Consider the following 132229-nt stretch of genomic DNA (forward strand, 5'->3'; position numbering starts at 1 on the left):
TTGATCCGCTGAGGCTTTTCATTTGGGCTCTTATATAGGCATTTAAGATGGGCACATTTTTGTAGCATGTTGAAATGGATTTTCTGTTTTTACACTTAGTAATTTCCGAGTGTTATTGGTCTAGGTTAGGGAAGTCAATCATTGTAGATAGTTTTATTTGTTTGGTTTTTATTTTAAGTAGATTAAGAATCGAATCTCAAAACCCTCATTTTATTCTTTCATTTGTTAATTGACCTTTTTGTGCAGGTGTACCCTACAATCCCCGACTGAACGATCCTTGCTTGTGCTATACTAACCTCGATATTTTTGCAGGGTTAAATTGTGAGGCTAATTTAGCCATATCATGCCTTCGGGTTGACGAATGCCCCTGCAGTTTTCATGGATCTAATGAATCGGGTATTCCATCCTGGTCATTAGATCAGTTCGTTATTGTTTTTATTGACGACATTCTGATCTATTCGAAGACTAAAGAGGAGAACCAACAACATTTAAGAATTATTTTTGCATATTTTGAGGGAAAATCAGTTGTATGCCAAGAGGGAGAGATGTGATTTTAAAATGATTGAGGTAAAATTTCTTGGTCATGTTATTTCCCAAAGTGGTATATCAGTTGACCCTGCTATAGTTGAAGCTGTAGTAAATTGGGAGAGACCTAAGACAGTGACAGAAATTAGAAGTTTTCTAGGGTTAGCAGGATATTATCGGAGATATGTCAAGGACTTCTCACGCATCTCTACACCATTGACAAACCTTACAAAGAAGGGAGTCAAGTTTGAATGAATTGAAAAGTATGAATCGAAGCTGCATTCCAACAGTTGAAGGAAAGATTATCTTCTACTCTTATTGTTCCAAATAGTGAAGAACCCTATGTTGTTTATACTGATGCTTCTTCAAAAGGTCACGGACCAAATTCTAATGCAACATGATTGAGTGGTAGCTTATGGCTCTAGGCAATTGAAGACACATGAACAATACTATCCTACACATGATCTGGAATTGGTAGCCATTATCTTTGCTCTAAAACTATGGAGATGGTAGTTGTATGGTGCTCAATTTCAAATTTATTTAGACCACAAGAGCTTAAAGTACATCTTCACACAAAAAGATTTGAATTAATTAAGGCAGCAAAGATGGATGGAATACATGAAAGATTACGATTTCTCCTTAAGCTATCATCTTGGAAAGGTAAATGTGGTGGTTGACGCCTTAAGCCGAAACACTGTCAAAAAATGCTTCAGACGATACCCCTCAGATGACAGAAGACGTTTTTTTTGTTGTCTGATTTTTTTGAACGTCTTTAGACAATAGTTTTAACTATTTCTGTTATCTAAATAGTATCAAAATCAATACTAGTTCAATTTTTTCAAGTTTGTTGTAATTTGAAAAACTCAAACAACAACTCTAACTAAATTCTGTTGTCTAACTAAATGGAGAAATTATTTCTTCTTGTGTGGACAAAAACATGTTTTTGGCTTAACTACAATTATCCCTCCTTTTCTGACCTAGACCCCGTGTTTTTCCATACTTAGTGAAAAAATGAAAAAGCTAATCGTCGTTGTTCATTCTTAGTTTTCCCTCTCCGGCCTGGAAGCTCCTCTTCTTCACTACTCGTCCTCTGTCACTGCTTTCTCATATCGGTCTACAAACCAACAATCAAAGCTGGGTCAAGTCAAGTTCTTTGATGAAAGAGAGATTGAAGCGTAGAGATAAGAGAAAGAGTATGAAGAAAGAGAAAGTAGATCTGGTTTCTCAATTAATTTTCCATCTTCAATCTCCGCCAGATTGTCTACGACCTCGTCGGCACTGGTGCTTAAGCTCATCCCGCCTCAGCTTACCATTTTACTGACCCACGACGACACATCTCGTTTAAGCAGTCGAGAATCAGGGCGGCTATTGTGACATACGATGGGCTGTGCCCGGGCACAAACACGGTGGTGAGAGAGCTGGTTCTTGGCTTCTGGGACCTCTACGGCGTCCGTCAGATTTTTGGTATCAATGTTGGCTATCGTGGATTTACTCTATGGATCCTATCTGGCTTAACCCAAAGCTCGTCCACATCTGGCACAAGAATGGCGGCACTGTCCTCGAGACCTCCAGAGGTGGTTTTCATCTTCAAAAGATTTTTGATGCCATCCAACATTGCGGCTATAATCAGGTACCAAATTCATCATTCATTCTTCAAGTTAATTACTAACTAGTTTGTAGATTTATTTGTGCCAAAGTAGATATGCTCTTTTTTATTAGATAGATGAAATCATACTCAAAATGGTACTAAGAGCATGTCATTGTGTGACTAGATCAGTTATGTAGTGGTGTGGTTGGATCAGTTTGGTGATTGTAAAGATCTAACTTTTCTTTAGTGGGAAGTTTGTTAGTGGATGATCGACTTGATTTATATGTGGTTGTTGTTTGTTTCCATTTTGTATTTGGTATTTTAATTGGATCTTCATTTGTCATTATGTTTTATCATATAACTAAAGTGAATGCCTTTATTGTTGTTCTAGGTTATGCAGTTGCTGAGGGAAGACCTATAAGAAAGCGTTGCCTGCCTTGCTATGGTTTGGGTCTCGGCTGGTGCCTGTAAGTTATTATGCTAGATTTACAAATAGATTTGCACTAGATGATAGAAATGACATGGCGTTGTATTTCTTTCCTGCATTTAGCTCTTATATCCTTGAATGTAAAATTTCTGAATGGACTGGATAACACAGGGGAGGTAAACATCTCCATGCACCAGCTAATTATAGCAGATGACATGGAGAGCTGCTCTTGGGGCTGTTGCTATTAAAAGGATTCTCAAGGTAATAAGATTACTCTATCATTGTTCTTATGACATTTCTATCATTGTTGCTTTTAATAATATGGAGTGCTTCGGAGACAACCAAAAATAACTGCAATTATATCAATTTGTGCTCCTATTCATTCGATTGCTTCGTTGATTAAATGGTAGGGAAATGTGGCATCACTACTAGAATTTTGGCCCCAGACATCGGCCAAAAACCGATGTCTAACAAAAACCTGACTGATGTCTTTGTGGGTGATGAGAAAAATCCTAAAATGCAGACATCGGTTTTTAGCCGATATCTAGTATTATTTTAGACATCGGTTCCTTATTAGAAATCGATGTAAATAGGTTTAAATGATAATAAACTTGCATGTTTTACTATTGTTAAACCCTCATTTTATTGTATTTAATGCTTAAAGAAATATATATTATACAGCACAACTTTGCATTTTAACATCGTTATTGATTTAAGAAACGATGACTAATATTGTTACAGACATCGGTTCCCATAAAGATTTCTTGTTGTTCATGATTTTGAAGCATAATTTGCCACATATACCACGATTTTAGATTCAATATACAAAGTCTAGTATTGTATGAACTGATATATTTACTTACATTAACATCAGTGTCTAAGGAAAAAACGATGTTAATTATCTATTGTACATCGTTTTTGACAATAAATCGATGTCTGTATATTTCAGTAACATCGATTTTCATGTTGTAACTGATGTCTGGTACTCAGTAACATATCGTTTTGGACAAAAAATCGATGTCTGTATATTTTAGTAACATCGATTTTCATTTTAGAACTGATGTATCTGTATTACCGGACATCAGTTTTTATGGTTAAAACTGATTTCAACTTTATATCTAGTCATCATATTCTATAAAGAGGATGATGTCCACAGAATATGTAACTGCTGCTATAAATTGCAATTTCGACAGTTAACAAGAGTAAGAGTGATTTGAATATTGGGGTATTTTATCTAAAATCACATCCTAAACAGTTTACAAAATGGGCAAAATAAAACCCCAACTCACCTACTACAAGGCTAGCCTAGCAATTAATATTCATTTTTGTTCATAATTGCTACACAAAAGTTAATCAAAAGCTAGTCTAACTCAAAATCAAGAAACTGGCCGGTCAGAATCTACAGCAGTCTGTAAGTAGTCGGCTACTTCAATGCGCACCTCGTTAAGTTGTTGTTGGGTATACCATTTCCGATCCTTTACCGCCCACTACAAATATATATAACAATGTAAGTCATAATGAAACACTAATATTTAAAACAAAGTTTAATAGAAAATCAAACTAAGGGAAATACTAAGCACTTATAATGACTGAAACTTCAGGAATGGAAACAATTGATAAAGGAACTCCTGCCCTTTCATTCGTAAGCAATAAATAAATCAATAAAAATCAGAAAGATAAATGAAGCATATATGTACCTCTTCCAAAGTCATAATAGTTGCAGGGACATAATCTAGTTGCCGAGCTCCATGATTGGATACAATTATTCCTGCAACTCCAGGTTGTATGCATAACCTTGCTGCATTAATGTTAGCACATATATGACAAGTTTGTAACAAGGTATTAGCATCAAGCACAGAAGTAAATTTTGGATCGGAGGTTGAAGTAAACTTGGTGGCATAGTAAACCTGTGAAGAACCATTAGACAGCTTTAGGACCTCATTACGCAAAATCAAGTTAAAGAAGATATATCAAACCTTAAAATGATATTTGATTGCATATGGAACATAGAAGCAGTATCATGTACCAAAAGAGCCACATAGTAACAGTAGATATCACATGAAATTCTTTATCTCCACGCGATATTCTTAAATTACCGCTCACCTATTCTTGATATCAGCGTCCCTGCGCCCGAGCCTTGGAGTGTCAGCAGTGAGGACTATTGCCTTGTAACCAGCCCTCTCAGCCCTTCTGACAAGCTGTTCTTAATAGTCAGGACCTCCTCCATTTGCACTACTTATTAATATACCATCAGTAAAACTGTGCGAGAGAAATTTCTACCTTTTTTTGGTGCTTTGAAATATTCATTACATTTGGTGAATTCATATCCTCCGAAGCTTTCTTCAATAGTGTTGACACTGGTGTTTGTGATGCTCCTACTAGAGGTGAATCCTACAAACCAAATAGAATGAAATATCATAATGAGTCATAATGTCATGTGAAACGGACCAAAAACAAAAGAAATTAAAATGATTTTCGGAATATTCTGCCACTTTCTCATCAAACAAACTTGAATATACATCTAACCAATTTATATATCTAATGTACAACTTACTTCTTGAAGATCTATAGAACTTGGCCATTTTATCATCAATGTATCTCATCAGATCCGGGTCCACTAGTCGAACCCAAAATTATTCTAGCACAAGAAGAAGAAAATAACTCAGTTAATTACATAAAACCTGGACATAGCAAGATATTTTATAACTCTCCGTCAATGAATCTGTGATTATAGCCTTATCCTCCTTCAATACATATGAAATCCCATGTTCACTTGGCTGCAGAAAAGCATACAAACGTCACAGAAATGTCTATAGAGCACTATATATATATATAAACCAAAACCAAAATCGATTGGAAAGCAGCAATTAATTTTCGAACACATCCTGAGATTTATATGCTTATCTCAATCCATGATTCAAAATCAAGATACCCACTTTCGAATGGCCCTTAGAGAGAAAATTAGTGCATAAAGATGATTGATATCTTTGAATATAAAAACATGGGGGTATCAATAGATTGATATCTTCTTATCTTACTGTTGTTAGCTGCAAATATATAACAAAATATTGTTTTGAGCAAAATGCCATTGAAACCAGAAACAAAATGAAAGCACTAACGAAAATAAATTAGGTTTCCAAATCAAATAGACACCGACTGCAGAGCAAACAAAAGAAAGTTAGGGAAAGCAAATAGAGCGACATCAAGAGTTCGGTTTTTCTGCTTCTCTTTGCTGTAAAACACAGTAATGAATCAATACATAGCTAATACCATCATCGATCATCTTTCCTGAGTAAGAAAAATGCACACAATTGAAAATAATAAGCTCTACAAAGTGAACTTACAGTCGTATAGAGAGTCTGAGACTGAGCAATCAAGATGAGTAGAGTAGACAAGTATAGAACACTGACAGCTAATTAATAGGGGTTTTTCATTCTGCACCGGTGATTATGCAAGCAAATCAAATCCAAATTCAAATTCAAAATTTAAGATAATCAGGAAGTAGATACAAAAGAAAAACAAAAACAAAGTAAAAACCTTGGTGGCCTTGGTGAGACGATCGCCGCTCTCGCCGACGGAGATATTGAGGACGAGCTTCTGGACCTTGATTTCCCTCATGGGGTTCTCCGACGCCTGCAATCAGAGCTTTACAGAAGAAACAGATTGTTAGATTACGAAATCAACAGAGGCTTGTTCAGATTCGGAATAAGAGAAACATAAAGAAGGGAAGAGAGAGAGAGAGAGAAGGACCAGTCTTCGAGCTTGCATGGGTACAAGGAGAAGTAGCCATCGGTGAAGGGAGAGAGAGAGAGAGAGATTGATTGTGCTTACAATCGAGCTTGAGAGAGTTGAAGGGAATGGAGGTGCCCAAGATGGCTAGCTCAGAGGCGGAGGAGGAAGACGAGGAGGTCGGGTGAAAATGAGTTAGGGTTTGGGAATGACTCAAAGTCAATGCAAGTCGTGTGAGAAAAATAACTAAGTGTGGGGGGAATGAAATTTTAAGTCCCGCGTTTCTCAAATTTTTCAACTTAGTCCCTCCGCGTTTTTGTAAATTTTCCGTACGAAACTTTTCTCATCGGTTTATTTGGTGACTGATGTCCATAATAACAATAGAAATCGGTTTCTTCACAAACTGATGTTAAAATGTTTTTTAACATCAGGTGCAATCCTGACCGATTTAATAGTGGTGATGTCTAATGACATTATTCTAGTAGTGCATCCGGTTTCAATAGTTGATTTTGATTATTGTAACACTATCATTGATAGCTTTGATGTTCCTGTGTAGAAATCTTTCAGAATTATCAAAGAACACTTACCTTCAATAGTTGACAGTAGTGATGTACATTTACACCACTAGAGGTATTCTGATTTCAGCTAGTTAAAAGACCATTTTTCATTTTCTTCGAGTTTGTTTAATACTTGCTTGTGTGCTATATAATCATCCTTTATTCCTTTGATTTTGTGGTAAGTGACGCAAAGAAGTACGAGATCAGACTCATATTTCATGGTAAGATTGGTGTACTTTATATTTCGTGTATCTATGTATATTTCATGGTAAGACTGGTGTATCTATGTAATCTAACATGAGCTTTATATCTTGTGAAAACCTTGCTGGAAATAAGTAGTATGTGAACTGGGCAAGAAGTAAGGGGTAGTACTTGACTTTTGATGATGAGTTCTTTAGGAACCCTGATGTTAAAAGTTGCTACAAGAACCATGTCCGTCTAAGTGAATAGAACACATTATTTTATTCCTATCAAATTTTAGTAGTCTAAGGGGCAATATGGGACTATTTTTATTTTCTAGTTCCTATTGGGAAGTACTTTCACTTATGTCTTCATAGTTCTGATATTTATCGAAATTTTTGCAGAGGCTAGGCAAAGATGATGGCCATGATGAAAAAAATGGGAAGCTAGAATTGGTAGATGGCCATGATGATCACAGGTACATGTTAGTTCTATTTGCTAATTTCTATTGCATATGATAGCGGTATGTCATGGCATCACTTTGGGGTTGTGATAAATCAATTCCTTGCAAGTTATTGTGTTCCTGGTGTATGCTTCCAACCACCAGGGCAACTACCTAGTAGGTGCTAACATGAATAGATAATTGATGTTTTAAAAGTTCTCTTTAAGTTTCTTATTTCATCATTTATAATACATGGTATTTTTTGTCCTTATTGTTGGTATAGTCCAAGTGTTTAAAGTGTTATATATTGAGAGCTTATACTTGGAGACAAATTTGCTTTCATACTTGGGTTAGAGTTAATTTTGGATTTGGATTTATATAGGGATTTTGCCTATATGGAATGCTTGTAAGAACAATCAGTAGAATACAATTACTCAAAGGGCATCAGGTATACATATCTGAAACAAGATGTCTGTGTTGTAGTTTAATTATGGCATTCTCTATCTATCTTTAGTTGGAGAAGGAATTAACTATGTTTACGATATCTAATAGAAGCTGGAATATTGTGATAAGTGTAACTGATAATTGTAAACTGATAACATTGGGATTGAAGTGATAAACTATGTAAGTTCACTTCTCTTTTTCATATATGTTAAACTATATATGCATATGAAGCAAATACATCAGTTTAACAATTGTAGCTTTCATAAATGAATTTTGACAGGTATGGCACTTATGGAGTGAAGGCAGGCTGAATAGGGAAAGCAAGTGTCAAGATCATTAGTGCTTATATGCTTATGTATGTGGTCGATGAGTAGTTAGGAATTACTTTTGTGCATATAGGGATGATGTTATTGAACATTTTAGTGGATGCAATGGCAAATATAGATTGCTTTTGATCATTGATACCAAATTACATGTCGAAATGGCTTTTCTAATGTTCTGAATGAATGATGTAAATAGAAATAACACAAACAAACAATGATCTCTTGTTTCTACCTACTTCAAACAACATAAAAGTAGAGTTCAAACAAATCTCAGACAACGGAATTAGGTGGTTAATCTCTTGTTTCTAACTACTTCAAACAACAGAAAAGTAGACTTGTAATCACTCTTAAATAACATAATTAGATGGCTACTGTATTTCTATTAACACTCACACAACAGAACTTAACTCAAACCATGGTTGAAAGTCCAAACAAATGACAGAAAAGTAGACTTGTAATCACTCTTAAATAACAGAATTAGATGGCTAGCTACTGTATTTCTATTAACACTCACACAACAGAACTTAACTCAAACCATGATTGATCCAAAGTCCAAACAAACGACATAAAAGTGAGACTGAAAAATTTTTAGACAACAGAAATTGGAGTCCAGAGTATACTCCAAGTGAGATTCAAACAACATAAAAAAACTAAAACTGTAGCTGGAAATCAAATCTAACCACAACAAACACAATTATCTGTAGTCGAAACAATCTCAAACAACATAACTCTCAATATAAATGTTGTTGTATACAAAATCAATGGACATATAACTGTCATTGTGTTTTGAATCAGACCACAGAAATATCAACTAAGCTTCAATATTGGTTCAATCAAACGACTGAAACAAGTAAAACTTCGTCATGTAAGATTAACTACATCGACAGATAATTTGTTAAAGCCGTCGATAAAGTTAATTTCGAACAACATTAATATGTATTAGTAATATGCTTCAGACTACAGATAGTCCCTAATTCTTCAATATTGGGTACTTCAGACGACAGTACCTTAAACTGAATATGTTGTCTGAGTGTATTATCAACGACGGGGAATCTCTATCGTCTAAGTGGCTTAGAGATGGCAGCCACTTACACAACAGATTTTGACTTCATCAGATGACAGATATGATCCGTCGTCTGAAGGCCTTTTTGGCATAGTGAAAGTCTGTTAGCATTGCAGCATGCTTAAGGTTAGAAGATTGGGAGAAATATGTTCCTGTAGCATACTTTGATCTGTGTTTATATGAAGGTGGACAAGATGCATCTTTGAAAGCTAGTAAACTATGTTTCTGGTGATCTTGTGCATTGAAATCCAAACTATACTTGTATGCTTGTGTAATGAAAGTGGATATTATGTGGCCTAAAAGAGTGTTGTGGGAGCATATGTAACAGGCATAATGACCAGTAAGCTCAGGTTGAATGGGAGCAATAACCCAATTTCCCCGGGGAAGCCCCTCGTGGAGATAGATTGTTATGATAATGAGATGTAAAGAATGGTCAGATATGTTGAAATCCCTTCCAATTGTCGACTTTTATGAAATGACTTTTGTTTTGATTTGAAGAGTTAGAGAGTTGCTTCTTAATGAATGTTCATTTCTGCTTTTATCTAAGAAACTCTTTCATACGCAAGGTCTTATAGTTTTCAGCTATTTAATGTATATGTGGTTTGAGAGTTTGTTGATCCCTTTTTCATACTCAAAATGAGCTACTGTTGAAACCGTTGTAAGGCCCAGTTTGGGATTGATTTTGGAGCTGCTTCTGCTTTTGGGCTTATGGTATGGTGTTTGGTAAAGTTGTCTAAAAGCTGCTTTTGGTCCAAATAGCTTCTCCCGGAAGCTGATATTGAGAAGCTATGATTTGGTTGCTTTTGGAGCTGCTTCTGTGAAAAACAAGGAGCAGCAGTGTATCTTTAATGAATTATACCAAATGACCTATTATTTCCTCATCCTTTTATAAAAATTACTTTGAGCCGGATAGGGTTAGCTCAAACGAGACAGACGCATATCCATTCTCAGCCTCCTCTATTTGCCGTCAAAAACATATCGCAGCACTCCTTCCCTCTCCATGATCATTGAATGGTTCAAGCATCAATCATCCTCATAAAGTTGATAGAGCAGCGTCGTCTCCTAGCAGCATCGAGCATCATCTCCAGATTCTAAAGGTAAAACCTCAATCTATTTGGTAGATTTTGGGCGAGGTATGTGAGGTCGTGATCTGCTTAGAAATAGCCCCAACAAGGTAAATCGATTTCGTCGGTTGTCACACTCATTTAAGGTTTTGGGTTTTTGATATTTTAGGGCTGTGGGGATTTTGTTCGCTCATCCAAAGGCTATAAATTTGAGTGGGATGTCGAAAAAGGCTTACACAAGATCCTTCAATTCCTTGCAGAACGGCCTTGGTTCAAGTGGGTTTTTGATTTTTTTTTTATTGTTTGTTTCAATTTTGATGTTTTTTTTTGCTAAATTTAGTGGATATTGATTATTGGAGTGGATCGGATTTTGTATTGAGGTGGTGCAGGAACAAAGTGGATTTTAGAGAACTTGCAATTCAATTTGGGTGTGTTCAGATCATTCTCTTCTTGCACTGAATCTTTATGTTAACCATATAGACACATACGTGGATGCATATTAATTTTCAAATTCTTTTTCCTATTAATAGTCCTAGCAATGGAATCACAAGCAGAAGCTCTTGGACAGTTAACTACAGATCATCTAGAAGCAAAGGTGAGGGCTTATTGTCTTGGCTACCCATTCCATGTTTGATCTGGTGTGTCTATAATTCAATGTCATCTTCCAATTGATAAGACCCATGGAAAGTGGGAAGAGAAAACAGATCACACATGTTTTAGAAAAACAATATGGAAACAGTCAAAAGGAAGCTCAATAATCTGTTGAAAATGGTGGCATAGTTCCAGCTGTATAAGGCATACATATATTCATACAAACATGGTAGTGGGTAGGAATATAGAGTTCATCACGTATACTAATACATATTATCTTGTGTTGGATAGCATGTTATTTGTATCTTGTGTTTCAAAAAATTTATTGCAAGCCAGCTTCTTTGTTTCAAATGCACTTTGGTTATTTATAATGAGCTTTAAAGGCAAAAAAAATTGTTGACCATATAAGATTACGATGGTACGCTGTTTAGCTGCCTAATTGATAGCAGTACGTTGATTTACCATTTAACGTACTTATGATTGTTTCTCTGCTCAAACTGGATTTCTTATCATTTCAAATCTCTACCAAAATTGCATCTTTATGCTATGTTTTTAAGTTTTCGGGTGCTAGACTTGATCATTTTTTAGTGGTATTTAAAGTTCAATGTAAATGTTACAAATTCACACCTTCAGACATTTTCTCCATCTGAGGACTGAGGCACAAGGGAATACCTCTAGTGGTGCAGATTGTACACGTCCCGGAACCGTGAATTTGAATGGGCACACTGGATTTTGATATGTTAAATGCTGTCGAAACTGTGAATTTAGGATGACATAATCCATTGAGGGCATATTAAATATGTATTCTGCAAATTTTGTTTGTTAGGGAAGAGCACTGTGGCTTGTGCTTTGAGTGGGAGTTTGTACCGCAGGGGAAAGAGAAGGTATGCTTAATTTAAGATCGAGTTTCAGAGTCATGGACCAGAGGTATGCTTAATTTGGAATCTTGTTTTAGTTAGTGCATTATAGAGGCCAAGTGTCTGTGACTGTTGTGATTATATCAGTGGATTATGTTTTTTCATTATCCATGGCCTTTATCACGACACTGCTCATGCTCATGATTATAATATTCACTCCATCTCAAATAATAGGTAAACTTTTTGGCATAGAAGAGAAGCCATTTTGTTTTTTCATTATGTAGATACACCTTTCTTTATTGTTCTACTTTGGTATCCTTGTAATGCAGAAGCAACTTTAAGGCTGTTAAGTAGATAGTTATAGACTTCAAATTGTATATACATCACAAAAATAATCTGGTTTCAACTTTTGTGGAGTGATGGTGAAACTTTTCTTTCTGCAGATGACCTTAGAATAAACTAGTGGTGTCACGCCCCGAATTTTGAATAATAAATTCAAATCCGAAACCTGAATAATTACAATTACAAAAAACCAAATCTCGAAACTTCGAGTTCATTATTACAATTCACTCTCACAATATATTATAAAGCTCAAATGAGCATAACACACCTCACAACTTACAATTGTTGTAAAACTCTAACAATTGCTCTAACCGCACGATCACCGTCCTGGTTCTCCTGTCCTGTAGGATTACCCGCTACACAATTTGAATAGTGTACCGGGAGTTGCAACAACACAAAACCCGGTAAGCTTTTTACAGCCAGTATGAGTAAACAAGAAAGAACTGTTGATTTATTAGATTTCAAGACTACCACAAACCCACGTTACTTTCTCACTCTCATATATATATATAGCCACTTATGAGTTACTCTCAATTTAGCTCATAAGATCACTCACTCTCATATATATATATAGACACTTATGAGTTACTCTCAATTTAGCTCATAAGATCACTCACTCTCATATATATATATAGACACTTATGAGTTACTCTCAAATTCGCTCATAAGATTTCCCAACATTTGGTAGACAGACTCATATATATATATAGACCCTTATGAGTTACTCTCAATTTCCCTCATAAGGTTACCATATATATATTGACACTTATGAGTTACTCTCAATTTCACTCATAAGTTCACTCCACATTTGGCAGACAGACTAGAGCTCTAACTGAACGTAACCACTCGTCCGGCCACAGACGTGATTACGATTTAATACTATTAATAACCACCAGCCCGGTACGAGAGCGTGATTCACTAATAGATGCCATGGTCACCTCGTGACCTAGTGATCTCCACAGATCACAACAATTTATTGTTCCTCAACAATAAAACTCAACACCTCTCACAATATATTGTTTCTCAACAATAAACTCAATACAACTCCAACAATACATATAATTTCACGTAATAATATATATACAGACATTCACACAGGAATGTCTAGTAATACCAACAATAGTTCATATGATTGCAACAAAATAAGCAATTAATTGTATTGGGTTCGTAATATGAACCACGTGAGGTTTACTCACCTCGATAATCCCGCTGCGTCTTCAATTCAGCTCAAAATACGATCCACAATCGTCCACCAACTCAAACCGTCAATCACCTAGTCAGATACGATCTTAACTTAGCAATCATTCATAAACAACACATATACGGAAATCCAACGGTCGGATTCTAATTTAATGATGATCCAACGGTCAGATCGAATTTATACGATGATCCAACGGTCGGATCCTAATTATACGATGATCCAACGGTCGGATCCTCACGGATCGCCCTTAGGATCATCCTCCAAAATTATCACAAAGATCCAATGGTCAGATCTTCTTGAATCACTCTAACAAACATCTCCATAAAATTATACGAAAATCTGACGGTCGGATTCTCACGAATCGCCTTCCGAATCATTGTTTTACATTTATACGAAGATCCAACGGTCGGATCTTCGCCCATGACCACACAAAGCCACTGGGACAGTCATAAGATCATCATATCCAAATTTGAAGTAAAACCGATGGTCAGATCCTCACAGATCGTAAACCGAAGATAAAACGTAAAAACGTTAAATAGTAACGTCAAAACATAAATTCACTATTTATCAACGTTTTCTAAAATGACCTTGTAATATATCAAAACGCTCGTAAGGATGCGTAGATCATCACCTAGATAATAAAAACTCAAAATATGGTCGAATACGCCGCCACAAGCGGCGGTCAGTGGGCGGTCAACGCGGCGGTCAACCACCTCCTCTGGCCACCAAATTTCATCCACAGCATCATCTCAACATTTCCAATCACTTTCTCAACTGTGACAAAGTCAGAAAATACCTTGAAGTAGCCGAACAATTAAGCACTCCGATGTACAGTGAAATTTTCCAATTATGCTTTCTTCCTCCATGCTTCGATCTGGGTTATGAGACTTGGCGAGCATGAAGAGCGGCTTAAGGCGCTTCTAATGGACCTGGGTTTATGACTGGAGGTGGCCGGAAATCGGCGTTGACTAATTTGCTACAGTAAAAATGTTGGCTTCGATCTCCACATTTCCGGCCAAATCGTCGTAAACAACTCCCACATGCGTGATAAGGAGGAAGAGACGAGTCTATCGATGCTCGCAGCTCGCCATTTGGTGGTCTAGAGGTGGTGAAAGAGGAGGTTGCAGAAGAGAGAAAGAGAGAGTTGCAGAAGAGAGAGACTGAGAGAGCACGGGGGAAGGAGAGAGAAAAGAAAGAAAAGTTACCTGGCTACAGTAACATTTCAAATTTATACCAATCTACCATAAACAGTAACTTTCATATTTTGCTTATAACTTTCGCATACGAACTCCGATTTTTACGTACCACATATGCACGCACTCGGTTTAATGTCCTCTACAACTTTCATGAAGGAAGTTTTCCCAAATTCCCAATGTATAAAAAGTCACTTTTTGAGACCCCCTAAATAACGTTCGTTTTTCGAAAATTAATCGTTCGAACTAATTCCACAATTCCTCCGAGCCTCGTACTCGCTCCCACTATCGTGAAATCATTTCTAAAAATCCACAGAATTTAATTTGGATTTTTCGGGGTATTACAATCTACCCTCCTTAAAGAAATTTCGTCCCGAAATTTAAGCGTAAGTCAATTCCTCTCGATTAAGGTTGACCTAACTATAGAATCTCCATCTTTTCCAAATCTGTAGTAATCTACAAAGCCTCAGCCCTTTGTATAAAAATACATTCCTATGGCCACTAAATCCTTTCATCACAAACGTAAACTCACAACACAACTGCTCAACATCACTCCACATCAATTACACAAAATCATCACATGGATCATCACATAGATCATTACTTAGATCTTCACAGAGATTATCTCATAGATCCTCACATAGATCTTCACCCTGTACTGGCATACAAGCACAGTAAACACTCCCACAAAGCGTTTCGCTACTCAATTAGCATCACTCAAAACAAATCATTCTCCAAAGCACGCCAATAAAACATGTGACCCAGTGATGATGACTTGGGCTTGCTCAATCCTTGGGCTAAGCATTAAGGCTGGCCAATTGAGCCGAAGAAACCGAACCATCCACATTTCGAACCGGCCCAAACCACTTTGGGTTTAACATTTGGGCCTACTATTCGGGCCGAACGATTGGGCTTAACATTTGGGCCTACCATTTGGGCCTACCATTCGGGCCGAACAATTGGGCCTACCAATCGGGCCGAACAATTGGGCTTACTATTTGGGCCTACCAATCGGCCCACCAACTTCCAGCTCGGCTACGGTATGAAATTGTACATACCGTATATACGTATGCATACCGTACAGACCGTATATACGTATGCATACCGTACAACTGTATATACGTATGTATACCGTACAGACCGTATATACGTATGCATACTGTACAACTGTATATACGTATACATACCGTACAGACCGTATATACGTATGTATACCGTACATACCGTATACACGTCCGTATATCAAGCATATACGAGATCCAAAAATATTTGTAAGAGGTAAGGTTCGAACTCCCGACCTCGAACACGAAGGTTTTGCTCCCAACCACTGAAGCAAGAGCTGCCTTCATTAATATATGCTCACGTGTTATATTTATTATGTCATAAGCGACATAAATAAAATAACGGGGAAGGCAAGGTTCGAAACCTCAACCTGCCGCACGAAACCTTTGTCCCCCAACCACTGGAGCACAAGCTGTGCTTAATATAATGTGTACAAATTTTATACTTATTATGTCATAACGAACATAATAAAAATAAACGAGAGGCGAGGTTCGAACCTCAGACCTCTTGTACACGAACTGTACACTCAACCACTCGAGCACGGCTGCTCACGTTATTATCCATACAAATCCTTTTATTTAAACCAACTGTTTCAACTGTTTAAACAATTCGGCCCAAAACATCCAAGACTGTTGCAGAAACCCAGCCCAACGTATCCAAAACTGTTACAGAAATCCGGCCCAACTCATCCAAAACTGTTTCAGAAACTCGGCCCATCATGTCCAAAACTGTTTCTGAAACTCGGCCCATCAGGCCTCCACCCACAGCTACAGTGATGCCTTGATCCGAGACAGGCCCAAGTACGGCCCACTTGTGTCACGGCTTATCCCTTCCGTGATTTACGGCAGTCAAATCTGCTTTCGGCTACAGCTGTCTGCCACAGCGCCTCGAGATTCCCTCGGTCCCCTTACACGCTCTCCACGCGCCAACAGCTTTTCCGGGTTTCGGGGCGACTTTAATCCAACGCGTGGATTGAATCTCAGAGATCGTCCATCCAACGGTGGAGATCTGCTCACCTCGTTCTATAAATAGGTGCATCCTGGAGAAAAACTGTTCACACCAAAGAAAAGAAATTTTCCCCAGCCATTCTCTCTCAAACTCTGCAGCCTTCCTCTCGAAACTCAAATCCTTTCTTCATCAATTTCAATCCTTCTCTTCTGATCTTCTCTCCCATCTAGTTGATTCAATCCCATCTTTCCTCTGAACTTTCAGATCTTCAATCTTTTCCTCCAAATCTTCAATCCTTCTTTCTCAGATCTTTTCTTCCATTTGAAGATTCGATCTCATCTTTCCTCTGAGAATCTCAGATCTCCAATCACCAGTTCAACAACTCCAATCCTTCTAACAAAATCTCCCTCAAACACTAAACCATGTATTCCTCGATTTCCACATCCTCTCACCCCATGACCCAAGAGCCACGAACTCTGCAACTAATGGAGCTCCAAACCCCGCAACAAATGGAACCACAACAACAGCAACCAACAGAGGAGGGAGGAAACACCCAAGCAGCTGGAAGTAGTGCCAACATGGATTTCTGGCGAAGCCGTACCAGGTGGATTCCTACTCCAGAACAAATAAGAATCCTCAAGGATCTTTACTATGTCAAGGGATTTAAGTGCCCAACTACAGAGCAGATTCACGAGATCTGTCTCCAGCTGAACCAGTATGGGTATGTTGAGGGTAAGAACATTTACTTTTGGTTCCAGAACGTCAGGGCTCGAGAGAAGCAGATGAATAGGTGTAATCAGGCTGCTCCAGTGCCCATGAGAACTAGTTCTCTTGGTACTGGTAGATCCATTGATCTCAATTTTGGGTCCACTGGTTCTACTGGTGCTAGTGGATCCATCGACATCAATTTTGGGCCAGCTGGTGGATCCATTGACATCAATTTTGGGTCCACTAGTTCTACTGATGATGGTAGATCCATTGATCTCAACTTTGGTTCCACCTATTCTACTGGTAATGAAGGATTTCTTGATTTAAATTCTGTTTCATATTCTTCCTCACACTTCAACACTAATACTAGTACAACTCTTTTGGCACAACAGGAGGACAAACATCCCTGCAACAACGAGGAGGAGATCACCAGGAGGTTCAAACTCTTCCTCTGTTCCCCGTGCACGGCGAGGACGTCTTTGGTAACCTGAAGACTACTTCCGAGGAAGGTAGTGCACATGATTACTATTTCGGTGGCTCAGGCGGTTACAACCGTGGATCTCCAGTTTCTCTTGAGCTCAGCCTCAACCCATCCGGAGCTGCTGACTAGGCTTAGTACAGCATAGTCCTCGTTTTCCTTTTTCTTTTTCTTTTTTTTTCTTTTTTTTTTTGTAATATAAACTCAATAAGATGGTGTGCATGTTTTCTTTCCTGTTTGTTTAACCAACAACAACACCAAGGATCGAACCTTGGTCACCCAATACTATTTTCAAAACCATAAACAACTCTACTGCACACATCTTTCATAATGATGCAATAAAAACAATCACTCAAAAAGAATCCAACAATCAATTAAGTCGCATCGAGGTCTAGCTAGTATCCTCTGAGTCAAACCAAACACAACAATTTCATCGATAGGATTAGGGATTTATAAAGCTAAACACATCCTGAGTTAGCTAGGAAAAACCCACGTTTTTAGAGTTACTCTTACAACTCTTATAGAATCTCGATAATTCCATCTATCAATTGCTTCAACAAAAACTCACCACAATTCAATCCCTAACATTTAGCGATTCAGAAATCGAATCAAACTCCATATCACATAGTAATTCACTTGAACCACTATGGATACCTAACAAAGTCACTAAAATCAATATCTGAAATTGCGTTTAACTATATCACCTAAAATCAATCACCAAAGGCAAACCCTTGCCTGACTCTAACATGTCCTCCATGCTTCTTCCTGCACCATACATAGGCCTCAAAATTCAATTTCATTCACTTGAACAAAACTATATTCACAAGTCTGCTATAGACATCAGGGAAAAACCCATACTTTTACTCATAACTTTTCCTTCTAAAAGTTCATCACGTAGTGTATATAAAATCACCACACAACCTTCTTAGTCTACACTAAGAATTCAATCTCACACAAGGTCAGCATAATTGCCTCAGAGTCACTTTAATCACGTATCACATGTCAATTACCAAAACTCCACTAAGACGTCTCTTTATAAAACAAGATATCTAATCCTTGATACGTACACCTCATCTAAACATCTGTACGTCCAACTTAAGAAGACAAAATTTATAACAATTCATACTCGTATCCACACTAGGTACGTGCATAGGTCCACACCATGTCTTCAACCAAACACTTCAACAATCAAAAGAACCTCATTTCCATAAAACAATCCTCGTTGACTTAACAGAGTTGAATCAAGAGGTTCCTATTCCTCAAGGATTGTAACTCGCGGCCACTGAACTTATTCCAATACGAACCTACAAGACAACTGTAAGGTTCTAAGTACAACCCCTTCGAATCTCCATCACCTAAGGAGTATAGTATGCTTGGCTAAGACATGTATAACACTTAAAACACAGTATAAGTCAAATACAAATTCATATTAACCAAGTCAATACTATAGGGAATGTATTCACGTTCCCTAAACGACCTAGCGGCCTAAACAACTCCCAACACTCACGCATACCCAATGACTTAGCCAATACCAAAGAGCACACGATGGGGATCCGCTGCAGACGGGCCATCACTCGGAAGGTATTGACACATCACCAAATATGCACCTTACGCTCTGATACCAAACTGTCACGCCCCGAATTTTGAATAATAAATTCAAATCCGAAACCTGAATAATTACAATTACAAAAAAACAAATCTCGAAACTTCGAGTTCATTATTACAATTCACTCTCACAATATATTATAAAGCTCAAATGAGCATAACACACCTCACAACTTACAATTGTTGTAAAACTCTAACAATTGCTCTAACCGCACGATCACCGTCCTGGTTCTCCTGTCCTGTAGGATTACCCGCTACACAATTTGAATAGTGTACCGGGAGTTGCAACAACACAAAACCCGGTAAGCTTTTTACAGCCAGTATGAGTAAACAAGAAAGAACTGTTGATTTATTAGATTTCAAGACTACCACAAACCCACGTTACTTTCTCACTCTCATATATATATATAGCCACTTATGAGTTACTCTCAATTTAGCTCATAAGATCACTCACTCTCATATATATATATAGACACTTATGAGTTACTCTCAATTTAGCTCATAAGATCACTCACTCTCATATATATATATAGACACTTATGAGTTACTCTCAAATTCGCTCATAAGATTTCCCAACATTTGGTAGACAGACTCATATATATATATAGACCCTTATGAGTTACTCTCAATTTCCCTCATAAGGTTACCATATATATATTGACACTTATGAGTTACTCTCAATTTCACTCATAAGTTCACTCCACATTTGGCAGACAGACTAGAGCTCTAACTGAACGTAACCACTCGTCCGGCCACAGACGTGATTACGATTTAATACTATTAATAACCACCAGCCCGGTACGAGAGCGTGATTCACTAATAGATGCCATGGTCACCTCGTGACCTAGTGATCTCCACAGATCACAACAATTTATTGTTCCTCAACAATAAAACTCAACACCTCTCACAATATATTGTTTCTCAACAATAAACTCAATACAACTCCAACAATACATATAATTTCACGTAATAATATATATACAGACATTCACACAGGAATGTCTAGTAATACCAACAATAGTTCATATGATTGCAACAAAATAAGCAATTAATTGTATTGGGTTCGTAATATGAACCACGTGAGGTTTACTCACCTCGATAATCCCGCTGCGTCTTCAATTCAGCTCAAAATACGATCCACAATCGTCCACCAACTCAAACCGTCAATCACCTAGTCAGATACGATCTTAACTTAGCAATCATTCATAAACAACACATATACGGAAATCCAACGGTCGGATTCTAATTTAATGATGATCCAACGGTCAGATCGAATTTATACGATGATCCAACGGTCGGATCCTAATTATACGATGATCCAACGGTCGGATCCTCACGGATCGCCCTTAGGATCATCCTCCAAAATTATCACAAAGATCCAATGGTCAGATCTTCTTGAATCACTCTAACAAACATCTCCATAAAATTATACGAAAATCTGACGGTCGGATTCTCACGAATCGCCTTCCGAATCATTGTTTTACATTTATACGAAGATCCAACGGTCGGATCTTCGCCCATGACCACACAAAGCCACTGGGACAGTCATAAGATCATCATATCCAAATTTGAAGTAAAACCGATGGTCAGATCCTCACAGATCGTAAACCGAAGATAAAACGTAAAAACGTTAAATAGTAACGTCAAAACATAAATTCACTATTTATCAACGTTTTCTAAAATGACCTTGTAATATATCAAAACGCTCGTAAGGATGCGTAGATCATCACCTAGATAATAAAAACTCAAAATATGGTCGAATACGCCGCCACAAGCGGCGGTCAGTGGGCGGTCAACGCGGCGGTCAACCACCTCCTCTGGCCACCAAATTTCATCCACAGCATCATCTCAACATTTCCAATCACTTTCTCAACTGTGACAAAGTCAGAAAATACCTTGAAGTAGCCGAACAATTAAGCACTCCGATGTACAGTGAAATTTTCCAATTATGCTTTCTTCCTCCATGCTTCGATCTGGGTTATGAGACTTGGCGAGCATGAAGAGCGGCTTAAGGCGCTTCTAATGGACCTGGGTTTATGACTGGAGGTGGCCGGAAATCGGCGTTGACTAATTTGCTACAGTAAAAATGTTGGCTTCGATCTCCACATTTCCGGCCAAATCGTCGTAAACAACTCCCACATGCGTGATAAGGAGGAAGAGACGAGTCTATCGATGCTCGCAGCTCGCCATTTGGTGGTCTAGAGGTGGTGAAAGAGGAGGTTGCAGAAGAGAGAAAGAGAGAGTTGCAGAAGAGAGAGACTGAGAGAGCACGGGGGAAGGAGAGAGAAAAGAAAGAAAAGTTACCTGGCTACAGTAACATTTCAAATTTATACCAATCTACCATAAACAGTAACTTTCATATTTTGCTTATAACTTTCGCATACGAACTCCGATTTTTACGTACCACATATGCACGCACTCGGTTTAATGTCCTCTACAACTTTCATGAAGGAAGTTTTCCCAAATTCCCAATGTATAAAAAGTCACTTTTTGAGACCCCCTAAATAACGTTCGTTTTTCGAAAATTAATCGTTCGAACTAATTCCACAATTCCTCCGAGCCTCGTACTCGCTCCCACTATCGTGAAATCATTTCTAAAAATCCACAGAATTTAATTTGGATTTTTCGGGGTATTACAAGTGGAATCTTGAGATCAGCGATCAATTGGTATGTGTAGTGTGTCTGCTGCCATAGTGAGTATGTGAACAAATCTCTTTCTAGGTACTTCAAATATATTCTTTCTATACGAAATTTATGTTTTGAAGCTTTTTGGGATTTAGAAATATTCTGTAGCTGTAATACCAGATTCATGTGACTAAACACCACCAATATTCCAGCTCAATATGTGCTGAATGGGCGATCATGGAACATGTATGGCACCCAAGACATAATTTTTTTCTTTCCGAATCAGTGACTACTGCTTTTGATCTGCACTGCCATTATCTTTTGCTTTTGAATGGGAATAGGGGATTTGGTGCTATCCACAAGGTGAATTCATATTGTAATTGATAAGCATGTCTGAAAACATTAAGATGATCTGAAAGTCAGGATTAGTTGAGTAATTCTGTTATGATGCAGGTCGGACTTGTGAATAGAAAGAGAAGAAAAACGAGGCGAGTTTCAGTGGAGCTGCCAACAAAAGATGTAATATGAAACCATCATCCAAGAAGTTGATTATAACTTTATAAGCTTCTCTTCTCCAGACTGGCTTGTCTTTTTGTTGACCCACTAGGATTGTAGTGTGTCAAATCTTAAAACTATATGTCAACTTGTACAATTTAATGTAGTATGGCTGAATAGAAGAAAGTTATTATATGTAGATTTGAGGCTTCCTTAGTTTTGAGGCATGGAAGGAACAAATGCCTATAATGTTTTTATGTACGGATTTGGGAAATACTCTCTATTTTATATTATTGAATTCATTTTATATATAGTCGGAGTTAATTTATTGAATAACACTCACACAACAGCTAATGCTGTCGACAAGCTGCCTACATGCTGTCAACACGCCTGTCGACATCGATGTCGATCCCTTCATATGACGGTTCCCTACAATCGACCTTCATCAGACGGTGGTTCGATATCAGACGACAATTTTTAGCCGTCGTTTGTTTCAATTTTTGTAGTAGTGTACCGGGAGACGAGAAATGGAGGTGTTAAGAAATACAATTGCACAAAGTCTAAAGAATGCATCTACTTAGCATTTAGTTGCAAATTTCAAGTGACTTTAATATATTTTGTGTAATGGTTCTCGTTGAACTATGGTCGGGAAATTAATCCAAATATTCTAGACTTATTTTGTGTAATAGTAAAACATAATATGCATATTGAAAGGTTTAAAGTAAATCTTCTATTTGGTCCAAGCAAGGGTACAAGGATAATACATGAGCATTTTTTTTATTTGGTATGGTTACATAATCAAAAAACAAAATTATGTATTTTAGTAGCATATCTTAGCATGTATGACCATTTTGGTAATTATACCCAGCTAAAGCATTTTTGCCTTGCAACTTACCAAACACCTAGAAATTACTTTTCGTTCTCACAACACTTTTAAAAATAGTTTACCAAACACCTCAGCTGCTTCTTCTCACAGCAAGTTCAGAAGTGCTTCCTCTCACAGCAAGTTCGGAAGTGCTTCTTCTCACAGCACAGCAATCCCAAACTAAGCCTAAGAATGCTTTGATAGATCTCTTAGACAAATGAAGTTTCACATTTTTTTTAAAACCTCTACTGGGCATTGTTTATGCTCATCCTCTTTCTCCCCTCAAATTTCAGGTGGTGGTTAGCTAGTTTTGTTGAGGTTGGAATTGCTCTACTTATTATCAAACTTTTGTTGAAAGATCGAGACATTTTGGTGAGTTGTACGTTGTCATTTTGAAGTATGTAAATAACTATAATATAGCTGGTTTAATTTATCTACTTATCTGGGCAGGATCAAAAACACGGTTTCACAGTTTCATGTGTTTCCCTCTTTATTGTGTTGTAATATTATGTGCATATATGTGCTCATATGATCATTTTAGTCACATTTCTGTTCTAATAATGATTTTGTTTTGGTACGAACCATTGGGGAAGTCTAAGGTGTGTTGATGTTTTTCATGCATCAACTTTTTAATAGATATATATTAAATTAAATTAATTGGTGAAACCTGTTGTACAGGTCAACAGGTTATCCACTTATAATTTGACATGTGTACTTTAAAAAAAAAAATTACCGTTCTAAGTACTCATTTATTGTTTTATATGTAAATCGTTCAAAAACTTGTAATGAAGATCGTAAATATAGTAATTACTTTGATTACAACTATAATTATTACTAAATACATCAAATGTGGTCGTTTATTGTAAAGTATCTCATTGATGATATAATTTCCAAAAGAAAGGTCTCTAATTATAAAAAGAACAACTGGATTACAAGAAGAAGGACTTGAGAAATTTTAGGTCTAATATGATCGTTTACCATATAAACAAAACATTTGTTGTAACATTGGTAAAGTGATCGTCTTTTTTGTAAATGGAATCATATTTCAAGTAATTATCATAAAAACAACCATAATTACCACTTTACACCTCGATTGTTGTAATTTATAGTAAAATGCACGGTTAGACGAGTAATTATCTCATGGATGATAAGATTTACACAAGAAAAGTATTAGTTACAAAATAGAGGACTTTAATGTACAATTAAGGACTCGCGCCTCATTTACTATATATACGTAAAGTTTTACCACTTTGACAGCAATCTGTTGTTAAATTAGTATAATGGTTCTCAGACTTGTAATATAAAAAATTACCGCAAATAAGAGCTTGATTACTACTTCTACAACAATTCGTTGTCTCATCAATCAAATGGTTTTCAAACTTGTAATATTGAATAATTACCACAAATACAACCTTGGTTACTACTTTGGACCTCGATTGTCGTAAAATCAGGAAAAAAAATCGTCAAATAAGTAAATAACTCCTAAAGGATAGTAGTTACAAGATTGACAACCTTATTATACCATAAAGAACTCACCACAAATTTACTTAAATATATGAAGTTTTACCAGTATAGCAACACATTCGTTGTTTTATTAGTAAAATGATTGTGAAAACTTGTAATAGTGAAGTATTAACACTTATTACAACTAGATTACCACTTTTTACCACAATTTGTTGTTTTATTGGTAAAAAGGCTCTCAAACTTGTTATAATGAAATATTAACACTAATTACAACTTGATTGCCACTTTATGTCATCAATTTTATATGACTTAGGCTTGAAATATTAAAGCACTATCAAAATTACAACCTTCATTACTACTTTTGACCTCTATTATATCTTTATAAGAGAATATGGTTAAATAGTTTTTTTTTTTCCTCTCGAAAGATCAGTTCTATCTGCCTTTGTTTTCCTTTCTCTTCCTTCTTCTTTCTTTCTTCTTCCTTCTTGGTCCATAGTTGAAATTCTAGTATATCAAAGCCATGGCGGCCTAACCATCGCTCTGCTATCACTTCTCCACTGCAATTCTTAGTTTCTTTCCATCCTTAGTTTCTCTTGTGTTTGAATTTAGAGAAATCTTGTGTTCAACTTTCGACAAATCTAATAGAAGAAACCTCAAAACCCCCAAATTGGAAAAACCAAACCCTAAAATTTTCAATCTGTCTTAATCTCTCGTCAACCTTTCTCAGGGACATAGTGCAGCAAAACCGTAACTAAGTAATGACGGTCGAAATAGCGGCGCATTACCCGTCTAGTGAGACTCGATGTGGTTCCCTGTAGACGTTCTTGGAACGATTTGGTGAGACTCGATTTGGGTTCTTTACTTTTACTTTACCATCCGGGTCTTGTTGAGTCTGTCAATTTGATGTAATTTTCAAGGTGGATGAACTGATGTTTGTTGATTTTGCTATTGTAAGTTTGAATTTTGACATGTAAATATTGTAGCTTAGCTCTTGGTTATATAACTATCATGATTTAGCGCATTGGTCTTCTCGGTTTTGTCAGTTTTGATATATTTTCTTTTAATTTCTGATATGAATCGGAGCTCTCATATCCGAGTCTTTGGTTTTAAGACTGGGTTGGTTGTCATTTCTGACCGGGCTTTGAGGTTAAAATGTCAGATTGTTCTGTTAAGGAATCTAATGCATGTTTGAGTCTCTGAGAATGCATATTTGAGTCTGTGATTCACAATTTCCAGTTATATAGTCTACGAAAATGGAAATTTTCTTTCCCCCTTCTGCTCCATCCGCCCCAGTGATGTCTACGAAAAGGATCCATTTCAACGTTCAGCCAAGGCCCAAACGGTTTCCCTTCACCAGGAGAAGGAACTCCACGGAGATTACAGTCACTAGTCCAATGATCCACCATGCCGCATTTGAAACATAAATCTGGAAGAAGTTCATAAGAAAATTCCACCCCAACGATCCTTCTGATCTTTAAAATGAATTAACATTCTCCGCCATAGAGATTGAGTGACATCAAACCGAACCCGGATGCGAAAGTAATCACCCAGAGAATCCCCATTAACATCATAGTCCACTTCTTGACAGACTCCGATCTGGTTACCAATTAATCTTCCCAAACGATCACATATACTAAGAAGTGGCAAGTGATACACGTACACGAATCCAAAAGGCCACTGAATTTAGAACAACATCAGAGATTGGAGAAGCACCACCAACTTGAGCCAACACAATCAACTTCCTGTCAAAAGCCCATGGTTCGTTATCCAATATCTCATCAGCATTTGTAAACTGGAAGAGATACCGGTTGTCCCCGCAATCACGAATCACTAAATCATTCGGATGCCGCCATAGATCGATCACCGTGGTTTTGAAGTAGCGAAGGTTATAAGGTCGCTCAGAAAGAACAGTACCCACCAGACAATAGCGGAATTCGGAGTGCACATCCTCCAACACCGAAAGATCCACATTAATTCCTCTTTCTTCCCGTTCAAATAATTTTAATTTTTGATGGGTAGGGGAAACAGGATCCGCGACCCTTTAAAAAAAATAGAACTGTAAGCAAAAGTCGTACAACATTAAAGAAAAAGCAGAAGAAGAAAAGAGTGCACAGAGCACTAAAGGCGGAGAACCGCAATGAGTTCAGAAGCACTTATAGAGTTATAGTACAATTATGGTTAATTGAAAAAGGAATAGGGAATTACTTCTCCTTCCCTTTACTGGAGGCATGCCAAGGGGGATCTTCATCCATCAGTTTCAGTAAATGAATGACCCACTACAAATCTACTGAGAACTAGAATTAGACTCAGTAGAAGACTACAATTTGACAAGGGACCAGATTAAACTAGATTGAAAGTCAAAGAAAGTGTAAGAAGATGGAAGAATCGAATAGAAATCTCTCTAGTTGAGGAGTTCTTCTTCTCCTTTTTAATTTAGGGTTTTCTAAATTTTATTTTCAATATGTGATTGGGAATCATAAAAAAAAAAAAAAAAGTTGATACAGGTTAACGGGTAAGCAGGTTACTACTATTGAATATTTCAGACCGTCAGATATATTCAACTTTTAATTAAATCCAACGGTCTAAGATATTCAAAAAACTTGATGTATGACATACGTCAACATATACTAGAATTTTCCCTAACGATTTAGTTCAAGTGTTGCCATTCAACAGACCATGTCGTGTCATTTAAAATTTTTTTTTTTTTAACTTTGATCTTATTCCAGCAAAAGAACTTTAGTTATTATTTTGGATCTTTTTCAATATCGTTTCCAGCTAAACTTTTGTTATTTAAAAATGGACATCTGAAGATCTTCTCCAAACAAGTTTTGTCCAAAATAAATCGAATTAGAACCCTTAGCTCATTCCCAAAGAAAGAACAATTTGCTGGAAATCTTAGAAATTGCCCTGCAGTACAGCCCTCTTTGGTATTCTTTTTCCTAATTTATTGGCCTCCAAAATTCCAAATGTCCTGAATTTTTTAATGTTCTTGTTCTGCTAGAATGATTTGGAAATTTTCATGTCATTTGGACACTTAGTGAATATTCGATGAATTTTCTAAATCGACAATGCAGCTGAGATATTTTTTTTATAAAACCTGACAGTTCACACTATAAAAAAGAAAATTGCAATCGCCATGGCACCTTGCCTTCGTAAAAGAGCATTGGCAACGGCTATGTAACAACAATGCTTCTGTCGTGGATGGTGGCGTTGCCAATAGTATTGGCGACGACAATTGAGCCGTCACAAGAGCATTAGCGATAGCAAACGTTTGCCATGACAATATTATTGCGACGGCGCCTGCCGTCGCCAATAGCATTGGCGATGCCACCAACCACTACCAAAGTTTTTTTCCGTCACCAAAAGTCATTTGCAACAGCAAAAATGCTGTAGCAAAAGTGTTTTTAGTGTATAAAAAAAAATCTGGCATGCGTATATGCATGCCTTTTTTTTTTTTTAATAAAAGTTGTACAGGAAGTCAGAGAGGAATGAATCTTATATAAAAGAAATGTTACACTAATTTCATACATCTTAGCAACGTTCAAAATTCACAAAATTAAAATACAAAAAGCTCATCTTTGATAGGCAAAGTATATACACTGCGGTGCAAACTCTAAATACTTGGTGATTGGAAAGCTTCTTTTCCTCCATTCTTCACTAGATTCTGGATTTAAGGCACTCAACTTCGGCAGATTCTTTACCTCCATTGAGCTATTGGAATGATTGAAGAGTTTCTTTACCTCCATCTTCTATAGATTCTAGAAGCATCAAACTATGAATTAGTTCACACTAAATTTAACTAGATAAACTCCGGTGATCCTACAGCCAAAACACCAGCAAAACAAAACCAAACATAAAACTCTACTAATTGCAGCAAGCTTCAACAAACAGAACCATAACCAAAAGCAATTCCAAACAAGTATAGCCAAATGGTAAAAAGAAACTCAGACAAATCACGGACCTGACTAAGAGATAACTTCTTGCTCAATATAAGACAGAGACTCTTTTAATACCCCCAAACAAGGTCTTGGTCTTGGACAAATCATCATCATCCTCTATTGAAAATAGAGCCTCTTATATCATTTGTCATGCTTGCACAAATGAACTGTACAAACACTAGTATGAAAAGGTAACACAAAGCAACTAATAGCAAGTAGAATATGTTAACATATTGAAATTATTATTTAACAAAGACTCAAAAATCTAAGCAGATATGAAGACTTATGAAACTAGGATTCGACCAATTAATACCCATGCACTCAACCCTTGAAACCAAAATGAAGACACATATACAAAAACAGCATTGTGAAATCAAACTTACAAACTGATACTGTATTTCAAGAAGTTGAGGAAATTGCCTTTAAAATTGGTATTTCTATTAATATTGAAAGACAACCGAAAGCATTTCGAACGGCAACAATTTAACACCAATATATTTCCATGTAAATATAATTCCAAGTGAAAATGCATATGATCAATAAGTTTTAATTGACAAACAAGACATGTATAGAAGATGCAACTATGCATGCAAACATTAAGGCAAAAATCTTTGATCTAGGCATGTCCTTGTAATGTGCACCCCCTTATTTATAAATAGTGTTAACAATATATGACTTTGAAGTTGCTTTGTGACAATTACAATCTTTAAGTTTCTTGATGAGAATTATGTGGGGATTTATAAAACTTGAGAAGTGCCATCACTTAGACTAGTATTAACACCCACAGTCAACTCTTCAACTTGAACAAGCAAAAACCTATAAAAGAAAGAGAAGAAGAGATAAATTACTTGCATCCTAGCCTCATCCCTAGTTAATCCTATTTCCCAAGACATCTCCATATAGTTAAACCTGAAACATGATACCAAGAGAATTAGAAAGAAAGAGGGAAAAGTTAAAAGCAAGAAACATGTCGAGGACACTAGAAGTTGTCCTTAAAATCATATTGCTCCCATGATACCACTACTGCCAAAACATATAGCAAATACATATAAATGCATCAATAGCATATATATCAATCAAAATTTGAAACAGAAACATTCCCAGATCTTATGAATTCAAGAAAGCCCTGAGGAACTGAAGGCACATAGGGTTTGCATATCTAGCTACAATGATTTTGGCCACTCCAAAAATTCCTTTACAAAACTGTAATCAAGTTTGGAGCTTAATCTTATTGTGGTAGGAGAACATATATAGGCATTAAGTTAATTTAGGCATAATTGAAGAGATTAGTTGGTGTCAGAATGTAAAGGAGAGACTAAATTTTACCCCACCTCAAGTCCATTCCATAAGAAAGCAACATCCTTCTTGTTTGACAAGGATATAAGAGCCTGCTTATCACCTGAACAAGAAGAAAATTACAATGCTCCACTATAACCATAAGTACAGATGTAAACAAAATCACAAAGGGATTTAAAGATATACTTGTGCATATCTCCATGAATATCAAAATAGAAAGTAATAGATGTAGCCGATCACTTGACATCAAGACACTTTTTGTAAAGAAAGACCACTGCAGAAGTAGAACTTTGTTTCTTTGGTACAATTTCGCTATGCATACATGAAGACAAGACCATTCCATCACATACATTACTATTAGAAAATAATATCAACCTCTCATGCCCCTTGGTATGCAAACCTGATTTCACATGGTAACATACATTTTCACATGATATACCAAACATGTGGGAAACAAGAAAATAACTAAGACAACAAAAAATCATGTATCAAAGAAATCAAAATGAACACCAGGACAGCAAAACGAGGCTCCAAACAAGTAGAAACAAAGTATAGTTTCAATAACATCTGTAAGAAATCAAGACCCATAAATTGCTCAGAGACATCTTCAAACTTCAAATTGACCAATCATGAACAATTAAGACAAGCCCATTTCAGAGTTCAACACGTAATATAATATGAGGAAACGTAAGTGCCAATAGTCATGGGTTTAGAGACTGCAAAGGTCCCCGTCCCAAAACAATTAAGATACCAAAAACTCTACTGGCCTGGTGGACACAAATTGGTTCTTTTCTCCTAATGTGTTACTCCGAAAAGTTGAAAGCACAAAAAAAATGGAATTAGGTTTCACCTGTTCCTTTGTGATTTGCTCAAATTTCTTCCTGGAGTTTATAGAGGAAGTTGAAAGAGCCAGACTGATTAGTAGATTTGCTATTGAGGTGGCCAGATTTGATGGAAATTTGGTGAAGCTCGATCCACCCTTTTTCTAGCAAAGAATAGCGAGCGTTTGTTGCTTGTAAATTAAAAGGCAAGAAAGAAGAAATTTATCTAAAGATCGAGAGAGAATGAAAACAAATCTGAACAAAAATTTATCTAAAGATCAATTACGATGGATATATAGGAAGAAGAAATTAAGTGTTGCTGAGGGAGAGAACAGAGAAAAGGAAAGAGAGGATTTCTTATAAACCCTAAAAAGATTAGGTTTCCTTAATAAGAGAAACTTTGTGATAGAAGTTTATTAGTAGTTGACACGACGGCACCTGCTTGCAGTAGTAAATTTTAGATGCATTCACGATGGCTAAGCTTCGCCGACGTAAAAGATATTGTTTGGCCACGGCGACTGCAACGTCATACAAATGGGGTAGCAAATTTTTTCTAACCTTAGCGACGGCAAGGTTTTGCCGAAGCAAAAGAGCAGTCTTTCGCGATGGCAAAACCACGCCTAAGCAAATTGCCGAAGCCATTGGAATTATTTTTTATAGTGTAAGTCAGTTTGTGTTCAAGTTTTGCTTACTTCCCAAAGTCAAAACTGCCTGAATTCTTAGCATGTTTACTTTGATTCTGGAAATTTTCAAGTTCATCGATATACAAATGAAGGTTTAGTGAATTTCCAAAACTAAGCTATTCCGCATCAATAATTCAGTTGAACTTGAGTCAATCTTAATCGTATTATCATTTTCTCTTGTTCAAGAACCCCTCAAGTTAGACCCCGGTTTTGGGGTGTGACAAAAATCGTCATTTACAGTCCAAATTAATGACCAGTAAACCGGTAACTCTAGGTATGAGGCATAACATAAACTCTAATGCATCTCTTTAATTTATCATAACTACTTTCTCAATTTTCATGACAACAACATCAACTCTCAACTTTCAAAAAGAGAAAGGTATCTCGATTATATAAGATTTATATGTGCTTCTTGAGATGATGAGGTCGATAAATAGCACGAATGTAACTCTCATTCCTAAAGTGAAACAACCAGAGTATGTCCATCAGTTGCGACCAATCATTCTTTGCAACGTGATATACAAGATTGGCTCTAAGGTGCTTGCCAACAGATTGCAGCCACTCTTACAAAATTTGATATCACCTTATCAAAGTGCGTTTGTGCGGGGGCGGCTTATTTCTGACAATTCATTAGCCGCTTTTGAAATATCTCATTTTCTGAAGAGAAGAAGAAGAGGCAACGTTGGCTATAGCGCTTTGAAGCTCGACATGAGCAAAGTGTACAATCGTGTTGAATGGAGCTTCCTGGAGGTAGTTATGCAACAGCTAGGCTTCTGCAATAAATGGATAGATTGGGTTATGAGGTGTGTGAGGACGGTCACCTATTCTTTTGTGATAAATGGAGACCCAAGTGGTCGTGTTATTCCATCTAGGGGTCTGTGACAAGGGGACTCCATATCACCTTATTTATTTCTGCTTTGTGGTGAAGCTTTATCTCGTCTCATAATCAAGGCTGAGTCTGAAGGTAGGATGAGTGGAGTCAAGATTTGCAGTGGGGCACCTCCTATATCGCACCTTTTCTTCGCTGACGATGCTTTCGTCTTCTTTAAGGCTGAGGCGAAGGAAAGTGTGGTATTGAGAGAAGTCTTTGCAAATTATGAAGGAGCTTCTGGTCATGCAACTAGGGCTGTCAATTCCGACACGACCCGATAACACGACTCGAAACCCGCACTAAATAAAGCGGGTTGAACCCGCACGATTAAAAAGCGGGTCGGCGGTGAGTCAACCTGCCATGACCCATTTAATAAATGGGTCGGCCACGGGTCAACCTGCCAACACGAAGTGAACCTGTCTAACCCGATTGTGCTATGTTTCTTCTTGAAATTTTTGACGTTCGGAGTATTTGATCATAATATTAGACAATTTGAAATATTTCACTTTTTAATTATTGGATTTAATTATTTATGAATTATATATAATTATTTATATTCTTCGTTTTGTAGAGTTTTTAGTAAATTTAATTAATTTATGCATTTTTTTAGTTAACTGGGTCCCATTGCTAAAGCTTAAATGGGTCATTTTGTCTAATAAGGCACGACTTATTTATTAAATGGGTCAAGCAGGTTGAAAACGGGTAACCTGTTTAATAAACAGGTTGGGTTTGGGTTTAAATTTTTGACACGATTATTAAATAGGTTGGGTTTGGATTTATATCTTGCGACATGACAAATACCTTGACCCGACACGAACCCAACCCAACACGACCCATTGACAGCCCTACATTGATAGGAGCATTTTAATGCGACATTTTAACTGCATTTCCCTACATTTTCTGCGTTATTTCCTTAATAAAACTCTGTTTAGGAAAGTTTCCATTCTTTGATTGGGAAAGTTCCTATTTGTAGAAAGTTTCTATTTTGTAGTTTCTATTTTTCATTTTTGGAAAGTTTCCATTTTCAGTTTAGGAAAGTTGCCATTTTTCATTTTAGGAAAGTTTCTATTTTTCATTAACGGTTTCTATTTTCAGGACCTTGGAGCTAAAAAGTGGAAATGAACTCATAAAAGGAAAGAGGAGCTTGCAAACGTTAAGGGGAGCAAAGATGAGACACAATGGGTCACAGAAATGAGCAGAAATGAAGAAAAAAAGTTTTCCTGCTTCAACCAGGAAACCCTGCGAAAGGGAGGAGAGCTTACCAAGCAAATTTCCAACGCAACCATGAAAAAGAAATGGAAAAATGAAGTGTTATGACGTTGGAAGGTGACAAGGCTTGAAGTTGAAGCAACAAGGCCCAAGAACTCTCAAGACTTATTGGATTTTCGGCAAAATGGATCAAAGGCCCACAAAAGCCCATGGAATTAGGGTTTGTGACGCAATGAAGAAACCCTAGAGATGTTTGCCGTCCAATACCAAGAGATAAATAAGGAAGTGGCGTGGAAAATCAGAAATTACAAGGAAGATTTCGGTGGAGATTTTCTAGGGAGATTTTCTTGGAATGAAATATTCTTGGAGAATTATCTTGTGTATTTGCCGTGAGGAATTAAGAGAGAAAAGAGGAAGCAACGTGAAAGCCAAGCAAAGATGACGCCAAGAGAAGAGAGTTTTAAGGAAGGAAGAAGTGTGGACAACAAGAAAAGCTCAAAACAAGTCTAGATACATTCCTAAAATCCATAAAGGTATTTTGGCTGAAATAAAAGAAAGAAAATCAGAAAATATTCAAGGAATTTCGGCAAGAATATTTAGGGAGATATTTTAGAGAACTTTGTGATTGGTTGGACCACCTCATAGGGCTTATGTGGCAAGCTAGCATTGGAGGAAGTCATGTGGAATTATCACATTAATTCCGTGGAAAATAAAGAGGAGTGCACGGCTTGGAGAGCAAGGAGGCCGTCCCCTATATATACTCTCTCATTCTCAATGTTGAGGTTCCTCTCCTTTACGTTTTACACTTTAGAAAAAAATCAAAAAATCTCTCTAGCATAGCCGTGAGCTTCTCCATCCCCTAGAGCAAACCAGGAAGTTCAAGCAAGGCCAAGGAAGAGAAGAAGGACCCGTGATCTATTCCTCCAGCATCCACCTTTGAAGCTTGCTTTCGAGATTCAAGGATTCCATCGTTATTCACCCATCATCATCTTCCATCCACGGTGTAATTCAACCTCTACTTTGTAACATTTGCTTGTATTTCGTTGGTTTTGCCTAGTTGACATACATGTTTGAACAAATATTAATTTCTGGAATTTTTATGATTAATTGAGAATTTTCAAATTCATATATTGTAATTCGAGAGTTGCTTATGTGAGTTTGTTTAATTAAATTTGCTTGATAGATATCTTTTGTGTGTTAATCTTGTGTGGTTCGAAACATATAGGAGTTATGCATAATTGTTGCTAGGTTTAAGAACATAAATCAACTTTTTGTTTTGTGTAAACTTGAATCAAAGTAGTAAAGGTTTTGTACAAAGATCGAATTTAATTGATGAGGATTGCAATTAGGTGGACTTTTCCATACTAAGTTGTACACTTGAGTTGATAGCCTTTCTCTATGTCTAATGCGTTAAACATGTCATGATTGACTAGCTTTCTAGGGTTTGATTACACGTTTGATAGGATTAATCTAGGTGCTTTCACTTAGGTTAATTAGCATTGAAAAGTAAAAAATGGAAAATTATTTGCTTTCGAATATTTCACATGATCAACTCCTTTCTCATGACTTAGATGAACAATATTAAGGTTTAAATCAATTTTAATCATAGTTTCGGTTTTGATCTTTGTTCCCTCATTCCATTCGTGTTTTTTATGTGTTTGTGTTTTATTTGTTTTCTTTACTTAGTTTAATTTTCGAAAATCAAAACAAAAATCTCCCCCCTAATTTCGTAAATAATGTTTATACTTGTGAATATCTTTGTGAATATTATACTTTGTTTTAATTTTAATTGTTTAATTGTTTGACAATGACAGGTGTACCCTAAATCCCCGGAATAGAACGATCCCTATTTGCTTATACTACTAACGATATTTTCAGGGTTAAATTATGCGCTTGCTTTGAGCGTATCATACATGCAACGCATAAATTATGAAAAAAAGAGTGTGTCTTTTAGCAAGAATGTGAAGAGATGGAGACAAGATGAACTTGCAGCTCTCCTAGAAGTGACTAGAGTGGATAAACATGAAAAATACTTGGGTCTGCCAACAGAGATTAGCTATTCCAAGACTGAAGTTTTTGGGTTCCTAACTGAGAGAGTAAGGAAACGTACTCAAGGTTGGAGAGCAAAGACTTTAAGTGCAGCTGGGAAGGAGATAATGATCAAGGCAGTGACACAATCCATCCCTACCTACGTCATGAGCTGCTTTGAACTTCCCAAACATTTGTGCTTGGAAATGCATAGCTTAATGGCCAAGTTCTGGTGGGGGGACAAACTTAATGTGAAGAAGATACATTGGCTAGCTTGGGAGAAATTGTGTGTACCTAAATCTGAGGGGGGTCTTGGATTCCGGAATACGGTGCATTTTAATCAGGCACTTCTTGCGAAACAAGGGTGGAGAATCCTTCAAAACCCAGATTCGTTGATTGATAGGATGTACAAGGCAAAATACTTCCCGAACTGTGGTTTCATGGAGGCCAAGGGGAGGGGGAAGAGTTCATCGTATGCATGGAAAAGCATCATGCATGGCCGTGAGCTTTTAAGGAAGGGGATAAGGTTACAGATTGGCAATGGCAGCCAGGCTTACGTTTGGACAGACCCATGGCTACCGATTGCACATAGCTTTAGACCTATTTCTGTGCCAATGGAGGGACTGGAAGATCTCACTACTAGAAAAAGGGTCTAAGGGGACACATAACATGTGTGCCTTTTGATACCTATAGGGACAAATATGTGTCTCCATTGAGCTATAGAGACACATCATATGTGTGCCTATTGCTAGTGTTCCTATTGCTAAATGGCACACATATCTCATACTCATGTGTCCCCAAATAACACAATGGGGCCCATGGTTTCTTAAACTACAATACACTACAAATACTATACAATTATACAAATACATTGCACCAAACTGGGGACACTTTCTACATCTGTGCCCATAGCTCATCCTCATCATCATCATCATCATCATTATTTATTTATTTTTCATAATTCAATGCATAGACAAAAAGAATAAGAATAGAAATCAAATTAAAAGACAAGAGAATACTAATCACAATATCATTATAGTGATTATACATTTCATTAAACAACTCTGTCCAAATCATCCAACAATACATAAACAAACTCCAAAACTGAGGATTACATTCTCTCCCAAAAACTACTCAACTCCAAGCGATCCAATAGAGGAGAACCCCTCTATATCAGGTAGAATTAATTCCATAGAATTTTAAAACATGGAAATCCTGAGTAATTTAGTAGTACTTGTTCCAATATTGCTTCAACTTCCTTTATAGAACCACATATTTCTGCCTGGTTAGAGCTTGCCACAGATGAATGAAGCCTGGAAAACAAATGAAGAACCACCTAGTTAATTACATAAGTACAGCAAGGCCAAGTATCTAGCTTATGTATAATGCACCACTGTGAATCATAATAATCTAAACTTGAACTCTAGACATGGATCCATTAGTAGATTCTTATATAAACCTCTACTTCCAATTTCCCTCCCACTAAAGTTTAGTTACATAGCTGAATCATAATCAAACATAGCTAAAAGAAGATAAAATCAAGATATCCAACTATACAGCAAAATCAATAATCAAACTAAAATTTCAAAGTCATTACTTGGATACAGGGATAGTAACAGTAAATTACCAGATGTAATAGCCTTCTTTATAACTTCAAAACCAAGATTTGAGACCTACTCAATCTCGACCCTCTCCCTTGAGTTGGTCTCTAGTATCTCTAGTTCTCTACCGTGCTCTATGCTATGTTGTTGTCCTCTTATGGGGTCACTGAATTGGAAGTAAAACCTGAAGCAAATGGCTAGTTAAAAACAAGAGTATATGACAATGAAAGGCATATATATTAAGCGAACGAAACCCAGTGCTTACTATAGACTTAATTATTCCTAAATCTTCTATATCTTAGGACAGTAGTGGAGAGACCAATTGAACTAAAACTTGCAGATTTTATGAGATCTCTTGTCTCTTGTTCTTGATCAAACTACCTTCATTCTTCATCAAAAGACTTCTAATGAAGGCATGAATTTGTGTGATAAAAATACAAAAGATGCTCTTCATAGTCCGAATCAATTCAGCAATGATTCTACTTAACCACAAATTTGAAATAAAACTAAGATGCTCAACTCAGCAATGAATTGTCATTGCTTTATTCGGTCAAAACATCGTTATGTGTATAAAATTGGTAAACTTATTACTCAATATACATTTATTATTTGAACACATAATACAAACACAATAACAAGTTCAATTCACATAATCAGTTGCACCCATTATCAGCTGTGAGAATCCGTGACCTGTAAATTTTTCAGATTACAAATTGTAAGAGCATTGTTGATCAATTGATATAGTCAGTGCAACATATTAACCAATATCTAAACAAGGAAACAAATAAACTATCTGAATATAGCACCCCCTTATTAATGAAAAGATCAAGATTACCATTGTGTTGAGGGAAATTGGTCTCTTTCCATCGAATCCGCTACCACTCCAACTTCAACCTTACTGCTGATCCAAAGCGCACTAGACTTCCCCTCATCACCTGAGAAATCGACCAAAATCTCCTAGCCTAATCGAATCTACTGCAATCATGGTTTTGCTTCAAGTTAATTGGCTTGAAATCTCATTTAGATCAAATGCAGCCCAGATAAATTTGAAATCTACAATACATATAAAATGAAACCTGGAAGTAATAAAAAGAAAACCCATCATCAAAATAGAGTTTCTACCTCCATTCCACACAACAGAAACCATGGATCCAAACTAGAGTTTTCTTTGATTCAAGTCATGAAAGCCATAATATTTGCAATTAATTTCAAGAGAAAAAGCGTAACCTTTTCAGAAGTAAAAGCGATAAATAGCCCAACATATTGCAACCCTTGGGGGTTTCGGAGAGAGAGAGAACCAGAGGTAGAGAGCCGGAGATAGTAGATCTGCCCCGTCGTCGGGGAGCAGCACAGCAGATCCTGCCGGTCAGCAAACACCAACCGTTGTCCATACTGTCAGAAGAGGCTAGGCTGATCTGACTTCAGATCTGGACTCCGGTATTGTCAGGCCGAGAGAGAAAACTCTCACTTTGTGAACTCCTTTTTCCTACTGCGCGTACAAACCTTTCAGTGTTCGGGCGTTTGTATACTTGATACACAATAATATACATTGAAAAAAGAAGAAAGGACCCTCAGGAGAGAGACTGATGGCCAAAAACGCGGCACTCAGAGAGAGAAAGAGAATACAAGATACAGATTCATTGTGATTGACACATAACAAATACATATTACTTCCAATTGCATGTGCACAGTAGGTATATTTATTGAATGGGGACACATAATCTGTCCCTTTTCTGATTATGGGGACACATATCTTCTTTAGTCCCTATTTCTCATCTAAAGGCACAAATCCTTCATGTGTCCCCATTATATGTGTCCCCTTAGGCCTCTTTTCTAGTAGTGTCTAAAGGTTGAGGACCTTATTGATCCGGACGACAATGAGTGGCAGGTTGCGTTGCTAGAAGAAATCTTCACACCAATGGAGGTGGACCTAATTGTGCGGATTCCATTGAGTGTTAGTAGACCGGAGGACTGCTGGATCTGGCACCACGATAAAAAAGGTATGTGCTCTGATAAAAATGGCTATCATACTGCTAGAGTGTTGGATGGTGCTCCTAATAGAGCTTCATGCTCTACTAGGCCTGTGGGTTAAAATGGGAAGTATTGGAGGAGTGTGTGGCATGCAAAGGTGCCTCCCAAAGTCCGCATGTTTATTTGGCGACTCCTGAAGGGTATTGTGCCAACTAAAGGTGCTCTTCGACGTAGGGCAGTGCCCACTCATCTAGAATGTGTGTTTTGTCAAGGTGCTGAAGAAGATGATTTGCATGTATTCAAGGATTGTGGAATTGTTTCTAGCTTTTGGGCCCTCAGTGACTTGGGTCAAATGGCTACAAGGGTGAGTGCTGTAAGCTTGGATGATTGGATAAAGAATGTGATTGATGCATGCATGGGGTAACAACGTGACTTGTTTTTTGTCTACTTGTGGATACTCTGGTGTGAACACAACAATATAGTTTGGAACAAGGGCTTTTTAAATGCACCTAATGTTACAGAGTGGGGAGTAAAGTATTTGCACGACTACCAACAGGTTCATCTGCATGTGAAGATCAAAAATAGACGGGCAGGTGCTAAATGGAAGAACCCCCCTTCTGGAACGCTTAAAGTTAATGTTGATGGAAGCTACAGGTCTGAGTTGGGAGATAGTGGAATCGGGGTAGTTGTTTGTGATGAACAGGGTACATGCTTGGCAGTCATGGCGAGATATTTTCCTAAAGTGCTTTCTACGTTTCATATGGAAGCAGAATCCTTTAAGGCAAGCCTTCTCTTGGCTATCTACCAAGGGTGGGATGAATTTGAAATTGAAAGTGATTGCTCACTGATGGTTGCTGCTTTGACCCAGAATGCGGAAGACAGGTCTGATGTTGGGTGCATTATCGATGATTGTAAGTCATATATGGCATCTTTACACTCAATTAGATTTCTCATGTCTTTAGAGAAGCAAATGGTGTAGCTCATAGGTTAGCGCACCTTGCTAGTTAGGATTTTTTAGATGATGTATGGATAGATGAGACACCTGTGATTATCCAGGATGTCCTCTATGAGGATTATTGTAATCTTACTCGAGGTCAAGGCTCCATGTCCCCCTCGAGATCTATTTCAATTTCTAGGGTTATTATCACAAATGGTACCTGAACTATACCTCAATCTTATCGATGGTACCTGAACTTCAATTTTGATCACAACCAGTACCCGAACTTTTCGATTTCATTTTAAATGGTACCTAGAGCCACCTCCGGTAACTATTCCGACTAAAAACGGCATGGGAGGCAATCATAGTGATGATTTTTCATGATTTCAAGGGTTGCAATCATATATAGTGATGACTTTTTGGTAATAGACTTGCCTTGAACTTGTTTCTTTTATTTATTTATTTTAGATTTGGCTTTTTTGGCCGAAATAGTTACCGAATGTGGCCTTAGGTACCATTTAAAATGAAATCGAAAAGTTCGGGTACTGGTTGTAATCAAAATTGAAGTTCAGGTACCATCGATAAAATAGAAGATAAGTTCAGGTACCATTTGTGATAATAACCCCAATTTCTAATACAATAAGCTAGGCGTGGGGATGAGCCTCCCAACTTGGATGGGTTCCAAACCTCTTTAAAAAAAAAAAAAAAAAAAAAAAAAAGGTAGACAACCCGACAAGCAGATTTTCATGTTTCCATAGTAAATATAGAAGAATATTCACGTCATCCATTCAGAGTATGTAGCAGTACTACAAGTTTTCCAATATACTAACAAAGTGATTTTGGAAGGACAAGGATACATTTCCTTATCAAAACTGATACAAAATATACTATTTTATGAGCTGGATAAGTACCCCAAGATTATCCCCAGGCATTCAGATTCCAATTGCATCAAGAAGTTGAGAGTGTTGAGCAACAGAAACTAGTGAATTGGCAACAATGGCACCACTAGCAGCAACTGCAGGGACTCCAATGCCAGGAAAAGTAGAATCTCCACAGCAATAAAGTTGAGGAATCGGAGTGGAGTGCCCAGGAATAGAGTCTTTACCAGCTTCTACTGCTGGCCCGTATGTTCCTCGGTTCCTTCGAAGAAATCTTTGATGCGTCAATGGAGAACCAACTAACTTGACCTCGCATTTTTCACGGCTAAACCCAGGACCAAGTGCCCGCTCCACAGCTCTCCACATAACCTGAGTTACGAGTTAATTACATTTAAAAGAAATGCATGAGATGATAAAAACAGATATTATCTTTGCTTTTATACTCTTGAGAAAACATGAAGGAAAGTATACGCAAGTACCTCAGATCTTTCAGCTTTGAGCTCTTTGTATGCAGTACTTTTACGGTCCAATCCTTTCCACAAATCAAAGGGTTCAGTTCCTGGAAGATAGGCATGCAAGACATGTTTCCCAGGTGGTGCCAGATCCGGACTTAGTACACTTGGTACAGATATCAAAACAACATTCTGGTCAGCATCAACCCCTCTATCCCAATCATTGACAACTATATGATGAATTCCCAAGTTTTTATGCGTACACTGGTTGATAAGGACATTTTTCAGCACAATTTGTAATAGAAATAAGAAAAAAGTGGAAACTGAAGATAGATGAAATTAACCAAAGGGATTGTATTTTCACTAACCTCAGCATCAAATCCCAAATGAAGATGCATGAAGGATTCACATTGAGGGGTCATCTCAATCCTTTTCTCGTATGACTTTGGAACAACTTCTTTAGGTAATAGATTTAGAGTGTCCCACATAGATGCATTACTAACAACAGCCTTCTTAGCACGTATAAACTGCAGCACACATATTCTTCATATGTTTAAATATAAAACTCGATCCATAAGAGATAAGAGTTTAAATTTAGCTTTACATTTTGAACAGAATTTACTCACTTGTCCACTTCTTAGCTTGACCCCAGTGGCTCGACCGTTTTCAACAACAATTTTTTCCACATGACTTCCTAAAGAAATCCTTCCACCAAACTTCTGCATTCCCCGAACAAGAGCTTCAACAACTGCACCACTTCCATGAAGAGGGTATTCAAGACAGCAACCTGGCTTATACCACTCCGCAAACATATAAACCTGAAAAATTGGAGAATAAAAGTGTAATATTATGTTGTAGTTATATGAGAATATCTTATACTGAACAATCTCGTTCAAACGGAAATCAATGAAAAGAAAAAACAATTGGACGCAGGTAACACAAAATGTAAACCATTAAAAGATCACTACCACTCAGTTAGGACTAACGCAGATGCACTTCCAGATAATACATGAGCATACATAAAACAATAAACTTGAATATCAATTTCTAAAGCTGCAGATTATAGGATAAGAAGAAAGATAATAATACCAATGATACCAAGAGTTACATAATATTTATAAGTGATTAAATATTAGATGTTAACAATATGCAGGCATGAAGGGTGTGATTTTCACACTCCACTTTTCATCATTTTCCACACTTACATTACCCTTTTATATATCTTAATGGTTTATATGTGCTCAAAAATGGATTGCAAATGTGTAGTTTTTTCACAAATGGAGTGCGAAAGCCAGTCCCCTTATTGAACACCAAAACCAAAAGTAGCCTAGCACAACCATAATAAACTCATTGCATATATAACAAGTTGGTCAACAAGCAAACAAGCTTCTGGGACACAAGCATATTCTAAGCATAGTTATAACAACCTCAAAAAAGAAAAAGCATAGTTATAACAACCGCAAAGAACTTCTGTAGAACTTAATGCATATATAGTTACCATCTCTGCTGAAAGTATACCATTAGATTTCACCCCAGCAAGCAAGAAAGCCAGTAGATCCACCCAATTACGTATAAAGGGATCTTTCAGTTCTAATGAGTCCATGATTTCTGAAAATGGTCTTAGTAGCTTTGTGGCACCAAGCGCTCCCTTAGGTCCCATTTGAGCAAAAGATTTTAATAGAGAGGGAGCATATCTAGCTCCAGCAGTAGAAAGAACACCCAAATCCCCTCGGATAGAAAGTGGAGGCAGAGCCATTGCAGCTGCAGACATTGGAAGAATGGCATCCTGTAGAGTTTAGAAGAGTTTCCATTTTCATACAGGAGCTAAAAAAGTGACAAAGAAGAACTGTAGATACAATAACATGTATAACATATGCATATGCCTTTTTAGAAGAAATATGATGTTCACTGATATTAAAATCAGCTATCATTGCTTTTTCTTTATAATTTCAAGGAGTTGGTAATAGCCAATAAAATTCCTTTCATTATTGATGGCACTCACCAAAAGCTTTTTCCATTCTTGAACAGCATTTGCACTTGCATACTTCTCAAGGTCCTGGAAGAAAGAAAACCAAACATAGTGAATAGAACTCATTGACTACAAACGGCTCAGGGAAAGAGAGGTTAGATCGTGAATTAATAAAGGGGATGAGATAAAATCCACCAACATGCATGCTTATTGATCAAGGATAGCTGTGAATTTCTGTTTGTTACTTCAATTCTTACAACAAAGTATGTAGCACTTAATGAAATCATAAATTTATGAACTATTTGTGCATCATCAGGAACCTAAATAGTAAATGGTTAAATGTTTAAATTGGTGTAGACAGCAGATCTCAGGAATATCTTCATCATAATCTGTTGAGACCCGTGTTAATCTCATAGTTTCCAAAATAAAGGGTTCTATGTATGCATGCATATTTATTTGTACCTACTACTCCTAGAGGATTAACAATGACCTGATTAACAACCAAGCAATATTTAATATAGACAAACCAATGCTTAACATATGAAACATGCATAAAACTCACAACCAGATTCCACCTTGAAAAAGTCTGTGGGACCAATGCGCGACAGAAATTCACCTTCAGGTAGGTAGACCATCCATGAATCATAACTGGCACAAGGAATTGTCTCACCCAATGCATCCAGAACCTGGAAATGATTGCAATATTATTGGACTCATCTCCTTGGAGAATCCATGAGTATTTATCTAAATTACCACACTCAAAGGTTAGGATAAGCAATTATACTCATTTGCCACTTTTGGAACACCAAAGAGCTAAAGCCAATAGTCTTGTATCTCCAAAAGAGTTCGTATTGGAAGAAGCAATAATTAAATTTAGTTATTATTATTGGTGGTCTTAAGTAGATAAGAAACAACCAAGTAATTCTCTGTTACCAAAATACCACCATGGTTTAATCAAAGGGGAAATGTCAAGGGCATTGATTATATCAGATAAACTGTAAACATGTCAAACATATTCCACAATGATTTTGAGCTTGACATAGCACTTTATACTGTTTTTATCCATCTTGGTCATGCTGCAAGCTTGATCAATGGTATCGATGGCAAGAAACTGAAATATAATCTCAAGTAATACTTGAGTAACACTAAAAGTAGGTCCATAAAATCATGACTTAAAAGTAAGAAAAGAAAAATGAAAGAACAAGTTACTTGTCCAAGAGGATTGGCCTGAGGGCCTTTGGATTGAAAACCAGAGAACAAAGATGGGCCGGAGTCAAATTGAAAGCCTTTAATCTCAAATGAATGAGCAGCACCGCCGGGTAGATCATGACTCTCTAAGACAAGGACATCTTGCTGGTACCTAGCTAATAGCCCGGCACAACACAATCCACCTATACCACTCCCAATGACTACAACATCAGCCTCTGCTTTGCCTGCACCACAAATGGACACACTGTCACAACTGAAACAAACATCAAGCCTTACAAATTGCCAACAGTACTATCCTACTTTGGTTAGCCACAGAATTCTATTCATTCCTAGAAAAAATGAAAATTAATGCGAAATTGATATATCAAGAGAGACCTGGGAATGGGGTAGTTTTGATTTGCTTGAGGGAGACAGAGCCATTTGAAGAGTTTCGCGCCAAAACTGATTTTCTGAGGGATTTGGTGCTAGTGTGAGAAAGAGGTTGGAGAAACTGCAGAGTATTTGGGAATGAGGACATTGCCGCCACAGTTGACAATTGATAAAGCTCAGTGTTCTCAAATGCCTCTGTATTCTGATTGATTCAGCAGCAGCTGACGCTGAGTTTTGAAGGTAGCCACGTCAAAGGTAACTCCCCTCATTATCTATCTATCTTACCTTTAATTAGCAGCCATGAGAAAGCAGCAACCGTGTGCACTTGTGAAGCACAAGCTCCACAACCTTTCAAATTATAGATTAAATCAACGACGTCCGTCTGTCAGATGTGAAAGAAGACTCAGTTGCCACATGGGACAGCGAAGATGAAAGTGGGAACGGGATTTTTACCATAGGGGCATTTTAGGGAGAAGGAGAAGCACGTTTATTCTCAAGGGCCTCAAGCAGTCAAGCTCACAGTCAAGGTATGCTTCGTCTTGACCGACGTTTGTGGTTTTGTTTGTGATCGTTTCTGGTGTTTGCGTTTCAGCTCTATGATTTCATCCACCCAAGGACCAAGAGTCATTTCAGTAAGCTGATTCGTCACAGGCTTTGCATGAGCAAGGTCAACAAGGCCTCCTTCATGCCGTCCCGATTGATTAGGTATATGCAGGGCCATGAGGATAAGATTGCTCTGCTCTCAAGGTCACTGTTCTCAAGGCTATGTGTTGAAACCAAAAAAATTCACATTTCCATTTACTTTTGAGGCCAGTCTCATTGAACGAAAATATGAGTGCTTTATTTGTAAAAAGAATTATGAATAGAAGGCTAAGCCCACGTCACATTCTTCTGCTGAGAAGATAACTGTGGTTATTGGAGTTCAACTACAATTCATACAGAGAGGTTCCCTTTATGAGATTAAAGCGGTCTTATCACTGTTTCAATTTACAACAGACACAAGAGGTTCAAATATAACAGACACAAGAAGTTCATTTCAACTCAATCTGGTTAGCAGTGCACTATATATAAAGGCCATGCTAACGTAAATGAGGGGAGAAGCACAAAACAAAGAGAAGAATCAGATCCCCTGCGACAACAAAGGAGAACAAATTTTCAAAGTAGGAGAAGTTCGTGCTTTCAAAGGTTCGAATCCTTTCGGAGCAGTCTTCTTTTCTTTTTACGCAGGTCTTGTTCTATTCTCTTGATCAAGCCTATCGAGGCTCTTGAGTTGCAGTCCCAAATCAAACTGGCGGAGGCCCTTGCAGCAGCCCTGATGGAGTCCTTACACTGTAGCAGTCCCAATGATTCCTTTGGTTCTTTGTTACTGTAGCAGTTCAGCACGGAGTCCATGTATTGTAGCAGCTCTGCTGGGGTTTCTCTTTGTTACTATAACAGCTCTGGGAGGTGGTCTACTGGAGGCCTTTGCATTGTAGCAACCACATATAACAGTTCAATGCTCCTTTGCAAGGTAGGTTTCCCTGATGACAAAACCATGTGAAACCCGATGAGATTCTTTGCCCACAAAGTCACTTGCTAGTGACTCAAGGCCTCGCTCTCCCTTTTAAATCCCTCGTGGATCCCTCTGGTTACTCTGGAGATTGAAATCCCTTGTGGATTGTTACTTGTTACTTTGGCTACTGGTTACTTTTGCTCTGGTTACTTTGGTTACTGGATACTTTGGTTACTATGGTTACTTCTGGTTACCTTGTTACTATACCAATTCCACAAACGAAAGTTACCAAAACCAAACACAAACCAGTACACAATTCCACCACAAAAGGCCATAGCTATCCCTGCTCCACCAAACAGCTTTTCCTGGATTCCATGTTCCCTTTCCAAAGCACCAATTCACTCACTGGTAACCCCTAAACCATATAGCTAAAAGCTTGTCCCAATCTCCAGGTTCTCTTTCTAAAGCACAAACAAAAGGTGCAAGAAAAAAAGTATAAACAAAATCCTCACCCTTGAGTTTAAACTCTGGAGCTTTGACACTTTAGCTGCTGTTCTGTTTTAAACCTGCACAAAAGAGTTCGGTCAGCTGCAGCCTTTGGTACATTGTAATACAATTGGGGTAAGTGTCTTTTACGTTCAAAAAAAAAAAAAAAAAAAAAACAGAACAAATTTGAAAGCTTCGGAGAGGTGCCGGCATAAAAAGCTGAAGCAGATAAGTCTTGTATGAAACTTTAATCCAAGTATAGTGAATGTCAACAAAGCAATTCCAGAAATTGACAAAAGCACAAAGCAAAAAAAAGAAAGAAGAATGAATGTTCTGGGCGCGTTGCAAATCAAGGGGACAGTTTAATTAAGCTCTGCATAAGACAAAAAAAAGGCTTCATTGTCAAAATGCAAGCAAAGTTCTTTCGTACTGGGCTTGTGAACACAAGGGAAGAAAACCAAGACAATCAAAATGTTCCATGAAGGCAAAGAAGTTGAATTGGATGATAAAGCGAATCTGGCCTCACCCACGAAACGACGGAGACTTTGAATTGGATGCTACCCGAATCTGGGACTGATGGACCTTGTTTGTGTGATAGTTGGGTCTATTGTGGGAATAGGGAAGCTTGTCGCTCCAAATTTGGTGTGCTGAGTTGAATCTATACCTTGCTGGCTTTACTAAATTGATTAAAGTTTGATGCTTTTTTATGTTTCTGAGTTTGTCATGAATGTACTGAGGCTACATATATATAGTTTAAAATATTACTGTATGAAGGTGATATTGTTAATATCTTGATGGATCACAAGTTGAGGTTGATTTGGATGGCTGTTTATGAAATCCCAGCAACTCCTAAGCGACAAGTTCGATAATTAAACCCCAAATTACCGGACATTTACTTGAAATTACGACCAATTACGACTATGTCGAAGTAAATGAAGCACTATTTTCATTTCTTTACTTATTACCCTCACAAGGTGTGTCCAAACTACTAAGGACACCCAGAGCCATAACTTGACATCTCTTCCCTCATTCACACCCATTATCAATTCTTTACTTTTCGTGCAACTTCTTTTCTAACCGGTAAACAAGTCCACAATTGCAATACCAAAACATACATTGATCATCCAAACTGAGTTCTCAATTCAAGCATAAAATCCAAACACCCAGAATAAAACAACTTTAACAATGTCAAACTCATAACCGGTCCATTTCAATTTCAACTCACAATTCAATCAATTCATACCAAGACACACACAGCCCATTCTGCACACGAAATCAAACCGCACAATTCCAGGTTTGCTTCTCTAGTTTACCTTTGTTAGTTTCTGGTGTTGTAACAAAAACTTTGTTTCCCAAAGCTTGCTGCCGAAACTGGGTTGGTGATGAATTGATGATTTCTCGTGCCACAACCCAGAAAGCTTCACAATATCTTCTCTACAAGTGTAGTCACAACTGAAACCAAGCCCAGAAGCGCCGGAGAAGTCGTCGGCGGCACCCACAACGTCGAACCCGAAACAAACCCAGAAACCAGTTTGTCAAAACTTGATCTAATCGAAAATATAATTACACTAGAGTGTAGAGTATGACGAGAGGATCGATTTTCATACCACATACAGCCAAATCGCTCGCCGGAATTTGCAGAAACTCACCGGAGCAGTCGGACATTCCCACCGTCGATTCTTCTTTCTCGTCGGGTGCATGGACGATCTGAGCTCACCTGCGTGACGGCGACGAAGAGGCGAAGAAGAAGGTGCCCTCGCGGTGGCCTGAGGTAGCCGGACGGTGGAGCGCCGGCCGGGTCGGGTCGCGGGTGCGTCACAGGTCAGAGACTCCAATCTCTCTCTATCGTTCATCCAATCCTATGCCTATTTATAGGCTCCTTCAAGTGCGTTTTGGATGGCTGTGATCAAGCGGTGGAATTATGGATGGCTGGGATGAAGCGGTGGCTGGATGGATGGCCACGATCGCACAGTTGGTTTTTCTTTTATTTTTCTAAAATCCCATAACTTTGAAAAATCGCTATAAATAGCTCGATTAGTCGAAAAATTCCCCGAAAATTTCCACGAACTCGTCGGGTCGTGTACTTTATTATCCAACTCCTAGATTGATGATTTAACTTTATGAAAATTTCTGAAAATTCCCTCGAGCATCTTGACACTCATCGAGATCGTTAAATAATTTCGCGTACGATCTCCATTAAGGACTAGAATCTAGACATGTCAAAGCTGTAATGGTGTGTCAACTCAATGTGATCAAAAACAACAGCAACGTATCATGAGTTCGTTCAAACAGCAACCGAGCTATTCTGGCAACAAACACAAGTGACCACAATACCGAGAACAGCTGCAGCAAGAACTTGATTGGAAGTGTGACCAAGGACTTCCTTGAGCTTTTTTTGGCTGATTGGATACACTTAGAATAATTACCCTAGGACTATATTTAGCACCTGTGTCAAAGCAGTAGCAAGTCGTTATAAGAAACATCAAAATTCAACATTGACAAATCAGAAAGACAGAGAAAGAACTGGTGTTATGTGCATCACAGAGGAGTAAATTAAGCACAAAACATGGAAGTGGAGAATGCAACTAAAACTTATTAGAGCTATAAAATGAGATGAGACTATAAAATCTATGAAAATCTGCTCATGAGATCTGAGTAATCTGCTGGTTATCGGATTTAGTAGAGAAAATCTGCTCTAACTGGTAGGAAAAGTCGTGTTCCTCGGAATCAAAGTTGATATTGGGTTGACGCTGGTGTGATGTGGCGGCTGTGTGAGAGTGGCGGTATGTCAGGAGTGGGCTATGGAAGAAGGGTGAATGGTAAATGCAGTTCATTCCTGACATATTTTACAGTTCTTAGCATTATGTTTACTCTCCCAATTTTGGTTACTCTCGTAAATAAATTTAAAATCTCATCTAAGTAATGGTGTTCAAATAGTGCAAGATGCTCTGATTATTTGCAGCTAAGTGCTTTAGTGCTGATTTTCATATCTCATCGTAATGATGAAATGGAATATGATCGGACATGTCACTTTAAAAAGTTGTTACCGACTAATGTGATCCTAAATGGCTTATGTTATTTTTCTTTGTTTCTTTTGTGGTGGTCACCAAACCCTCCTGGCAGTATCATATATCATAAACATCTTATCAATATTAAGTAAAATGATTGTAGGATGAGCTTAAAAAAAGTAAAGTAGTAGCATATTTGAGTTAACTTGGGTATTAGAAAGCTCAGAGCTGATCTCATTGGGTTATGCATATCCATCTTTTTTGCCTAACTTTTGAAATCTAAAATGCTTTGTTGAGTCCCTATTACATTTCCATCAAAAAAAAAATTTCATGGGGATACTTCAAGTAGCTATAATTGTAGGTCTAGTTGTGAAGTTTCTATGTAGTAAAGATGACTTCTATAGGAGTTTAGTATTAATTATTTCTTTTTATTGCATCTATTTATGCCTTTATGAGCTTTAAGTTTTAGATAAAGAAGGTTGTGCTACTTTTTTAGCTATGACATGTTCAATTCTTCTTTTTTTTTCAGGTTGCAACACTATAACAATCTAAGGATCATCTTTCCAACCATGTAAATAGAAGATTGATCAAGCCATCAATTAATAATATATTATTAATATACCGACATCTCCGTCACTTGAGTATGGTTTTCCAAAAGTAACTTTCAATGCTACAACTTCGCTTCAAATAGTTATTCTTCCTAGGTTGCTCCAAAGGTTCAAGTAGCTAAAAATTATACTGCAAAGTAAGAAACAGATAGAATAAATAAATAGTTGATTTCAGTAATTAACTTCTCAAGTGAATCAACATACATAAGGGTTGTGAATCCATGATTGGTAACTGTTGCATCAGAAAACCGTAATAAAAATAATAAAAAATAAAAAATACAAAACAATATTCAAATAGCTTACGAAAGTCTTAAGAACCAGAACTTGACTTCTAAACCCACACTTGTTTCTGCAAGTGCACACAATACTGATTAGAGTACGATAGCTAGAAATAAGATATCAATACGCAAGTTATACATGCAAACAAAAAAGTCCGAGTACCTCATGGGAGCCATAGCCTTTCTTTAGATGTTTTCCTTCACCAGCAACTGGTAAGCCATCAACATCCTTGATAACATTTGTCGCTCCCCGACGGAAATGATGTTTATTGGAGCTTACATAAAATATAAGCATTATCAAAACCATTACAACATTAAGAAGAATCAACCAAAACCATTACAACAATAAGGACACCTAGTTTGTGTGTATGTGCCAAACTCTAGTTACTTGTTCAAGTTGTAATAGGAGTAGTCTTACAGATATCTGCAGAGATATTCTAATCATTGTACAATTCAATTTCCTTGACGCAGATTCTTTGCTTGTAATTCTCTATATAAAGAGGTCCTTATTATCAATGAAAGTACAGATCATATATGCTCTCCTAATTTTTGATTCCCTAAAACACTAATCATATTTTTAGCCAAAAATGTCTAACTTTGTTGGAATTTCTATACGTGATCTTATCACAATTCAAATGGGGGCAAAATATTCTGAGGTTTTCTGGATATTTATTACACTCAAAATTTCTTGTACATACAGACATTTCAGAGAAGTCTTGCAATCAACTAAAATTACTGTCTCAGTATCTGCAATTAGATGCACAAAAGGTTTAACAAGTGAACTCTAAGCCTTAACTCTATATTTGAAAACTATACCACTTGTAAGAAAATTTTAATACATAAACACACTCACCTAATACAAAACTTAGCACTACATAACATCCAATTTCCTAAACTTACCACACATGTTATACAACAATTAAGTTATACTTGGCTTAATTTCAATCACTAAAACTTTATGTGTAACAATGATTGTAGTGTATACTATACTTACCATAAACTATATAAACGTATTATGCAACAAAATTTACTAGAATATTAGTGAAAGAAGTAGAAAAGTATTGAAACAAACATCTCCTGAAGTTCAATTAACAAACTTTATATTTATCTCATACTTTCTACCATTTCTTTCAAATTCTCACCACAATCAATACTTGTATTCTTTGGACCTTGATTGTTTCCATTGACCCTAATATTTAACTCTTCGCATTTGATTCCTCTTCTATATCTCCATTACTTCTAAAAGCATCAACCATTCCAAGACAAAAATTATGCCTCTAAGCTCTTTAAGATTTCAATTTTATAATTTATGTCCATGATGTTATTCAAGTATTTGTCGCAACGAGTATATAATTGACCTGTAGAGTACCCAGAAGTGTAATTTTTAAACAACATATATGTATGTATATTAGTCATACATTATGAAGAATCAAAGAACAACTGCATAGGTTGAGAAGCAGATAATAAGAACAGGTGGCAACAGAATCACAGTAATCCGCGGTTCCACAACCATCTTGATCACCTAATCCAACTTAAGTTAATATTTTTTAACAGTATTACACAGTCATAAAAAAAAAAAAATAATAAAAAAAAAAAAAAAAAAAAAACGTTGTACTCAAAAGGTACATAACTTTTTCTGAAAAAAAAATTTATTCTCCAAATTTATAAGGCTATAAAGTACCTGAGATCCAGACTTTGAAGCTCGTTTCTGAACAACAAAGTCCATTAGTGGTGTAATTACATGAACAACCTTTCCAACACTTGTAGAAAAGAAAATTTAAAGCGGAGTTGGTTTATAAAATTCAGTACAGTAGATAACTCCAAATTTTTGTCTCTTTTTTAGAAAGAGTTCATTATCGAAGCAAAGAAGTTCATGGAGGTGGTGGCAGCGGTACTCTAGGAGCGAATGCCTGAGAAGATCTTGTCTTTCATGATGGCATCAATGGCTTAAACGCGGTAATGCAATAACTTCAGGATGCGTGGGTGTCCATGTGATGCCCCGGAAATTCGTATTTATTTTCCGAGGATTTTCCGGAATCTAATTTGTGGTTATTGGATGATTTTGTGGCTCGTGGATGGAGCGGAAGTGTTTCGGATGAATTTTTATTCGAAAAGTATGACTTTAGGGGGGTTGCTAAGGTTGAATTTTGATACGTTGAGATTCTCTAAAAACTTCCTTCACGAAAGTCGTACAGCGCGTCGATACGAGTTCGTGGACATGTCACTATGCCAATAACCTCATCAGACGACAGACTTTGACTGTCGTCTGATATGAAGAAAATCTGTTGTCTATTAAGCTGATATCTGATTGGTGTTCAGACGACAGTCAATGCCCGACGTCAGAAGGTGACTCAGACGACAGTCACCAAAAATATATCTGTCGTCTGAATGTTGCTCAGATATGCACAAACGGGTAGTATATGTGGTTAAATATGATATCAGACGACAGTCAAATGTTGTTGTTGTTTAACTTTAGCAACAGACTTTAATAATTTTCTATTGTATTAAAAAATATGAGACAACAATAAAGTGTCGACTGAATGTGTAGAATTTAGAAGTTTATTTTCAAAATCTGTTGTGTGAACTTCATTGACACAACATTTTCTTTCATTTATCTATTGTGTCTCTTATTCTAAAAGGACTTTTAATTGTCCTCTGATTGTGTGGATGCTTGAAATCTCTTTGTTATTTCTGATGTGTGTACTTCTTTCAAACCACAGTCATTGATAACATTCTATTGTTTGATATTGTTTAAAAAGACATTTATATGTCGTCTGAATATGGAGATAGTTGATGTTTGATTGTTACGTCTGTTGTGAGAAAGTATCATACATCACAATATTCTGTCGTGGGAATGAGACTAAGACTATAGAAATTTATTTTTGTCTGTTGAATCTTCTTGTTTCAGACAACAGTATTTTGCTTGAATTCTGTTGTTGGACGTTCAATTGTTCAACATTTTTATATTGTGTGATTTGGTTTAAAACCACAGAATTTGGCTTCAATGTGCCATACCAGAACCTGGAAATATACATAAACCACAATATATACCAATACCATTCATTTAGAAAATGGTACCATATATTCATCAAATATCTGGAAATCACTAACATATCCACTGCAAATCATGTACTACCATTTCCATATTCCACCAATGTACATCAACTGTTGAAAATAATCAACAGATTAAAATCCATGGAGGCTAAAAGTGACTAATCAGCTGCTAAGGTTAAAATGATCGATAATAGCAAAAGCCGATCATTTGGTTAGGCAAAAACCCTCCAATATCTAGCTATATAGGCATACTGATGTCAATATGCACAAAAACAGACCCTAACTATTCATGTACGACAAACCTCCTAGCACACACACTACATATCTGGAAACATGATAACATGCTTCGCCCATTCTACCCGAACTTGATCAATGTCCTTTTCTGTGTAAATAAGATTTGTCCTTCTTTCCCACTGCAAAAAACAAAAACCAAGACCCAAATCAAATCACTATCTTATATCCCAATGATAAAAAAGTCATACTGAAACCATGAAAGAGACCAAATATGGTATCAAAAACACATACTTTAGCTGCAAACTCCAAATTCTTATCTTCCACTATCTCCTTCATGTAGCGCATGATCCAATACCCACAAGTCTTACTATCTTTCTGCTCCGGAATGCCCTGAAAAAAAAATACACCATACCATATCAGAAGCACTTAAGAGTATAAAACCTTAGGTGATAAGACCCAAAAAAGGCAATTAACTTACAGCAAGATTTTTCCATTGAATGGTTTTCCTCCCTTTCTTATTCTTGTGTGCATTGTAGATTTTAATGGAGCTTGGAAATCAATAGTAGACCATCAGCATATATAATGCACAAACAACTCCTAGTTATCGACTTATACAGTGAAAAATCAGTTAACTCACTTGTCCAGAATTGTTTTCCATTCACCAGCGATGAGTCGCCTCTTTAACGGATCCATGAAGTGAATGGTTTCTTCAGCTGGATTCACAGCAGACAACGTCCAATGACCACTATATGCCATAAACAAAACTCATTATAAGTTTAAACTAGTTTATATAAAGCATTCACCAAAACGTAATATAACACAACATACTGCATAGTAATTCAATTTACACACCCTGAATTATATGGGACCAAATAAATCTGCCCAGACTTCCCATTTATGAACCGATTTGATACTAAGCGAGCTCGTTCGGTTGGATTTCCACATCCACTTGCACCCGTGTGAGCAGGGTCGACAAAGGCGACCATGTCATTCATCTTAGCCTTCTTCAACACACCTTGAAGGTAGCTACATCGACATTTCACAACATTTCAACTGATTTCACAAATGAAAAATCACAAAACCTGACAAATAATAGGTAACTTTAACGTGTTGCATTACCTCATGTAAAAAACAATGCAGCTGCCTGAAATTTCCAACAAGTGTGTCATAGCATAGATGTCCTTTCTAAAGACAAAGGCTTTATGTGGATGACCAAAAAGTTCTGGTCCAAAAGTGGCGTGGATGGTTGCCCCATTCCGCAATCCAATGTTTGCCCAAATGCATAAGTCCTTTAAAGGTGCAGGGAGATTCGATGGCAGGATTTGCAAGTCTTCCTTATCATCAAACATATCTTTCTGTGGCCTATTAGGAATTTTATGCTTTGGTTTTTTCTAATGTTGTAAAAAATAAGTTAGATTATATTCCATAATCACATATGCAGAAGTAAACACAAAGAAATTGAGTTACCTTCCCACCAGGTGCAGGGGCAATAACAAGGTTCCTCGGCCAAGCGACACAAGTCCCAATGGCATCCTTGACCTTCACTATCTCATCTTTTATGGGAAATGGCAGCAAAGCTTCAGGAACAACAGTTTCTGTGATAGAGACACGCAAATTCTCCTCTCCAAGTGGAACACCATGGATTGTTTGCTGTTTGGTCTCAAGGTCGACACTGATGACAGTTCCAATAGCCACAATGTTTTCCACCGTGTCAATGGCCAGTTTATACTTTGTCTCACCTAATTGTTCCTATACATGAAACAAATTAAATCCATACAATTCTATATCCAAAAATCCATATCAGCATACCTACAAAGTTCAAGTATTTAGGCAAGCACGATATTTACCTCTTCACCATGTACTGGTGCCTCTAGTACAATGACATCTTCTCTAACCTCCTCTTCCAATATCGAGTTTAACCGTACCCTCTCATCACTGGGCTGCACAATTTCCTCTTCAACCTCGATGCTCACTTCATCTCTTAAAACCAACTTCTTCTTCACACCCTTCAACTCAGCTTCAATATTATCATGTGTAGCCTTCTCCGCAGCCTTCTCCCCATGGCGAGAACAACTCCCTTGTCCTGAACCAAGCTCATTAACTGCTGTGACAGGTTTGGGGGACTCAACAGGCAGCTCCTTCCCATCGACCTTCGCTTCTAGCTTCGCAATCCTCTCAGTCCAATAAGCTCTCACCTCAGCAAGTTTTCTATCCCTCTCCTCCTCCCATGCAGTTCTTTCCTTAGCTAACAAAACTTCCTTCTCCTCCTCTAGTAGCTTCTTCAACGATAACCTAGTCCTCTGTTCAAAAGTCATCTTTTGCCGTTTTGGCAAGTTGAAATATAAATCGGGCTTGACATTGCCACCAACACCTCTAACCCTACCTCTATGCTCCAGATTCCCCAATGCAAGAGTGAGCACATCATCAGACCCAGATGTGGCAATTTCCCCTTCAGCCTCCCTTTTCCTTAAATGTTCCTGATTCAAAATATCCGCGTTAAATGCTGCAATAGCATTACATCCATGCATATATAAATTAATATGAACTTGATGTCCATACTTACAATTTTTTCGGCTTTCTTCTCTACCTCAGGTTGTTTGAAGTTGCCATTCCTATCTTGCCGAGCCTTGATCCACATTGTAGCTCTATCAAGTTCTTGTAAAGGGACACTTTCAGACTTTGACAAATGAAAACACAATGAATTAGTTAATATTCTGTACATATGTATTCAGATTTAGTTGACTCATCTAAATATAAAACTAACCAGTTCTTCCATTAAATTTGCATAACCTTTGCGTGACATACGATGAGGATATTTATTCTCCTTTCGCTTTGCAATTTGGGCTTCACGTATTTCCTGCAAACCATAACATAAGTAAATTAGAAACTGCAATGAATATTCATAGAGAGAGCACCTTCAGAAACCAAAAAACACAACGAATTTTATCAAATCAGTAACCTGGAAGGTAGCTGAAAGCCTATCAGCAACAAACTGGTGCCAAGTATCCTTCGTTATGCTTCGGTAATCATCTGGAGGATTTTCTAACAGTTCTGGTTCATCCATATAAGGGATGATGTACACGTTTGTTAACTTGCTCTTGAACTCTCTCTATTTAGTTGCAGCAGATGAAATCACCATTTTTTTAAGCTCTTTAGGCACCACAAATGCATCCTACATACATGTACAATAAACTAAGCTACTGTAATGCAAAGCTAATTAACATGTAGAATATATATAAACTAATCAAGCTGAAATATGGTCAGTAAGTACCTTTATAGATTCCCATATCTTTTCCTTTTCATCTAGATCCACTTCTCTCCAATCATTTATTGAGATAGGAATCTTCGTACGTGCCAACACCCCAATGTAAGACTGCATTTCTTTTGCAGCCTTACCAACAGGTTCTCCTTTTTCATTAAACTTCACAGTGAGCCTCTTTCCTCGGATAAGCCTGTTTGTAATGCGGCTCATCGTAACCATTCCTCGCTTCAGCAACTTCAATCCACCAGTTCTGTTTTCATCATCATCCTCCTCAGACTTCTTGGTCTTACTGGAAACAGACTTGTTCGTTGACTTGGTTGATGACACAGCTTTGTTGGACTTAGCAGTTATAGTCATGCTAGTCCGAGACTTCTTGGGGGAGGCAGCCTTTTTTGTAGTCCGACCCTTCTTGGGGGAGGCAGCCTTTTTTGTAGTCCGACCCTTCTTAGGAGAGGCAGCTGTTGATGTAGTATTAGACTTCTTGGGAGAGGATGCTTTTTTGGTAGTTTTAGATATGGGATTGGCAGCCTTTTTGGTTGATGTCTCAACCCCTTCAATAGCCGGAATTGGTGTTGCTGGTTTTGTCCTCGATCGTTTCATTGCCATAGCCTTAATCCTTAGAGCTATGGCTCTTGCAGAACTTGATGATCCAGCAGAGGGCGACATCATCTGAAACACATAACCCAAATGCATGTTGTTAGCTACATGTTAAATGGTTGAAAGTGGTCTGTGTATGTTATTCTAAACAGTTAAACAGACAAGAAGTATGACAAGAAGCAATAGTGTAACAAGAAGCAGTTAATAGTTAAACAGAATATCAATAAAAATTAACTAAAGCAATAGTGTAACAAGAAACAAATGGTTGAAAGTGGTCTGTGTATGTTATTCTTAAACTTGTAGCCTACTTAACAAAGCAAGAAATCAAAGCAAAGAAAAGCAGCCTATACTAATATCAGCCTATATAATTAAACACGTCGACCATCCTCATTCTCAATCCATATTCCTTCATCGCCATCTCGAATATAGGAGCTAGGCAGATCACCAACTACATCATCAAATGTCTCAATCTGTCACGCCCCGAATTTTGAATAATAAATTCAAATCCGAAACATGAATAATTACAATTACAAAATCCAAATCTCGAAACTTCGAGTTCATTATTACAATTCACTCTTACAAGCAATATTGTAAAGCTCAAATGAGCATAACACACCTCACAATAGAAAATCAGAATAACACACTTGCAGCTACTCTACGCAGCTCGATCACCTTCCTGATTTTCCTGACCTGTAGTAGTACCCGCTACACAATTTGAATAGTGTACCGGGATTGCAACAACACAAAACCCGGTAAGCTTTTGACAGCTCGTATGAGTAAACAAGAATGAACTGTTGATTTAATAAAATACATTTCCTTTAACTCAAGTATAGAAATGTAGAAACATCACAATTACAATGATCACCACAAAACCACTTCACTTTCTCACTCTCATATATATATAAATATATATATATATAAATATTATACACTTATGAGTCACTCCCCGTTACCCTCATAAGGTCACTCAACATTTGGCAGACAGACTAGAGCTCTAACTGATCGTTTCCACCTACCCGGCGCGAGGGCGTGGTTCACGATTTAATGCTATTAGTTTCCACCTACCCGGTACAAGGGCGTGGTTCACTAATAGATGCCATGGTCACCCCCGTGACCTATTGATCTCCACAGATCAATATATCTCAACAAATCAACAATTTATTGTTTCTCAACAATAAATTTAATACCTCTCACAATATTGTTGCTTTTCAACAATAAACTCAACACAACCATAACAGTACATAATATCTCACAATTTCAACAATACATATTATTTCACATAAATAATATATATATAGATAGACATTCACACAGGAATGCCCATTAATACCAACTATAGTTCATATGATTGCAACAAAATAAAGCAATTAATTGTATTGGGTTCGTAATATGAACCACGTGAGGTTTACTCACCTCGATATTCCCGCTGCGTCTTCAATTCAACACAATACACACCGAAATCTTTCACCCAAGGGAGACCGTCAATCACCTAATCACACATGACCTTATTTTAGCCAATAACTCAAAAACATACTCAAACGACAATCCAACGGTCGGATCGAAATTAAATGATGATCCAACGGTCGGATCCTCACGGATCGCCTTTAGGATCACCCTCCAAAAATCATCACGAAGATCCAACGGTCGGATCTTCCTGAATCGTCCTTACTAACATCTTCACAAATTTATACAAAAATCCGACGGACGGATTCTCACGAATCGCCTTCCGAATCACCATTTCTCAATTATACGAAGATCCAACGGTCGGATCTTCGCCCATGACCACACAAAGCCACTGGGACAGTCATAAGATCATCATATCAAAACTACAAGTCCATCTGACGGTCCTAACTTCACATATCACGAATCAAACGATCGAAATCGATCGAAACGTAAAAATTCATAACTTAATCATATGATATCCAAAAATTGCGTATAATATATCAAAATGATCGTATTGAAATATAGAATCTGAAAATGTACAGAAACCATATTTTTGATCCCCGGAGGTGGCCGGAAAGGGCCGCCGGAGTTAGTGGCAGAGCCGCCGCCGACCACCACCAATGGTGTCGGGGCCGGGCTGCTCTTCTTCCTCTCATCATGCTTAACAACTTTCATAACTAGCACGAAGTCTGAAAATGACCGGAAGGGGTCGAAAATTACCTTGAACAGTATGAAGGTGGCCGAAATTTTCCAGAAACCGGCGAGAAACTGCAGAAAACGGCGAGCTCCAATTCGACGTAAAAACGTCAATTTAAGGCTTCGATTCCTTCTTAAGAGTTGTTAAGAAACTCAAGAAGAACTCACTGGTTCAAGAATCACAGAAAAATATGGTCTGTAGCTCGAGATATACCGATCGAAAGCTTCGGTGGTCGGAAAAATTCCAGAATCCGGCGAGCTTGAGTTTCGACGTAAAAACTTCAACGAAACGCTTCGATTCCTTCTGGAGAGTTTTTCAGAACTTCAAGGTGAGCTCACTGGTTCAAGAATCACTCAAAAATACGTCCTGTAGCTCGAGATATTTGGATCGATAGCTCCGGTTTCGTTCTTGGCGGGGTTGACTTGTAGTTGCTGCTACGGGATGCGCCGCCGTGCAAGGCTGCTTCTGGGGGCTTCAGAAGGTTGAGGCGAATCCAATGAGACAAGAATCAAGAGATATGGTAACCTGTAGCTCAAGATATTGAGATTGAACCAAAACGAGCTCAAACAGAAACCGACTCCTCCGCCGCCGCTGCTGGCCGTCTTACGGTACGAGGCTGCCACTGGCAGCTGCGCAAGGTCAAGGTGAAGGTATGGGAAGTGGTCTGAGGTTGATTGATGGTCTATGGAGCAAGAACAAGCTTTGGAGAAAATGCTCTGTTTCTTTGAGTGTTTTCGGATGAGAATGAGAATTGTTTTTGAGTTTAGTCGACTCAACAAGGCCAAACAGCATTATACAATGCTTAATCATGTAAGTAAAGCACCGATAATTAATTAAAGTAAAGCACTATCAATCAACTAAATTAAAGCATCGGAAATCAACTAAAGTAAAGCAATGGCAATCATGTTTTTGCTTTGATAAAAATGAGGTTATTACACAATCGATGGCATTGTAGGAATGAATGGGTGTTGTTCCAGTTCAATATCTTCCAGCTCTTCATCATTACACCCTCCTTGGTAGTCTCTTTTCGGGCACCGTACTACCACTGACCATTGATCATCAAGGGGGTCTTGTATGTAGAAAATCTGTTTCACATGGGTAGCTAAGACAAACGGATCATTTAAATGCCCTACCCTATCAAGTTTAACCAAAGTAAACCCAAGTTCGTCTACTTTAACCCCCCTAGCTGACTCCACCCAATCACACATGAAGACGGGTATCCTAAACTTGTAGTAGTCCACCTCCCAAATTTGTTGTATCCTGCCGTAAAAGTCCATATCATCAGTTTTAGGGTTTTTATCCCTTGCACTAGCAACTTGCATTGCATCAGCGACCAAAAAAACCCCGCTAATTTGTTGTCACGCTCCGAAGTGTTAAAATCAACCCCATTCACATGGTAACCACCAAATGTAGGGACCTCCATTTTTGGTCCACCAGCCAGCCACCTAATGGTTTCAGGAACATCATTATCGGCAAATCTCATTTCATTTGCAACCTACAAATAAATTGACATGTCAAAAGTATGGAACCACACAAGTTTATTGAACTCGAAACTCAAAATTGAATAGACATTATACTACTGCAATGAGGTCAAAGATAAGTTATGTACCCTCTCCTTGAACCAACCAGCAAAGGTAAGGTTCTGTTTGTCCTTCAACCACTTCTTATTTTTTTTTAACCTTGGAAAACTCAACTTTAGGAATTCCATATGCTCTCTGCAATGGAAGAAAAACTAAGCAAATGAGTAACATAATTGAACACGCGTAAGGTGATATAGTACAAATGATCGAAAACAAAACATAAGTAAAATTATTACTTACTTGAAATATGGGATTGCATCTTCAGTGTTCGTGCATACACATAGGTGGGCCATGTCAAGCTGCTTTCTGTCGACAGTAATGATGGTGGCGCCTGATAAAGGCTTGCAGCCATTTAAGAGCCCAAGTTTGGTTCTCCAAGGGATCCCAACAGTGGTAGCCTCTCTAGGAAGCATACGTTCCGAGCAAAACTCAACTGCCTCTTCTACAATGTAATACTCTGCAATGCACCCTTCAGGAAATTGTCGATTTCTCACATATCCTTTGAACACTTTCATGTACCTCTCAAAAGGGTACATCCATCTAAAAAATACCGGACCACATAACTCGACTTCCCTAACAAGATGGACAGTTAGGTGAATCATTATGTCAAAAAATGATGGTGGAAAGAACTTCTCAAGCAGGCAAACTGTATCGACCAAGTCTGCTTGCATTTGTTGCAATTTTGAATCGTCGATCACTTTACTGCATATTGCTTTGAAGAATAGGCAGAACCGAATAATTGCGTACCTAACTGGTTTCTCCAAAACTGAACGTAATTCAACAGGGAGAAGAAGTTGCATTATAGTGTGGCAATCATGTGATTTAAGACCAGCAAGTCGTAAATCCTCCATTGACACCAGATTTCGTACATTGGATGAAAACCGAACTGGAACGGTCATATTGAAAAAGGAACTGCAGATAATCTTTCTCTCATCTAGGAACAAGTTCCAACTACCCAAAGGCAACTTGTCCCTTTTTGCAGCAGTTGTAGGCTTCAAATCAGTCCGTATACCCATTTCGACCATGTCTACACGAGCAGCAGCCCCATCCTTAGTCTTCCCAGAAATGTTCAATAGCGTACCAAGAATAGCATCACAACAATTCTTCTCAATGTGCATCACATCAAGATTATGTCTTACCGGAAGATGTTCCCAGTAATCAAGTTCGAAGAAAACAGACCTTTTTTCCAGCAAGGTCTGTTTTCATCTTCAAGACCCTTATAAGGGGGAGGAGGGTTTTTCTTGCCAAATGGTCGATTTAGACCTTGAACTCTGGTCAACACCTCCTCTCTAGTTAATGGTGTAGGAGCTTCACCCTCCTCTATGGTGTTGTCGAAAGCAGCAGCTTGCTTTCTATAAGGATGATGTCGTGGCAGCCATCGTCGATGCCTCATGAATGCCATTTTTTTAGAGTACTTCAACCTATAGGGTCTTGTCTGATCAACACATATTGGACAAGCATTGTATCCTTTCACAATGCTTCCTGATAAATTCCCATACGCGGGAAAATCGTTAATTGTCCATAATAGTATCGCCTTCAGTTTAAAATACTCTCCTCTTACAGCATCATATACTCTCTCAACCCCATCCCACAACACTTTCAAATCATCCACTAATGGCTGTAGATAGACGTCGATGTCATTTCCGGGCTGTTTGGGTCCAGAAATTAACATAGTCAACATCATGTACTTCCTCTTCATGCATAACCATGGAGGAAGGTTATAGGTGATAAGTATAACAGGCCAACATGAGTATTTGCTACTTAGAGAACTATGTGGATTAAACCCGTCTGATGAAAGCGCTAATCTAAGGTTCCTATTTTCTAGACCAAAGTCTGGCCATTTTGTGTCAATCATTTTCCAAGTTGGGGAATCGGCTGGATGCCTCATCATTCCATCTTTCTTTCGATCATTGGCATGCCAAGTTAGCTCCTTAGCTGACACTGTCGATTGGAACATCCGTTTGAACCTTGGGATCGGAGGGAAGTAATACCTTCACCGGAACCCCTTCTTTCTCAGATTTGTCCTTTCCAAGTTTCCACCTTGATTCACCACAAGTTGGACAACTGGTCGGATCAGCATGCTTCAATCTGTACAAGATGCAGTCATTTGGACAAGCATGAATCTTTTCATACCCCATCCCCAATGCGGAAAGTGTTCTTTTAGCCTCATAAGTAGACCCTGGTAAGTCATTTCCTTCTGGAAGCAAGAGGCCAATCATAATTAACATATCTGAATAGCATGCATCAGTCATGCCGTGCTTTGCTTTCAGATTGAATGTTTGTATCAAACCATTCAACTTGGTTATCTTGGTACAACCAGGATATAGAGGCTTATCTCCATCTTCTACAAACTACATAAACTCATTCGAGTCTTCCGAAATCTCCTCATCCTCACTACCCTCTAACCCTACAACTTCTGCTTGTATGCCTAAATCAGGATGCATTTCGACTGTTTCAGAATCCCCTCTAAGAGCATGCAAGGCAGAAGCAGATGGTTCTCCATGCCACTTCCAATGCTTATAACTAACATCAAGACCGTTAAAAAATATATGGTCCTTAATCAGCCCTATACCACCAAAATCAGTGTTATGGCACTTCAAGCAAGGGCAACATATTTTATTTATGTCCCTTGCATTATCCGATGCAAATTTCAGAAATTCTTCAAGTCCTAACTGAAACTGTAGTGATCTTCTATCAGCCTTCATCCATGACTTATCCATCTTATATAGACAAACAAATGTATCAATTACAATATTAACATTAGACCTAGCTAGGATCATGCTACATAAACTAGCTAGTGCACACAAACATGTACATTTATGCACATCTGAAATCAAGCAATACAATAAAGCAATTAGCTACTTCATGTACATTTAGCACTTCATCAAGCGATACGATAACAGGGGCATTTAACATAGTATAAATCTTTCTAGTTTTACATCATCATACAATTCATACTTAATACCAGCCATGTAATAATTCGACATTGCTCATTTGTAGTCCAGCACAGGAAAAATGAAAAAAAAAAAAAAAAAACTTGTAATGATCATGGAACTCACCATAAATTGATTTAAGTCAAAGCCAACTCAAACACCACAACTTGTTTCCACCACTTCCAGACTTGCTTAATTCATGATGTCACCGATTTTTCAACTCTGCAAATCATAAGACAGTGTCAATTTGTTTGACGTGTTAAGAGTTTCATTATGTATTCAGCATCAGATCAATAGCAAAGGTGAAAAACCATAACCACAAGGTCCCTAATTTACACGTCCACATGGAAATGGTTACCATCAGATTTTGAGACAAAATACTTGCAGTTCACATGATTATGACAATCCAATACTTACAGTTCATACAAAATACACAAACCCATAGTTGACTTTTCAAAACTTCAATAGGGAATAGCCGAACATCAAACATAAGAGCCAATGTAAGAGCCAAGATGACAAATAGAAATGTAAAGCATATTTCGATAATGACATAACACAGTAAACAGCAACTGCCCACATGGAACCCAAACTATAATTGGGTCAATGCCCACATACAATCACAATTCCAGGTTTGGTTACAGTTAAATGTTGTCAAGAAAGAGACCAAATTCTATAACTTTAATTGGAGAAAGTGAAGGAGTAGTGAAGAAAAAGAGCAGAGCTTTACCTTCGGAATTCAACGACTGTCAATTCAGATTGGCAAATGCTTTCCAGTTAACCCAGGCCAGTACTGAAACAACAACATTATGCTATTTGTCATTCAACTTCAACAAAAACCCTAACACTTATAACCTCGCATCCCCAATTCGATTAAAACCCAGAAAAAAAAATTCAAGATTGAAAGGAAATTTCATTTTCAAGCCCGTAAATCCCCAATCCAACAAAAACCCTAAATAGCTGAACAGTGAATCTAAGGGCTTACCAGCATAGATAAAGAGCTACTGATTGAGACCCATGAAATTTGCAATGAGGTTTGGAGATTTCGCGATTTAGGTTTGAAACAAAGACTCAGATGTGGAATGAGGATTTCTTCGTCTGTCGAAGAGAGATGGGGAATAGACGGAGTATGAGGTTCTTCGATCTGGGTTCGATTAGGGTGTTTCGATTTGGCAAGAAATTTGGATTTTCATGAGTTGGAATGGTTTCAGCTATGAGAGCGTTGCGAGGGAAAAGTTTGCTCTCTAGCGCTTTAGGTTTTAGTTTTCATAAAGTCGGGGAGAGAATCTCATTAAGTGTTCCAAACTAAATCCCTTCATGTTGTGCCAAAAAAAAAACAGGACAAAAAAATCCAAAGCCAATTTACTCCTTTGACGACACAACATATATCTGTCGTCTGAATACAAACAAAAAAAAGAAGCTACGACCCAAAACGAAATCAATTTATCTCCTTTGACGAGACGACAGATAACTGTTGTTTGAAAACAAACTTAATTCTCAAGACCAACTTTGTATGGTATGTTGCATATTCAGACGACAGTTTTTACACTGTCTGTCGTTAAAATATATCAGACGACAGAAACCAACATGTCTGTCGTCTGATGAGGTTATTGGCATAGTGTGTGGAACGCGAGAATCAGAGTTTGTATGAGAAAGTTATGAGCATTTGAAGTTTTGGGAAAGTTCTATAAATAGAGGTTTCCATTTCGGGAAAGTCACTTTTTCCATTTTTGCATTTTCCTTTTCCGGAAACCAGAAATCCTCTGTTCTCTCTCATCACCCGCGCTCGACCCGACCCGAACCAGGTGATCCGACCCGGATTTTCCGGCGAGCTCCGGCGACGGCAGACCACCAGACGAGCCCAGATCGGTTCGCCTCCTTCGTGCGCTCCTCCCTGTGGTGTTCTCTAGCGGCGATATCCACCGTGTACGGCGCAGCAAGGCAGTGTAGATTGGTGTTTTTCGACCCGACCGGAAATCATAGCTTCGGCGACGGCACGACTTCAAGTTTCCTTCCTTGCCTTCGTGGGGGTCGTCTGAGTCGATCTATGGTGTTTTTTTGGATCGATTTACGTGGAAATTGGTTCAACTCAGATTGGATTACTGTTCACGGCTTGTGAGGTAGTTTTCGATCCTTTATGCTTGTTTTCTGACTTCGAGCTAGTTATGAGAATTCACAAGCATGCTTAGATAAAGCTTTTTGATGTTGGAAGTTTTGTGAAATATTGAGTTTTGGCCGGCGGCGGTGCGCCACTGCCTGTGGTGGCGTTCCGGCGGTGTTCCGACCATGTATGAGACTGTTTCTGGTATTATATGTCTTCTGCTCGTCGATACGAGCGTTTTGATATATAATACGCATATTTTGGAGTTCGTATGGAATTGTTATGATTTTTACGGTTTCATACCTGTTGATTTATTCGATCCGTGAGGATCCGAGTGTCCGATCGACTTGTGGTTGGAACGTTATTTAGTTAACTGCAAACTATAGTTGGTATTAGTAGGCATTCCTGAGCGGATAACTACGTATATATATATTTACGTGAAATATGTATATTCTTGTGGGATGGTGGTGAATTAAGCAATAGATATTGATGGGTTTCATTCTATTGTTTTGATGCTTGACTTTTCGGAAACATTGTTTTAGGAATTGGAAATTTTTATTGTTTGAAAATGTCAAGATTTGGTGTGAGTTGCTTTGATGTGATTTGAATGTTTTGATCTAACGACTGGGGGTCAGAAGATTTGAGAGTCACAGGTTGTGATTTCTCCTTTTGGTGTGATTTAACGTTTTGATCTGACGACCGGGGAGGTCTGATGATTGGAGGTCATGGGGTGACATCTCCTTTTGTGTGAGTTGAGTAACTTTTGGGTCCTGAGTGACCGTTTTGAAAGGTTTTGATCTGACGACCGGGGAGGTCTGAGGATTCGGGGTTGCTGGGAGTGACCTCAGGCATATATATATCGGGACTCCACACCTTTGGCCGGGTGAGTGGATACGATCAGTTAGAGCTCTAGTCTGTTGCCATGGTACATCATGGGGAGTAGCAGGGAGCTATCTGATGCTCATGAGTACTTATTTTAAAAGGGAGTTTCGGGGATTCTTTCTTTTAAATGTCCTGGGAGGACTTGTTTATCATATTTGATTGTCAGAGTTTCAATTATTATGATTTAGTCACGGGGTGACTTGTGTTGATTTGGGAATGTGTTTTAAAAGGGAGTTTCGGGGATTCTTTCTTTTAAATGTCCTGGGAGGACTTGTTTATCATATTTAATTGTCAGAGTTTCAATTATTATGATTTAGTCACGGGGTGACTTGTGTTGATTTGAGAATGTGTTTTAAAAGGGAGTTTCGGGGATTCTTTCTTTTAAATGTCCTGGGAGGACTTGTTTATCATATTTAATTGTCAGAGTTTCAATTATTATGATTTAGTTACGGGGTGACTTGTGTTGATTTGGGAATGTGTTTTAAAATGGAGTTTCGGGAATTCTTTCTTTTAAATGTCCGGGGAGGACTTGTTTATCATATTGAATTGTCAGAGTTTTCAATTGATATGATTTCAGTCACGGGGTGACTCGAGTTGTTTCTTTTGGGAAAAGAATGGGTTGTTTTGGGAAAACTGTAATGCCCCGTACCTTGGAATTTTTACTAGTTACATTTTACCATTATTGATCGAAGAGTGACTTTTTCTTTAGTCCGGTAAATTAGGAAATTTCCTTGAGAATGCCGTAGTATACGAAAAATCGAGTTCGTGGACACGTAGTTTGTTTAAATCGGATTTTCTACGGGAAAGTTATTACCAAAATGGAAACTACTATTCTTGGTAAAGGTTTTTAAATAAGTTTTTATTTTGGGATAGAGGAGAGAGAAGTCAAAGCTGCCCACGGAAGGATAGACCCGACCTTCCCCTCCTCCTTTCTTCTCCTTTGCGTCATTTCTGGTTTTCCGGCGATTTCGTCGCCGTCCGGCCACCCCAAGACGAACCGCTTGGCATGGCGTGATCCTCTCCTCCTTCTCTACCTAGTTATGTAAGTTTTTCACCTTGGGTAGCTTTGGTTCTTGAGATTTGAAGAGGAATTTCCAGAAATGGGAAAATCGGGTTTTACTTTGATCTCCGATTTCCGGCGGTTTCCGGCCGGATTCTTTGAGGGTTTTGGTTGTTGGTGAGGTGCTGAACGTGTTCCTAACCTTGTTGCAGCTCGTTTTGATCGGTGGAGGAAGATTTGAAGGTGTTTGAGACTGTGAACAGTACCGTGAACAGTAACTGTCGAATTCTTGGGTTCTTGTTTGATTTTTTTTTTTCCGGACATTTCTACTTGAATTTGGTTGTTGTTGCAGGTATAGAAACTATTAGATTTAATCTATGAATTTTGTGTTAGATTTAAGGTTGTTTGGATAGTGAGTTTCCTTGGAGTTTTGATGTTGGATGTGGTTCTAAGGGTGTTAAGATTTTAATCTTGGGTTGAGAACTTGTTGTCATATTTTTAGTAATGAGTTGAGATTGTGGAGAGGTTGGAGAAGTAAAATGGGTTTCGAATGTCAAAAGAGAAATTGGAAATTTGGAAGAAAATGTTTTGTTGTAACCTTGTTGGCAAATTGTTGGTGGAGAAATTGGAGAAAGAATTTGGAGATTTTGAAAAGAGAATTATTTATAAATTGGTGGTTAGTTTTAGTTAAGAAATTGAAATTGTAAGGAATTCCGAAATTCGAGAGTTGCATCCTAAATTGAAGAATTGGTTGTTAGAGGGAATTTCTTTTAAGTAATGAGTATTAATATCCAAAGGATTAAGCTTTGACTTTTAGATTAATTTTTTATCGAGGTTAAATTATATCCTGTCCTTATGCTACAGGACGTACTGATCCCTCGAGCGAGGAGGACACGGGCAGGCAGCAGGGTTAGCTGCGAGACTCACCGTGAGTGGACTTTTATTTTATTTAAATAATGCATGCAGCATGGTATTAAGTTTTTATTTGTATACTATTTGAGTAATTGTGATCTTTGTGAAAAGAGGAGAATTTAAAGAAAACAGTTGACAAGGAGGTTATCTTTGGCGCATGCGTATATTACCTAGTTGGCAGTCCCTTCTAGGTAATAGTCTGGTTGGCAGTCCCTTCCAGACTATATTCCGGTTGGCAGTCCCTTCCGATGCGTCATCTGGGTGGCAGTCCCTACCAGATGGCATGAGATGGTTAGTTGGCAGTCCCTTCTATCCACCGCCTCCTATTCCGGTTGGCAGTCCCTACCGATGCGTCATCTGGGTGGCAGTCCCTCTCAGATGGCATGAGATGACTAGACAGCAGTCATTTCTAGTCATCGAATGAGTTTTTCTTGAAAAGGAATGGGTTGGAAACATTGTGAAATCTCGCTGCATGTTGGTTTTGTTAACAAGAGAAATGGGGAAGCATTCAATTAATTGTTTCATAACTTGTTTCAGTTTTGTCCACTCACTCTAACGGTTTTTAAATGTTTTCCCATGAGCCCTTCGTTTTCAAATGCCCAGATTTCAGATTGGCCGAGATCGCGCCCAGGAACTAGAGGCTTGGAAATCAGCGCTTCCGTTTTGTTCGTAGGTTATTACTTAACCTACCTTGTATGATATCGGCTTAGTTATGTAGAATTGCTCTGATAACCCTTTTAAATTTAGAGAGTGTTAATGCTTGAGAATATGTTATCTTATGGAGGTTAACGTGGAATTCGTACTTCCTGAATGTAATATATACGCTTGGAATGTAAATATTGGAATGTATCTATGAGTGTGAGTTAGTTTAAAGCATGTCCAGGTTTTGTAAACTCTTGGGTAGTCCATTTTAAGGGAGGTTCTGCCGATTTTTCGGTAGGATTTCACCTAACGTGGACCCCGCAGGCTCGAGGCCGGGTTTCGGGGTGAAACTTGGGTCGGGTTCTGTCAAAAACAGGGTGTGTGTTCCTTTTACGAGTTGATGGGTTTCATCGTTGGGCGAGTTGTGCATGTATAGTTTGGAGATACTCATACTGGCTTGCAAAAGCTTACCGGGTTTGTTGTGTGGCAACCCGGTACACCATTCAAACGGTGTAGGGGTTAATCATGCAGGTCAGGGTAATCGTGGCTGAAGCTGAGGTGGCGTGCTTGCAGCTTAACGGTAAGAAGCCAATTTTGTGACTTTACCGTTATAAAGACTTCCGCTTGTAGTGAGCTCTGAGGAGCATTTACGTTTTATTTTGTTGTTGACAATTTAATTCGTAAGTTTGTGTAATATATGACTCTGTGGAGTGAGTGTATATTAATTTTGAGGGTTCAGGGCATCAGTATGTACTTGGTTTAAGAAGGAAAAAGGTTTCCATGTATTTATATTGATGACTGAACGTTCACGCATATATAATTATGGGGTTATATATCGATTTTTAATTGTGATAAAAATCAGGGGCGTGACAATCCATCACCGGTAGGATGGTTGTGATCGAAGTGGAGGTCCATCAGCATAATCTGGGGAACCATGTTTCATAGGTTGTGAAGGCGATACAGTAATATCTTGCTGCTATTAATTGTTGATGGGTCCAAAGTTGGGGAGCAATGCAGCAAATCAATGAAATCATGGGGACCCAGCCACAGATCCAACCATCTCTTAATCAGACGCAGGCAATTATTGCAGCAACTGACATTATTGAAAGATCCGCATGGTGGATCCACACTAGTCTATTGACTATTATTGAGGCTTGGGTCAATGGCATAGCGGAGACACAAGTTCAATTTGGGTTGGGAAATCTGCATACGTTATTGGGTAGGTTTCAACTGGCAATGAACTATTTTGCTCCGGGTTGATCAAGGAGCCCAAGAGTAATACAATTGAAGTATGGGTAATAAAAACAGTATGATACATGATACACTCAAAATGAGTGCTCAAAATTAACCCTGCATCGGATTGTAGTTAGAATAAGTAGGGATCGTTCTAGCTGGGATTGGGGTACACTTCCCAAAAACATTGAACAAATAAGTATTATTCACAAAATATGAAAAAAAAAAAAAACAAAGTATATATTTACGAAAAATACAAGATAGGGGGGTTATAAGAGTTTGTATTCTAATCTAACTATATAACACAAGTGATTGATCAAACCATGAATCAAGGTAGAGGTAGGGAACGAAAAAGATGTAAAGATGTAGTTAACAATCATTAACATGAAAACAAGTAATCTAAACATAAATCACGGATCAAAACATGTAGATGAAAGAAATCAATTAAGAATAGAGATGAATGCATACAAAGTCCTTTTTACTTTCCTTAATTAAATTAACTAGATGAACGCACCATAGTTAATCCTATTAAACATGCAATGCTAGTCATAGAAGACTACTTACTAACAAATACTTAATGCATAAAGATCAGTCAAAGTTTGATTGATTTAAGCCAAACACACAAGTTAGAATGTTAATCAAGCATGCAAGACTCATTGTTGATTACCTAAGGAACTATAGATTTTCCACTTGGCAATTAAGACCTAGAACGCTAGCATATCTTAATCTAGAAACAATATATATCAAAAGAAAAAAAATATTAAATGAAATTTAAAAGAATCCCTCGATTCAGTATATTACATGCTCAATATTCTAAGTTTACAACAAAAGAACACAAAACATATAAAAGGTGGGATTGAAGTACAAAATCAACAATCAAAATTCATCACATTAAAATGGCAATTTATATTAAAAGAAACTTAAAATGTTTTCACGCTTCATGGTTATTGGAAACTAAACATCAATACAAAAAATTTATTCTCAGAAATTGTTTAAGCATCCATTTAAAACAAAAACCTAGAACGCTAGTGAAGACTTCAAGAACGCAAGATGATCTGTAAGAGAATGGAGGATGTTGATGATGATAGGCAGAGAGATGGAGATGCTTCATGTCTTCAATGCTTGAACAATGGAGAGGGGTCGAAATTTTGAGAGAAAAAGGGGAGGTATTGCGTTTTTGATTCTGGGTTTTGATGATGATTTTCAACGTCTACACCTCCCTCTATTTATATTGCATGGCAGAACTTAGTGTCAAAGTCTTTCTCTACTTGTTCTGCATCATCTGACCAATAGAAATATTCCAAAGGAAATAGAGATCAACCTTGAATCTAGAAAGTAGGAAGCATTGCCAAATTCACTATGTATCTAGTCCATATTTCAGCCAACTTGCAATATTTATATAATCAGGAAACCTTGTTTTATAAATATTATCTTTATTTCTTTTCCTAATTGCACACAAAGTAGATTCTTCTTAAACTCTCCATTTTGACTACTTTGTGTGCAATCAGGAAAAGAAATAAAGATAATATTTATTAAACAAAGATATCTATTAGTCTTTTCTCTCTTATACATGGGTGGGACTGCTATTACAACAAGAATCTCACCATGCATTTTAGTTTTTAAAGTCTGCACATAAGTGTATGATAAAGTCCCCAATTAGCTTAAGCTCGGTGTTAGGGAGTTGTTTAGGATCTGTTTTTGGGTTGAGACTTAATGAGTTATCTTTGTTTTAGATAAGCAAAAGGATGAGAACAATTTGGAGCAAGCTGTTGATTCCCTTGATCACTACACCAAAAAATGAAACAGACGACGGGTAAAATTCGTTGTCTGATTTGGACGCCCACCGTTGTGTATCGGAGCGTTGTGTGTTTAAAATTTGCACAACGGTGCAACACCGTTGTATGATATGCAATCAGTCGACAGATTTTCGTTATCACCGTTGTGTATTCTCTCGGCAGATGCATCATTCATACAACAGAACTTGTTTTCAAACTGTTATTGGAAAGCCTAGTCAGACAACGTGTTCTTTAATGTCATCGTCGTCTGATATACTATCACACTTCAGTTTTATTGTCTGTTTGTTGTGTGAATTGGTTTTGGACAACATTAGTTCAGTTTTTATCGTTGTGTGATTGTAAAATGAGAAGACATTTTTTTTTTAAAACCATTGTGTGATATGTAAACATTCATCTTACCTAATGAATAGTAGTGATCAAATGGAAATAAAATTTGATGCAAACAATCAAATGAACTAGCAGTAGTGCAACCCATACTTTAAACTTCAAAATACATTGGATTCACCAAGATACATTTGTATTAGTCATTATTCCACAAAGTCATGAATCAATGACAATTTATGTCTTAATTACATTGCATCAGGGACAAAAACATAAGTGTGCTTCAAATGGATCAGTGATTATTGGACTATTTATGATTGCTTGTCCACTTTGGCCACTACTAATGCCTGCTCTTGCACCTCTTTTTTTCTTTTTTTTCTTCTGCTTCCGTCACCACCGTGATGTAATATTAGTTAACAAGCCAAGGGAAGGAAACCGTTCTCTGCAATTGAATAATCTACAACCACAAACAAAAATATCAACTTGTTTCAAGAAGCTACATATAATTTTCGATTTCCACATCAAAAGCCACCAAGTAATATGACAAAATGATACATGCAAGAAGCTGCAGAAAAAGACAAAAGAAAAGGACTTACCTCTAGATCTGGTAATGCAATAAATGTTATTGAAGCAGCAGGAACATTTTTGAGAAGGTTTGGTGTAATTCCCCTGTAGAAGCCTCAAACACCCTCAAAGCTGCACGACCCAACAGAGAAAAGAAAGAAGTTAGCATCCTAAAGATAAGAAGGAATGAATAGGAATGGAATAACAGCAACTTAAAGCCTCAAAGAACTTATTAACTCAACAGGAGACTGAAAACAAAAGATAGAAAAAAAGGTAGCGTTGGATTGACATGAACTCCAAGCCTACTTAAATGAAAGCTTCCACACCTGTCAGACATTAGATGAGCCATCTGCAAACCTCAGGAACCATGCTAGACACCAGAACACCTGCAGACAGGAATTCCAAGGAAAATTTCAATTTCCTGTTAATACATCAATAGAAATATCACTTTGAGACAAGGATGGAGGCATAGACTTTACAATAACAGAGTCGTACATCTGAAAACAAATAAAATAAAGCCAATAAATATGTGTCAATAAACACATCCCTGAGCTTTATAGCTTTAAAGTGTAAACATATTCATAATATTTAACATAGAAACCATATTAGTAACAAATAAATAAATAATTATTTAAAAAAAAAGGCCCACTCATACATTATTATAGTATGATGTGTTCCTATTCACTTTCACCCAATGAATCAAGTAGACAGGAAATAAGAGCCAACAAATTCTATGGTGATATAGTGCTCTGTAATTTTTTAAACATGAGTCTAAATTTCCAACTAGCTCACCATCTTTCTTCACCAATGCTGGGGGTTAGAAGCTTGGAACATTTGCATTTACATCGGGTATTGTGAGACATTGCAGGACCTCAGTACTGAAGTCCTAGAAATGCATAGCAGCTGCACCCTGATGCAACATCAGAGGTTTAAGGAATATAATCTAAGATGCTAAATTTACAAGCATAAGAGACAAAAACTAACCTCAAGGCAGGCAAAGATACCAAGAAGTCCATGACCACAGCGAAGCTGGAAAATTAATCAAGGAGCACAATAAGGCATACAGAGGAACGGGTTAGAGGAGATAAGTGACGCTGGTCTCAAATTACATGTCAACCACGAAAGTGTGTAACTTGAAGTACCAGGAAAGTGTGTAACTTGAAGTATGAAGTGTAACTAGACGTACAAAGTCTGTAACTTGTTAAGAATAGAAGCCTTAGTCTCATCAATACTATTTCTTTATCAATTGCAGATTCACCACAAAAAAAATAACACATATCTCAAACCTTCAAAATACTACAGCCCAACAAAACAAAGCAATTGCACAATATCAATTAGCCAAACAGAGAATCAATGCAAAATTCCAAATTGAAGCAACCCCCAAATATTGGCCTATTGCAAGACTCATGAGAATCAATGCTAAAGATGTGCACGAGGCAACCATCATCAAGATTGTTTATAAGACAAGAAGAAGCTGTTTCATCTCTTCCCACCTCCATAGCTTTCTCTGCTGCAAAATATCAAATTATCCCTAAATTTGAACCAAATCTAAACCAAGTTATATCCTTTCTGAGTAAATGAAACCCAACACAACCAAGCTCTCAATCCTTTCATGAAACCTTAAGAGCCCCAAATAGAAAAATCCATGAGACCCGTCCACAATTGAAAATAGCAAACAGCACAAACTCATACTATTAATACATAAAGAAGGCCATTAGATAAATCAAACTCATACAAGAATCATTAGATGAACGAATACAACAGAGCCATGCAAACAAAAATTCACATACCAAAAAAAAAAAAGTAAAAAAAGACATCTACGAAGAACAAACCCTAACCTCGAGCTATGAGACGAAGGCGATAAAGGTATTGCAGTCTACGGTGGAAAAGGTTGGGTCTTGGACAAGGATCGGACCTATATCAAAGTTGAATGGAGTCGTCGTCGCTCAATTACAGTCTCAATGGAACCTTTAGTCAACCAGCTCCGGCGTCACCCGAGACGTATCTAGATAAGTCATGGTGAGAGACAGCGCCGCCGTCGAGTTCGATGTCAAGGCCGATTCGGAAATCAAATTCACATAAAATCAAACACAGAATAAACCCATTTTCGAAACCCCATAACCCAATACAGATTTATAGATTTGAAAAGGAATAGATCGAAGGGAGAGCTTACCAGTGAGTGTTACGCCCAGACCCAAATTCGAGCGAAGACTTCCACCGAGTGCTCCGACAGAGATTCTTTTAGGGTTAAGTTGGGGTTTGGAGACAAGTGGGCTTTTAAGAACTACAGACGATGAAGGGATTATGGGGTTTTGGATTTAGGGTTTTGATTGGATTTGGTGGAAGAAGGTGTCGGAGCCATTAAGTGGAGTTAAAGAGAGAGAAGCAAAACTGGGGATGATGAGAGCTAGAGAGAGAGAGAGAGAGCCAAAGCGCTATGTTTAAGAGGAGTCTAGGTTTCTGGGAAGGGACTGCGAAGAAAGTGATGGAGAAGTCTTTGAGGAGATGATTCGAAGAAAAACCCTTATTTGTCTAAGTGGGAGTGAGAGCAGAGAGAGAGCTAGATGCTAGTCCTAATTTGTCAAAGGCCCGCATATCGTTTTTTTCTTTTTTTTTTTTTCCTCTTTCATGACTTAGACGACACAAATGAATTTCTGTTGTCGGATTATCTACACATTAAATTTGAACTAAATGAGCAAAAAGGAAAAATTCCAGCCTATATGGCAATCACAATGTTAGTTCGGCGCAGATGTCATATCCATACTCATTCAGACAACACAAATAAGTAATTTATGTTGTAAGAGCATACAATCAACACTTATAATGTCAATCGAAATCTATAAGTTTTGGGGGGAATGAGTGGCATTTGGGGGCACATTCAAACTTCTCAATATATTTTCCTTGATCATACAACACAAAAACAAAAACTGTTGTATGACATTTCGCAAGCTACACTCATACAACACATATAACTATTCTGTTGTACAATATAGTACAAATTTGGAGCCAAATTTGAGTCAAAGTAGGAGGGAAATCTGCCACTCTTTTTTTTTTCATTCACACAACAAACCATTCTTGTAAGTGTTGTGCAATGACCTTCTATCTAAAAATTTCTGAATTTTAACAGCCTTATACAACATAAGTTTTTTAAACGTGTTGTGTGATTCACTTTCCCTCATCACACAACAATTTTTTTTTTTTCGTTGTGCAAAAAGTGTTGTGTGTTGAGGTTATTGGTGTAGTGGATACTACAAAAACCACCTGATAAACTTATTGAGGTAGGGAAAAATGGGTTTCAAGCTACTGCGTTTTCGTTTCTCTTAAAAAGAAATTTGATAAAAGGGTTTTGTTAAACTCGATCAAGAGCCTTCTTTGTTATGAATGCATTGATTACTCCTTTAATATTGCATGTTTTATCTGTTTTAATACCATGTAAACATAGGCTGTTTTGTTTAAGATCCTTGAAGGCAGAGCGTATCTTGCTTCTTTGTCCTATGAATTTTTTGCAGGCAATGTTTTCATATTTCAGACTTACATGCAATAACTTAATTGCTTCTTTGAGCTTGAAAATCAAAATCTAGTAAAGTTTGGTTTAAAAAAATGAAAGTGGTGAGTATGTAGCTTGGTTGAGGATTGTGAAAGGTCGGGCACAATGACCCGTGAACTTTGAGTTGTTATGGGCACAATGACCCAAATTCCCCGGGAAAGCCCCTTGTGAGGGCGTAAATGCAATGACTTATTATATATTGTATGATAAGTATGCTACATTCCCTTCCAATTGTTGACTCTACGAAATGACTTATGTTTTGTTATGGAAAGTCAGAAAGCTACTTCTCAATGAGTGTTTGTTTAAGTTATATGATGGATTAATTGTGGTTTAAGAACTTGTTGAGTTTTTCACTAGTACTGGAGCTACGGTGGCTTGGGGAGAGCTGCGGTGGTTCGGGGGAGCTGCGGTGAAGGTATGGACGCGTGATGCAAAGGCGCGGTGGCTTATTAGGGAGAGGCCGGAGAGCGAATGGTGTAGGCAGATTAGGTCTCAATGTCTCATTAATTTGGGGATCGAATGGTTTAGGCCACTTTAGATGTTGCAAAAAGAAAAGAAAAAAAAAACCCGCCTAGCCGCCCAGACCGCTCAGGCCGCCTAAATCCATTCCGCCTAAGAGCGCCGTTTAGCCAATAATCCCCTCGGTCTGCCGCTGCCTAGCGCCTAGGCAGCCTGGGCGGCCGTTTTTTAGAACATTGTATAATATTAGTTGAAATTGTTAACTCAACGGTGATGGTTCTTATTATTTAGGATGGCTTCTTATTAGTTGAAGAATGGATTTGGGTCCAAATAACTAGAATCCCTCCGCCTTTCATCATGCCATCGATGATAACTTTTATTGGCAAAACTATTGGCGAGGTTCTGAAATTAGATTAACATAACTTGACAAAAGAAAGGTGAGGTGCGTGAGGAATTGAAAATCCAAACCCAATTTGATTTGGAGTACAAATTTAGGTTTTCCTCAATTGAAAGCCCAACCCTAGAGTTTCAATTTGAGCATCTGGTGGGTGGTGTAGAGACTGCGGATCTCTAAATCATGTAGATGCCTTGTGTCCTTTTTCTCCATAACTCTATGACAGTGTAGTGGGGCAATAGGTGAGGCCTCATCGAATGGTGTTGCATCTTTATTTGGTGCATTTCTATCGATGCTAGTTTTTAGGAAAATATACCTCCAGCCATATTCTCTTCCCTACTTACCAACCTACGGTGTCAAGATGTTTTTTAGAGAGACCAAAGATTTGTTATCATTAGACCAGTGAAGGAAAGGCAACAGATTGTCAATGTCCCTTCTGCACCAACCTGTTTGATTGGGATATTTCAGATCCGAGATGAGGAGGAAGATAGTGGGGAGAAACATATACGTCATGCTTTGCCTTTGTTTAATTGACACGCTAAGAACTTGGATATGAAGTGGATCATGGAAGGACTTGTAGAAGTACAAGTGACTGTAGAAATGAAAGCCAAGGGTGTTTGTGGCAGGCATCGTGATAATTGTGACAAACCATAAGCAAGAAGCGTCAGAGAGAGAACCTATAACTCCCTCTTTCACTAGTATTGCTCTTGTCCCACCTCTTAATGGGAAAGACAAATGTAATATGTGATTGAGGCTAGTAATTATATAATTAGTGCGGCTATGTCGTGGATGGTAGCATGGGTAGCGCTTTGTACCACAATTGTGTTTATTGACAAGTCTTGCTTGTTATTACATTGGAGTGATGTCGTTGTACTAGATACATGCTTTTCTATCTAGTTTTAGTAGCTTGAGTAAGTGTGGAATCAAGTATGTAATGAATTTTATTACTAGATATTTTTTCTGCATTTAGGCTATACATACTACCTATATTACAAATCGCCAAGCATAAACAACAACCTCGTAGACGACAGCATGACATGATAAACTTCACTCACAGCATGCATTACTTAGACGGACACACAGTTTACCTTGCCATGAGGTCGGCCGATATCTCGCTGGGTGGTCATCCTCGCTTGCTTTCCAAAAGCCTTCAAATTAAGCAATACCATATAGTATCTCACATCAAAAATGTGTAAATGTGTGGTGGTGAAGATGAAGGCATCCAAGAATTATCTCAAGTCATTTCTAGTCTAAATTATAAAATGCTGATAAATGTAGAACTTCTTTTGAGTTATCCAAGTGAAAATGATGCACCAGTGGAAAAGCCTACTTATGAAAAGATTATTCAAGGGGTAACGGATATACCTAATGATGATGATCATGATCTTGATGACAGTTGTGTTTTACCAGTTGTTTCTCCAAAATAGGCATTTCAAGCAATAGTGACCTTAAACAAAGTGAAAAACATATATCAAATGTGGTGTATGTACTCCAAAAGATCAAGGATGAGTAAGTTAGGTTTAAGGAAATAGAATAAGCAAACGACTATAGATGCATACTTCGAAAAAGAGAAGAATTAAGAATAAGTTGAGAACAAGAAAATGTTTTATAAACTTTTATATGTCATTTTTTTTATGATATCAACAACTTGTCTTTGTGAATTGAACTCACGGCCTCTCAACTTTTATCATTTAATATAATTATTAATTTATATATTCAATGAAAATATAAAAGTTTAAAAAATATTATTCTCTTATGCATTTAGTAAGAACATTAATTTAATACATTAGCTCAAGCAAGACCGAAAATATTTAATATTTAATATTTATGAACGATTATTAAATTTATCAAAATTTTACTGTAACATGAAAATTCTTCTACTTGAGCAAAATTCTAGGTCTGGGATTGATTTTGATTTTATCATATTTGCCAGAATCGGAAAGCTTTTTTCGGTTCGGTTATGACACTTTTTATGGCCAGAACAGTTTTGGAATCGAACACTTTTTTTGGTAAGGTTATCTATTGTTTTCATGGCGGTACACATAGGGGTCGTCAACGGGCCCATTCATAGCGGACTTGGATAGGGCCGTGCCAGGGCAGGCTTTTATATAAATAACAAGATCCAAGCCCGTCCATATAAATCGGGCCCAGCCCGGCTTAAGTTTACAAAGAAAATCTTTAAATTTAATATTTTTTTTTAAGGGAATTGGAACCCACTCTACCTAAGAGGCTCACCCCCACGCCCGGTTCTATATATTAAATTAAAAAGGAGAAACATACAAAAGGGGAATGTAGGATTATACCAAATCCATTCCCAATTACAACTTATAACAAAAATAAACCGAAAAGAATTTACAAGTTAGGACAATAGAACCCCAGAATTATATGTGTGTGTGTGTATATATATATGGATTAAATACTCGTTACTCCTCATACTTTTCCCTTAAAAACAGATTAGTCCCTCGCCTTTCAAATTAAACTGGATAGTCCTTATTCTTTCTAATTCTCACACAACAGGTCCAAAACATGTCTAAAATGACTATTCTACCCCCAATATCCTTTTTTTATTTTTTTCTCTCTTTTTCTAATTTTTTTCTCTATTTTTTTTTTTAATTTTTCTCCCTTTTTTTTTATACTCTCTCCCCCCCCCCACTCTCTCTATATCTCTCTCTCTCTCTCTCTACCCCAAGCGGAGGCAATCCAATCCCTCTCCGCCATCCTCCTCTCCCTCATCTACGACCTCTGCCGCCGCTCGATCGACGCCGCCGTCTGCATCCCCGAGATCTTTCGATCTGAGCTGGCGCTCGCCCAGACGGAATTGGCTCCGGTACTGTTCGAGGAGCTCTTCCTCATCACCCTTTGTGAACCTTCCAGAAGAGATCAGAAATTCACCCCACACCACTTCGAAGGACCTCTTGATCGCCTGACTTCGACTACCCAGGAACTGCCGGCAATCTTTCCCCCGACTCGCGTTCTGCTTCTGCGTTCAGACCGCCAGACCCTCCAGACCTACACCGCCGCACCGTACAAACCCTGACATCACCATCATCTCAGACCATGTCGGCAGCAACCCAGAGTGGATCATCATCAGAACCCGAAATCTGACCCAGATCGAGCTTAGAAAAACCTCGATTGCCTCGTCTCCCAACATTGACGACGACGTCACGACCAGAGCCGCCGGCTTCCATCTCAGCATTCGACGACGACGCTATCGCTCCACCTCGACCACAATTAGGATTCGATCTCAAGCCAGACGACCTGGTGTTCCGACCTTCTTCCACAGTCGGAACAAGGATTAGACGTTTCGATGAACGACATGTCGGTGGCTTTTCCGGCGGGGTTGAATTCGTTGTTGAAGATGAGTGGGAACCAGACGGCGGGGCTGAAGGAGATGGAGAACAGCTACGAGAAGGTTTTGGATGAGAATTGTAGGGTTTTCAGTGAGTATTTCAGGGAGGTTTTGGAGAATAAAGATGGAGGAAGAGTGATTGATCCACCGGCCGTGGTGTAGGAATTGAGTGAAGGAAGTGATGAGTTCCGGTTTGATGATCGGAGCACCGGAGAAGATGAAGGGTGAGGAGAAGTGGCGTTGGAGCTTGCGGTGTACGTGTGGGGACCGGGATCGACGTATGGTCGTGATTGGCTCAGGTTTCGGTCTGGATTCGAATGGTGATGGTGGTGCTGTGAGATGGTGGCCGGAAGTGGTGGTATTCGATGATGGCAGAGGAAGAGAAGAAGAAGAGAGGTTGAGGGAGAGAGAGAGAAAAGCAGAAAAAAAAAGAGAGAGAGAAAAATTAGAAAAAGAGAGAAAAAAATAAAAAAAGGATCTTGGGGGTAGAATAGTCATTTTAGACCTGTTTTGGATCTGTTGTGTGAGAATTAGAAAGAATAAGGACTATCCAGTTTAATTTGAAAGGCGAGGGACTAAACTGTTTTTCAAGGAAAAGTTTGAGGAGTAACAAGTATTTAATCCTATATATATTAACCGGCTACTTCTAAAAATATACAAAATATAGAAATGTATTCTATATATATATATATATATATATATAGAATATATAAAAGTATAAATGTATGTATCTAATTAAGTAATTAACTATATTATTATATAATATGTATTAACTTATGGGCCGGGCCTATGGGTTGGGTCGGGCTTGAAACCCCTAAACAAAGCCTGACCCTCTATCCACCAGGCCTGGCTTTTTGCAGGCCTAAATGTGGGCCGGGTTAGGCTTTTACCCATCGGCCTTTGTGAGCCTCCAACAGCCCATTGATCCGCAAGCCAAATGATGAGACCTATGTACACAGCAAGAAAACATAGTGAGGAGATCTGTTTGCAGCAGCTTTCTTCGTTCTAGGGATGATGTGACTGAACTTCTTCTTCACCTTCTTGTGTTGTAGAGACAATCTCATTCTGTAGACCAAGAGTACTTGAATTCGAAGTCATCTGGTCGGGGATTTGGGAATTGGGAGTTGGGAATTGGGAATTGGGAATTTGGGATTGAGAGTAGTTAACAAAGGTCGAGGGTTTGGGATTTGGGATTCAGATGATTGAATGAGAATCAAGGGTTGAGATTTGGGATTTTCAGATGAACCAGGAGGGTAGGTTACTAGGGTTTTCTGGGTTTTGCATTTTCAAATTGGGGAAGAAGTGAAGAACAGTTCGATCGAAAATGTCTTATCGATATGGGTGATCGAAAATGAATAATGTGGTTGGATTTTTCAGTTTGTTACAAACGCATATGGGTCTTTCATAAAGCCTGGGCACTAAAATCATTAACACGCATATTCTAAAGCATTATGGGGTTATTGGGTTATATGGGCTAGTTATTAGTAAGCCTGCTTTGGGACCAGTTTCTTCGGTTCTATAGCGTTAGGAATATGCAAAACCAGAACCAAACCGCCAATTGTAAAATAGTTCGGGCTCTTGTAAAAATGAATGGTTTCTATACGAGGAATTGAACCGAACTGTCGGTTCTAGTTCGGGTCAAGGCGGTTCCACTGGCAAATTCTAAATAACTTGACACCGACGATTCGGGTTGGCGCAATTCCACAAGTTCCCGATTCAGAAGTCCTAGGCCTAACAAATTCTGAACATACGTTAGTTCACCCGTTGGGTCACCAAGCCACATACTATTCACTGCGTTTTAGTGTATTTTCACCATCTAGGTCACTGGCTATATTTAGTGCCATGGATCACTTTCTGGTAGGGGTGGGCGCGGTGCGATTCGGCCCGGTTTGAGGCCCAAACCGCATTCGCACCGTATTTTGCGGTTTGCCTTTTTTGGAACCGCAACCGAGTTTCTTCAGGCTGTACCGCATTTTTCGAAACCAGAGTTTTAATAAAAAGCCCCAAATCGCATTTCGAAACCCTCATTTGATTTTGAATTTTTGATTGTGATAAGTTTTCTAGAAGAACAATCTAAAGTCTAAACATCTAAACATCGATCTTCAAGCTCAGTAAATCAATCAGAGATTTAGAGAGCTTACCCTCGCAGGCTCTCGGCCGAGAGAGAAGATGGGATCGGAGCAGATGGGTCGAGAGAGATTGAGAGAGTTGGGAGAGGTCGAGAGAGATCGAGAGAGTTGGGAGAGGTCGAGAGAGTTTTTTTCTTTTCTGAAGAGAGACTGAGAGAGTGTTTTGGCAAATGAGGTCGTGCGGCCAGGTTTTGAGAGTATTAACCTATTAGGGTTTCTGCGGATCGAGTGCATACAAGTCTATGTAAGCTTGGTTTATGACCAATCATAATTAGACAAGTAATAAAATTAATTCAAAAATTAAATTAAATAAAAATGCGGTTCGGGCGGTTTAACTCGGGCGGTTTAACACCTGGACCCAATTCCGAACCGTTATGAACCGGTTCGGTTCGGTGAGACGTCAAAACGACACCGTTTTCAGTCGGTTCGGTTACCGATCCGGAAAATTCGGTGCGGTCGGGTCGGTTACCGAATTTCCGGTTTGTTATGCCCACTCCTACTTTCTGGGTCACCATGGTGACCTGCACAGTATATTTCGTGCCCTGGGTCATGGGCACAATGTGTTTTGTAACCCAGAGAATGAAAATATACACTAAAAAGCAGTGAATAGTAGGTGACTTAGTGACTTAACGGGTGAACTTGCTCTAATGGTGTAGGCGGTGTAGTACTACTGCCTCTAGAGTGGAGGGTGGAGAGGGATTAAAAAAGAAAAAAGAAAAAAGGAAAAAAAAAAATAGGTGATTTGATGGAGTATAAAAACAGCAAGTATATATTGTAGCAGTAGGGCTTTCATTTTTCACAACCTGTTCACTCTCTCTCGCGCACACACACTCCCTACTTCCAGTAAGGGGCAGAGGCAGAGGCAGAGGCAACATAGATTCCGATCTCTCTGCCCCCACCTCCCTCCTCCTCTATCTCCTTCCCACCCGGTAGGCCTCTCTCTCTTCCCCCGGTAAATATTGGTGTTGCTTCTTGTTCTTGCTGGGTATCACTAATATTTGCTTCTGAATAATGTATAGCGTTATTGGATGGGACATGCTCATTTCATTTCAGTTGCAAGATGTTATGTTATGTTATGTTAGTATTATCTCAATCAATCATTTTTCTCAACTGGTTTTGTTTATGTTAACAGCAAGTAGTCGAAATTGTGTGATGGGAGAGAGAATTCCTCCTGGGAGTTACTTCCAGTATCCCCCTCCCGGCGTCCCTGCATCTCCACACAGGTCTCCGCTTCCTTCTGGAGATCGAGAAAGGTTTAATCTCATCTCAATTTGAATGCCATTACATACTTGTTGTTTGATGTTGGTGGTAGTCAAGAATTTGCATTTCAGTCGTGCAATTCATTTCAAGAATTGTGTTGTTTCTTGCAAATAATGCTTACATATTGTGATTGGAAACACAAATTCTTCAGCTTCAGTTGTGAAGACAGAAATTGCTATTGGGATGTTCACCTGATTGTTTCTGATGTTTTCCAAGGAATGAAAAGACAGCAATAAGAGGGTTTCATAGAAAGAGGCAGAAATTTGTAATTGAAACTCAAAATGAGCTTGTATTTTTTGAAGATCACTGCTGTTGACATGCTGTATATAAAGCTATCATTATGTCATATACTTCCCTCATCCATCATGTGATTCATGTATGCGTTGATCCAGAGAAGATGATAATTGAAGGCATCAAGAGAACTGGAGTCTTGCACTATTAACTCTATAAAATCCGTACCTTTGAGACGTGGCCATTGACATTTTTTTGACTACCATTTAGAAAAAACTGACTAGTAGATTGTTAATGGGATCTAGATGGCAATTGATTGTGTATATTTTATTTGGAGTGGGATAATCCGTTCTGTGTTGTCATTGGAAGCAAATATAGGCAACAATGGTTGGGATTCTGAGGTAGTGGTTAGGGTTCGAGTTGTTGTCCATGGAAATATATTTCTCATGGGATTAACTTTGGCTCGACTTGTTGTTTATTGCTTGGTAAATAGGGTAAGTTTTGGAAAAAATGCGTTGTGTGTGTGTGTTGTTGCAAAATGCTGCTTATAAGTTATAACATCAAATATTTTTTGTCAAAATCTTATTACTTCAATTGGTGTTTGTTGAATGTTGAGAAAGTTGGAAATAATTCCCTGCCAGTGTATTTTGGTTAGATGTGAGGGAGGAGTGTAATTTGTGGATAGAGTTCAGTTCTGGGAGTCCTTATAGGCATCAGTTTTCTAAGTATTCAGAGATTGGTTAGTTGCTATCTTCTCAAATTGTAGTGTTGTTGTTATTTAGTGTCTTTGTTATATTTTTTTTTGTCGTTGGCTTTATTAGTGCTTCTTCTTTTCTTTTTTCCTCTTTTTTTTTTTTTTTTCTTTTTTCTTTTGTGGAGTTCTTATCCACTGTGTTCATTTTCTTGATCATTAATACTCAGCTGGTATAATTGCAGATATTTGGCTGAACTGCTAGCAGAGAAGCAAAAGTTGGGACCATTTGTGCAGGTTTTGCCGCTATGTAGCAGACTTCTAAGTCATGGTTGATATTTATGTCTACAGTTCACCCCTATATAGTAGATTCCTATATTTTGGTCCCCGTTACATTCTATCTAATTTGTTCTTTCGTGCCAGAGATCAGAAGGGTGTCGGGCTTCAATCAAACTCGTGCAGATCATGAAATACTTGAGCGTGAAAGTCCATACAGATCATTAGGTCAACACACAAATGGTAGACCAATGGATTTGGAGGGATGGTCAGGAATGCAAATGGAGGTAACACTAAACTTTTCGCTGATACTTATTTGTAATTTGGTTGATGCCCCCAATCCCCCTTTTTTCTTTCACCATTTGGTTGCCATTTTTACCGTTTACTTATAAGGCGGCTATTCTTTAACAATTCATGTTTTAAGGATGTAATGTTACCTAAGGCTGGCTGATTGGCTGTAATGTTATCTAAGGATGCAATGAGTGGATTGTAATGTAAAATATAATAGTTTGATCTTTAGTGTAGCATGGTTCTAATATGATGCCATTGATAGCATACATATATACTAGTTGTAGACTTGTAGTTCAACTCACCTGCTTCATATAGTAAGCATCTTGGCCTTATAGATATAGAATAATGGGGCAAGTACTTAACCCCCTTATGAACTCATATTTCCATGCACGTGCTCATAACTAAACAGAATAGTCTTTCATGGAGTATGCCTAAGCTTTTCAGAAGCTTGGTGGGAAGAGATAGCTTGCTTCTGTCTTAAGTGATTGTATGTCTGAAGATGGGATGCTAAATTCTTTCCTGCAGGAAAATGGACATATCCAACGGATGGTTCCGTTTCAATCTCCTTCGATGGTTTGGCCTGGGGTGCAAGGAATTCCAACCACTCCTATTGTAAAGAGAGTTATTAGACTTGATGTTCCGGTGGACAAATATCCACATGTAAGCAGGGATCTTTTAGTTGATATAGAGTTTGATTTTGACCCCTTTTTTTAAGTTAATAATTTTACTCCAAGCTTGGCAGTACAATTTCGTAGGCCGAATTTTGGGACCACGTGGGAACTCCCTAAAAAGAGTTGAAGCCATGACAGAATGTAGGGTGTATATCCGAGGAAAGGGTTCTGTGAAGGATTCGGTAAAGGTAAGGGTTCTTTACAACAAATTGCTTGGTATGAAAATGTGATAAGACTGGAGCATATTAGTTGGAATAGATGTGTGAAGATTAATTTTATTTTCTTAGCTATATTCGTTTATAGAGTTACCATATCTTTTATGCTACAAAATAGTTTTGAGTTTAGAAGAACTATAGTCATATGACCTGATTCTTACCTTGATTATTCTCATAGATCTTATGCTGAATTCAACAGCATGGCCAAGCCATAGGGTCTAATGACTTGTATATTCTTCACTACATAAATTAGCATCCTTTTGTGTCAACATTTGAATGACGATGAAGTAAAACCATTTTGGAATGGCACCATGTGTGCCACAACTAGAGAGAGTATCGATTTTCAGATTTCTTTAATCTTGGACCAGAGATTTGCAGACTTTGTTAACAAATTATGTTGTTTAAAAAAAGTCATGGGTACAGTTTTCAATTTCTTTGATTTCATTACGCTGCTTGCACATTGATGCCTTTTCAAATTCTGATGATCTGTCTCTGATCATCTATAGGAAGAGAAATTAAAAGAAAAGCCTGGATATGAACATCTTAATGAGCCGTTGCATGTGTTGGTGGAGGCTGAATTTCCTGAAGATATAATCAATGCTCGCTTGGACTATGCAGTGGCTATGCTAGAGAACCTTCTCAAGCCTGTGGTATGGATAGGATTATTGTGGAGTTGTTTCTCTTTCATTCATTTTCTCTGAGTAACCTGTTACTTAATCTCTTGCAGGATGAGTCTTTCGATCACTATAAGAAGCAACAGCTGAGGGAATTAGCTATGCTTAATGGTACATTGAGGGAAGAGAGCCCAAGTATGAGCCCAAGTCTAAGCCCAAGCATGTCACCCTTTAATAGTACAGGAATGAAACGTGCCAAGACAGGAAAATAGGTCATATGCATATGCTGATGATGAAACATGTTTAATCACTGAAACCTTAGCATATGACTCATTGAAGATCATACGGCATCTCCATAATGTTGACTGTGATGACAAAACGGTTGAATTGCTTATGGACACTTTGACGTCTCAGATGGGTCAACTGGCCCTTTAGTTCCGGGCAATATGCTTCTACATCCAGTATGATATTCTTTTATGCGCTATCCCTTAGAACATGGAACACATTATTCTTTAGCTATTGCAGCTTAGCCCCTAACTTATAGGCACTCATTTAGTGGTTTATGATTCGCCAGTTCCTTGTACGTGCAGAATCCTGCACAAATGCTTATATGCTCACGCTCAAAATATTATTGAAGTTTCAAATAGATTTGTTTTATTGGGGTTGCCATTTTTTTTCTGTCAGCTGTTGGCTTATATTTGTGAATTTTCTTCCATGCTTTTCAGTATGCAGACTGTTATATGGTTCGCACTCTGGTTGTGCAAGCATTTGACATCAATTGGCTACTATCCACCCTTTCTCAGTTTCGAAGGCGACTCGTGTAATGACAGCTAAGGTCGGCTGTGAGCTTTGCAGTGATAGATTGTTCAAAATTGACACTGACCACATTACTACTCACCAGTCTCGCCTAATTCTAGAAGAAAGCTGGCTTTTGAGGGATTTTATTTTATTTTATTTTTTTTGGTCAATGATGGCTTTTGAGATGAGGATTTGTACTTCACCTCTTACCAATGAGCAGAGAAGTAATTCGTAAATGATAGATTTCTCGAAATTGACAGATTGACCGAGCACGTAATTTCCATGCATTTCTTCAGCGCATCAGTTTGAGTATTTGGATGCCTCAGAAGAGAGGAGGATTTCTCCTTGCACAAGACAAGAAGATGAAGGTTTTCCTCTTATCTAAATCTCATAGTATCATTGCAACGGTGAAATGTCAAATAAATCTCCCATTGAAATTAACTTGGAAAATGGTGGAAGTGCACACCGAGTAATTTGAGCTTAACTAAGCTGCTGAATCTCAAACAGAACCTAGATTCTCAATAAAGCTTTAACTTGTAATGGGTTCAGTGTTAAGCCAACCATCCGTTTTATAACCAAATTTATCATAGGGGTTCAGTGCTACAAAGTACAAACACACTTTTGCCAACAACAAAAAAAAGTACAAACACACTCAGAGTTCCAAACTAAAAGAGCAAACACTTGCTAGGCCACAATCATTTTGAGAATGCCCGTCTGACCTTTTTTACTTCACTCCACTAGTCTCCCCTCCCCAATTCCATGGTGCTTCACAAGTAGTCAGTTGTATTGCAAAATGGAAACGATCATTCCAAAACTAAAGGCCACATGATTTGGCTAAATGAGGAAAAAAAAAAAAAACACACAGCCTTTATTACTGAGACATAAACTAGCAATAGCAGGTTTTGTAATCTCCAGTCAATGTTTCTGCCGTCCAGCAAGACATCTTGGACTGCCAAATTATAATATCTCTGATTTTCAGATTACTTCCAGACTAAACTATTAAATGGTTAGGAAAATGATTAGGAAATCAATCTTTTTATTTTAAGGATGCACAGAACGGTATGCTATCATGCCTGCTTTTTATAAAACGGAGCAAGACATCAGAAAATTTCATTCCTTACTAAAGTAGCTTACAACTGGTCTATCATTAAATCACTCAATCATACGTTCATTGACCAGTCTCACTGGTATCCCAAGAAAATGTACAACACAATAGTTCCAATCTATAATCAACCAACAAGTATATCACTGCCTTGATTCCAGTACCAATATAATTGAAGTTGCTTCCTTTTTCCAAACACACACAACACACAAGACCTATTACAGAAAACATTGCTCCACATAGGCAAAGTGATTGGAAAAAATGTCTATGAAGCACACAAGTTTATCTCATGATTCTCATCCAATTAAGCCGAGCCAATGAAAACATGATGATGTACTTATGGCCTAAAGTCTCCTCAGAGCATATCAAGATGCCTCTTCTTGGAACAAACTCCAAACCACGTGTCAAGACTTTGATGTCCATCAAACATTAAATTCAAAATTCAAGGCAATATACAAACTTTCAATGGGAATCTAAAAACGCTCCACGTAAGTGGTAGTATCATTTCCTTAACTCACAACTCATTTGAAATGATATTCCAAAACCAAACAAAAAGAAAAATCATGGGCATATGATTACAAATATTACAGCTGACAAAATCTATCTAACCTCAATCGAGGACACCAACTTGTGAGGTTGGTTATCAGGAGACTGAATATTTCAAATACAAAAGCCATTGACCTGCAAAAAGTCCAGATACAAGATCTTTACTGGAAACATAATTGGATAGAAACATCGTCCACTCAAAGGGGCAGAACAAATGCTCAAATAACTGAATAATAATATCAAATAAAATAAAGAACAAGGAGGAACAGAAATATGACTCATTTTTCGTTGCTAACATTTATTTTGGACAAGGACAACGATGTAATCACAGCCATTGTCATGCAGCTAGACTTGCTTTTTATGACAGAGTTTTATTTCTCTTCATCAAGCTTCCCAATCATAAACCTCCTTTCTCTTTCAAGCCTAAAATGCACTGACCTAAATAATTATTCTAATTATTCTTTCCTTCCTCCGCTCTTCTCACAAATATTTCCTCAACAAATTTTCCCACCAAATTCCTCTTTGTGATACTACTTTCCCCAGCAATTAACGGCGAAAGTCACAGATATGGAGTGTGGATGTGTACAAATGATGTAAACACAAGATACATTAAATCCTTCTCATTTAATCTTACACAGTAGGTAAGAAGGACAGACAATACTCCAAATATCACCAGAGTCTATATTTCACAAGGGAAAACAAAAAGCTACTGTAAGATAGCTTAGAAACTCATAATATCTCAACTTGTATTGATCAAGAGCGCTCTGTCTGGACAAAGTGGTCCATCCCTTCTATGGTAGCTTTCTAATGAATCTCTTCGTATTTCAACACCTAACTAAATAAACTCTTCTACTATGGTTAAATGTTATTGAATGATTACCATTACAGAGGTATCGACACTAGAGTTGTTCATGAAAACATAGCTATGCCCCAAAGCCAATTCTGGAAGGAAATATATAGCGCGGATAGGAAAAGATGATAGGCACACACCTTGACTATATGAACTAAGTATATCAATCCCGGAGACCAAGTTCAAGCTCAAGCTCATCATCTTCTTCAAACAACTTCAAAAGACGAGCATACTGCTCTTCTCGTTTCTTCTTTTGCCATAGCTTAAAGAGGAAAAAGGATAACAATCCAACCACTACAAGTCCAAAAGGTATAAAGGCCAATGTAGACCCATTTCTGCTGTTGGAGGTAGCATGACTCGCAGGATTTGTACTGTTTTTGCCATCATCAGAAAACCCTGAACCAAAAAAGGCCCAAAAGATTAAACATGAGAATACAATGAATTAGATAATATAATTCTTTGCCACCTAGAAATAAGTGAGTTGCAAGGCCCCAGAAAGCAAATAGCATATCTAATAGTGATTGAATCAAGAATAAAACAGGTTACCAACACCAACACCAATGTAAATCGAAATATGGGATGGAATGGAAAGTTTGAATAATTGAGAAGTTGATGAGAGATGCCCAACCTGGAATGAATTGTAGGAAAATTGTACCCAATAACAAGAGCGAACTCAACGATCTGCAACCTGAAATTTCACTCATCTCTTTCCCTCTCTCTCTCTCTCCGTGGGGCACTTTCCCTCTCTGAAACTTTTCGCTTTGGAGAGATCGCTCGATCTTCCTCTGGCGTTTTTTGTTTTTCTAATTTTTGGCTCTTGTTTTTTTTTTTCGGTCTCAATTATTTTTGGCTTTCCAATTATTACTTTTTAGAGGGAACAACAAGTACCTACACGGGTAAAAGAAATAATTCTCTTACGGTCAAAATATTTTTAGGGAAAAAAATCACCAATAGTTATTGAGTTATGATCCGTTTAATACTTAACTCACTGTCTCATCAATAATATCACCTAACTCACTCATTTTCAAATCCATTTTTCACATAACTCATTGTTGTTAAATCTCCCGTTAGAAACCGTTAAAATTATAGATATATTCGTCTAGATACTAAAAATTTCACTTCCTTTTGTTCACATGCGTAGATTCACTTTTTTCTATTCCGTGTATGCAAATTTTGTTTTTATCCTATACCCATCAATTCGAGTTTTGTTTCTTCTTAAAGTGTGTATCTTAGTTTGGTCCCCTAGTGTCCAGCTTTTGTAGTTGTATCAATTTGGAGTCTTCTTTTTTTTTACAGGTGTAGTAGTACGTGTAAGTCTGTATGCACCTTGCATGCTGGTATAAATAGTCTTTGAATTTGTTCAATGAAGGCAGAACACAGCAGAGAAGAAAAATTCTCAATGTGAAACATTCATCTTCTCTTTGTAACCAGTACTTCAACAATAAATACCAGTTGTTGATATCACTTATATTACATACCGCCAAGCATAAGCAACGACCTCATAGGTGGGCCCTACGACATGGTTAGTCCCGCTTACGACATGCGTCTGGTAGTCCGACACCCGAGCTAACTCGCTATGGTGGAGGTCGGCCGGTACCTCTTAGGGAGGCCACCCTCCTATGATCTTCAAGAGGCTTCAAGAGAAGTAAATATGTGTATTATATCCCACATCGGAAATATATAATAGAATGGGACTTCCTTTAGCTATAAAGGGAAGTCTTCCCCTTCTTAGAGAGGGATGGATCCTAAGAAGGGATCGATCCCTATACTTGTATCACTATCAAAGGCTACTTGGCCTCACTACTAGTGGAATCTCTAAGTGGACGTAGCCTTGCCTCAAGGGCAAGGTGAACCACTATACATGCTTGTGTGTGTGTCTCTCTCTCTCTCCATCATGATCCATGCTTAGTTCCCGTTCCGTATTCTCACACAGAAACACCAGTTTCTCACAACTATTCTCAGGCAATGCTGCTTGAGAATTGATATGCTACTTAACAACTATGTACTATGTTGTTTATTTCAACCTTTTTATGCTTACTTCTGATGCTATTAAGTTGAGACTGAGATTTCCTCTCTTATTCTCTTAATATCATTCTTTTTTCGAATTACTTCTTGTCATGTTCAGGTAGTGAATTTATCACTTACAACATGAAAATTACTGGTAAGTGTGGAGTCATGCACATTTGATGTGTGACAGATTCATTATTATTGACTACGAACGAAGTAGTCAATAGCCATGTTTTGTTATCCTAAAATCGGGGATTAATGATTTGCAACATCAACCTTTTTCTCATTTTGGGGGAGATGTTTTTTCTATAAGTAATAGCTAAAGGGAAGAAATAATATATATACATCAAGCAATTATGCCCCGCAATATTGGTCTCTTGGCTTAGAAGCACATATTTGATAAGTAAAAGACTCACTCTTGTTAATCAAGTTGATGGGCTTCACGTGAAATTCTGATGGATCCTTGACCCAAAGCACCAAAATAGACTAAAACTATCTCACTTACCCCAATAACACAATTTAAGACAAAATGACAATTTTACCCTCGATATAATTAATGAATTACAAATGCCCTCTCTCCTATCTCTTTCTCTCTCTCTCTCTCTCTCTCTCTCTCTCTCTCTCTCTCTAGAATCAATCGCCACACCAATTCCGAAGTCGCAAATGATTCTGACGATTCCGAAGTTGCCGCCGCCACAAGATCACCACCACCGGTCGTTTTCCTAGTAGTTCAAGTACTAGTCGGCGCCGGTGAACCGGTTTTGATGAGGAAGAAACGAATTGGAAGCCGTCGTCGAACAGGAAGACGATGATTGCGAGATCGGAATGAACGACTTAACGTCCAAGGATGATGATGATGATATTACCGAATTAGCCATGAAGGATGTCGCTAGCGGTGCCGGAGACGGCGAAGGACACTGAGAATAGCCTCCGGCCGAACAAGATAGAAGCAGCAAGCACGGCAGCTGATTAGCCGGAGCCGCCATGAAGTTACAGAGAAGCGAAGGGTCTGAACAACAATCGAGGTCATGAGTATGGTTTTCCAGTGGGAAAAAAAAACCTTTAATTACCTTTATCCTATTTAGGTGACTGAAAAGAGTGAGGAGCGGAAAAATGGGGTGGGGGTTAGGGCTGGGTGTCCGGACCCGAAAGACCGAGGACCCGACCCGAACCGAGTGAAAAAGCCCGAATCGGTTCGGTTTTAGAATAGAAATTTTCGGTTCGGTCTAAAGCCCGACCCAAATTGAAATCTTTGGTTCGGTCTCAGGTTCCATATTTTCAGGGCCCGAAAGCCCGAACCGACCCGAATACTGTAGCAGTTGCCACATGTCAGTCCATGATTGGGTGTTATAATAATAAGTTAAATATAAAAAAATATATATAAACAAGTGAACAACCCTACTCCTAAAGCTAAAGGACCGAGGCCTTTACTCTTTAGTCCAGCCCTATCCACTCTCCAGTCTCAAGTACTCCCTCAGTCCCTCTCTTTGCCGTCGTCGCGTCGATACTCGATAGTCGATACCGTCGAATCGTCGATACTCCCTTAGCCTCCCTCTCTTTGTCGTCGATACCATCTCAATCTCTTTGCCGTCGATACCGTCGATACTCGATACCATCTCAATCTCAGATTCTCAGCCCCAAATCTCAGTGACTCAGCCCCAAATCTCAGTCTCGATCTGACGATCTCCAGTGTCAACCTCTCTCTCCAGTCTCTCTCTCTCCACCACATCGTCCACTGCTCCCTCGACGTCGTCGACAAGCGAGGTAAATTTACCGATCTGGGTTTCTCTTTACTTTTTCATATACCGCATCCATTGCTGCTCCCCAGCAAGGTTTTACTTGGAAGCCCTTTTTTTTTTTTTTTGAAGAATTTAGACTTGGAATTACAAATGCAATTCTGGGTTCTGTTCATTTGGTCTTAATTGGGTATTGTTGAGGGTGCATGTCATTTCCAGTAATATATATATATATATATATATATATATATATATATATATATATATATATATATATATTTATATATATATGTCCTTGGATAAGATCAATAAGATATGCCTAGTTTTACTAGGAAATTGTGTCTGGATGAGGTGGCTACCCAGAAAGTCTACTGCGCTTAGTATTAAAATTAGAGTGCTTCATTTTTATACACATAAGTATCTTAACTGGGTTTCTCAGTTACTTTTTCTGTTTCTCTCTTCAACTTTGTAAATTGATCAGCTTTGAAATGTGAATGCAGAGCTGCAAGTTGGAGTTGTCATGGAGTTCTAGACCTGTTGAGCATGGGAGCCGGCCGAGCAGCAATTTGTGATTTTGTGCAAAACGGGAGGATTGTGTTCACGTTTCTGTTACAGTTGTAGTACCATTCAAACTTTGAATTTCAAATGATTGAACACATAGTTGAAATGATTGAATAAGTTGGATTGTTTTCTGTTGGACAATGGACAATGTATTTGTGAGTTTGTGTTGTAAACTATATAAATTTGTAATAATGCATGATTACTGTTATGTTAATGAGATAATTGGATATGCATTCTAGTCTTCCAGGTACCAAAATGAGTGGCAAATGACAGGGTGCAGAATTGTATTTGGAAAACAGGGAAAACTGGCAAACATTCTTGAACTGGAAATTGGGCCCGAAAAAAGCCCGAAAAGCCCGAAAGCCCGAACCGGTTCAGTTTCTGTCGGTTTTCATTTCGAAAAAAGCCCGAACCGGCCCGAACCGATATTCTCGGTCTCGGTCTCGGTTTTACTGATTTTCGGGCCCGGCCCGACCTGAGCCCAGGCCTAGTGGGGGTTGGTGAAGTGCGCCGACTCAGACTAGCTTGGCTGACTTTATGGTTCTGCTTTGGCAGGTTCTGTTTTGCATAATTAAATATGCACATGTCAAATTTCCTTTTGCAAAAATATTCAGTTTTCACAATCCCATATCTATACTATTATTAAGAGAAGAGACTTTGTCAACCAAAATTTAAAATTTTGACAGAATTGACCCTAGAAGATTAATAAACTTTGAGAATTAATTAATTCACAAGGATAATTAAGACATTTACAAAATATATTTTTATTAAAAAATTTTTTAAAAAAACCACAACCCACTTTTCTCTCTTCCATTTCCGGCAGCATTTTCGGCCACACCACGATGAACTAAGCTCTGAAATTTTACCAAGATGATCTACAGTCATGGAGGAACATTTGGTATGAAGAAGTCAGAGGCCAATTCAGAAGTCTTGGTGGAGATCTAAGTGAAGGAAGAAAAGAGAAGAAAGTGTCAAATGGACGAAAAAGAAGTCAACGGAGGTCAACGCCGGATTCTGGACATTTCAGGCCAAGACCATGTGTGGAGGACAAGGAAGAGCTGACTAGGTTTAGAGACTTTAGGTCTAGGTGATTTTGAAATTCAAAATTTGAAAGATGACAAGTGGTCACATTCTTACACCTTACACCTTTATCTCCCATTTATTACCTTATTCCCTTACACAATGAGCCTTCTACCCTTACTTTTTCTCCTCCACCAAAATATCTATGGGCTTTCTAGGTCATTTTTATGTGGAGTCAAAGACTAGATCCACATTTTGTGCTTACTGATACGCTAAAAACAAGCTCTCAACTTAACCCTGCAAAATTGTAGTTGTTAGTATAGAATAAGTAGGGATCGTTCAAGCCGGGGATTGAGGGTACACAAGTAATTATGTAACAAATAAAGAATCAAAGTATGAATTTAAGTGTTTCTACTGAAGAATATGGTAACTAAGGAGCATGATAGGGAGATAGAGAGAGATGACACCGCATGTATAGTGGTTCACCTTGCCCTTGAGGCAAGGCTACGTCCACTTAGATATTTCCACTAGTAGTGAGGCCAAGTAGCCTTTGGTAGTGATACAAGTTGGGGATCATGGATCCATCCATCTCTAAGAAGGGGAGGACTTCCTCTTATAGCTAAAGGAAGTCCCCATCTATTCTATATTTCCTATGTGGGATACAATACATATATTGCTTCTCTTGAAGCCTCTTGGAGAGCATGGGAGGGTGGCCTCCTAGCAAGGTACTGGTCTGTCACGCCCCTGATTTTTAACACAATTAAAAATCGATATATAACCCCATAATTATACATGCGTGATCGTTCAGCCATCAATACAAAATACCTGGAAACTTTTTCCTTTTCAAACTACATACACATTGATGCCATGAACCCACAATGTCAATATTGACCCGACCACAGAGTCATATATTACATAAGCTTACGAATTAAATTGCCAACACAATATAAAACGTAACTGCTCCTCAGAGTTTACTACACAACGGAAGTCATAAAAATGGCAAGGCCAACCAAATATGCTTCCTACCCGTTCTGCTGCCAACAAGCCACCTCAGCTTCAGCCACGATCACCCTGACCTGCAAGGTTAACCCCTACACCGTTTGAATAGTGCACCGGGTTGTCACACAACAAACCCGGTAAGCTTTTGCAAGCCCGTATGAGTAACTCAAAACAACTCACGCAAAATCACGGGATAAAAGCCCGCACCAGTCACGAGATAAACTCACTCAAATCACGTTTAAATCAATAAACAAATCACGGGATAAATTCACACAAATCACGAGATAAACTCACTCAAATCACGTTTAAATCAATAAACAAATCACGTTTCAATCAAGAAACAATACACGGTAGACAGACTAGAGCTCTATTGAAATCGTAATCACTCGTCCTACCAAGGACGTGATTTCCTATTTCCTGCCTTGGTCACCATCTGCAACCTGTCACCATCTGTGACATATGATTTCAGACCCCGTCTGATCATGAAATCAAACATCAAGGTCGCCATCTGCAACCTGTCACCATATGTGACATATGATCTTTAGACCCCTTCTGGTCTCAAAGTCAAACGTTAAGTAAGTCACACCTGACCTAAAACGTTACAAATATCTAATTTCGACTTTCCTATCCCTGCTCACCATCTGTGACCCTTGGAACAAAGACCAATACATTTAAATGAGTCACGCTTGACTCAAAAATGTAACATCAAACTCAATACATTTCAACAATAGAAAACATCTTTTTCCACAATATTGTTTCCATGAAAAGTCACATTCAACAATAATATAAGCATCATCATGCATATTATTCATCAAATACCATCCACAAGAATATATATATTTCATGTAAATATATATATATATGTAGTCATTCGCTCAGGAATGCTTACTAATACCAACAATAGCCGTCCAAAGAGTACTTCGTCAAGTACCTAAGGAAACACAACTCTGATTCAGTTATCGAATCACAAGGAATAACGTTCGAAACCCTAAATCGAACCAAAATTCCCAAGGTGACGCCAATCGAGGCGAAACCACATCCGAGACCTCCCAAAGTCTCCGGAACACTTCCACGATCGATGTGTCCAAGCCACAAGTCGATCCGATGCTTAAATCCTCAAGGATCGAATAAATCAACCGGTATGAAACCGTAAAAATTATAACAATTTCATACGAACTCCAAAATCTGCATATTATATATCGAAACGCTCGTATCAACGAGTAGAACATATATAGTACCAGAAACAGTTCCTTACATGGCCGGAACACCACCGGAACGCCGCCACAGGCGGTGGCGCACTGCCGCCGGCCAAAAACTCATTATTTCACAAAACTCCCAACATCAAAAAGCTTCATCTAAGCATGCTTGTGAATTCTCATAACTAGCTCGAAGTCAGAAAACAAGCATAAAGGGTCGAAAACTACCTCACAAGCCGTGAACAGTAATCCAATCCGAGTTGACCCAAGTTTTACGTGAATCGATCCAAACAACCACCAAGTATCGATCAAGGAGGCTTGGCTGCTCTGAGTTCCCCAAGCCTAGCTAGAAGCCCCGCCGACGTCGGAACAAGGATTTCCGAGCGGGTCGGAAATCCTCAAGCTACACTTCCTCCACCATGAATCGGCGCAAGAGGACACCACAGGGAGGAGCGCACGGAGGAGGCGAACCGATCTGGGCTCGTCTGGTGGTCTGCCGTCGCCGGAGCTCGCCGGAAAATCCGGGTCGGATCACCGGGTTCGGGTCGGGTCAGTCGAAAAACCCAGATACCGAAGGTATCAGTTGAGAGAGAAGAGAGAGAGAAAAACTGAGGGTTTCCGGAAGAGGAAACCAAATGAAAATAGTAAGTTTCCCGAATGGGAAACTTCTATTTATACCAAAGTGGAAACTTCTTCCAATGGCCATAACTTTCTCATACAAACTCCGATTCTCGCGTTCCGCATGTCCAAGAACTCGTATCGACGCGCTCTACAACTTTCGTGAAGGAAGTTTTCGGAGAATTTCAACGTATCAAAAGTCAACCTTGAACCCCCCCTAAATCCACACTTTTCGAATACAAATTCATCCGAAACACTTCCGCTCCATCCACGAGCCACGAAACCATCCAATAACCACAATTTAAATTCCGGAAAATCCTCGAAAAATAATTACTAATTTCCGGGGCATCACATGGTCGACCTCCACCATGGCGAGGTAGCTCGGGTGTCGGTCTACCGGATGCATGTCGTAGGCGGGACTAGCCATGTCGCGGGGCCCACCTAAGAGGTCGTTGCTGATGCTTGGCGATATGTGATATAGGTGGTATGTACAAGTCCCCCAAGTCCCCGAGTAAGAGGCGCTTCTTGGTTGGGGAGTTTAAATGTGATGCCGCCAAGTATGAGTGATGACCTTGTTGAACGCCATACCCATACTAGTCCCCCAACTCGGTAAGTAAGAAGGGACTCTAAGGGTATGTTGGTGGCCCGGGGCCCTCATCAAGCTAGTACCTGCAAATATGATGAGAGTGCACAAAAGCATACGGATTGCGCTAGGGCAATCGAAGTGACATTTGTGTTAAATGCACCTTGGTGCATGAACGTTTATGAGATGCATGATGCAAAGATGTGTGATGAACACGGTAAGACATAATGATATGTAAATGTTGTATGCACGTGATGCACATGTGTTAGGATCGGGAGTGTTGTTACTCGCCGAGTCCCCCAAGTCACACAGTTAGTAAAACGGAAATTCAGACTTAGATTATGTTCGACGATGCCGGTGAGACTAAGAATGAAGCCCCGGTATCGAAGTTACGTGTCATACTAGCGAGATTATGGCAAGACCATGATAGTCCCCCAAGTATGAATGTAAGAATTGCGATCGCTCATATTGAGCGAGCAGTAGGTTGTGTGAATTAGGTCTTATGGTCCTATTAATGGGATGTAAAAGAAATTTAATTGTTGGGAGCAACAATAGGTGAAAAATTTCAATATTTTCATTAATAGATCGTAGCACGGAAAGTAGGAGCGTGAAGCTCAATGATAGTCCCGGTCGGGTACTACCCCTAGTGATAAGTGGTATGAATAAGTCCCCCAAGTGTGGAGAATGCTCGGGAGGTGAGATGACTCCAAAGCAAGGGATTGGACCTTGGCTTACCCCTTGGGGGTACCTCGCTCGGGGCAAGGATTTGGATGCAAGGGACTGGACCTTGGCTTTTGTAAGGGAGCTACCCTTTAGTTATCCCGTCGGGATACCTCGCTCGAATAGAGGGTTTATGAGGGCCTGTAGGCCTCGCATACAACGAATTTGGTACTTGATGGGGTATTGTATAGGCTTGCTTCCTTGTGTACCCGATGGCGTAGCATGAGGGCTTGGTCCCTCTGGTACCCGATGGGGTAGAGTGAGGGTTTGTGCCTCCTTAACCCAATGGGGTTGAATGAGGGCCGGTAGGCCTCCTTTACCCGGTGGTGTGACCCCGGGTAGAATGATGTAACCCCGTTGGGGTAACCGGTGGCCTTAGGCCCCAGGTAGAATGATGGCTGTAGCTTTGGAACCCCGTTAGGGTAAAATGACGGCTATGGCGTCGTGACCCGGTGGGATCACATGAGGGCTTGAGTCTCCTTGACCCATTAAGATCGTATGAGGGCTTGAGCCTCGTGTACCCGGTGGGGTTGAATGAGGGCCGGTAGGCCTCCTTTACCCGGTGGTCCGGCCCCGGGTAGAATGATGGTTGTAGCCTTATTACCCTGTTGGGGTACCCGATGGCGTGGCTCCGGGTAGAATGATGTAACCCCGGGTTGAATGAGGGCCGGTAGGCCTCCTTTACCCGGTGGTGTGACCCCGGGTAGAATGATGTAACCCCGTTGGGGTAACCGGTGGCCTTAGGCCCCAGGTAGAATGATGGCTGTAGCTTTGGAACCCCGTTAGAGTAAAATGACGGCTATGGCGTCGTGACCCGGTGGGATCACATGAGGGCTTGAGTCTCCTTGACCCATTAGGATCGTATGAGGGCTTGAGCCTCGTGTACCCGGTGGGGTTGAATGAGGGCCGGTAGGCCTCCTTTACCCGGTGGTCCGGCCCCGGGTAGAATGATGGTTGTAGCCTTATTACCCTGTTGGGGTACCCGATGGCGTGGCTCCGGGTAGAAGGATGACATTGGCCTCGTAACCCGGTTGGGGTACCGCTCTCGGGGCAAGGATTTTCAAGTGCCGCATTAAAAGTACCGTATGTATGCATGTAGTATGTTTAGCATGTAGTAATTGTAATTGACGGGCAATTAAATTAAAGCATGAAATTAATAAATAGGCACAATGAATATGCTATTGAAAGTATCAAATGTTGTAGGCATATTCTTAGATTATAGAAATCATTATTGAAGCATGTAAAGCATTTGTATTAGCTCAAACTTGAAAGAGCGTAAAATAAAACTTATCTTGTGCCGTTTGAAGGAGGTGACAAATGGATTGACCCGAAAACTAAATCATGTTGGAGTTGTCGTCCAAGCATGACGCTTCATGGCCTTGTATGCACAAGAAAATGCCCGATTGAGAGCGATTTTGCTTCCTCCAAAGGGACAACATAATAAGTGATTAGCAACTTATATACTTTAATTGATGAATCACATAGATTTTGCTTTATACTCTGATATGGTATGACCGTATGAGAGATATAATGGTCATTTGAATTGATTTTCAGAGCATGAGGGATTGAATTGCCGATGTAAGTATGGAAATGACGAACCTTGAAATGAGAAGATGAAATAAGCATGGCAAGAAATCACTGATCATGATTGGTGGATGACATATATTGACCGAAACTATTGTGTGGCAATAGTAATCATGGATAGCCATGGTAAGCAATTGATCAATAACTGAGTGAAAGCTGTGGTAAATCATGGAAATAAAACAAGTGTGCCATATTGATGTGTGATAGATGTGTGGTGCAAATGTGCAAGTTTGATCATGGATCATGGAAGATAGTTCACGTTTATGAATTGCGCCTTGGAGTCTAAGTGGTACATGGTTGGCCATGGGGCACAGTATTAATTATGAGTCAAAGTGTGGTGGTACAGCATGTGTAGGTAACACGTATAGGCAGAGAGAATTGATTATGGTGATAACCATCAGTATGAGAAACTAACAAGGAACACATGTTCCTGTATAATTGAGCATGGAGAAAGTACATTGAATCAATTTATGAGTTGCAGTGGTGGACTATATGTGCTCTAATAATTGAAAATCATGCCCAACAATTTGTAGTGTGCAAGAGACATAGATGGTCCCAAACTGTGTACCAACATGAAACAAGAGGAAGCCTGTGATAATATAAGAATGGAGCAAGTGGGGTGTCCCTACTGAAGCCATTTTGCATGTGTAAGAATAAAGAAAGCATGTAAGTGTGCATGGATGTATCCTTGCATGAAACGTGGCACGGAGAGGCAAAGATTATCATGCTTATAAGAGGTCGTTGGGATCATAATATTCCCATACTGCACATGCATACTTCTAAGTGATTGCAAGATGTGTGAGTAAACTATGCAGAGATGAAGACAAAATGTGGCATCTATGTAAGATGAGCAAGTACTCTTTTGACAGTTTACTTTGAAAATTCATGAGATGTCAATATTCTCATGTGCCAGGTCTCTGCAAAAGAAGACACATATACATAGCAGCTTGTATTTGAAAAGCTACGCATGGTGAGCAATGCAGCTTGCACTTGGTGAGGGATTAAAATGTAAAATGAATACACCGAAAGTACTCTTAGCTAACAAAGAAAGCATTAGCCATGTGTCTAGTTTCGGAAGAGAAACTGCAGTAAATGCACAAGGAGCAGCAAACAGATATAGGCACATGATTAGTTGATTATTGATGATTGTGCGAAGTAATAAGAGTACAAGAACTTATCTCCTGCTTGCTTGTTGACGATTGCTGCTGGGAGCAATGCACAGTGGATTTGGGAGCCTCTTGAGAATTCATTTTGTGCTCGGTACAGAGAGATAGTAGCAACTGGGTGTCCAAAGAGGATGTTTGGATGTAAAGAGAACATTTTGGTATGCAGCAAACAATGTTCTGGCGGTTCACGGATGCCAAGAGAAGATTCTTGGGTGCCGGAAGCACGTTCGGAAACAGAGATATCAACAGGGGTATAGGTGGCTTGAAGCCTGAGTCTACCGAGATGGGTGTGGAGAAGATTGTGTCCATAGGACTGCCGGTGAGCAAGCTGCTGAGTTCTTACCGGTGTGCATGAGACAGGAGGCTGTTTGAGGACAGTCGAGAGGTGAAGTTCCACTTCCGGGTACCAGAGTTCGTGCGTTTAGAAGCAGAAATTGAGGTTACCGGGTACTAGGGTACTGGGTGCCAGTATGGGCCTTAAGAACTCATTGACATCGGTACCCGTTGATGAAGGGCTCGCGGTATGGGATGCAGGGTACCGGTACGTAGACTTACCGAGTACCTAGTGAATTGCTGCTGGGAAGTGAAGGTGTCGCCGGGACGGTGTTGCCGATGAGGGGTCACCGAGATAATGGTGATGATCACCGGGGTGGGTTGGGTGTCCAAACCTTCCCGGGTGCCCTGAGCAGAATCACCTTTGATGCTTGAGAGAATTGAGTTGGTGAAGGTCTCGGTCGGGGAGATGGCTTACCAAGCATGCAAGGCTAAGTCTCCGAGAGGTGAAGAAAAGAAGCCACCAGAGTATGGGTGTGCATGAAGGATTTCTCATCTGGGGATTACCGAGAAGAGATGAGGCTGCTGCCGCGCTTGCCAATGAGTTGATGAGATTACCGCTCGAAAATTTATCTGCATCAGAGTCGCCAGACAAATTGGATGTTGGAAGATGACCAAGAGCGGGATCTTCTCAACGAGTCCCGGTCGGGTACTACTGAAATTGGACCCTGGTGGTGGTAGAAATGACATCAGTGATGAGTGATGAGGGTGCGGGGTCCTGCACGTACCCGCCTACTCATGAGTCCCGGAGAAGAGTGGAGCTTGGGAGTAGAGCGTGCGGGGATATGTAAGTTCCTGCCGACTCGTGTACCCAATGGCTCAAGTACGGATGGCTCATAGTACCGGATGGCTCGAAGGCTTGGGTGAGGTTGAGGGTGGGGTGTCCTACATGTACCCATGTACCCGGAAGGTCATGGTACTCGTACATGACCCTTACCCAAGGTCGGAGGTTCATACCCAAACATAGGGACCCTCCTTCTAGCGCCAATGTTTCTACTGAAGAATACGGTAACTAAGGAACATGATAGGGAGAGAGAGAGATGACACCGCATGTATAGTGGTTCACCTTGCCCTTGAGGCAAGGCTACGTCCACTTAGATATTTCCACTAGTAGTGAGGCCAAGTAGCCTTTGGTAGTGATACAAGTTGGGGATCATGGATCCATCCATCTCTAAGAAGGGGAGGACTTCCTCTTATAGCTAAAGGAAGTCCCCATCTATTCTATATTTCCAATGTGGGATACAATACATATATTGCTTCTCTTGAAGCCTCTTGGAGAGCATGGGAGGGTGGCCTCCTAGCAAGGTACCGGTTGACCTCCACCATGGCGAGGTAGCTCGGGTGTCGGTCTACCGGATGCATGTCGTAGGCGGGACTAGCCATGTCGCGGGGCCCACCTAAGAGGTCGTTGCTTATGCTTGGCGGTATGTGATATAGGTGATATGTACAATAAGTATATACGAAAATAATGAAAGAATGAATGAACATGAAATTGTAACAAGGGGGTTTTAGGTTTTGTAACACAGAAAATTAAAGTAAAACATAAAAACAATGTGGGATTTACAATGATATGAATGAAGATGTTAGAGATTCGGAAATCCACCACCAAAACATGCTCAAGACAAATGTATTATCCTAGTTTCAATCACTAAGTCATGAAAAAGGTTTCAATCAAGAACAAACCGTGAAACACACTGTATAAGTTCTTATTACTTCCCTAGATTACTTAAGTAAGATGAATGCACCATCACTAAGCCTTTAGAACAAACAATCACGGTATAGAATGCTATCCTATCAACAATTTATTCTAAGCATTAATCACATGTGGAAGTTTGATCGAAACAAGTATGCAAAACTAGTGTGGAACGCCTACCTAGCATGCAATCCTTTTTATTTGGTTTCACCTATTGTCCTATAGGTTTTACTACCATTGAAATAAGTATTATTAACCGTTTAGGAGATTAAAACACCTATTTCTAGCCCCACTTACAAGTTCATAATGTTCTATGCACGCATTCATGAACATAAACAAGTAAGAGATATCCATAAATCAAAACCAAATAAACAATTTCATAACAAAGTAGTTTCAAAACTAAGAATCAAAATATTATCAAAAACATATCTTAGGGCTTCAAACCTCGCCCCTAACAAAAGTAATTTAGTTATACATTGTCTTAAAAATCAAAAGAATAAAACATATAAATAAAGAAAAAGAAAAGGATGGTGGCGGAGGAAAAACAAAGACAGATAGAAGATAAGGTGAAGGGTGCAGTCCTTTTCATTGTGTTGCAGAGGCTCTTTATATAGGGGATACACAGCCCTAGTTTCCTTCTTCGACTCTGCTTGTAATTTGCTTGAGGTTTCACGGGCAAGATTGAGTCATCATCTCCAATTCATATCCAAGTATGCTTGGGGAAGCCTTTAGACGTCATAAACTCTAGAATCTTCATGTAAATATAAATTCCTGTCAAAAACCAGATTCACGCGCAGTTTGACCTTCCTGTACTAAATTGGTCATAACTTATTCTAGAAAAATAATATCGATGAACCGTAAAAATCTGTGGAAACTAGACATCCGAGGCTTTCCAAAAATATAAAGATCATTATCTGGTTCGTTCTGAACTGCTCTCAGTGCTCTGTCGAATTTGACTGATCTGCACAGGCAATTTCCTGATTTCGCCTTTCATGCGTCTTTTCTCCTTTATTTTACAGGAAGGTCAAACTGCGCGTGAATCTAGTTTTTGACAGGAATTTATATTTACATGAAGATTCTAGAGTTTATGACGTCTAAAGGCTTCCCCAAGCATACTTGGATACGAATTGAAGATGATGACTCAATCTTGATGACATGAAATTATTTTATTGGCTTGACTCAATCTTTCTCTCAGTTTGCTGTACTAAATTGGGTCGACTCTGCTTGTAATTTGCTTTTTATATACCAGATTCACGTGCAATTTGACCTTCCTGTACTAAATTGGCCATAACTTATTTTAGAAAAATAATATCGATGAACCGTAAAAATCTGTGGAAACTAGACATCTGAGGCTTTCCAAAAATATAAAGATCATTATCTGGTTCGTTCTGAACTGCTCTCAGTGCTCTGTCGAATTTGACTGATCTGCACAGGCAGATTTCCTGATTTCGCCTTTCATGCGTCTTTTCTCCTTTATTTTCTCCTTCACTCCACAGGAATCCTAAAATAATAAAACAAACATTAATACTTTCTATTAAGAGCAATAGTGTGACAAAATGTAAGGAAATATTAATATATATAAATGTTTTCACATTATGCTCCTATCACTTACACATTTGTCAATCACATCTAGCCCTTCATTTCCTTTGATCTCCACCCTCCATTCATCACTTTTGGCCTATAAAAACACCCTCCCCTCATTTGGATTTTTTTCATACATTCCTTCATCCATTTCATCTTATTTCCTCTCCATTTTCCATAGTTCTTCATCATGCAGTTCTTAGTTCTTAGCTTTTGTGTAGAGAAAAGTGTATAGCTTCTTGGGTTTTGTTCTAAAACCGAAGAGTCTATACATCTTTGATCAATCACACCTTAGTTTTGTCATCTCAAGCCTTTGTTATTCAAGTTTCTAAGAGTTTTGTGGATTTGTATGGCAATTTGGGTTTGAAAGAACCGAAATTTCCACATACACTTTGAAACATCTCTCACTAGTTTTGCATCAAGGGGAGCTAGTTTGGTAACCAACCGCTTTCTCCACTCTTCCTCTCTTTTGCTTGATGCTTATTATGTTTATGACTTTGATGTATGTAACTATGGGTTGTGAGTAGAATAAATTTGGGGCTAGGGATAACTCATGTATAAAACAATGTGATGCATGTAGAATCCTTTAGCTACTTTACTTTAATGCTTTCCTACATGTGTTTTTGGATTTGCATGTCACCTTGAAGCATGTTGTAGGAATTAACGAAATTGGAAACTTAAGCTTGACAATCTTTTGTAACCGAGAAGCATGTATAGCTAATAGGGTGGTGGTCTAGCTTATTCTTACGGGAAGAACTAGATTGCTTGGGTTTCTTACCTTAAAATTAATGCTTGGTGCCATGAGTTTAAGAGTCGAGAGGCCTTAGGTTTTGCGGAATCAAAGCCCTTTTATGTTTTAGCGAATATAAATGGGACTAAGGTTGTGTAATCTAGCTTTGCTTTAGCGACATGGTTAGGTTGCATGATTAGTTGGTATCTCGGTTTCTCTAGCGAAAACCAAGGGGGAATTTATCAAACCATGTTGTTATTAGAAAATGGGTTACATTTTATGCATGAGGGAGGCTAGGTGCAAAAACCTATGCCCCTATTTATCTCATTGACAAAGTCTCTATTTTATTTTTATTAGCTTAGTTTATTTTTGTGTAATTTATTTTACTTTATAGAAATAAAAATGAACAAAGCCAATTCACCACTTTACCATTGTAAATATCATTATTGATAGTTTTGGCTTCCAAAGGGTCAGGACTATTAATTTGTAAAAAGATAGACTTTACATGTGTTTTCTAGGTTTCTTTTCACGGTGATCTAGCTTAGGGTAGAGTTACTCAATCTCTTGGGTACGATACTCTTACTTTTCCCTTTTACTAAAACTTAACCTCCTAATCTTGGAAGTAGGTAACATCACACAAATTTACACTTATTTTCATATTCGTGATGCAACCAACAAGTATATATAGAGAAGCTTTAGACGTCAACCCTAGATCTCCTTCTTCAGTTCTGATTCGATTTTCATCTTTGTGTTGATGTAGATTTCCTCTTGAATTTTATCATTGGTCCATGTCATTATGGCTGTAATTTATCGTCAAAATAAAATCAAATATGGAGGAGAGACCTTCCCAAACTCATCCAAAAGATATTCACGTTCAAAACTCTCTTTATTTGCGCATAACAGATTCTCGAACAGATTGACCTTCGTGTACTAAATCAGCCATAACATCTTCTAAAAAATTGATATTGATGAACTGTAAAAATTTATGGAAACTAGAAATCCGTAGCTTTCCAAAAATTTAAAGATCATTATCTAGATCGTTCTTAGCTGCTCTCAGGACTCTATCGAAGTTGACTGATCTGCACAGGTAGATTTCCTAATTTGAATTGGATTTGACTTTGATGCGTATCTTGCATCCAATTAGGATTCTTTGTCTAATCTTGATTGCTTTTCCGCCACATGCCTTGCACATGTCGTCCATGACATCATGTAGAAGCTTCATGAATGTTCTTTATGCTCTCCTAGCTTCCCCAGGTATCTTAGTATCATCAGGACTCCTAATGCCAACAGGTTTCCTAGTAGGACTCTTGCATTTTCGCCATTCCTCATCATTTTTCCGAGCTCATTCCTGTTTGACTCAGGATTCCTACTTTAACTGGGATTCCTTTCCCTAGTAGGAATGGGAAAACATCATTTCTCCATTTCTTTCCATTTTTGCGTCATTTCCTCCTTGTCTGCCTTTTTAGACTCAAAACTACCTAAAAACAAAATCTAAGTTAGAAATGATAATGTTATGAGAATAACTAAGTAAAATGTAGAGAAAATGACATTAAAAACATAGAAAATATTGCTCCTATCATCGGTGCCTCTAATCCCGAAAAAGCCCATTAAGCAATTACTATCTGAATATGGGGTGGCGGATGAGAGATTCATGCGGTCCATGTTGGTGGACCTAAAAGACATTGACCTTAACCGTGTGCGACCAAAGGACAACACCCTGCAAGAGAAGCGGCGGCTGGCTCGGGAGTCAATGATGCGAGTACGCAAACTCTATTCACAACTTGATTTATGCTTATCATTTCTCGTACTAATGATAGTAGTGCAGGCCTTGTACAATGTCTATGCGGTCGACACTAGCAAAGCGAAATTTACATAGAACACCACCACTTTTGGTTACGCAGTGAAAATCTCAATTTTGAGATTAAAAACACTACGGGGCTCTTACTCTTGAGAACCCAAAAGTAAAAATAATCCACTAATGATGAAGGATACGTTTCTTACAAACACAAGTAGCACTTCTTTTAGCTACAAACACTAGACAAAATATAGAGGTATTTTTGTTGAACCTTGACTCCTTCCTTTACTTGAACGATCTTCAATTATCGCTCAGCTTGCATCTACACTTCTCTACTGATCTCAAGAGAACAAATATGTATGAGTGAATGAACAATGAGACACTTAGATATGGAACAAGTGCTTCATGGACTCCTATGGAACTCTTTCTAAGCATGCAAGATGCACACTGATTGACACACCCAAGGCATGCAAAATGAACACTACTTTGCAGAATATATAGAGGAGATAACCAAATACTCAATTAGCCAAGATACTCTTTCGATTACATAAAACAACAACCAAGATTTTCTAAATAAGGAAAAGTAAAAAACAAATCCTGCCAACTTGGACTTTAAGAATATAGGACAAAACTAATTTTTCAACAATTTGGACTAACACAAAATATTCTCAAATAAAGTAACCAGATCCTAAACTGACAATTTCCTTTTGAAAAGAACAGGTCCTAAGTCAATTAGGACTGACACCAAAGATTGCCAAAAACAAACTCCCTAAAAACATAGGACTAACATGAGGGTTGCAGCACATATTACAATCCCAGTGCATGTGCTGACTCATAGAGTACATTTACCTGTAGGGATTCTCTCAGATCAGTTTGGATGATCTTTGTAGGCTTCTTCAATGCTTTCACTGCTTTTTATGGAAATGTCAACACAAAATGTACAAAACTTATACCTAGAATCTCCCCCTTTGTTGACATTCCTATACAAAACTACCCTATTCTAAGCAAACTCCCTCTCAACAAGTACTTCAGAAACATTTCTTGGGAAGAAGCCTTCAATTCCTTATACACTTTGTGAGAAGCAAATAAAATAACCAAGACAGAAAAATTTAGTCCAGTACGACAAGAATCCAACAGTTTAACACATATCCCAAAAAAAAAAAAAAAAAACTTAACCATAAATCTAACAGAAAACAAGTGACTACAACTTAACAACTTAACATCTTCTTCTCCCCCTTTTTGGATAGGGATGCCAAAGATCAAGAATGATCTACCACTACGATTCGAATAGAGTGAAGCTCCCCCTCAATGTGATCCAACCGTTGTCTAACAGCACCCATATCACTTTGCAACTGATCCAATTTGCGATGTACCATGGCAAAGTGCTCCTGCAAAATATGGGAAAGAGCAGTGGTCTCAACAGATATTCCTTTGGTTTTGCTTTGACTGGTGCTTCGAGTGAGCGAGCTTCGAGAAAAAATCTTCAAGGCTGGACCCATTTCATCATCATCATCAGCAAACTTAACACCCTTAGCCTTGCAAACTGCAGTGATAACCGAGGGGAAAACCAAGGCTGCCTTCTTGTGTCGATGACCCTCAACAGCAGCTTTTCGGATGGCCTTGTACATAAAGTGCTCAGTAGGAATATATGGACCGTGTTGGCTGAGCAGATAAATGAAGTGAGCTTCCTCCAATGTGAGCTTGCTGGACTGAGATAAAGGATAAAGAAGGGTACGCACCAAGTGACCCATCAATCGAAACCACTCAGTGAGAGCACATGCAGAAAGCTCTTCTGGGGTCACATCTGGACGGTCCTCGTATATCTCAGCCACCAGAAAATCTACTATCAGAGCATCAAGAGCAGCATCTACCCTAGAAAGAAATCTCCTCAATAGGAGTAATCAAACCCAAGCTCTGAATGGAGGTGGGAGTAAATAGAACAGACACTCCCCTGATATCAACATTGCAGCCTATGGGAGTGACATCAGGAAGCAAGTCAACCTGCATAGGCATATTCAAAGAACAGTAGGCATAGAATTCTCAAACTGTAACGTCCCGAACCTAAATTTACCAGTTTACGAGTCTTTCGATGGGTAAACAACATTTACATTTACTTTTTGGCTCTGTTTCGACATTTTAGGGGGCTCTAAAAGTTGACTTTTTGTTCGGGTCAAAATTTGAGAAAATGTTCTTCATGAAAGTTGTAGAGGACGTTAAACTGAGCACGTGCATATGTGGTACGTAAAAATCGGAGTTCGTATGCGAAAGTTATACTCGAAAATGTAAAGTTACTGTTCATGATAATTTTCTATAAATAGCCGAGTTACTGTGGTAAGTTTCCATTTTCGGAAACTTACCGAGCTCTCTCTCTTCTCTCTCCCCGATTCTCTCTTCCTCTCCAACCTCTTCACCTTCTTCCGGCCATAACTCCTTCATCCGACGACGGATTTTGACGTATAAGATGTCGTTGGAAAGCTCTCTTCCTTCTCTTCATTTCTGGTTTCCTTTGGTAGCTTATTATAACTGTGGAAGGTGCAGCAATGAGAAGAAGAGGACGGTCACTGTAGCAGATTGAGGTCATCGCGGTTTGTTCCGATTCCAGCCACCCCAGACGATCAAGTTAGGTTCTTTGGAAGCGCCTTGGGACGTAGATGATGCTCCCCAAGTATTTTACAGCGATTTGACGCGAGAAGGAAGAATCGAAGATTTGAAATTCTGGGTTACTATTCACAATTCGGGTTCAAACTTCTCCGTAATTGTTGAGGTACTTCTAGTCGTTTTCTGGATTTGTTGTAGTTGTGAAAGATGCTTAGAATGTTGAGATGATGCTGTGGATGAAATTTGGTGGCCATCGGAGGTAGTGGCCGGCGGCGCGTGGGGCCCACGTGCTGCCACTGTAGATGGCGCGTGGAGGCGCGTAGAGCAGGTTTTTAATTCTTGTTTTTAGTCAATTAAATCTTATAAATATTGTAGAGCTTGTTTATGTGATTTTGGTGGACATTGAAGAAGTTTTGTATCGATTGTGAATTTTTCCGAATTTTAGAATTTCGGTTAATGATTTACGAGAATCAGACAGCTGGATTTCTCTTGGTTCTGCCCTAGAACCTTTAAATTAATGAATTGGTGTTAATGGTGAAGTTTGGGTTAAATTGGAGAAGAAATGAAAATGTTGATTTATGAGAATAGGACATTGGAATCATATTTAAATTCCGGATTGTTATTCACGAATTATAATTGTATACAGGGCAACATGCTGAGCTACTGCTCGACGTAGGAAACCGGTAGTGTGGTCGCCTAAATAGTACTGTGAGTGGACATTTATTTTTAAATTAAATGTGCATGCAGTATATTATTATTTTCCGATTGAGGTTTAATTTATTATTTGAATTATTGAGTATTATGATTTTATGAGCTTGATTTCTTGAGATTTATTATGCTCTATGAGTTACGGGATTTTTAGTGGATTTCCTTCCCGAGGGCTTTCAATAGATTTTTCAAGCTATTTATTTATGAGTTATTGAGTTGGGAAACGATTTTCGGGAAGTGATTGATTAAGAAAATATTATGAGAATTATTGATTTCGAATATCAGTTTATATGATGATATACGACTCACGAAGGATTTAGCAAGTATTTGAGTATGGTTGAATGATCGAGATTTATTGAGTTTTGAGCTCCGCACTTATCAGCCTTGAAGTAATATCGAGTTTCTTTCCGAAAGCAAGTAATTGAAAGAGGTTGTTTCCAGTTTATCAAGGATGCTATCTTTGGCGCATGCGTATATTAGATGGTTGGCAATCCCTTCCAGACTATATCCCAGTTGGCAGTCCCTTCCGATGCGTCATCTGGGTGGCAGTCCCTTCCAGATGACATGAGGTAGCTGGTTGGCAGTCCCTTCCAGACTATATCCCGGTCGGCAATCCTTTCTGATGCATCATCTGGGTGGCAGTCCCTTCCAGATGACATGAGGTAGTTAGTTGGCAGTCCCTTCTATCCACCACCTCTTAATCCGGTTGGCAGTTCCTTCCGATGCGGCATCTGGGTGGCAGTCCCCCCTTGATGGCATGAGATGACTAGACAGCAGTCCTTTCTAGTCATCAAACGAGCCTCTGGAAAATGATGTTTTTTTTATAAGGATTGAGGATGAGATTTTAAGAATTTGGAAGATGTTCTATTTTTACGTGATTAAGATTGCAGTAAAGATGATGATTAAAAGTATTTTCAAGATTGTTACTGCATGCGAGATTTTAGAGAATAACTTGGGAAAGCATTACGTTTTACTTATTCATTCGAAATTACTTATTTTCGTCCACTCACTCTAACGATTTTTAAATGTTTTCCCCTGGGCCCTTCGGTTTCAAATGCCCAGTTTGCAGGCCAGTTTAGCTTGAGGTCGAGCGTACATGGAGTTGAGCCATAGCTGTCATAGCTTCCGCATTATAAAAATATCGGTCCTTTATCTTGTATTCTATTCTTTTGTACGTCTGTACATTAGATTGCTCTGATAACCTATTATATTAATATTCTTAAGTTCAGAATTGTTTGTGAAATGGGAGGTGTTGTGATTTAGAGAGCATGGTGGCTCCAGAAGATTAAGGGTGGATTATTTTAGAAGTGTAAATGTCTTTCTACAGGTTTTTGGGTAGTCCACTTTTAGAGGGAGTTCCGCCAAATTTTTGGTAGAATTTCTTATAAGGTGGGTCCCGCAGGGCCACTTCAGAATTCAAGGTGAAATCCGGGGCGGGTCCTGTCACAAACCATGCATAGTGAGATTGGGTACAAGTAAACCATCAGGCACAGATTCCCAATTAAACAATTGAACAATTTTAGAGAACATTGGCCCTAGAGTAGCCAAATCGAATTTCTTTTCATACACAATTAGCCGCACACAAGTATACTGCTCAAAATTAATACGCTGAGTTTGAGTGCCAAATTAATTGAGTAAGAACAGATCCCTTACTGGTGTGGGTGGATGGTTTACGAGACCTGGAAGATTAGGGAGTAGAGATCAGAGTGAAGACCCAAGACTTCTTCAAAGGAGGAGCCGCAGAGGAGGTGTCAGCAGTGCAAGGAGAGAGGTGGCAGCGAGCGGCGGAGCCGGAGGTCTCAGAATGAGTCTGAGAAGGTAAAGATGCCGGCATAGTGTGAACATCTGACCTGGCCATAGACGGTGTCGCCTTGAAGTGAGAGGACTCAAGGTCTTGTGGGTTTGTAGTGGAGAAGGGTGGTCCGACGTCTGGGTCCAACCAGGTGAGGCGAACAGACAGTCGAGAGGGGCCAGAGGCCGGAGGCAACGACGGGGCTGGAGTAGTGGGTCTCTTAATAGTGTGTTTGGTGTGAAGCATGGTGAGGTTTGAGAGAAGGAGGCAGCCACGAAGTGTGAGGAAGATAGAATGAATCCCTAACTGTAAAGGTCTTAAGGTAATCGTGAATTTTTTTTTTTTTTTACACACATATAAAGGAAAAATGAAATTAGATAAAGAAATAGTAGACAAGGACTCACGAAAGGTATTCCAACTGTTCATTCTGAATCAAGTAGAGCACAATGATGTGGCCAAATCCTGGAACTCCCCCTTAATTGTTTAAATAATGAGAAATGCAATAATGAAATGCAATCACATAATGATTTGGTTTGTATCCATATGCCAAGAACATATTCAATTTGCATAGCTTTTTAGACAAGTGCAAGATCATATTTCTATAAACATGAGTGCAACAGGATAAGTTCACATGTGTGAATCGTTCTTGAGAATCACAAAATAAGCAGGAAGATGATCAAGTATTTTGTACCTTTGTGGTGTAAGTGAATATAGCTCAAGGTGGGGTGTGTAACATTCTTTGAATCCTTGAAAACATAACACACATAAGAAAAGAAATAGATGAACATATTCGATTAATATTTCTCCTTATAACACCATATGGGCATATATATATAATTTTTTTTTTTGCCTTTCACACAAAATAAAGCTCTGCATAAGAAAATTAAGACCCATGTAACGAGTTTTATGCCAGCATCTCCCAAGTCAAATGACTTTAGGGTGCTAGATGTAACAAGGACAACCGAAAGGACACATCAACTCGAGTTAATAGTTTCACAATCCACCGGGGTGGCCAAACCATTCCCTTTTCTTCCTAGTCCTCATATCGTTCGTCACGACCGAGACTTGTTTACTTCAGGAATAGCCTGACCATGCTCCAAAAATATTGTACCTTTTTAACGAGCAACAATAATATTATACAACTTCGTATGTGTGAACTAAGAACAATTTAACCAAGAATATTACTTACCACCACAAGGAGTATGTGTGCATGTGATGGTAGAGAATATGTTGTTCATGCTCAAGATTACAGTGTGATGCAAGAACAAATTCAAAACATGCTAATCAGCTCATTACAAACAGATTTTGGAAAGGATCAGAACCCTTGTCAATCTAATTAGTTCAAATGAATCTGTCAGACAGTTAGGGATGCAAACCACACTTTCAATCCTGAATCTCCAGAAACTATACCTAATAATGTAGAAACCAAAGAAAAATGCACCTATACTAACATGTTGACATACAATGTAGATGCATGAAGAGATTCAGTTAACTCAAGGGAGAGTTTCAGAACTTAGAACACCAATGGCGCTTCTAAGTGATTCAAAACGAGCATTATCCAAGGATTTTGTGAACAAGTCTGCTAATTGATGCTCAGTTGGGGCAAATACAAGTTCAAGTAAATCATTTTCAATCAAATCACGGATGAAGTGATATCTCATGTCAATATGCTTAGTGCGTGAGTGTTGCACTGGATTCTTGGAAATATTTATGACACTTGAGTTATCACAAAATATAGTCAACTTACCTTGTGATATCCAGTAATCTCGAAGCATTTACTTCATCCAAAGTAATTGAGTACAGCAGCTGCCTGCTACTACATACTCGGCTTCAACTGTAGAGAGAGATATACAGTTTTGCTTTTTGCTATGCCAGGCCACCATGTTGTTCCCAACGAAAAAACATCCTCCATAGTTGCTTCTTTGATCCTTCAAATTACCTCCCCAATCTGCATCTGAATAGCTAGCAATTTCAACATTAGTATCAATGGTAAAGTATACACCACAAGTGGTTGTACCAGATACATTTCATATAATGCATTTTACAGCTTCCAAATGAGATTCCTTGGGATTTGCTTGAAATCAAGCGCAAACTCCTACACAATATGATATGTCAAGTCTACTAGCAGTGAGATAAAGCAAACTACCAATCATACTTCTGTAGAGAATTTGATCAACAAACTTACCCGTGAGATCCTCGCTAAGTTTGGCACTTGCACTCATGGGATTAGTCACAATTTTAGCAGATTCAAGCCAGAATTTTTAAACAAGACTTTCAGCATACTTAATTTGATATAGAAACATACCTGCCTTTAGTTAACGAACTTGAAGACCAAGAAAGTAATTCAGCTCCCCACACATGCTCATCTCAAATTCACTTTCCATGATATTAGTGAATTCCTTAACATATGTATCAGAAGTGGAGCCAAATATAATATCATCAACATAAACCTGTGCAATCATGACATGTTTCTTGTCCCTTTTAATGAACAGGGTTTTATCTACTGAACCTCTGATGTACCCTTTACTCACTAGATGAGTAGACAAACGCTTAAACCAGACTCTTGGAGCCTGTTTCAGACCACACAAAGCCTTTTTAAGTCGATACACATAATCGGGATTGTAAGGGTCTTTGAATCCCTGAGGCTGCTCAACATAAACTTCCTCTTGCAAAACACCATTCAAGAAAGCACTTTTTACATCCATTTGATTCAGTTTAAAATGAAGATGACAAGCAATTTCAAGAAGAAGTCTAACAGATTCAAGCCTTGCAATAAGTGCAAAGGTTTCATCAAAGTCAAGTCCTTCAATTTGTGTGTATCCTTGGGCAACAAGTCTAGCTTTGTTTCTAGTAACATTACCATGCTCATCAGTTTTGTTTCAAAAAAATCCACTTGGTACCTATTACATTGCACCCACTATGTCTAGGCACAAGATACCAAACATCATTCCTGGCAAACTGATTTAACTCGTCTTGCATGGCATTTATCCAAATCATCATCTTTCAAAGCATTTTTAACATTTTTGGTTCAATGAGTGACACAAAACCACAATGAGAGATTACGTTAATGTTCACTTCATTTTCGGTCAAGAAGCATGCAAGAACAAAATCAGTACTTACCTTAGTTGCAGCTTGTCTCCGAGTCTGAATTCCATCATGTATGTTGCCAATGACATCTTGAGTGGAATGATCTTTCTGGACTTGTTTGAAGCCTGTTCTCACAATTGGTTGAGGATTAAAAATTTAGATCATCTGGTAAGTCATCATTTTCCTTCTTTATTTCCACACTTGCTCGGCTTCTTGAAGGTTGATCTTTATTTGTGCTATCATGGACTATACTCACAACGAAATCATCAACAGATACATTATAGGATTCTATAACAGACATGGTTCGCTTGTTATACACCCTATATGCTCTATTATCCAAAGAGTATCCAAGAAAAATGCCTTTATCACTAGTGTCAAATTTTGCAAGATACTCTTCTATCTCTATAAACATAACAAGGACTTCCAAAAACACGAAGATGGCTTATATTGGCTTCTTACCTTTCCAAAGTTCATATGGAGTTTTTCTACTACCTGGTCTTAGAAATGCATGATTTGTGGTATAGCATGCAGTGTTAATAGCTTCAGCCCAGAAATTTGGTGTAAGACTAGCTGAGTACAGCATCACTCTTCCCATATCTAACAACACCCTGTTCTTTCTCTCAACTACACCATTCTGTTGTGGAGTAATTGGAGCTAAAAACTCATGTGAAATACCATGCTCAAGAAAAAACTCAGCAAACAATGTATTTTTAAATTCAGTATCATTATCGGTCCTAACTCTAACAGTGCATAAATTTGAAGAATGTTTTTCATTTAAAATTCTTTTGCACAGTGCTTTAAAGCTTTCAAAGGTATCACACTTTTCTTTAAAACTTACCCAAGTAAATTGAGAGAAATCATCAACTAGCACCAAAATGTACCTTTTTCTGCCCATGCTTTCAGTTTGTGAAGGTCCAACAAGATCCATATGCATAAGCTCCAAGGGTTGTGAAGTAGTTGCCGAATTGATTGCTTTATGTGAAGCACAAGTTTGCTTACCTGTCTTGCAACCTTCGCACATCGATCCGATCGGGTTTAGCAATCAATCTGGGCATACCTCTTACACTTTCTTTATTCGAAAGTTTCAGTAAGTCCTGGAAATTCGCATGACGCAAGCGTCTGTGCCAAAGTTCAAGAACATCATCTGATGTCTTGGTTTTCAAACTAGTCTGCATTTCTATCGATTCATTAGCAAGAACATGATAACAATTATCTTTAGATCGCAAACCTCCCATGATACTTTTTCCATTGTTATCAAGGACTACACATCTCTTTTTGTTGAAATTCACATCCTCATAATCATTAGTTAATTGACTTAACTTATGAGATTAGCTTGAAGGCCTTCAACAAACAAAATATTTTGGAGATTAGGAATACTTGGAGTGTTGACTGTGCCCTTACCAATTACCTTTACTTTTTGTTCGTCTCCAAAAGTGACTGACCCACTTGTGAATTCATTTGAAAAAGACACAAACCACTTCTTGTCCCTGGTCATATGTCTTGAACATCCACTGTCAACGTACCAAACATCACATCTTTTGTCAGAGAGTGCTGTCAATGCCACAAGACAAGTGGCCTCCACATGTTCAACATTGTCAATGGCACTGCAAGTAGTCAATAAACAGGTTGCATCAACAAAATCAGAAGGTACATTACAATCACTAAGCTTAGCTGAAAGACATTTAGTCCCTTTTTCAACCCAGGTATGTTTTGTTTTTGTTTCCAGACCCACAGGGATTGTAGCAAGCTTTGCAATCCTGTTAATCAGAATCAGACCCTCTTTTAGTTCAACTTGCAGCGATGCAGTTGAGCTCATTTTTTATGATTTCCTTTGATTTTGGGTGATCTTGCGAAGTATATTATATCTAGGACATATTGTGTCTCAATTTTCCGCAATAATGACAAGTGGGAGTGAAACTTTTGGGATTAGAACCATACCTGGGTTTACTGACAGAAATATGACTGTCAGAACTTACCTGAGCAACATTCTGATGAGCTTGAAAGTCCAACTTTGGTTCTGATATTTTAGGCATCTTGGGACCAGAATCAGTATCATTCAAAAAGGATGGACCCAAGGAATTTTCACATTCCTTGCCTTTTACAACGGTTAGGGGCTTGCATGTTTCACCTTCATATCCCAACCCTTCTTTGTTTCTTTGAGGTTTACCAAAACCAATAATCTTGGAGACTTTTTTGGACCCAATGATGAACTTGTTGAAGCTTTCCTTGACTTTGATTATCTCTTCCTGCAAGACATTAATCTTATCAAGAAGGTTAGTACGCTCTTCTTCCCACTCTTTTGAACAAGTTTTAAATTTTTACCCAATTTTTTCTTTTTCCACTCTCAACGATTCAATTTCTTGCTCAAGTTTGTGATTTTTTCTAATAACAAACTTGGAAGCATTATACAATTGCTTACATTTTTCATTTGTTTCTTCATCAAGATCTTCGTCTTCCAAGTCCCAATCATCAGATAAATAAATATTAAGAGAAGTAAGATCAAGATTTACCTCATCACCATCTGATTGAGAGCCTTCATCACTATAACTCCATGTGGACTTTAAAACCTTTTTACCTCGTGAGTTGTACTTCTTGTTGCCACAATCGGCAGCAAGATGTCCAATTCCACCACACTCAAGGCATTTAGGTTTGTCAGAAAAATTTTTCTCTTGAGGAAGTTTGACAACCTTTGCATTTTTGTCAAAACGATTCTCAGATACTGTTTGAACCAATATTCGGCAAGGCTCACATGGCAGATAGGTGGGCCCGACCCACACAACGTAATGAATATCCGCGGCTAATTAGCTGCGGCACATTAAAGATTTAGAAAGTTGATTCTCAATTAGCCGCGGCACATTAAATGTTTATCAAATTTATGAACGAAGATAACGTGTGCAGAGAGCCGTTATTAGATCGGGAAAGACCAAATAAATCATAAGGCGTAATGAATGACCGCAGACCCACATGTCATAATGAATGACCGCGGCTAATTATCAAAGAGATTGATTGTCAGGAGAAATGTTACCAATGTTTGGGGCAATTAACTTGAATGAGCATCAGGAGGTGTTATTGCCAATCATCAGTTACAAGACCTGATTAATTGCTCATGAAAGAATCAATCATTGATAACGTCAAAAGTATCACAAACATGAATACTACTGAGATTGCTTCTTTTCCTTCATTCAGTAGTTTAGGTTCACTATAAAACGGACCATAGGATTCATTATTAGAGGTCCTCGACCAAACGCTCTACGCGATTACTCAAATTTTATCTCAATACATTTCAACAATTCAACAACACTTATCAATCTTTATTTGTTTATCTTATCGCTTTCTTTACCGGTATTTATCTTTCCTGCACTTTACTTTGTTGCTCTTTATGTTCAAGCAGTTTATCTTCCTGCACTTTATTTGCTGCACCTTTACATTCCTGCACTTTCTTTACCTGCACTTTCGTTATGCTATTTATTTGTTGTTATTTACTTTACGTCATTTACTTTATACAAAATCACAAAAAGAATCATCATCACTTCACTTTCACCTCAATCACCGAGTTACACAGCACTGCGGCCAGATAAGGCCGATCCGTGCTAAAGTCCTTGCATTCAAGGCAGAGAGAACCCCACGGCCGAGATTGATCCTTCCTCGGCCCACAATCAACTTATCAGAAGTCAGATCGGCGCAAGATCTACAATCTAGAACAAAACCTCGCTTGGCCTACCGGCCGCGAGTTGGCACGCCCGCGCACACGTCACCACTCCAGAAGGACACGTGTAAGCTAAAGAAGCCCTCGGCCCGGTGACACGCGGCCGAGACGATTTTTTAGCGAACATCTTTTGGCACACCAGGTGGGACCACATTTGGTGAATATTATTAGACCATTTAGTGAGACATTAAATATTATGTATTTTCACTAATGAGTTATTATAAGCCGAATTTACACGGCTCTATTTCAATAAATAATTACAATGGCCAATATGGCCAAGATCAATTTTATGGTTATGATGGCAGATATAGCTATGATGCGTATCAAAGTTTTGTTGATTTAAACTGCCATACATCTTGGGTTCAACAAAATCCCACAGTACTACCTCAATATGGCTTTAATCACAGAAGTGGCTATGGTAGCCAGCATGGTTATGGGCCGGCCAACGAGCCGTCTGATAATTGTGACCAAACAGTTAATGCACCATACAATAGTTATTATTAAAATTATAATCATAACAGCCAAGACAGCTACAACCAAATAGGGCCCTACAACAATTTTGATGGTTTGAGTAGCCAGCTTGTATGGGAGACTCGACTAGCCGCGCTATAGCCCCTGTACGATCAACAAGTTGGTCACAATCAAATGGTCGAAGAAAATGTAAGCTCTTGGGGAGGTGGTGTAAAATCTGTTGAAAAAGCCATAAATGTGAACAAGATCATTCAAAAAGGAGTGCGGCAGAAATAGCCACACAATTTTCTATTTTCAGAGAAGAGATGAAGTCACACCTGAATAAGATAAAGATGCTGAGATATCAAAAAATACTAAAGGAGGCATGCCACTGTAACCGCGACCACGACCACAAAAAAGAAGTATCCATTGATGATCAAATGGAAACTCGGCCGCCTGTTGTTCTTCCTTCAAATTTGGAGGCAAACATGGTAGGCCAAAATTTGCAAAATGTCAAGGAGAATGACCATCGCATGGTTGAGTGTACAATTAATGAGACTATTCATATGGATATGGTTCTCGAAAAGAAAGCCGACCTCAACAATCCGCGGCTTGATGAAGATCTTAATCTTGTAGTCAAGGAATGCCAGCTTGCTGAGCATAACGTGGTCAATGGTGATGATCATCTAATTCAAGATGTCATGCATGTTGACATGATTATTGGAAACAAAGCTAACTTGTAGAAGCCACTGTCAGATAAAGTGGAACCGAGTACATTTGAAGAGCATATAATTTCGGCCCACATGAAAGCCGAAAAGAAAACAAATCTCAATCATTCCCTTTGGTCAATAAAGATCGGCCTCGAAAAATTTGAAATTCATGCCGAGAATACAAAATGTTCAAAACTTGGGGTGAAACATTGTTGGCCACCTCCATAATGACACACAAGATTTTTACATTTTGTTTTCTTGCTTTAGTTTCTACAAAAAAAAAAATCAAATAAGTGAAAAGTTGTGTTTTTGGGAGCCGTTTAATTGCTCGGTAGGCATGAAACTGTAAGGCTGAAATATCTCTATGATTACGGCTAAAAAAAACACATTTGGACATCATTCGACAGTGAGACCGCATTTGTTTACTAGTTCCTTCACCACTCGGCTTGAGCCAAGGCTCAAGGAATTAGGGAGGGGCTACATATATATCACGAATTCAATCACTAGACATAGCAAAGGAAAGCAATTGAATGGTCGCGGTTGGCGAAGGACCGCGGTTAAATGGCCGTACTTGGCAAACGACAGTAGCTGAATGTCCATAATTTAATGGATCGTGGTTAAATAGCCGTGAAGGAGTAAGCTTGAAATCAATGGTTGAATAGCCACGGCTATCAAATGATCGCGGCTAACAAAGGACCGCAACTGAATGTCCATAATTTAATGGATTGTTGTTAAATAGCCGTGAAGGAGTAAGCTTGAAATCAATGGTTGAATAGCCGCGGCTATCAAATGATCACGGCTAGCAAAGGACCGCGGCTAAATGTCAATAATTTAATGAATCGTGGTTAAATGGCCGTGAATGAGTAAGCTTGAAATCAACGGTTGAATAGCCACGGCTATCAAATGATCACGGCTAGCAAAGGACTGCAGTTGAATGTCCATAATTTAATGGATCGAGGTTAAATGGCCGTGAAGGAATAAGCTTGAAAGAAAATTTTGCATGATCAAGTGTAATGCTCAACAACCAGGGGCAGTTGTGACTAAGAGGCATGAATCAAGAGTTTATTGAATGTTGCTCAAAACACAGGAGTCTAAAGAGCTTATTGGTTGATCGATGTGAGCTACATGACAGATGAATAGGTAAGTCCCAGATTCGACATAGGGCCGCACTTGAATGGTTGAATAGCCGCAGTATAACGAAGAGCCGCGGTGAGTGATTGTTGCATGAGGAATGTCAGCACGCCTATAATACGTGAACCAGGCCAAGAGAATTTTCTTAAAATAATCTTTTAGTCCCTTAACCATTCGGCATCTATGCCGAAGCTCAAGGGACTAGGGGGGGCTCTGTTTGAACCAATATTTGGCAAGGCTCACGTGGCAGATAGGTGGGCCCGACCCACACAACGTAATGAATATCCGCGGCTAATTATCTGCGGCACATTAAAGATTTACAAAGTTGATTCTCAATTAGCCGCGGCACAGTAAATGTTTATTGTCAAATTTATGACCGAAGATAACGTGTGCAGAGAGCCGTTATTAGATCGGGAAAGATCAAATGAATCACAAGGCGTAATGAATGACCGCGGACCCACATGTCATAATGAATGACCGTGGCTAATTATCAAAGAGATTGATTGTCAAGAGAAATGTTACCAATGTTTGGGGCAATTAACTTGAATGAGCATCAGGAGGTGTTATTGCCAATCATCAGTTACAAGACCTGATTAATTGCTCATGAAAGAATCAATCATTGATAACGTCAAAAATATCACAAACATGAATACTACTGAGATTGCTTCTTTTCCTTCATTCAGTAGTTTAGGTTCACTATAAAACGGACCATAGGATTCATTGTTAGAGGTCCTCGACCAAACGCTCTACGCGATTACTCAAATTTTATCTCAATACATTTCAACAATTCAACAACACTTATCAATCTTTACGTGTTTATCTTATCGCTTTCTTTACCGGTATTTATCTTTCCTGCACTTTACTTTGTTGCTCTTTACATTCAAGCAGTTTATCTTCCTGCACTTTATTTGCTGCACTTTATTTCCTGCGATTTACATTCTTGTTCTTTATCTTCCTGCACTTTATTTGCTGCACCTTTACATTCCTGCACTTTCTTTACCTGCACTTTCGTTTATGCTATTTATTTGTTGTTATTTACTTTACGTCATTTACTTTATACAAAATCACAAAAAGAATCATCATCACTTCACTTTCACCTCAATCACCGAGTTACACAGCACTGCGGCCAGATAAGGCCGATCCGTGCTAAAGTCCTTGCATTCAAGGCAGAGAGAACCCCGCGGCCGAGATTGATCCTTCCTCGGCCCACAATCAACTTATCAGAAGTCAGATCGGCGCAAGATCTACAATCTAGAACAAAACCTCGCTTGGCCTACCGGCTGCGAGTTGGCACGCCCGCGCACACGTCACCACTCCAGAAGGACACGTGTAAGCTAAAGAAGCCCTCGGCCCGGTGACACACGGCCGAGACGATTTTTGAGCGAACAGATACTTGACCCCTTTTTGAGTCAGAAAAGTTTCTTGAAGTGTTTCTAGAGGAGTTTTTGTTTTTTAGAAACTTTTTGAACTCTTGTCAACAAAGCTAAAACCACAGAATCATTAACAATATCATCTTTATTTTTTACTGAAGTAAAAGCAACACTTTTTACCTTTTTGTCCGGCTTCAGTCTTATCTCAAAAGTTTTGAAATTTCCTACTAGTTCATCAAGAGTGTAAGTATCCACACTATGCCAAAAACCTTATCAGACGACGGGCCAAAATTGTGGTGTGATTTGGAGTGCCACCGTTGTAGAGCGAGCTGCTATCTGATGAAAAATCAGACAACGGTGGAACACAGTTGTCTGAGAAACACACAGACAACGGGTATGTGTTATAACTGTTGTGTGATGGCTTGGCAGATGCCATGCGCAGCTACGCAGCAGTTGAGGCGCTGCCTTCAGACAATAGTGCTTGGTTTCAAGCTGTTGTATGTTAAGCATATCAGACAACATACTTTTATTTTTTCTGTTGTCTGATTGATCTTCAAACTTCAGTGCTTGGACTATATCTGTTGTATGATTTACATTTCGGACAACAGAGTTCAATTGCAACTGTTGTATGATTAACGTTTTGGACAACTGAGTTTAGTTGCTTCTGTTGTGTGAGTAGAAATTAGAAGACATTGATTTGTTAAAAACCGATGTGTGATATGAATGATGGCATTCAGTTTCTGCCCCATTTTTAGCCATTCAGACAACGGGCAATCATCATTATATCTATTTTGTTGTGTGATCATTTGAACATCCCATTCCTGAATTAGATTGTGCATTCATTTGGTCCATTTACCAAATGAGCAGTACTTCATCAACCACGAATATTGGAAACCATCAAATGAGTAATCTAACCAATACTTCAAACCTCAAAAGCAAAAGGGGTGCATTTCCCAATCATTGAAGCCGACATTTTAAACAAGAAAAACATTCTAGTGCATGCCCATCTATACTTGGGACATCAAAAAGCTGATACACATATATCTATTGTTCCAACACATGACACATTGTGCATGACAATGTACCAGCAGAGAAGCACCAAAAAGATGTTTTCCTTATCAAAAATGTACCAGCAACAAGCGCGCTACTTCATAGCTCATGCACATATGTGTTGACAACAAACTTCCCCCACCCATTTCGCACTTGATCAATATCTGCTTGGGTGTATTGACTGCTGCCTCTTCTCTCCCACTGAAATCAGTTTATTATATCAAAATGATTAGTTAATCACTTTGTTGAATGAGGCATGGACATAATAACAAAGTTATGAGAAATTAAGTGAAGTGACAATATTTATAGCTATATATGTTGAATAGTACAAGCACAAATGAAAGCTCATGACAGTGAAACTAAAAGAGTCATCAGGGAGCAACTAAAATAGTACAAGCACTTGAGTTGCTGAGAAGAAATTGCAACTTAACATATAACCATTAACATGTGGGCAACGTAAGGCGCAAACATTGTTTCATGCAATGCGGACACATACATAGGTTTCTACTCAACAAGATTTACTAACTACCAACAAAAAACAATAATATATAAATTACAACCAGGTTGTTCATAGAAAACAGAATAAAGAAAAGATTTCACCATCAATTCAATAAACACCTACCAACCACAAAGTCCTCAAACCAATTAACAAAACGATCAAATAAGTATAATCTACCAATAATTAACGTACAGAGTAAAAAGAATGGCACCCACTTTTGGACAACTAACATTTAAACATTTGCAAATATACCCATCTCTTTATCACCTGATAGAAATCGGAGGAGTTGATATTCATCTATCAAGGTAAAGTTAGAACAACCAAAGAGAAGAATATGAACGATTGAACAATAGCAACCTCCCCAATTTCCACATAACTGATAAAAAGAGAGAATAAAAACAATAGCAAGGAAGGAAGTCACTCACCCAAAATCCCAAACGGAACAAAAATAGAATTGAAACACAGCTCAAGTATTTCTGCCCAATTCCAAACTTCTTTCAAATTCAGGAGTGAGATGGCAAACTAGCACAATTAAACTAACCGAAATCACTACCATGCTATTAATCAAAGAACAATCAACAAGAACACTCCTTGGGAACGCAAACCGTCAGGAACCGAAGCGACGGGCATTTATTACCCTCTCCCGATTCTACGCGCCACGTGCCTTACATGCATCACCGAGCCCTCACTCCAGCCCCAACGGGTACTAGAGGCTCAAGTCCTCCTCCAGCCCCAACGAGTACTAGAGGCTCAAGCCCTCCATCCCCAACGGGTACTAGAGGCTCCAGTCCTCCCTCCAACCCCAACAGGTACTGGAGGCTTTATCGAACCCTAACGAGTCATATCGGGTGCCCTACAGAGTAGCTACCTGCAGAGCAACCCGCTCAAGACATCTCTTGCACGCGAACTTGGGGGGCTCCTTACGGGCACATCAGTGCCAAACCTTGTGCCTGGATTTATCAACTCTCCACTCAAGACATCTCTTGAACGGGAACTTAGGGGGCTTGTACACACTAGTTGATATTCCACTAGGTTTTGGCACTATCAACTGGGGCCCGTAGGAATACCTAAGCACCATACCATGGGCTGGGTTCACGACCCACCATGCTGGTGCTCATCAGAGGCAACGCTTCGAACACCAAGGGCCCCGGGCCTGGCCAGCGCAATCCATCTAATTACACACCAGAAAGCTGATATAACTACAGAGGGACAACCTGCATCCCACATCGAAGAGATGGGAAACTCCTTTCCTATGCTCGAGTATTAAAAGATAGCACAACCACCTTGTGAGTGTAATAACTCCTTTCCTAACACTATTACGCAGTCCATTTATATATTGGTATCTTACTTTAGCATCGGAGAGGTATAAACCGTCTGGTACGTTTTATTCCTCTAACGTTGTGTTACTGAAACAGGAATCAGGAGTCAGGATCGAAACCCCCGGTGGTATAGCATTCTGTGTGAGGTACCCGGAGAAAGCCACCAGAAACAAAAGCATATATCTGTAAATCATAGAAATGATTCTAAGAGATATATAGTTACCTTCAGTACTGTGAATTTGTCCAGGCATGCTCTAGATAATCTATGTTATGTGAAAATCAACTTAATTAAGTGCATAAAGTGGAAAAAAAACAAATGGCTACATCATTGAAGACTATTTAGCAGAAGCTTACGTGTTGTTTGGTGCAGCAGAGCTTTTGAAGACATTCATGATACATTCACATTCATGATACATTCATAATCAGTCGAAAAAGAAAAATTAGTGGTGAATGAAGATAGCAGTGTGTGCTTTGTATGACAACTAGGTATTCGCTACACATAGAGGTAATATTCCTATGAGATTTAGAATGTCCAAGACACCTGAAATAACCTATAGTACAAATGAATAGATAATATCACTTTGTCTTCAATTCATCAAGTGAGCTAATTTAAATTAGACCTCTCCTACAGACCCAAACAATCATCTAGTTATCTTGGTAATGTTAAGAAGTACTAAACACCATAAGTGGAAATTCAGAGAGTAATGAAGGGGAAGAAAAATAATATCCACTTTAAATAGCTAAGGGCTTCATTTTGTCGGTGAAAGCAAACCAGAAAATAATGCCAGCAAGGATGTAAATGTAGGTTGTAAATACCATGCAAGTGCCATGGAAACATGTACAGTGATTTTGAGTCCATATCCTACATGGTACTTAATGATAATACAATAATTGCCTACCTTTGTGCCTCGATCTTCCTATGACACAGAGTAAGATTTAGTGTACTTGATATTTTAGTCTAGAAATTATATGCTACTATACAACTTTTAAGAGTTCTCATTGTCAATCTTTCAATCACAAGTTCTCCATTTAGAGGTAGCTGGATAGCAATGTCAATTGAGAATAATATATTCTGTTAGTAACTGTTAATATCTGTGAAGGTCTGAGAAACAAATGACAATTATACTTGCAGAGAAGGGAATTAAGAATATTACCTACAAAGCAACCATTCCAAACAAGAAGATCCCTTCAAAGCACGATTAGCATTGGAAAGCACATCATTAGTCCCAACAAGATAAACATCTGCAACAAAGAGGTAAAGGTTGCAGACAATGGTCTTTACCATGTCAAGAAAGAATAAAGTGCATGTATATTGGCTAAAACTTTGAAGATATTGGAGATACAATATACAAAGAAAATTCTGAAAACTCTACCAATTGCTTCAACTAGTCGCAAAACCATGCATTTGTCTAGTGTGATGCCCTTTGACTCAACTACCCCAATAAACTCTCTAGGCATCTACATTAATATAAACACAACCCTGCAAAGTTGTATGAGTATGAACAAGTGAAGAAACTGTAGTTAATAGTGTAATCATATTTTACATTAATATGTTCAGAGTTGAAGACCTCAAGGCATTTACTTTTTCTCCTCAAGTAAGAATAGAGAACATATGGCAAAGAGAATTATTACACTGAGAAAGCACAGTAGTGAACCAGCCTATGAACCTTCAACAGCCAATAGCGCCAAAAATCGGAAGTCAAATATTGTTGTCTGCTCAAAAATAGACATGTAAAGAAATGCTTAGAACAGATTGTTATAAGTTAACAGAACAAAATAGGTAATACACTTACACCTATGACCTATCATAATCATCATTATCACCAACATCAAACAAATTTAAAGAACAAATTCTTACAAAAGAAATAAAAATTAAATCTCTAAGGTCTCATGGACAGAAATTCAGAGAGGATGATGAATCGACGACCTTCCAAAACCTTTTCGATAGTCTTATGCTTTGGAATTTTTAGTTTATTAAACAACGAAATCAATGAAAAATGGAGCGAAAACTAACCTTACCTTCATATGCGTTGTCAATGGCCTAGGCTTGAAGCATAAATGAATGTCAGCAGCCTCAAAGCTTGTAAGATTGAAATTGCATAAATAAATCAGTAACATGTCAAGGACTTTTCTACTCTCAAATATCATCAATTCAAAATATCATCAATTCATCAAGTCTTATAAACAAGATACACTACTTTCAAAAATTGACACAAGAAAAGAATCTCATTGGGTTTTAACATAAAAAAAAAAATCAATATTTGAAACGCACACAATTAAGGATTCTGAATGAACCCTCCAGCATACCATCTCATTCAGATCTAGACAGAGAACAAAGCCACCGCCAGTCAATGCCCTTAGATTGATCCTCGTTAGAGGCAACGGAGAGAGCTCGTACATCCTGGTGAAAGGAACCCGACGAAGAATCATGAACCAGTACCCACAACTGTTACCCAGAACCAAAGCATACAGATTTGACGAGAAGAAGAAAAAGCCATAGATAGATCGAGAAGGAGGGAGAATTACCCATCCGTGGTGAGTGAATTTGGTTTGCTCAGAGCAAAAGAATCTGAGCTCGAATTTGGTTTCTTCGACGAGGAAGAGATGCAGACGAGGGGGCAGAGAGAGAGAGAGAGGGGTCAACAAAAATGATAGAGGCCAATTTTATCGGCCAACCTAAAGTGCGAATTAGTGTGGGAAAAAAAGTGGGAAATTTAACTTTTGGCAAAAAAAATTCGGCGGGGCAGCAGAAGTTTGGAGAAATTTGCTCCTGTTTTTTTCTTGTTGTCCTCATAAGCTTATTAGGACACGTTGACAAAAATGTGTCTTTATTGAGTGTCCTTATATGTGGTTTTTGTAGTAGTGTCTCATGGGTTTAAATTTTCTCCCAAGAGTTTTTGATGGGTTTAACTAGGGCTGCCACTTGGTTTGGTAATTACCAAACCGACCGAATACCAACCGATGTTTTAGGTTTGGTAAACCGACTTTTTGGTAACCGAGACCGATAAAACCGAAATTGAAAATTACCGAAAAAGTTTGTTTGGTTTTGGTAAATACAGAATCTACCGATTATCTAAATATTAGATTTATATACTACAGTTTTCAATACACATACATGTATATTAAGAAATAAACAAAAAAACTTTTATAATAGTATGAACATTACTACATATACTACATTAATAGTACATGTATTTTTAGTAACCTAGTCAAAGATGGTTTAATAACCTAGTTTTATTGCAAATTGCTAAAACTTGATGTCATATATACAAAAGAAAGCTATAATTAGTAGATGAATACAAAGTTTATGACTATAACATTCAAAAACCTAGTTTTGTTCATTCTAATTTATATTATAAAGAATTAGTTGTTCTAAAGTTGGTAATACCGAAAACCGAAATACCGAATTCGGTAGATATAATTAAAAACCGAAAATTTTGGTTGGTAATTGGTAGCTCAGTTTTGAAACCGAAAGCTTTGGTTTTGAAGTTGGTAATACCGATAACCGATTCGAACCGACCTAGTGACAGCCCTAGGTTTAACTAATTGTACGAATCTTCTAACTGAGTAAAACCCACATCATCTCTGTGGTCATTTCTGAGTCTTTCTATGACTACTTTAACAGATTCAAAAGTGTTGGGTTTCTTGTTGAAGGTGCAACAAACACTTTATTCATACAAGGTCAGTGTCAATCTCTCTATTTTGTTGCTTTTTTTTTTTTGGTGTTCATGAGGTTGAAGCAAATTGTGATTGCCATATCAGGTTCATCATGTATGTATCATGCTATTTTCGTTTGGTGGATCTTGCTTGTATTGGTTTTGGTGGTTTCATGTTGTTTTGGAACTTCAATCTTTCTGTTTATTTTGGGATTTCTATTTTTGTGATTTCCAGATAGTAAATTTTCATACTATCAGATAATTATGATGAGATTGTTCA

The 132229-nt window shown here is 38.5% G+C and overlaps 5 protein-coding genes and 4 long non-coding RNA genes across 11 annotated transcripts; 4 read left to right on the forward strand and 5 right to left on the reverse strand.

Moving 5' to 3' along the window:
• Nucleotides 1-35507: 35507 nt before the first annotated feature.
• On the forward strand, nucleotides 35508-36278 carry LOC133744541 (uncharacterized mitochondrial protein AtMg00310-like). Its single transcript, XM_062172634.1, has one exon. The coding sequence runs from the start codon at nucleotides 35508-35510 to the stop codon at nucleotides 36276-36278; it is 771 nt and encodes a 256-aa protein (XP_062028618.1).
• Nucleotides 36279-36745: 467 nt separating this feature from the next.
• Nucleotides 36746-38123, reverse strand: LOC133742990 (uncharacterized). Its single transcript, XR_009862854.1, has 3 exons — nucleotides 38059-38123; nucleotides 37250-37407; nucleotides 36746-36935 (listed from the first exon to the last, which is right to left on the reverse strand). It is a non-coding gene; the product is annotated as an uncharacterized LOC133742990 (long non-coding RNA).
• Nucleotides 38124-39369: 1246 nt separating this feature from the next.
• LOC133744542 (uncharacterized) lies at nucleotides 39370-40173 on the forward strand. Its single transcript, XM_062172635.1, has 2 exons — nucleotides 39370-39594; nucleotides 39688-40173. The coding sequence occupies exons 1-2, from the start codon at nucleotides 39370-39372 to the stop codon at nucleotides 40171-40173; spliced, it is 711 nt and encodes a 236-aa protein (XP_062028619.1).
• Nucleotides 40174-40893: 720 nt separating this feature from the next.
• Nucleotides 40894-45317, reverse strand: LOC133706461 (prolycopene isomerase, chloroplastic). 2 transcript variants are annotated; one of them, XM_062131998.1, is made up of 9 exons: nucleotides 45015-45317; nucleotides 44640-44863; nucleotides 44006-44116; nucleotides 43464-43517; nucleotides 42960-43247; nucleotides 42088-42279; nucleotides 41830-41988; nucleotides 41489-41725; nucleotides 40894-41378 (listed from the first exon to the last, which is right to left on the reverse strand). In XM_062131998.1, exons 1-9 carry the CDS (start codon nucleotides 45154-45156, stop codon nucleotides 41064-41066), a joined length of 1722 nt encoding a protein of 573 aa, XP_061987982.1. In that variant the 5' UTR covers nucleotides 45157-45317; the 3' UTR covers nucleotides 40894-41063. The 2 variants fall into 2 exon arrangements, with proteins under 2 accessions (XP_061987982.1, XP_061987983.1); XM_062131999.1 differs by having other exon boundaries at nucleotides 44047-44116; nucleotides 45015-45154.
• Nucleotides 45318-48079: 2762 nt separating this feature from the next.
• LOC133707157 (uncharacterized) lies at nucleotides 48080-48824 on the reverse strand. The gene is made up of 2 exons (XR_009844957.1): nucleotides 48594-48824; nucleotides 48080-48438 (listed from the first exon to the last, which is right to left on the reverse strand). It is a non-coding gene; the product is annotated as an uncharacterized LOC133707157 (long non-coding RNA).
• A 19707-nt stretch (nucleotides 48825-68531) lies between these two features.
• Nucleotides 68532-70448, forward strand: LOC133745838 (uncharacterized). The gene is made up of 4 exons (XR_009863812.1): nucleotides 68532-68702; nucleotides 68873-69012; nucleotides 69525-69588; nucleotides 70176-70448. It is a non-coding gene; the product is annotated as an uncharacterized LOC133745838 (long non-coding RNA).
• Nucleotides 70449-73715: 3267 nt separating this feature from the next.
• On the reverse strand, nucleotides 73716-76715 carry LOC133706791 (uncharacterized). Its single transcript, XR_009844723.1, has 6 exons — nucleotides 76302-76715; nucleotides 75113-76133; nucleotides 74921-75038; nucleotides 74455-74514; nucleotides 74161-74260; nucleotides 73716-74021 (listed from the first exon to the last, which is right to left on the reverse strand). It is a non-coding gene; the product is annotated as an uncharacterized LOC133706791 (long non-coding RNA).
• Nucleotides 76716-84794: 8079 nt separating this feature from the next.
• Nucleotides 84795-88924, forward strand: LOC133707201 (KH domain-containing protein At1g09660/At1g09670). 2 transcript variants are annotated; one of them, XM_062132760.1, is made up of 8 exons: nucleotides 84795-84935; nucleotides 85139-85259; nucleotides 86434-86519; nucleotides 86612-86751; nucleotides 87281-87415; nucleotides 87498-87614; nucleotides 88148-88291; nucleotides 88369-88924. In XM_062132760.1, the coding sequence occupies exons 2-8, from the start codon at nucleotides 85159-85161 to the stop codon at nucleotides 88525-88527; spliced, it is 882 nt and encodes a 293-aa protein (XP_061988744.1). In that variant the 5' UTR covers nucleotides 84795-84935; nucleotides 85139-85158; the 3' UTR covers nucleotides 88528-88924. The 2 variants fall into 2 exon arrangements, with proteins under 2 accessions (XP_061988744.1, XP_061988745.1); XM_062132761.1 differs by having other exon boundaries at nucleotides 84808-84958.
• Nucleotides 88925-90277: 1353 nt separating this feature from the next.
• Nucleotides 90278-92375, reverse strand: LOC133744563 (uncharacterized). The gene is made up of 3 exons (XM_062172655.1): nucleotides 92180-92375; nucleotides 91692-91947; nucleotides 90278-90836 (listed from the first exon to the last, which is right to left on the reverse strand). Exons 1-2 carry the CDS (start codon nucleotides 92253-92255, stop codon nucleotides 91715-91717), a joined length of 309 nt encoding a protein of 102 aa, XP_062028639.1. The 5' UTR covers nucleotides 92256-92375; the 3' UTR covers nucleotides 90278-90836; nucleotides 91692-91714.
• Nucleotides 92376-132229: the final 39854 nt, after the last annotated feature.

The sequence above is a fragment of the Rosa rugosa genome, chromosome 4 (genome assembly GCF_958449725.1).
Source record: "Rosa rugosa chromosome 4, drRosRugo1.1, whole genome shotgun sequence".
Classification (NCBI taxonomy): Eukaryota; Viridiplantae; Streptophyta; class Magnoliopsida; order Rosales; family Rosaceae; genus Rosa; species Rosa rugosa.

Coding starts and splice junctions, on each gene's coding strand:
- LOC133744542 (XM_062172635.1), top strand. CDS start 39,370: ATGTTTATTTGGCGACTCCTGAAGGGTATTGTGCCAACTAAAGGTGCT. Junction 39,595..39,687: donor TGGATGATTGGATAAAGAAT/GTGATTGATGCA, acceptor GTTTGGAACAAG/GGCTTTTTAAATGCACCTAA.
- LOC133706461 (XM_062131998.1), bottom strand. CDS start 45,156: ATGTCCTCATTCCCAAATACTCTGCAGTTTCTCCAACCTCTTTCTCAC. Junction 43,518..44,005: donor GTCCCACAGACTTTTTCAAG/GTGGAATCTGGT, acceptor TCTTTCTTCCAG/GACCTTGAGAAGTATGCAAG. Junction 41,989..42,087: donor TCAAGCTAAGAAGTGGACAA/GTGAGTAAATTC, acceptor TGTGTGCTGCAG/TTTATACGTGCTAAGAAGGC.
- LOC133744563 (XM_062172655.1), bottom strand. CDS start 92,255: ATGAGTGAAATTTCAGGTTGCAGATCGTTGAGTTCGCTCTTGTTATTG. Junction 91,948..92,179: donor TTTCCTACAATTCATTCCAG/GTTGGGCATCTC, acceptor TTTTTGGTTCAG/GGTTTTCTGATGATGGCAAA.
- LOC133707201 (XM_062132760.1), top strand. CDS start 85,159: ATGGGAGAGAGAATTCCTCCTGGGAGTTACTTCCAGTATCCCCCTCCC. Junction 86,752..87,280: donor GGTCAGGAATGCAAATGGAG/GTAACACTAAAC, acceptor TCTTTCCTGCAG/GAAAATGGACATATCCAACG. Junction 87,416..87,497: donor CGGTGGACAAATATCCACAT/GTAAGCAGGGAT, acceptor CAAGCTTGGCAG/TACAATTTCGTAGGCCGAAT.
- LOC133744541 (XM_062172634.1), top strand. CDS start 35,508: ATGCAACGCATAAATTATGAAAAAAAGAGTGTGTCTTTTAGCAAGAAT.